This window comes from Heteronotia binoei, unplaced genomic scaffold (assembly GCF_032191835.1).
Source record: "Heteronotia binoei isolate CCM8104 ecotype False Entrance Well unplaced genomic scaffold, APGP_CSIRO_Hbin_v1 ptg000447l, whole genome shotgun sequence".
Taxonomy (NCBI): domain Eukaryota; kingdom Metazoa; phylum Chordata; class Lepidosauria; order Squamata; family Gekkonidae; genus Heteronotia; species Heteronotia binoei.
The window spans coordinates 30,131-170,508 of NW_026800033.1; the positions used below are offsets into that span (position 1 = coordinate 30,131).

Sequence of the window (140,378 nt, forward strand, 5' to 3'; positions counted from 1 at the left end):
AATGAGTCTCCGATTCAGAGAGAAGGGCAGGGTATAAATCTGCACTCTTCTTCCTCTACCAAACCAAAAGCATTTACTTTTACAGTAGAAAAGTGAATTTTTCCATTTGCAGAAACTAGGAAACACAAGGAAGGCAATGTACCTTGCTAACTAGTTTGGTGTAGTGGCGAAGTGTGTGGACTCTTATCTGGGAGAACCGGGTTTGATTCCCCACTCCTCCACTTCCATCTGCTGGAATGGCCTTGCGTCAGCCATAGTTCTCTTATCTGGGAGAACTGGGTTGGATTCCCCACTCCTCCACTTGCACCTGCTAGCATGGCCTTGGGTCAGCCATAGCTCTCTTATTTGGAAGAACCGGGTTTGATTCCCCACTCCTCCCCTTGCAGCTGCTGGAATGGCCTTGGGTCAGTCAGAGCTCTCTTATCTGGGAGAACCGGGTTTGATTCCCCACTCCTCCACTTGCACCTGCTTGAATGGCCTTGGGTCATCCAGAGCTCTCTTATCTGGGAGAACCGGGTTTGATTCCCCACTCCTCCACTTGCACCTGCTGGAATGGCCTTGGGTCAGCCAGAGCTCTCTTATCTAGGAGAACCGGGTTTGATTCCCCACTCCTTGACTTGCAGCTGCTGGAATGGCCTTGGGTCAGCCATAGCTCTCTTATCTGGGAGAACCGGGTTTGATTCCCCACTCCTCCACTTGCAGCTGCTGGAATGGCCTTGGGTCAGCCATGGCTCTCTTATCTGGGAGAACCGGGTTTGATTCCCCACTCCTCCGCTTGCACCTGCTGGAATGGCCTTGGGTCAGCCATGGCTCTCTTATCTGGGAGAACCGGGTTTGATTCCCCACTCCTCCACTTGCAGCTGCTGGAATTGCCTTGGGTCAGCCAGAGCTCTCTTATCTGGGATAACCGGGTTTGATTCCCCACTCCTCCGCTTGCACCTGCTGAGATGGCCTTGTGTCAGCCATAGCTTTCATAGAAGCTGTCCTTGAAAGGGCAGCTGCTATAAAAGAATTCTCAGCCCCACCTACCTCACAGGGTGTTTGTTGTGGGGGGAAGGAAGGTAGAGGAGATCGTGACCGCTCTGAGACTCTGAGATTCAGAGTATAGGGCAGGATATAAATCCAAAATCTTCATATAAATCCAAAATCTTCATATAAATCCAAAATCTTCAACTATAAACAGTTTTCATACCTCCAGACTGGCTTCCTAGCCTAAAAGGTCAGGACGACACTGCAGAGTGGAAGTTTTGCTTTTTACACATTTTCTGGAACCGAGCTGAATATCTAAGGCTAAGGGCCTGAAAAGTACCCTTGGCATCATACACATTCTGGAAAACTACAATTTTCCATCCTAATGCCAGTGAGCAGACATTCAGGTACAGATCCAGGGGTTTCAAAGGAATTCCTATATCTAAGAATAAAGGCGAGGACCCTCTGGACCAGTGAAATCTAACAAAATGCCAGAAGCGAGAACTTTGGAACCAGTCATTACCCTCGTAACCTATGTTAACCATGCCAACTTTGTTATTAGAAAGGTATACACATATTATGTTTTGTGAAGGAAACCTTGAAGAAAACTCAGGGAATATGGGTTTTTGTTGGTACGGAGAGATAAGTGTTTTCCTCCCGCTTCTCGACACACAATAAAAGATCTACAGAGCTCTGGCTGTTGAGTCTGTGAATGGGGCTGGGGACTCAACTCTTGACACAAGAGTTTTCTGCAGCAACTGTCAGAGCAGAGGTTTCTAATCCCCTCCAGGGGAAAGGAGTGTTGAAAAGCCTGACCACAAAGAAAGAGGATCTGGCCCCTTCCGGAGTCTTTCTGAGGCCTTTTCATCCCACCTTTGCCTCAGGCCAGGAGTCCAGGCCACTGGTCTCAGTTGTCCCTGGGCAAGTAGTGGAACAGGAGTCAAAAAGGTGTACTTGTTGTTCAATTTTTTGACACATTCCACATCCCAATGGCAGCCATTCACACCTTTGACGCCTAGGAAAGATCCTTACCCAGAGAGGCCACATTCCCGTAGTTCTCCAGCATGACTTCCCAGTAGAGAGCTCTTTGTCCTGGATCCAGCAGGGCCCACTCTGCCTCCGTGAAAGAGACGGACACCTCCTCAAAGGAAAAGGGACCCTGGAAGAAAAAAGAAGATTCCCCCCTCTTCAGAGATCATGCCAGGCAGAGACGGAATCCTGGAAGGAAGTCAACTGGGAAGGTAAAGGATGTAAAGCTTCGGGGACTGGCATGCAGATCCTCTCTCACCTGGACATCTTTTAGAATCTGTAGGAGCAAAAGCCCCCCTAAGAAAGAAGGGGGGACCCAGGCTGCCCCCTGCTCCAATTCCTCACCTGGACTGGGGGAGCAGCAGCCGTTCCCACCCCTCTGAAAAGACGAAGGCTCAACAGCATCTCTCCACTTCCTGTTCCTGTGACAAAGGAGGAAAGAAGGGTGTTTTTCAGGATTTTCTATTCCACTTGCTGGTTTGTACCCTGCTTCACACACACACGCCCCTTGCCCTTGTGTACATTCAGCACATTTTAAAATACTTTTTACTGAATTCTGGGAGAGGCAGAAGAGGAGCACCAGGGACCAGTGAGTCTCGGGGAATATAAAGGCTGCTGATGTATTTTGAACATATGAACATATGAAGCTGCCTTATACTGAATCAGACCCCTGGTCCATCAAAGTCAGTATTGTCTTCTCAGACGGGCAGCGGCTCTTCAAGATCTCAAGCTGAGGTTTTTCACACCTATTTGCCTGGACCCTTTTTTTGGAGATGCCAGGGATTGAACCTGGGACCTTCTGCTTCCCAAGCAGACCCTCTACCACTGAGCCACCGTCCCTCCCCCAATTTTGGACTTCTGTGAGTCCTGGGTCAGGCTGGGGGGTGGGTGGGAAGAGGGGGGATGGAATTGATGTCACGTGACACGTCACTGTCACATTTGGATCACCCCTGACTTGCGCACATCTGGACCCTCAAGGGTAATACGGATGAGTTTCAGAGTGTCTCTTGGCATCTCTAACTTCACAATCAGGTTTTCAACCAGATGAAACAACATGACATGGAATCTGCCCCGAGCCCCACCCCAAAGCCCATGGGGGGAGCCAGGCCACCTCCTGCCCTCCCCTCTCCAGTATCCTGTTTCCCACAACAGCCTACCAGCTGCCCTGTAAGCACGTGTACAGAAGCTAAAGTTTTCCATTATTATAACCCCCCCAGAAGTGTTTTTCAGAGCTCTGCTACCCCTGATGGTGGAGGCTTTCTTTCTTTCTTTCTTTCTTTCTTTCTTTCTTTCTTTCTTTCTTTCTTTCTTTCTTTCTTTCTTTCTTTCTTTCTTTCTCTTCCTCCCTTCCCTTCCCTCCCTCCCTCCCTCCCTCCCCTCCCTCCTTCCTTCCTTCCTTCCTTCCTTCCTTCCTTCCTTCCTTCCTTCCTTCCTTCCTTCCTTCCTTTCTTTCTTTCTCTTCCTCCCTTCCCTTCCCTTCCCTTCCCTTCCCTTCCCTTCCCTTCCCTTCCCTTCCCTTCCCTCCTTCCTTCCTTCCTTCCTTCCTTCCTTCCTTCCTTCCTTCCTTCCTTCCTTCCTTCCTTCCTTCCTTCCTCCCTCCCTCCCTCCCTTCCTTCCTTCCTTCCTTCCTTCCTTCCTTCCTTCCTATTTTATTTTATTGAACAAAAGATTTCATTACAATCAACATCAAAAATATATCTGGTTATGATATACAGGATTTTGTGGTAAAATATCATTATTCATAAGATGTCACAACTGGAAACCAAGGTATCACAACTTTTTTTTCACAAGACTGAGGAGAACAATTTGAAGAATAATACACCATTTTTGTTAAAATGAAATAATCTCATATTTTACCTTTCCAATTACTCAAAGAGGGAGGGTTTTTTATCTTTCCATTTCGTAGCTAGTTCAGACTTAGCTATGGATAACAGTATAGATATAACATCTCTTTTTCTATTTTCTACCTCATAGTCCATCCAGCAATCGAGCAATATCGAAAGAGGGTCAATAGGCAAATTAAGACGCAACATTTGATTTAACACTGAAACAACTCTTTTCCAGTACTGTAAAATAATAATAATTATTTCTTCACTAGGTTGAATGGAAAGAGGGTGTGAGATGAATATTATTGTTTATGCGAGGAATTGCCTTCCATTAACCTGTCTAATCCCCTTTGAGGGGAATCACAGTTAGTGGACACTGAGTGCAACACATTAACCAGTGTTCTGTGAAGAAGAGTTTTATTATTTTCCCTGACCCATCACATTTACAGGTGCCCCAATCACACCCAGGCCCAAAAGGCCCTTACCACAGGGGAGGGCAAACTGGGCATGCTCCACAGCCTGCACCCCCTGCCCTTGCTCCAAGGAAGCTCCATCCACCTCAGGGAATGTAGCTTCTATCTTCACGGATGGGGCCCACATCTGAAAGAGCAGGGAGAGAGGGGGGTAAGAGATGGAATGGAAAAGAGACCAAGAAGTAGATCCAGCCCCACTCCCAGACTCTGCACCCTTCCGTCAGCAGACCTGGTGGTGAGTTATCCGAAGGGAGAAGAAATTCCCTAGTAGAAGAGGCTGAGGGAGGAAGTCAGGAAGGAAGGAAGGAAGTTAGGAAGGAAGGAAGGATTCTTTCACTTGTCTCCTTCCCTTCCTCTCCCCACAACAGACAACTTTTGAGGTAGGTTAGGAGGCTGTTACATCTCCCCTTGGATCATTAACCCTTGGACAAATATATCTCAGGGACATTTCAGGATAAGGGCAGATATCGTTGCTTGAATTAGACACACCTGGAGGGAATCCCCTCACCTGTTCTGCCTGCCTCTTCTCCTCTGCCTGACCCAGGAGGAAACCTTCGGCCAGGGCCACCGCCTGGGAACTGGTCTCCGGCCCACATCCTCTGACCCAGCCCTGCATTTCCTGGGGAAGGAGAGTCAGGAACTGTTCCAGGATCACCAGGTCCAGGATCTGCTTCTTGGTGTGGCCTTGGGTCAGCCATAGCTCTGGCAGAATTGTCCTTGAAATGGCAGCTTCTGTCAGAGCTCTCTTAGCCCCACCCACCTCACAGGGTGTCTGTTGTGGGGGAAGAAGATAAAGGAGATTGTAGGCCACTCTGAGCCTCTGTCCTTGAAAGGGAAGCTTTTGGGAGAGCTCTCTCAGCCCCACCCACCTCACAGGGTGTCTGTTGTTGGGGGAGAAGATATAGGAGATTGTGAGCTACTCTGAGCCTCTGTCCTTGAAAGGGCAGCTTCTGGGAGAGCCCTCTCAGCCCCACCCACCTCACAGGGTGTCTGTTGTTGGGGGAGAAGATATAGGAGATTGTGAGCTACTCTGAGCCTCTGTCCTTGAAAGGGCAGCTTCTGGGAGAGCCCTCTCAGCCCCACCCACCTCACAGGGTGTCTGTTGTGGGGGGAGAAAATATAGGAGATTGTCGGCCACTCTGAGACCCTGTCCTTGAAAGGGCAGCTTCTGTGAGAGCCCTCTCAGCCCCACCCACCTCACAGGGTGTCTGTTGTGGGGGGGGAAGGGAAGGAGATTGTGAGCTGCTCTGAGTCTCTGATTCAGAGAGAAGGGCAGGGTATAAATCTGCAACTCTTCTATTCTTCTTCTTCCCTCCCCCCTCCCACTGTTTTCCAACCAAATGCCAGGTTTTTTTTCCGAAAGTGATCCATCCCCTCCCCACCCCCCGCCCGGGAGAAAATGGCCGTCCTGGGATGGGGCGGAAGGATTCTCTGGTTTTATTCCCCTCTCAAGTCACCCTTCCCAGCGCCCAATCTGGGCATTTTCTGGACCCTCCACCCCCGGCCAAATGTCCAGCAACTTCCCGGGAGTTGGGAACCCCGGCTGAGAGCGATTGCAGCCTCCCTCTCTCTTGCAAGATCTGGAAGCTGATCCCGTCCAGTGCCTTACTTCTAAGGAGACCAACACGAAGATCTTGCAGCTGCTGCTTCTTTGCAGCCCCCTCCTTTGCCCTGCAAATGCAAAACCTGCCCACGCCCCCCCCCCAGGCCCCTTCCTCCTCTCCCCCCCCCCCCCCATTGCACGGCCTCTCTAGACAGCTTCTCGGAGGGCTTAACCCTTTCGGTTCTGCAGAGGAAGGGAAAAGGCGCCCCCCCCCATTTTCAGGAGGAACTCCAGCCAGACTGCGGGGCCCTGTGCAATTCAGTGGGGCTCCTCGGGAGTAACTCTGCTGCAGGGGGCTGGTTTTGAAACAGAGGAGGGCCAGATCCATCCCTTTCTCTGCGCCTCCCCCCCACCCCTCTTGGACTCTGCGATCATTTGCGAGAGCCCACAGGTAGGAACCCCCACTCCAATCTTTTTCGGCCTCGGGGATTGTCTGTGGAAGAGTCTCCTGACGTTGCCCAGCAGTTTGGGGGGTTCTCCCTCAACCCCCCTGTCCCCCAGCTGTCTTTGATTATACCCTCTGTTGGGTCAGCCAGAGCTCTCTTATCTGGGAGAACCGGGTTTGATTCCCCACTCCTCCACTTGCAGCTGCTAGAATGGCCTTGCGTCAGCCAGAGCTCTCTTATCTGGGAGAACCGGGTTTGATTCCCCACTCCTCCGCTTGCACCTGCTGCAATGGCCTTGGGTCAGCCAGAGCTCTCTTATCTGGGAGAACCGGGTTTGATTCCCCACGCCTCCACTTGCACCTGCTGGAATGGCCTTGGGTCAGCCAGAGCTCTGGCAGAGGTTGTCCTTGAAAGGGCAGCTGCTGTGAGAGCCCTCTCCAGCCCCACCCACCTCACAGGGTGTCTGTTGTGGGGGAGGAAGATAAAGGAGATTGTGAGCCGCTCTGAGACTCTTCGGAGTGGAGGCTGGGATATAAATCCAATATCATCATCATCAAGACGACTTGTCCTTTTGCTCCATGACTCTCAAGCTTACTAAGGAGCCTCTGATGAGGAACTTTATCAAAAGCTTTCTGGAAGTCAAGGTAAACAACATCTATTGGGTCCCCTTGTCAGTGTATGTGCAGGCGAAAGACCACTGCTGACAGCAAAGGATCTAATTGACATTAGATGATCTGGATGACGGGCATCTGGAAGACGTCTAGATTGCATCAGCCAGAGTGATGTGAGCATGACTCAGCACTGAACCAGATTGGTCACTTACCTAGAGGACATGTATAAATGTACTTGTTGGAGGTTGGATGGTGAATTGTGTGCGGAGCATTTTGCTAGTCTGTATTATAGTTGTAAGTGAATGTATATAGCTAGTCTAATTGCAGCTGTGTACAAGACTTGATTCCTTCGCGTCTTCAGGAACCTCTCTCACTAAATGCGGAAGATCAACATTTTATGGAGAGATGAAATGAAACCACCATCATGCTGTAGATCCTTTCTTAGACTATAGGCAGCAGCAGAAAAATCAGGCCCCCACGAATCTGTGGTGCCACAACAGTGGAAAAACATGTTTCCAAACCACGGATCCTCATGATTTTTGCTTCGGATTCCCCCAAGCTGACCATCCAGTCACTTATCATGTTCATGGCCAGAGTCTGCACCCCAGAAATCATGGATCCACGCTTCTTGGCAGCACCCTAGAGCAAAAACTTGGATTTCAACCACGGATCCCCATAGATACCCATGATTTTTGCTTTGGATCCCCCCAAGCTCACCATCCAATCACATATCATGTCCATGGGCATTGTTTGCACCACAGAAATTGTGGATCCATGGTTTCTGTGGTGCAAACTCTGCCCATGGACATGATATGTGATTGGATGGTGAGCTTGGGGGGGAATCCAAAGCAAAACTCATGGGGATCCGTGGTTCAAAACCAAGTTTTCAGTCCATGGTGCTGCCACGAAGCTGTGGATCTACAATTTCTGGGGTGCAAACTCTGCCCATGGACATGATATCAGAATTAATGGTGGGCTTGGGAGGATAAGAACATAAGAACATAAGAGAACATAAGAGAAGCCATGTTGGATCAGGCCAACGGCCCATCAAGTCCAACACTCTGTGTCACACAGTGGCAAAAAATGTTATATACACACATACACTGTGGCTAATAGCCACTGGTGGACCTGTGCTCCATACACTGTGGCTAATAGCCACTGATGGACCTGTGCTCCATATTTTTATCTAAACCCCTCTTGAAGGTGGCTATACTTGTGGCCGCCACCACCTCCTGTGGCAGTGAATTCCACATGTTAATCACCCTTTGGGTGAAGAAGTACTTCCTTTTATCCGTCTTAACCTGTCTGCTCAGCAATTTCATCGAATGCCCACGAGTTCTTGTATTGTGAGAAAGGGAGAAAAGTACTTCTTTCTCTACTTTCTCCATTCCATGCATTATCTTGTAAACCTCTATCATGTCACCCCGCAGTCGACGTTTCTCCAAGCTAAAGAGTCCCAAGCGTTTCAACCTTTCTTCATAGGGAAAGTGCTCCAGCCCTTTAATCATTCTAGTTGCCCTTCTCTGCACCTTCTCTAAAGCTATAATATCCTTTTTGAGGTGCGGCGACCAGAACTGCACACAGTACTCCAAATGAGACCGCACCATCGATTTATACAGGGGCATTATGATACTGGCTGATTTGTTTTCAATTCCCTTCCTAATAATTCCCAGCATGGCATTGGCCTTTTTTATTGCAAACGCACACTGTCTTGACACTTTCAGTGAGTTATCTATCATGACCCCAAGATCTCTCTCTTGATCAGTCTCTGCCAGTTCACACCCCATCAACTTGTATTTGTAGCTGGGATTCTTAGCCCCAATGTGCATTACTTTGCACTTGGCCACATTGAACCGCATCTGCCACGTTGACGCCCACTCACCCAGCCTCAACAGATCCCTTTGGAGTTCCTCACAATCCTCTCTGGTTCTCACCACCCTGAACAATTTAGTGTCATCCGCAAACTTGGCCACTTCACTGCTCACTCCGAACTCTAAATCATTTATGAACAAGTTAAAAAGCATGGGACCCAGTACCGAGCCCTGCGGCACCCCACTGCTTACCGTCCTCCACTGCGAAGACTGCCCATTTATACTCACTCTCTGCTTCCTATTACTCAGCCAGTTTTTGATCCACAAGAGGACCTGTCCTTTTACTCCATGATTCTCAAGCTTTCTAAGGAGCCTTTGATGAGGAACTTTATCAAAAGCTTTCTGGAAGTCAAGGTAAACAACATCTATCGGGTCTCCTTTGTCCACATGTTTGTTCACCCCCTCAAAGAAATGCAACAGGTTAGTGAGGCAAGATCTTCCCTTGCAGAACCCATGCTGAGTCTTCCTCAATAACCCGTGTTCATCAATGTGCCTACTCATTCTGTCCTTGATAATGGTTTCTACCAACTTTCCCGGTATTGAAGTCAGACTGACTGGCCTGTAGTTTCCCGGATCTCCTCTGGAACCTTTTTTAAAGATGGGGGTGACATTTGCTACCTTCCAGTCCTCAGGAATGGAGGCAGATTTCAATGAAAGATTACAGATTTTTGTTAGAAGATCCACAAGTTCAACTTTGAGTTCCTTCAGAACTCTCGGATGTATGCCATCCGGACCCGGTGACTTATTAGTTTTTAATTTGTCTATCAGTTGTAGGACCTCCTCATTTGTCACCTCAATCTGACTCAGGTCTTTCAACACCCCTTCCAAAATTAGTGGTTCTGGGGCGGGCAAAAAGTTCTCGTCTTCTACAGTGAAGACGGAGGCAAAAAATTCATTTAGCTTTTCAGCCATTTCCCTATCCTCCTTCAGTAATCCTTTTACCCCATGGTCATCCAAGGGCCCCACTGCCTCCCTGGCTGGTTTCCTACTTCTAATATATTTGAAGAAAGTTTTATTGTTGGTCTTTATGTTTTTTGCAATATGCTCCTCATAGTCCCTTTTTGCCTGCCTGATCACAGTCTTGCATTTGATTTGCCACAGCCTGTGTTCCCTTTTACTAATCTCACTTGGACTGGTTTTCCACCGCTTAAAGGAGTCCTTCTTACCTTTTACAGCTTCCATTACTTTGTTTGTTAACCACGCAGGCCTTTTCTTATGCCTGTTTGTGCCTTTCCTAACTTGTGGTATGTATTTTATCTGAGCTTCTAGGATTATAGTTTTAAATAGCGTCCAAGCTTTCTCAAGGGTTTTGACCGTATGTACCTTTCCTTTCAGTTTCTTCCTCACATGCCTCCTCATCTCAGTGTATTTACCCCTTTTAAAGTTAAACGTGGTTGTGGTGGTCTTTTTGGACAACTCCCTATTTATACAAACGGTGAAATCAATAACATTATGGTCACTGCTCCCAAGCGGCGCAATCACTTTTACATCTCTCACCAAGTCTTGGGCATTACTTAGGACCAAATCCAGGATCGCCCCACCCCTGGTAGGTTCTGAGACCATCTGCTCCATAGCACAGTCATTGAGAGCATCAAGAAACTCAATCTCTTTCTCTCGACCAGAACACATATTGACCCAATCAATCTGCGGGTAGTTAAAATCACCTATTACAACACAGTTTTTACGTTTAGCCGCTATCTTTAAGCCTTCCATCATATTATAATCGTCCTCTCTCTTTTGATTTGGTGGGCGATAACAAACTCCCATAGTTAAATTTCCTTTTGGGCCCTCTATTTCAACCCAAAGCATTTCTAAAAGTGAATCTAATTCTCTGATCTCAGCCTTACTGGACCGTATATCCTCTCTGACATACAGAGCCACCCCACCTCCAACCCTTCCCTCCCTATCCTTCCGATATAGCTTATATCCAGGAATCACCGTGTCCCACTGGTTCTCCTCATTCCACCAAGTTTCTGAAATTCCCACAATGTCTATGTTTTCTCCCAGCACTAAACATTCCAATTCACCAATTTTACTTTGAACACTTCTAGCATTTGCATACAAACATCTATAATTTCCCAGGCGAGCTAGGCCCGCCACCTTCCTCCTGCCGCCTCGAGACACTGGCAGACAGTCCATATTGTTTGTCACCTTCACAGTGGACAACTCCGGTCCGTTACCCGGTAGAAAAATAGCAGCTAACCCTTCATCTCTTTGAGACGAGTCCTCCCGAACCAGAGACATTTCATCTCCTGTCGGCTTTCCCCCAAGATTTAGTTTAAAAACTGCTCTGCCACCTTTTTGATTTTAAGCGCCAGCAGCCTGGTTCCATCCGGGGACAAGTGGAGACCGTCTCTTTTGTACAGCTCCCGCTTGTTCCAGAAAGCATCCCAGTGCCTAACAAACTTAAACCCTTCCTCCTTACACCATCGTCTCATCCACACATTGAGACTTCTAATTTGTGCCTGTCTCTCCTGCCCTGCACGTGGAACAGGTAGCACTTCCGAGAAGGCTACCTTGGAGGTCCTGGCCTTAAGTCTCCCGCCCAGCAGCCTAAATTTTTCCTCCAGGACCTCACGACTGCATTTCCCCACATCGTTGGTGCCAACATGCACCACGACCACAGGCTCCTCCCCAGCACTGTCTATCAGTCTATCTACTACACGCGTAATGTCCGCTACCTTCGCACCAGGCAGGCAAGTCACCATACGGTCAGTACGCGGTTTCGCCACCCGGCTGTCTACTTGCCTAATGATCGAATCACCAATGAATCACCAATGATCGATAACAGTGGTTTGATTTCATTTCAATGTAAAAATCTTATGAATTCAGGAGGATCCCTGTAGATCCGACTTTTCCCTTTCCCCCTAAAAGCTTAACTCCAATGCTAGCCAATCACTCACTTCTTTGAGCCTCTCCTAGCAGCATGTCCGTGATCTTCCCTTGGGGCCTGTTGGCTCTGAGTCTGGAAAGGGTGGAGGGACAGGGGGTGGGGGTCTTGGGGAGAGTTTAGGGAAGACGCCCAGAGGTGGAAGAGAGAAAGCGACTCTTCTTTTCATTCTCTGCTTCCGTAGCAGCAAATGGGCAGCTTGGATTTTTTTCTCGCCTGCTTTATTTTGACGAGCTGCAGGAATGAACTGGAATTGTTAAAATGCTGGCAAAGGGCTTTTTCCTGCAGAGCAGAGGCTGGGGTTTTTTTTGGGGGGGGGGGCGAGATGAAAGCACTTCTGAAGGGGGGGGAATAGCCCACGAGATTCTTCCCTCCGTCCCTCCCACCCCAACATACACAACCTGAGTCACATCCCCACTCAACCCAGTCCAGTCCCACCTTTAAGACCAACAAAGTTGTATTCAGGATGGAAGCTTTCCTGCGCATGCGCACTTCCTCAGAGGGCGGGCAGGGGCGAAGAATGCAAAGTGGGATGAAGTCGGCATCCAGTGTACCTCCTGGCTGGTCTTCGAGGGGCCCCTGGAGTCCTTCCACTGCTGCAGACCAACAGGGCTGCTGCCCACCTGGATCTACCTGCACGGACCTTTTCCTCAGCCCCAAGCCCCGAAGGCAGCCTGCGAGTCCCCCAGCCAGAGGCCTCGTCAGGCCAGAGGGAGGGAAACCTCAGAACAGCCCCCCCAAAACACCCCCCCTGCTTTTCACAGCGAGTCCTGGGGTTGCCAGCCTCCAGGCGAGGCCTTGGGGTCTCCCCCAGTGTCCTCTCTCAGTTCCCGCGGGGGAAGCGGCGCCTGTCTGTCCGGGGGCGCCTCTGAGAGCGACAGAGTTTTGTTCCACGTGCTGCCAGGCTGGGATCCAGCTCTGGGGTCTTCCGGGTCCCCCTGGCTCCAGCCTTTGTCCTGCTGCTTCAGGCAGACCCCCTCGGCTGCCCCCTGAATCTCGGTCTCCGGAAGGGGGGCTCTGGGAATTGTGCCCTCCCCAAGCCCTTTGCCAAACCACACCCTCCCCAGGCCAGGCTCCACCCCCAAAGACTACAGGAATCCCCCGTCCAAAGTTGGCAGCCCAGGGCCCCACCACGACAATTCAGGCCAGGGAGGGGAGGGGGCCCCCCCGAAAGTCGGAGGTTGCAGAAGAGGGGGGGACTCCACAGCAACCCCCTCCCCCCGCAATAGTCTCTCTTCCCTCCCTTCTCCCAGGAGACTTGGGGGGGGGGGGCAAGGCCAGCCTCAGGGGCCAGAGAAGCAGATCTGGGGGTCAGGCCTCCTCCCTTTGGGGCGAGTGCCCTGGGGGCTTCCAGACGAGAAGGTTCCTTCTTTCCGGGAGGGGCTGTGGGGGGGCCCTGTGGCTCCGGGAAGACAGCTCAGGGGTTGCGGGGAAGGTCCAGGGCTGCTCAGGGGGGCTCTGAAGGTGGAAGTGCCGGGGAGTGCCCCCCCCCCCCAATTTGCATCCCGCCCCTGATGCGGAGTCTTGATCAGGATTCTGCCAGAGGAATCTCTTGGACAGCTGCGGGGGTGGGGGGGGGAGGAATACAGAGATGTACCCCCCAAAAATCCCTGGGACTCGGCTGCCTCCCGAACCCTCCCCTCCGGCCATGCATGAGGCAGAATCCCCCCCCCCACCCCCGCAAATGCTTCCTTTCCGCCCAGCAGCCCCCTCCGCACCTGTCCCTGCTCCCCCAAGGAAAGGGGAAAGGAAAGGGAGATGCTGCTGGCCCCATCCCAGAGGCTGCATCCCCCCCACCCCAGCAGTGACGCTCCCTGTTCCCCCGAAGATGAGTGAGCGCGAGCCAGCTCACAGATTTTGAGCCTTCAGCTCACACCTTTTTGTCTTCGCTCAGGAAGGAGGGCCCCAGAGCACAAGACCTTACACAGCAGCTCACAACTTCAATCCCAGCAGGGCACAAAGGAGAATTTTTGCTCACTGGACTCTGCAACTTAGAGGGACCATTGGGGGTGTTAAACCTCTGAGCAGGAAGGGGGAGCCTCGGGGGGGGGGGAGAACCCCAGCACTGCAGGGGGAGGACCCCAACCCTCCCCCCCTGCAGGATGAGGCCACCCCTCCCTCCCTCTTGGGAACAACTCCCCCCTCCCTTTTTGCAGTTCTGGAATTTCTGGGCTGCTCCTTCAAACCCAGTTGGGTTGCAACATTCCTCTTGTTCTGCAGACACAACTTTGGTTCACAACAAGTTGTTGGGCTTAGTTCGAGCTACTCTTTATCAGCTAACAAGCCTGGAATGAACCCCCCACTCCTCCCCCCATGACTGCAGGATCACCTCTCCGATCCCCCCCCCTCACAACAGCTTCCATCGTCTGAGCGAAGCCTTCTGAAGGGGCCACCCTGCAAAAGGCCACTCTGAGGAGGCTCAGAGAGTCACAGACGGAGCTCCAGGAAAGAGTTTGTTCTAATGTTTATTAGACGGTTCTTCCAATAAAAGGGAGCCCAGGTTAAGGAGCAAGAGGAAATCTGGAAACTACAGATTGACAAAGCACTGATCCATTTTGCACACCCGCTCTCAGCCCCTCTTTAGGAAGGACCTGATTGGATTTGGAGCCCTTAGTGACTCCAGAGAGAGGAGGGCAGGAATCTGAGCCGCAGCCTGGCCCAAAGAAAGGAAAAGAGGAATTGAGCCACCTAAGCAGACCCTGCTTCAGTTGAGGTGGTTGAGAAACCCGCCCTTTGCCCAAAGAGAAGGCCCCACAGCAGCCCCACAGCCCTGCCTTCCAGCTGGTGGGAAGAAGGCCACCCCATTTCTGCAGCTGTTTGCAGAGGGTTGCCAACCTCCAGGTGGTGCCTGGAGATCCCCTGGAATGACCACTGATATCCACAGTACAGAAACCAGCCCCCCCCTGCAGGAAATGGCGGCTCTAGAGGGTCACCTTGATGTCATTCAGTCCTGCTGAAGTGGCTCTGCCCACCTCCCCAAACTCCACTCACCCCAGGATCCACCCCCAAAGACCCAGGAATATCCGAGGGTGGAGTTGGCACCCCTGTCTGGGGAGGAAGGAGGGGACAGTCTCATACACACCCCTAGCAGGAGGACTCCCCGCCCACACGTAGTAACAGAGAAACACAGAACAAGCCAGCTCGGGGGAACAGTGCTGGGTGGGAGAAGTCCTTTTCTCCATGCATTTTGCTTCCTCCGCGGAAAGGAAAGAGGGCCTTGGTTGTAGGAAAGGTTTTTCCAGCCAGCAGGATCCTGGGGCAGGAAGGGTTAACCGAGGAGTCCTGCCAGGAAACAGGGAGGAGAACCATCAGAAGCCAAAAGTCAATCCCCAGAGAGGGGGGCAGGATCTTCTGACCTCACCTGAGCCCCACAAACCCCGCCCACAATACAGACACCACAGCAGGGGGGGCCAAATCTGCTTCACATAAGAGCCACATAGAAGACACAGCAGAGGTTGAGGTGCAAAGAAAGCAACTTTAACTTCAAATGCATTCTGAAAGGCACTGGCTGGCTTGGCTTAGGAAAGTGATTGAAAGAGAAACATTTCTTCTGCACGCTGCCCAATAGGGGGGTGGGGGCTTTGGGAGCCACACAATATTTGTGAAAGAGCCACATTTTGGCCCCCCCTGGATCACAGCAGTCCCACCCTTCCGGGTCTCCACAAATCACGGACACGGAGCAAATTCCACTTGGAGGAAGGGGTTCTGGACTCTCCACTCCTGTCATGACCACTGACATTGTCCGACTCTTTCCATCTTTACTGGGCTACTTTGGACAGCTGTTCAGGGGAAGGGAGAAGAAATCCACAGGCACAAAAACCAGCAAGGGGGGGTGGAGGTTTGTGTGCCTTGCTGGCTTCTGTAATCTGGTGTTGGTCTGCTACTCTTCCTACTGCATGGGGTTTTTCTGGCTTTTGCCCTCTGCCCACAGTCTCCGAGGGGGCTAAAGGGAGGGGCTGAAAAGGAGCAGGGAGGCTCTTACCTGTGGGGGGCGGCAGGGGAGTCGCTGCAAGAGAAAGATTTGCTTTATTTATTTGTCATATTTATACCCCACCTTTCCTGTGGGGCCAAAATGGCTCAGAGCAAGAATTAAAACATGATGCATTCAAGATCAAGACCACGTCACTCAAATCTGCTGCCCTCCAGATGCCGGCTGTTTGCCTCCCCTCCCGAGCCAGGCAAAGAAGCAGGCCTGACTGTGCCTTCTACAAATCTCCAGCCAGGGAGCCCACTCCACAGGAGCATTCTGCTCCTTGTGTGTCCAGTCTTGGCCACTGCAGTAAAGGAAGCCATGCCACCATGAACTGTACAAGCAAACAGTTTCCAGCCTGTTCCCATGTACCAAGGGCTAACACCACCAGAATCCATCTTGCTTTCCTGATCCCATCTCCAGCATCTGCCTCAGCTTTTGCATAAGCTTATCCAAGCATACCCTGCCAGGCTGGACTCCATTCCTTCTTAGTGGGAAGCTCGCATACACACCTTGGGTCACCCTCAGCCCGCAAGCAATCCATCTACCCCATGAATGGATTAATAGCTCAACTGTTAGTCCTGAGTGTCTGGCAAAACCCTAAACAATGGTTCCTGCCCAGAAGACGATGGGATAAGAGGAAGAACATCTCCTGTCTTCATCAAGCCTTTTGTCTACACCGGGGATACCTAGGTCAATATTTGATTCCATATTGTCACCTTCCCAGATAATCCCATTTAATCTTAAATACCCAGCCATTCCCATTCTTACCCCAGTCTAACACCTTGGAGCCACCCCAGGCCATGTCACAACCTGGAAATTTCCAGGCTGACAGGACTAAGGAAGTTCATTGGTCAAAGCAGGCACCCAATTAGGTGCCACCAAGGGACACGCCATTGGCTCTGCTGATGTCCAGCCTTCATGGTCATCACAGAGCCTCCCCCTGCTCCTCCCCAAGACCACCCATCCCCTGAGGGCTCAGGAGAGTCCTTATAACCTCTGACCCAACTCCACTCATGTGTGCATCTAACAGTATCCCAGTTCCGCTGTCTAGATCCATCCCCAATTCTGGCCACAGTTTTGGGTCCATTTCCCCTGTCCTCTTATGTCACCATTGAAGCCTTCCTGGAAGACTACGATGGTAAATATTACCCTGTGTGTCTACCCTTATATGTTCCCCTATCCATCTATCTGTGTTTCTTAGGACTGTGTGAATGTGTGATTGTATTGTATTTATATCTTGTGTGAAAGACTGTATTTCTAAATAAATTACAATTGGTTTCACTAAATTAGAGTCCTTTTTATTGAGCATCACCATCTGGATTCGGCCGGATCCGCTGTACTTTTTTTCAAGAGGGGACGGACCAAAGCCTCTTTCAGAGATGATGGAAAGCGCCCCTCCGAGAGGGATCTATTTATGATGTCCCGTAAAGGACATTCAAGCTCCCTCAGGCAAGGTTTAATTAGCCAGGAGGGGCATGGGTCCAAATCACAGGTTGTAGGGCACACAGAGGAGAGGATTCCGTCAACTTCCTCCAGGCTGAGCGGGTTGAAGTGATCCAGGATTAAATCGGAAGACAGGCACGGGGCCTCGGGCTCGCATACTGTATCCAAGGTGATGGGCAGGTCCTGGCGGAGCGACGTGAGTTTGTCTGCAAAAAATTTCGCGAAAGCCTCACAGCCTATTTCCAATTCTCTATCGTTTGGTCTGCCTTGGGGCAGTGTAGTTAGATGTCCAATTGTTTTAAACAATTGTGCTGGGCGCGAATTTGCAGACGCAATCTTGGCCGCGAAGTACTTCTTCTTCGCGGCCTTGACTGCCACCTCATAAGACCTCATAAACGTTCTATAGGATGTTCTCGCCGCTTTGTCACGAGTGCGCCGCCACTGCCTCTCTAGTCGTCGGAGTCCTTGTTTCAACCGGCGTAGCTCCAAGGTATACCAAGGAGCCAGCCTTGAACGAGGGCGCAGAGGACGTCAAGGTGCGATCTCATTGATTGCCCCAGATAGCCGATCTTGCCAGGCATCAACCAGGGCATCAAGGGAATCGCCAGGGGGCCAAGGATCCCGAAAAGCCATTTGGAACCGTTCCGGGTCCATCAGGCTCCGCGGGCGAGCCAAAATAGGCTCTCCGCCCTTACAGGGTTGTGGTAGCGTCTCCATACGAGCCTTGAGGGCTAAGTGATCCGACCATGGTATCGTCTCCGTTGCGATTTCGTTCACTTGAATCCCGGTCGCAAAGATCAGATCTAATGTGTGCCCAGCCTGGTGCGTGGGAGTCGTGACAAATTGGGAGAGTCCCAGTGTCGCCATGGAAGACACTAGGTCCATCGCCTGAGTGGAGGCCGCGTCATCGGCATGGACATTGAAGTCGCCCAGGATCAGAAGCCCTGGGTACTCCAACGCCCAGCCGGACACCGCCTCCATCAGGGATAGTAAGGCGCTGGCCGGTGCGTTAGGCGGACGGTTCACCAGCCAGATCGCCAACCTCTCCCCGACATCCCACGCAAGGCCAACACACTCAATACCGTCGATCTTTGGGGCCGGGAGAGCCCGGAAGGAGTAACCCTCCCGCCCGCTAATCCGGGACTGGTGAAAGACCAAGTAACCCTCTCGGAGGGGCGCTTTCCATCATCTCTAAAAGAGGCTTTGGTCCGTCCCCTCTTGAAAAAAAGTACAGCGGATCCGGCCGAATTGGCAAACTACCGACCGGTCTCTAATTTACCGTTTTTAGGTAAAATTATAGAGAGGGCAGTGGCGTCACAGTTGCAGAGCTTCCTGGATGACGCTTCCATCCTAGACCCTTGCCAGTCCGGCTTTCGCCCAGGTTACGGGACGGAGACAGTACTGGTCGCCCTGGTAGATGATCTCCAACGGCACCTGGATCGGGGCAGTGTGGCGGTGCTGATGCTGTTGGACCTGTCGGCTGCGTTCGACACGGTTGACCATCGGCTACTGACCCGCCGCCTCGCCGATGTAGGGGTAAGGGGGTCTGCCTTACAATGGCTTGCCTCCTTCCTCGAGGATCGGGGACAAAGGGTGGCAATTGGGGGCGAGCGGTCCCAGAGGCGCACACTGAACTGTGGAGTGCCTCAGGGGGCAGTTCTCTCACCAATGCTATTTAATATCTATATGCGCCCCCTTGCCCAGATTGCCAGGAGACATGGACTTGGGTGCCATCAATATGCAGATGACACCCAACTCTATCTGCTAATGGACGGCCGGCCTGACTGCGTCCCAAAGAATTTAGACCGGGCCTTGCAGGATTTGGCAACCTGGTTGAGGAAGAGCGGGCTGAAACTGAATCCAGCGAAGACAGAAGTCCTTTGTCTGGGTCGGGGTGCTCGAGGAGGGGAAATACCACTCCCGGTCTTCGACGGGGCGCCGCTGAAAGCGGCGCATCGGGTTAAGAGCCTGGGAGTTTTACTGGAGCCTGCATTAACAATAGAGGCCCAGACTGCAGCCACTGCCAAGTCAGCCTTTTTCCATCTAAGGCGGGCAAAGCAGTTGGCTCCCTTCCTAGAGCGCCAATATCTGGCAATGGTGCTTCATGCAACGGTCACCTCGAGACTGGATTACTGTAATGCCCTCTACATGGGGCTGCCTCTGTACCGAACCCGGAAGCTGCAGCTGGTGCAGAACGCAGCGGCTAGACTGTTGCTGGGACTCCCTAAATGGGAGCACATACAGCCTGGGCTGCGTGAACTGCACTGGCTGCCAGTTACATACCGGGTTCGTTACAAAGTGCTGGTCATTACCTTTAAAGCCCTATATGGTCGAGGACCTGTCTACCTTAGGGACCGTCTCTCCCCATATGAACCCCAAAGAGCACTGAGGTCAGCCGGGAAAAACTTGCTGACTATCTCCGGACCGAGAGAGGTGAAGTTGCAAAGCACCCATAACCGGGCCTTCTCCTCTATAGCCCCGAGCCTATGGAACCAACTTCCAGAGGAAATGCGGGCCCTGTGGGACCTAGAACAGTTCCGAGGGCCTGCAAGACCTTCCTCTTCAGACTGGCTTTCGCTGATGAAAATGGAAATTGCGAAGGAAACCGCCATCAGAAAAAGTAAACATAGCAATAGCACCTTTACTAATTTAATTAATTTAATTTTAAAACTTAACTAGATTTTAATTAAACGTTTATAATGTTTAATGTAATTTTATCCATTTGTATAATCAACCCTGAACTATGTTGTTAGCCGCCCAGAGCCTGCTCCGGCGGGGAGGGCGGGATACAAATAAAAATTTGTTGTTGTTGTTGTTGTTGTTGTTGTTGTTGTTGGATGGTTGAGCCTTGTATACATTTGGTAAAAAGATTCCTATTGAGCCAGTTGCCCCTCGAACTAATTCCCCAACCTCGTTTTGAGGGCATTTGGCTTAACAGGAAGGAAGGAAGGAGAAAGAGAGAGAAGGAGAGAACGAAAGAACGAAAGGAAGGAAGAAAGGAAGGAAGGAGAGAAAGAGAGAGAGAGAAAGAGAGAAAGAAAGAGAGAGAGAAAGAGAGAAAGAAAGAAAGAGAGAAAGAAAGAGAGAGAGAAAGAGAGAAAGAAAGAGAGAGAAAGAAAGAAAGAAAGAAAGAAAGAAAGAAAGAAAGAAAGAAAGAAAGAAAGAAAGAAAGAAAGAAAGAAAGAAAGAAAGAAAGAAAGAAAGAAAGAAAGAAAGAAAGAAAGAAAGAAAGAAAGAAAGAAAGAAAGAAAGAGGGCAGAGAGGCCGAGGCCTTCCTATGAACATCAGAAGAGCCCTGTTGGATCAGACCAGGGAGGGTCCCTCTAGTCCAGCCTCCTGCCTCACACAGGGGCCAACCTGGGGCTTCAGAGGACCACCAGACTGGGGAGAGAGACCCTGACTGCTGGCATTGGACATCAGAAGTCTGCTGCCTCTGGAGATGGAGGTTCTTTTGAGCCACTGTGGCTGGTGGTCTCACCCTCTATTCAAAAGCCATCTGTGCTCACAAGACATCGCTATGTCCAGTGGCAGAGAATTCCACAGTCTAACTGCTCTTTTGCTAAAGCTTTTCCTTTGGGTCCCCTCATTTCTCCCTCTCAACTCAGGCCAAAGATGGGCAGATCCCAGAGCAGAAGGGGGAGATAGTGGCCCACCCCCCCACCCTCCCCTCCAGCCCCTCACCTTTCGTGCTCTTCAGGTACAGATAAAGCCCCACGGCCACAAAGACCAGCCCCAGAACGGCCCCCACGGCCCCCGTCCACAGCTTGCTCTTGGCAGAGTCCGACGTCTGTGGCTCTGTGGGAAGAGAAGGAGGGACCCCCTGTGAGAAGGCGGATCAGGGCCAGATTCGGCCTTTCAGCCCACAGATTTCACAGGGAGAATCAGGCCCCTTTTTAAAACACACACAGGGGAAAGAGTGAGAAGGAATCAAACCCAGCCTGGAGGGGAGGGAGCTGCTATGGAAACCACATTCCCTTGAAGCTTCATCCCCACCCCACTTTCTGAAAACATTCAGCAGCCAATAGGAGGGTTACTGGTGGGCACCCACGCAATGGGGGTCCCTGTGCTTCCCCCTAATAGCCACTGGTGGACCTCTGCTCCATATGTTTATCCAATCCCCTCTTGAAGCTGTCTGTGCTTGTAGCCACCCACCACTTCCTGCAACACTGAATTCCGTGGGTTAATGACTCTTTGGTTGAAGAAGTACTTCCTTTTGATCTGTTCCAAATCTCTTAATTTCATTGGGACCCCACTAGTTCTTGTACTGTGAGAAAGGGGGGAAGGATCTTTTTCTACCTTCTCTGTCTCGTTAATAATATTCTCAACCTTTATCATGTCACTCCTCAGTCGACTTTCTGCAAGCTAAAGAGCCTGACCTCTTTAACCTTTCCTCATGGGGAAGGTGTTTACTCATTTTGCTTGCCTATTCTGCACTTTTCCCAATGCTATTTTCTGTTGAGCTGCTGTGGAAGAGGGGAGTCCTTGAGAAGTGGGGGAGTTGCTTGACACAAGTCCTTGGAACTCCCTTCAAGGAGAGGGGAGAAGAGGGGAGCCCTTGATTCTCTTACCCCACTGCACGGTGAGGGGTTCCTTCAGACCTTTGTGCTCCACCTGGCAGGTGTAGACGTCTCCCCGCTGAGGCACCGTCTCCAGCATCACCTGGTACTGGTAGGTCCAGTCTGCGTTCTGGATCTCATCATCGTATCCCACCCCCTGTGTCTGCTCCTGCCCGTTCTTCAGCCACTTGATGTCAATCCCAGTGGGATAGTATCCTGCCGCGGTGCAGATCAGGAGGGTGTGGTGGGCCAGGGGGTCTCCCTTGGTGGGGGAGATCTTCACCAGGGGCTCAACTGGAAGGGAGGGGGAAAGAGGGGACAATTTCAGAGACGGAGGAGAACCAGAAGAACACCAACAGATGGAGAAGAGGAGGACTTTCTTACGTCTGCAGCTGATGTATTTCTAAAGACACAATCTCTTGACCTCTCCCACCACCACAATAGTCAAGGATCCACTAACTCATCTTCTGGTCCCTGCACAAAGAGCCACACAAGTGCACCTCTCTCAGCTTCCTACAGTTCCTTCTTGCTTCCCAAAACACTAGGAGTTGGTTTGCAGGATCAGACCCCCACCCAGCCTGGGATAAGAATCCACCTGAAGACTCCCACAGAAGCACCTGCTGGGTCAGCCTGAACTCTCCGGAAATGCTTTTCGACAGCGGAGACCTTGGACTCTCTGCTCCTGCTGAAGAGATCTCTGGAAATACCTTGGAAAACTCTCAAGGGGATCCCTAAATCCTCCTTTGGCTCCTGCTGGAAGGTCCCCTCTGGCCTCTGGGAAGCTCCCAAGAAGGAGGTCTTCTTATTTATTATTCCCCCCACCAATCAATTAGAGGAAAAATCAAAAATCAACAGACAGCTATAGCAGAGCCTTTAAATGACAAAGAACCTGGGATCTGGCAGCACCAGGGATTGGTTTTCTCGTGGGAGAGTCGGGTATCACAGCCAGAACGTCCCTTGGACCCGATCTTTTATTATTGTGGGCAGAGCCCAGTCTGTAGGTAGCTGTTATTAAAGGAGACGCCCCCACCTCCAATTTTAAGATAAGAGAAGCCATGTTGGATCAGGCCACTGGCCCATCCAGTCCAACACTCTGTATCACACAGTGTCCAATATGTGTGTGTGTACACACACATATATACATACACACAGTGTGTGTAATAGCCACTGATGGACCTCTGCTCCATATTTTTATCCAATCCCCTCTTAAAGTTGGCTATGCTTGTAGCTGCTGCCACCTCCTGTGGCAGTGAATTTCACATGTTAATCGCCCTTTGGATGAAGAAGGACTTCCTTTTATCCGTTTTAACCTGACTGCTCAGGAATTTCATTGAATGCCCACGAGTTCTTGTATTGTGAGAAAGGGAGGAAAGTACATCTTTCTCTGCTTTCTCCATCCCATGCATAATCTTGTAAACCTCTATCATGTCACCCCGCAGTTGACTTTTCTCCAAGATTTCTCCAACTCCTGAGTGAGCCACCATGTTAGAAATGCAGAGAATTCTGTTTTGTTAATGCAACTCCAAGAAGACAAAGAGATAGAGGGACTGAAAGTGAAAGGTTTTTCTTATAAGTAGAGAGCATTTGCAGATGATGTGATGTTTATAAATGAAAATCCCACTCCTGTAACACCACTGTTGCTTCGTAAATACAACAATATGGAGAATTGGCAGGTTTTTATATAAACAAAGAAAAATCGAAATTTATGTGGAAAAATATGTCATAGGAAGATCTACAGAGGTTAACAGAGTGTGAAGTTACCTCCAAAGTAAAATACTTAGGGGTGGAAATAACAATGAAAAATACTGATGTATATAAAAATAATTATGAGAAACTCTGGCATAAGTTCAATGGAGATATGATAAAATGGAACGAACTGAATCTGTCTATGTTGGGAAGAATTTCTGCAATTAAGATGAATGTCTTACCGAGAATTACGTTCCTGTTTCAAACAATTCCAATAGTGAAAGACAATAAACAATTTAATAAATGGCAAAGGAAACTTTCAGAATTTGTATGGGCCGGGAAAAAATCAAGAATTGAAATGAAAATTCTGACAGATGCGAAAGGAAGGGGCGGATTTCAACTGCCTAATTTAAAACTGTATCATGATGGAGAATGCCTGGTGTGGATTAAGGAATGGATGGCATTATTAAACAGAAAGTTACTAGCATTAGAAGGTCATGGAAATGTTTCTGGATGGCATGCTTACATGTACTATGGGAAAAATAAGATGGACGGCTTCTTCTTACATCACTATATCAGAAGTAATCTGTTAAATACTTGGTTGAAATATAAAAGATATAGGGACGAGAGGAAACCGCTTTGGATTGTGCCAACAGAAGTAATAAAACTATATTCAGATATCAAAGAAGAGAAGTGGCTATCATATAAACAACTTTTAAAAATTCAAGGAGGAAAGGTAGAATTAAAATCGGCAGAAGAAATACAATATAAATATAATGCGTTTCAATTGCAACAGATAAAGAGTTTGCTTGAACAGGACATTAAGAACTATGGAATAAAACAAGAACAAACAGAACTGGAGAGAGTGCTGTTTGGGCAAAATGAAAAATTGATTTCAAAGACATATAAACTATTATTGAAATGGTCTACGGAAGATGAAGCAGTTAAATCACCAATGATAAGATGGGCGATAAATATAAATAAAGAAATACAGATGGAGTCATGAGAACACTTATGGAAGAACTCTATGAAAATATCTACATGTTATAACATTAAAGAAAATTGCTTTAAAATGTTATATAGGTGGTACATGACACCTAAGAAATTGGCTAAAATGAACAATCAGGTGTCGGATAGATGCTGGAAATGTAAAAAAGAAGAAGGATCTTTCTACTGTATGTGGTGAACTTGTAAAAAGGCGAAACAATTTTGGCGAATGATTCAGCAAGCGATTTCCAAAGTTTTGGGATATAATATTAAGAAGGTGCCAGACATTTGGGGGGGGGGGATTACAAATGGAGACATTTCAAAAACAAGATAAAATGATAATTGGGTATATGCTTTCAGCTGCATGGATATTATATGCGCAAGGGTGAAAACAAGAGAAATGATCAGAAATGTGGGAATGGACTATGAAAGGTATGCATTGGAGTGAAATGGACAAATTTACAAGAATCTTAAAAGAACAAGATTGAGAGAAGTTTAAAAGCGAGTGGGGAAAGTTTCAAAAGTATATTGAAAAACAATGGAACATTAAAGGACATTTGCTGATCTTTGACCATGGTTTATCTCTAAAGAAACTTTATATGGATTATAGTAAAAAATGAGATTATTGGATTATATCTTTTTCATTTCTTTGTGAATGACTAAAAAGGACTACTATGAAGCTGGATTACAAATATGTTTTTTTTCTTTTTAATGTTTTTTCTTCATGAAGAAAGATTCTTTAATCGACAGAGTTTATTATCTTTTAACAAGTTAAATAAAATAGTAATAGGGAATGTTTTTAAAGGGGGTTGGCACTGACGGGAGTCACAAAAAGCGGGGAGGGGTGGAGAAAATGTATGTGTATTAATTTGTAATAGCAAATGATAATATGATATTACAATAGTTTACATTATAATAAATTGTTTTAAACAAAGAAATGTAGAGAGTTCTGAGATTGGGGCCAAAGAGTCATTGGAATTTAAGGTGAGTTTTTTGTGAAGAGGCTTCCAAGGCTAAGACTCTGGACTGTAAGAGTTTATTTCCTGACTTAAGAGCCTGGTAGCCATTTTGTGAGTTTGTGCTTCTTTCATATGCTGAGTCTGCTTTTTGTGTAACGGTTTGTATGGATGTTTTTAATCCAGTCAGTTGCTCTGAAAGTGGCCAATGAGAGCTGACATGTTGCCCATCAGCTTCTGCTCCATTTTATTAAACAGGGAGGTCAAAGTCTCCTCCTGCTATTGGGGGGCTTGTTCTGTGGCCATGTGGCTGCTTCCTTCTGCTCTCCTCCCGGGCAAGACCCTCAGGAGCTCCGGCAGAAAGACCCGGAATGTATTCAGAGTCCTTCCAAGCTGGCCCTGCTTCGTTGGCCTGCTCAGTTACCGTGCCAGAGACAGGCAGTGCAAAGCTCAGGCTGCTTCTTCGTTTGGCTGAAGGGGGCGGAGGAAGCAGAGCACCAAATGAGGCCTCCATCTCCTTCAGCCCCCACTTCTGCTCCGTTGGGTCTACCTGGATTCCATTTAAAGCTCAGCCTGAAAAGCCCCCAGAGAGAGTTTTTTTTTAAAGAGATCAATTTGAAAGAATTTAATTTCTAAACCCCCACCGGAGAGTGACAGAGATGGGGATGGAGGAGACCCGCAAGGAGGGACACAACCCCTTGGGTCTCTGGGGCCTTGGGACCCCCAGCCTGGGGGACTCTCTCCTGCCCCCCTGAGACCCAGATGTCTGAGATGGGGGGGGTGTCCAGGATCAGTCCGGAGGCTCCTGCAGGGGTCTGGGGCTGCCAGCTGGAGGGTTGGAGGAGTGGGGGGGGGACACAGGGGGGAGCCTCTTCTCCACTCCCCCACGAATCTTTCCCCGCCCACCTCCCGGCCTTGGCTGGCAAGAGGGGGCTCTGCCTGAGAGTGCCCCCCTCCAGTTCCTCCTGCCCCAAGGGGGGGCTTCCTGCCTCCTCCTCCTTCTCTCCCCCCCACCCCAGACTCCCTCTGGGGGGAGCCCTCAAGGGGGGCAGAGGAAGGGGGACAGGGCGCCCCGCCCCCTTCCTCCTCCTTCCCTCCCCCCCCCCCCCCGCAGCTCACCTGTCCTGCCCACCATCTGCCCCGCCTCCATCGCCGCGTAGTTCTGGCGGCAGAAGGCGTCCACCTGGGCCCGCTCGTAGTCCATCAGGTCCTTCTGGCTGTTCCAGTAGGGGGCGTCGGGCTCGCCCAGCTCGGTGACGGCCTCGTACCAGCCGCGGCGGCTGTCGAAGCGCAAGGTCTCCTGCCGCCCGTAGAAGTACCTCTCCAGGAGCCGGATCTCCCCTGAGGTCCCGTTGGCGAAGCGGCACTCGCCCTTGCTCTGGGTCAGGAAATGGGGGGCTGCGGAGACAGACGGGGGGGGAGCAGGGCCCGGTTAGCAGCGGCTCCCCCACCCCCCTCCTGCCCCCCCCCCGCCGGCTGCTCCGGAGACCCCCTCCCCCCCCCGAAGCTCCTGGGCGGGGGCTCTGCAGCAGCCCCAAGGGCAGGCGAGCCTCCAGTGGAAGAAACGAACAGCAGCCCTTTCCCCGCAGCGCGGATTCGCAGGGGGTTTTGCAACGGGAGGGGGGCAGTTCCCCCATCAGCTCCCTTCTGGCGCCCCCGCCCCCCCCCGCCTGCCCCACAAAGCACAGCCAGGCAGCCCCCCACCCCACCCCCGGGGAGCACTGCCCCCACCCACCCACCCACCCCACGCTCGCCATCGCCTCTCTTTGCACACCCCTGGCCGCAGACCGAACCACCGGGGGGCCACAGAACAGAGACTCTCATGGGGTTTGAGGGCGGGGGGGGGGGGGGCAGTCCGTGGACCTGGACAGGAGGGGGTGAGGGGGATTATAGTCCCTTCTGGAGGCCTCCAGGCCTCAGTCCAAAGACTCCGAGACAATGTTCTCCAATGCAGTCTTGGTGCCAGGGCGGTCCCCAAAAGAACCAGCTCTCTGCTTTTTCTACTTCCTTCCATGCAGGGGTCACTCAGTACAAAGAGAGGTGCCAAAGCTCATTACCACCACTCATTTGCCAACTCCTTTGCATCTGCCACACACCCCTCACATCACCAGAAAGTGTACTACATTACTTAAGAACCTAAGAGAAGCCATATTGGATCAGGCCAGTGGCCCCTCCAGTCCAACACTCTGTGTTACACAGTGGCCAGAAAAAAGGAGTTTCACAAGTGGGCCTAGAAGCCTTTCCACTTTCCCTATGAAGAAAGGTTAAAACGCTTGGGGCTCTTTAGCTTGGAGAAACGTCAACTGCGGGATGACACGATAGAGCTTTACAAGATTATGCCTGGGATGGAGAAAGTAGAGAAAGAAGTCCTTTTCTCCCTTTCTCACAATACAAGAACTCGTGGGCATTCAATGAAATTGCTGCGAAGTCAGATTAGAACAGATAAAAGGAAGTCCTTCTTCACCCAAAGGGTGATTAACATGTGGAATTCACTGCCACAGGAGGTGGTGGCGGCCACAAGCATAGCCACCTTCAAGAGGGGTTTAGATAAAAATATGGAGCAGAGGTCCATCAGTGGCTAGTAGCCACAGTGTGTATATATATGTATTGTGGAGAAACGCCATCTTGGTTAATGTTGGTGCTTGGTTGGAGGGGAACATGAAACTACTAGCAGGCTGTGCAGCCTAGTCTTTCCTTCACTCCCCCCCTCCCTCTCTCTCGGCTTGGCTTCGCGAACGAAGATTTAAGAAGGGTGCAATAGTCCACGTTTGCTGCAGGCTCGCTGGTGGCTGACAAGACCAATGTGGGACAGGCAGGTCCGGCCCTTCCAGAGTTAAACCATCAACTCTAGGGGGAAAGCCTCCTAGAGGGGCAGGAAGTTCTTTAGCCTCCCCCCTCAATCCCTCCTCCCTTCTGGAGTTAAACCAGCAACTCTAGGGGGAAAGCCTAGGGGGAAAGGAAGTCCTTTTGTTTTTTTTCTATTTGAATTAGGCGGGGAAAGGCCAGTTTGCAGCTGGCCCTCCAAGAGAGAGGTTGTGAGTCTGTGGGCTCCTGACTGTGGGAGAGGCCTACTCAAGAGGAGGAGGACCCCAGGCAGTCAGACCTAGTAAGTAATTCACAAGGTAGACCAAGTTTACACCAGGGACGAGAGGATGCGTTTAAATCCATCTTCTATTTGCCCTTCTTGTTGCTGACCAGGTGCTGTGCTAAACTTTTACATGTAACTGTTTTTGTTTTTGTTTTTATTTATCTTCTTATTAAACATTTTTACTGTTTTGAATGCTGGCAGTCAAACTCTGTACCACATAGATCCCGACCGCTTAGACCACGCTGCTTTATGAAGGGGGCCCCGGGGGAGGGGGAAGGCATGCAGGTGGATAAGGTGCCAATCCTCCAGGGGTTCCCCAAAGAAGTGCTGTGGTCTCTGTCATACCCAAGTACAGGGTGGCAGAGGACCTTGAGGCCTGGCCTCATAGCTGGAGAGAGGGATTGGGAGTCCTGTTCCTCTCAATCTGAACCCCTAGACTGAGCAGGTGGTGGCAGCGAGCCCAAGTGGCCGGAGGAGAAATAGCTCCCTCCAGGAGTTGGCAACTCAATAGGGAGTTGACGGGACCGGGTCTGAAGGCAGAATCTGGACGGTTCCATCACATGTATATATAAATTTTGGCTACTGTGTGACACAGAGTGTTGACTGGATGGGCCATTGGCCTGATCCAACATGGCTTCTCTTATGTTCTTATGTTCACTTTGTCCCCCACCCCCCCCAAGCACCAAGAATACAGAGCATCACTGCCCATGCTGGGCATCCAACGCCATGCTGGGAATTATTAGGAAGGGAATTGAAAACAAATCAGCCAGTATCATAATGCCCCTGTATAAATCGATGGTGCGGTCTCATTTGGAGTACTGTGTGCAGTTCTGGTCGCCGCACCTCAAAAAGGATATTATAGCATTGGAGAAAGTCCAGAAAAGGGCAACTAGAATGATCAAAGGGCTGGAGCACTTTCCCTATGAGGAAAGGTTGAAACGCTTGGGACTCTTTAGCTTGGAGAAACGTCGACTGCGGGGTGACATGATAGAGGTTTACAAGATAATGCATGGGATGGAGAAAGTAGAGAAAGAGGTACTTTTCTCCCTTTCTCACAATAAAAGAACTCGTGGGCATTCGATGAAATTGCAGAGCAGACAGGTTAAAACGGATAAAAGGAAGTACTTCTTCACCCAAAGGGTGATTAACATGTGGAATTCACTGCCACAGGAGGTGGTGGCGGCCACAAGTATAGCCACCTTCAAGAAGGGTTTAGATAAAAATATGGAGCACAGGTCCATCAGTGGCTATTAGCCGCAGTGTATGTGTGTATATAAATTTTTTTGCCACTGTGTGACACAGAGTGTTGGACTTGATGGGTCGTTGGCCTGATCCAACATGGCTTCTCTTATGTTCTTATGTTCACTTTGTCCCCCCCCCCCCAAACACCAAGAATACAGAGCATCACTGCCCAAGACAGTTCCAACAATATGCTGTGTCTAATAGCCACTGAGGGACCTCTGCACCATATTTTTATCCAATCCCCTCTTGAAGATGGCTATGCTTGTAGCCACCACCGCGTCCTGTGGCAGTGAATTCCACCTGTTAATCACCCTTTGGGTGAAGAAGTACTTCCTTTTATCCAGTCTAACACAACTGCTCAGCAATTTCATTGAATGCCCACGAGTTCTTGTATTGTGGGAAAGGGAGAAAAGTACTTCTTCCTCTAATTTCTCCATCCCATGCATGTAAACTTCTATCATGTCACCCCGCAGTCAATGTTTCTCCAAGCTAAAGAGCACCAAGCGTTTTAAACCTTTCTTCATAGGGAAAGTGTTCCAAACCTTTAATCATTCCAGTTGTCCTTTTCTGCACTTTTTCCAGTGATATAATATCCTTTTTGAGGTGTAGTGACCAAAATTGTACACAGTATTCCAAATGAGATCGCACCATCAATTTATACAGGGGCATAATGATACTGGCTGTTGTGTTTTCAACTCCCTTCCTAATAATTCCCAGCATGGTGTTGGCCTTTTTTATTGCAACCACACACTGTCTTGACATTTTCAGTGAGTTATCTACCACGACCCCAAGAGCTCTCTCTCGGTCAGTCTCTGCCAGTTCACACCCCATCAACTTGTATTCGTAGCTGGGATTCTTGGCCCCAATGTGCATTACTTTGCACTTGGTCACATTGAACCGCATCTGCCACGTTGACGCCCACTCGCCCAGCCTCAACAGATCCCTTTGGAGTTCCTCACAATCCTCTCTGGTTCTCCCCACCCTGAACAATTTAGTGTCATCTGCAGACCTGGCCACTTCACTGCCTACTCCCAACTCCAAATCATTAATGAAGAAGAGCTCTGGACTAGAGCAGAGAAGTGCTACAAGCGTGAGGTTTGTGGCTTAGCAGCTGGTGGAGTTGCTGAAAACTTCTGAGTTTGTGTGAAGGGCTGAAGGTGAAGGTGATTGAAGGTGATTGTTGCTGATTGATTAGGAGTGGCTGTGCTCCCCACCCCCTTAAGCTGTACCTTGCCAGAGAGCTAAAGGGCTCTTGGCCTGTGGCTCGTAGCCTGGGGGCTGTGTAAGGACCAGGATTCCAGATTCCTTGTGTTCCCAATAAGGTAAGCAGACCCTCCAGAAGGAGAGCCACATAAACAAACAGGGTTTAAAAGGGGACTGTATATATTTTTTAAAAGCTATCATGAAGGTGGAATGCCAGCAGGGGGGTGGGGCCTTTCCAGTGTTTTGCACAGAGTGTCACATGTATGACTCTCTGCCCACAGGACAGAAGTCTTGGGTGTGTTCTCGATGCAAGGAGCTCCTGGTCCTCAGGGAACGAGTTCGTACCCTTGAGGCTGAGGTGACTGACCTGGAGAAGCAGAGACAGTCAGTTAGGCACTCAGAGAAGACTCTCGGGACGTGTTAGATGAGCCCTGCTATTAACATGGCAGCCCCGTTCCTGCCAGAGAGCGAGAGGGTCGAGAGGGAACAGGGCACCGGGCTGAGGATAAGGGGAATGCGCCCTCAGAAGGGACCTCTTCTTTGGTTGGTGAGCGGGTATCGTTTCGCGCCAAGGAACCATCCCTGGGCAGGGAGAGAGGGGGGGTTTTGGTAGTTGGTGATTCGATCCTTAGGCAAGTAGACAGCTGGGTGGCAAAACCGCGTACTGACCGTATGGTGACTTGCCTGCCTGGTGCAAAGGTAGCGGACATTACACGTGTTGTAGATAGCCTGATAGACAGTGCTGGGGAGGAGCCAGTGGTCGTGGTGCATGTTGGCACCAACGATGTGGAGAAATGCAGTTGTGAGGTCCTGGAGGAAAAATTTAGGCTGCTAGGCGGGAGACTTAAGGCCAGGACCTCCAAGGTAGCCTTCTCAGAAGTGCTACCTGTTCTACGTGCAGGGCAGGAGAGACAGGCACAAATTAGAAGTCTCAGTGTGTGGATGAGACGATGGTGTAAGGAGGAAGGATTTAAGTTTCTTAGGCACTGGGATGCTTTCTGGAACAAGCCGGAGCTGTACAAAAGAGACGGTCTCCACTTGTCCCCGGATGGAACCAGGCTGCTGGCGCTTAAAATCAAAAAGGTGGCAGAGCAGTATTTAAACTAAATCTTGGGGGAAAGCCGACAGGAGATGAAATGTCTCCGGTTCGAGAGGACTCCTCTCAAAGAGATGAAGGGTTAGCTGTTACTTTTCTACCGGGTAACGGATCAGAGTTGTCCATTGAGATGGTGACAAACAGAATGGACTGCCTGCCAGAGTCTCGAGGCGGCAGGAGGAAGGTTGCGGGCCTAACTTGCCTGGGAAATTATAGATGTTTGTACACAAATGCTAGAAGTCTTCAAAGTAAAACTGGTGAGTTGGAATGTTTAGTGTTGGGAGAAAACATAGACATTGTGGGAATTTCAGAAACTTGGTGGAATGAAGAGAATCAGTGGGACACGGTGATTCTTGGATATAACTTATACTGGAAGGATAGGGAGGGAAGGGTTGGAGGTGGGGTGGCTCTGTAGGTCAGAGAGGGCATAGTAAGACTGAGGTCAGAGAATTAGACTCCCTTCTAGAAATTCTTTGGGTTGAAATAGAGGGCCCAAAAGGCAATTTAACTATGGGAGTTTGTTATCGCCCACCAAATCAACAGATAGAGGACGACTATAATATGATGGAAGGCTTAAAGATAGTGGCTAGACATAAAAACTGTGTTGTAATAGGTGATTTTAACTACCCGCAGATTGGAAAAGGACAGGTCCTCCACTGCGAAGACTGCCCATTTATACTCTCTGCTTCCTAATAATTAGCCAGTTTTTGATCCGCAAGAGAACCTGTCCTTTTACTCCATGATTCTTGAGCTTACTAAGGAGCCTTTGATGAGGAACTTTATCAAAAGCTTTCTGGAAGTCAAGGTAAGCAACATCTATTGGGTCCCCTTTGTCCACATGTTTGTTCACCCCCTCAAAGAACTATAACAGGTTAGTGAGGCAAGATCTTCCCTTACAGAACCCATGCTGAGTCTTCCTCAGTAACTTGTGTTCCTCAATGTGCCTACTCATTCTGTCCTTGATAATGGTTTCTACCAACTTTCCCGGTATTGAACTCAGACTGACTGGACTTTAGTTTCCCGGATCTCCTCTGGAACCCTTTTTAAAGATGGGGGTGACATTTGCTACAGTGTATGTGTGTATATAACATTTTTTGCCACTGTGTGACACAGAGTGTTGGACTTGATGGGCCGTTGGCCTGATCCAACATGGCTTCTCTTATGTTCTTATGCTACCTTCCAGTCCTCAGGAACAGACGCAGATTTCAATGAAAGATTACATATTTTTGTCAGAAGATCCACAAGTTCAACTTTGAATTCTTTCAGAACCCTTGGATGTATGCCATCCGGACCTGGTGACTTATTTGTTTTTAATCTGTCAATCAGTTGTAGGACCTCCTCTCTTGTCACCTCAATCTGACTCAGGTCTTTAAACACCCCTTCCAAAATTAGTGGTTCTGGAGCGGGCAAACACTTCTCCTCTTCCACGGTGAAGACAGAGACAAAAAATGCATTCAGTTTCTTAGCCATCTCCCTATCCTCCTTCAGTAACCCTTTTTCCCCTTGGTCATTCAAGGGCCCCACTGCCTCCATGGCTGGACATCAGCTCAGCATCTACCTTGAAATCCTTCTTAAAATAGAACTGTCATAATAACACTTTACTCCCATCATACTTTTTACATTCCTTTCTCCCACCTATGTGGCCACAGTGGCATGAGGAAGATTTCCATCTCTCTGCTTTCTGTTTTGGTTATTTCCCCATTTTTTGTGGGGGGAAATATCAGAAAACTTGTCACATCTAAGAGTTTAGCAAAATTCTCCCAGGGGGTTTGGGGCCCAGAAACAAGGATTTGGTGGGGGTAGAAAGAAAAAGCACAATAAAATTTAGAGGTTCCAGAGCTCTGCTCCTGTGAGCTGCTGCCCAAACCGAGGCCTGATTCCAGGGACATTCATGGACTATCACAGTGAATTCAGAGAGTCTGCTGGTTGCCTTTTATCGTAGTTCCATTGAGAGCATTTTATCTTATTGCCTCTGCGCGTGGTTTGGGAGCTGCACGGAAGCAGAGAGAAGGGTGCTCCAAAGAGTGACGAGAAGAGCACAAAAGATTTGTGGATGTTCTCTCCCCTCATTGGTGGATCTGTATAATATGGGATGTAAAAGGAAGATACAGATGTTCCTAGGGGACCCTTCACATCTGGGCCATTTGCTATTTGAGATCTTACCGTCAGGTAGACGATATAGCGTGTTGAAGGCTAGGACAAACAGATTTAAGGACAGTTTCTATCCAAGTGCTGTGGTTAGGTTAAATGCAGGGTTATGAAGGATTATCTGCTTTTAGATGTATTTAAATGGTTTTAATGGTTTAAATGGTTTTAGATGTATTTAAATGGTTTATGAATATGTGTGTTGGATGTGCTGGTATGTTTGTGGAAGAGCACCTCATTTCGTTGCTCTCTTTTTGCTGAGAACAATGACAATAAATCTATCTATCTATCTATCTATCTATCTATCTATCTATCTATCTATCTATCTATCTATCTATCTATCTATCTATCTATCTATCTATCTATCTATCTATCTATCTATCTATCTATCTATCTATCTAACAGGAGTCCATGTCAAAATCAGGAGGAACCAGGAATTCTTGTGCTGTTTCTGCACTGCTGGGAAACCAGGAAATGCAAGATCTCGGTGGGGTAGGGTGGGATATAAATTGAATAAAATAAATAAATAAATAAATAAGATCTGTCCCTTTTTTGCAGATCACCTCCTGGACACAGAGCAGGGGTGGGATCTCGCAGTGGATCCTCCTGGTTCTGCATATTCCTCTTGGCTCCTCTTGGATCGCAACAAATGATGTCCTGCATTTGAACGGATACCAACTGTCCTGATCCTGGGCCTAATGAGGCCTACAGGCGCCAGAGGAGCCTGCCTAGGAGTTATTACGGAAAGCCTACATTTCCCACGATCCCCTCTGTCCCTCTGACTGGGTGGCTGTCAAGGCTTTGGGGGGAAACTAGCCCAGAGAGGGGTGGGGTCTGGGAGGAGAGCATAAAAAGGGGCCAGGATTGGATCTCCAAGTTTTTTGAGGGGGGGGAATTAACAAATGACGCCCCCTTATGGGCCATTCTGACTTATGGTCCCATAGAATACAATGGACTCCATACCCATTTGGTGGCCCCCCCTCCATTGGCGCCCAGGGCAAGCACCCCCTCTGCCCCCCCCCCTTCGCCAGATCTGGCCCTGAAAGGGGCAAACACAGACAGGGCTGTTCTTTCCTGCAATAATTTTACAAGTCAACATAGGAGCAATTGGGGACTGTGTGCTTCTCAGTGTCAGTGACTGGAGGCGCAGGTGTGCTTAAGAGGCCTTGTCTGAAATCATCTTCTGCCTGAGCATCCAGGTACGCTTGACACTTGCACTACGCAATGCCACGTTACTTACATTGACGGGGTCTGAATTGTGGGGCTCTGACCAGCAGCAAGGTCTTGGGGTCGTGGCAAACAACTCCCTGGAGAGCTCCACACAGTGTGAGAGGGCAACACAGAAGGCGAATGCTATGCTGGGGGCCTTATTCAGAGGGGGACTGAAAGCAAATCAGCTGGTGTCCTAATGCCCAATTCTGTGATTTGGCCTCACCTGGAATGCTGGGCACAGTTCTGCTCTCCACCCCTCAAGACAGATATTCAAGCCTTGGGGAAAGTGGGGGGGGGGGGACTTTGCCTGTTCAGGGGAGGGGCAGGAGGACTTTTGCCTCTGAAGTCCTGGGGGAGTGGGCGGGGTCGAGGCACAGAGGAGCACCAATGAGAATTTAATCTGAGACAGCGTCATCTGTCTCCGGGCAAAAGCACCAGCAACTGCTTTCCAAGGCGAAAAAGGAAAGGAAAGGTCCCCTGTGCAAGCACCAGTCGTTTCCGACTCTGGGGTGACGTTGCTTTCACAACGTTTTCACGGCAGATTTTATACGGGGTGGTTTGCCATTGCGTTCCCCAGTCATCTACTCCCCCCCCCCCCCAGCAAGCTGAGTCCTCATTTTATCAACCTCGGAAGGATGGAAGGCTGGGTCAACCTGGAGCTGGCTACCTGAAAACTCAGCTTCCACCAGGGATCGAACTCAGGTCGTGAGCAGAGCTTAGGACTGCAGTACTGCAGCTTTACCACTCTGCGCCACGGGGCTCTCTTCTCCAAGGGGAAGATGGTTTTTAACTGAGAGGATCAAGAGAAGGCAGAGAGGGAAATAGGTGTCTTTGTGCCTGTATGCTGAGGGGGTCAATTTCAGAGCCCCCTTTCCCTCTCCTGCCCCCATTCTTTCTCCTAGGCAGTCATGAACCCCTCTCAACCCCCCTGCTTTGGACAACTGGGGGGGGGGGGGAGCTCGGACCCTCTCTTCTGATTATGATGATTTAAAACAATCCTGAAGAGGCAGCTGGGGGGGAGGGGATCTATCTCAGTTTTGCAAAAGGGGGCAACAAACCCCTGCACCACACTTTCCACCCCAGGGATGACCCCAGGCGGCTTCCCTCCTCCTTCTGTTTTATCGGAAGGACACCCCTGAGAGGTAGGCCAGGCGGTGGGGCAGAGGAGGGACTAGAACAGAGGGGGGCGGGGGGTCCATAACCTTCTCCTTATCAGCCCTCAGGGCTGCCCGCGGAGTGCCTGCCAGGGGCTGTTCGGGGCTGGCGGCTTCTGGCTTCTTTCCCCCTGGGCTCCAGTGGCAGGGAGTTCCAGGGGATGGGCTGTGGCCAGTGGGAGAGAGCCAGCGTGGGGCGTCAAGGTTAAGAGCTGCCCACTCTGATTTGGAGAACCCGGTTTGATCTCCTCCTCCTCCTCCTCCATAGGCAGCCTGCTAGGTGCCCTTGAGCCAGTCCCAGTTCTCTCAGGACTCTCTCAGCCCCCCCCCCTCCCTCAGAAGGTGCCTCTCGGGCGGATAGGAAGGGAAGGCGAAGGCAGAAACAAGCAGGGCATTAAAAACCCCCAACTCATTCATCATCATCTGCTTGGCAGGCAGAAGGTCCTGGGTTCAGTCTATCTCCAGCTCCAAAGATCCGGAGGGGGGTGACGGGAAAGACCCCCGCCGGAGACCCCGGAGAGCCGCTGCCCCTCTGAGCAGACAGGATTCACCTGTGTCGGACTGAGGGTCTGTTTCAGAGGGAGGAGAGCAAGGAAAGGCCAGCTGGGGGCCCCTCTGGGGAGAAAGGGGTGGGGGTGGGGATGAAGTGAGTCCAGTCCCTGCCAGGGCAAGAGGGAGGACTCTGCAGCCCCTCCCCGGGCCCAGAAAGAGGGTCCTCCCTCCCATGGGGAGGGGGAGGGGCTCATCTCTCCAAGCCCCCTGCTCCATTTAGGGGGGGGGCTTCATTTTCCCTCCCCCTCCATGGACCAGGGGGGGCCCCAGCAGTCTCTCCAAGCCCCCCACATTCTCCCCTCCCCAGAAAAGAGTTCTGCTTACGGGGCGTGCGGAGTCTCCTCTCTGATCCGAGGACCCCCAGGGGTGGCCCCAGCGCCACCAACAGCATCCCCAGCAGGATCAGGCCGTGCCCCATGGCTGCCCCACGGAAACCCCACTTGCAGCTTCGGTTGCAAATTTGTTCTGTCCCCAGCAGGGGAGGGGGGGAGACCTTTTGCCCCGAAGTCCTGGGGCGGGCTACAAAAGAGCACCAATGAGAATTCCCTCTGGGGCCGCGTCATCAGTCTCCGGGCAGAAGCAGCCGCAGCTAGTCCTGTTTGGGAAGATAGTTTTTTTCTCCAAAGCTTCCAAAGAGTGCAGAGGAGAGCGGCTATTCTGGGGGTGCCTGTTTGGGGGTCCCCCTCGCTCTCGGGGAGGCTCAGCTCAGTCGAGGACGCCCCCCTGACGACTCCGCAAACAAATGAGAAATGGCTTCCAAAGTAACAGGATGGGTGTGTTCAATCCAAGGTGTTAAATGGTTTTCTATATAAAAGGAATGCCTTCTTTTTGACCCAGGTTTATTAGCAATAGAACAATTAACAGGCAGTCTCGCATTCTGACACGTTACGGTTTGATGGTTTCCCACGCTCAGGAAACCCAGATCAGAGGTTTTCTGAATGTGTTAATTTTACTGTTCTGGTATTGGTTTCTCACTTTGTACCTCTTGCCATTCCAAGCCCCTCCAGCTCTGGGTGGGTCTGCTTACTGCCCCTCATTCCTCGCCTGAAGAAGCGGGCAGGCACACGAAAGCTTCCCTTCTGAATAGAACTAAGTTGGTCTTAAAGGTGCAGTCGACTCCTCGTTTGTTCTACGACTTCAGACCAACACGGCTGCCCGTTTGGATCTCTAGAACAAACGTTTATCATGATCAACCCAGCAGCTTTAGGAGGAAAGAGGAAACTGGAGGATAATGTCTGTGAAGGTGGCGACATTTGAAGGGGCGGGGTCTTCGGGGTCCTTCGGGAAAAGCACGCGGAGCAAAGGGAAAGTTGAGCAAACGGCGTCCCATTAACAGGGGTGGGGGCGGGGGGGAGTTTCAAAGGGGAACTTAACTTAAGGAAAGGGGGGCTGCTCCTTCCTTCCCCCTCAGCTCTTCTTCCGTGGGGCTGGGTCCTCCTTCTGCTACTCTGCGATGCTTCCTCTGTCCTGGGGGGCTGCAAAGAAATGAGGGGCTCCCCCCCCCACACACACACACTTAAGCTCCGGGCCTTCCCTCTCCTCGCTGGGGCGGGACTCAGGAGCGACCCTGGAGGCTGCCAAGAGCTGAGCTGCAGCTTTCGAATCAGTGTGGGAAGGGGCCCTAGAGGCCATCTAGTCCACCCCCTTTTCAATGCAGGTTCAGCCTAGAGCATCCCTGACAAGAGTTGGTCCAGCCGCTGCTTCAAGACTGCCACGGAGGGCAATCCCCCATTTCTAAAGTGCGAACGAGAGTCTTAGTCCACGCAACGAGGATCGTATATGCAAGGTACTGGAAGGTATCACGAACTCCCCCCAAAAGAAGAATTTGTACAAAAATTGTTGGAAACAGCTGAAATGGATTTCCTTCCAACGAAATTGTCTGAAGGGCATTTCAGCCAATGTAAAGAGGTATGGCAACCTATGGATGACTGGTTGGATACGCAGGACCTGTTGCAACGCGAGAGGGGGGTGAGAACAAAGGGTGTTGAGGGATGAAGTAAGTCTTAAAATAGACCAAGTTCTCACCCTCCAATTTTATTTGTCAGTTTTTTTATTTGTTAGTCTATTTGTGGCTATTTGTTTGTTCAATTGTCGTTTTTGCATTTCGTCTTGTAATAGTGTTGTAGCCCTCGGTGTGCTTTGTTGTTTTTCAATGTTGTTGAGTTGGATTCTTTTCTTCATGTAGTTTTTTCAATGACAAAAACAATAAAAATGTGTTGAACGATAAAAGACTGCCAGGGAGGGGGAACTGAACTCTTCCCCAGGTAGCTGATTTCACAGGAGAACCGCTCTTACTATAAATTCGTTTTTCCCCCTAAAATCCAGCTGGTAGATTCCCGCCCTTAATTTAAACCCCTTATGAGGCGTCCTTTCCTCTGCTGCCAACAGGAACGGCTCCCTGGCCTCTTCCTGGAAGTGACAGCCCTCCTGTGTCTCCCCCCACCCACCCCAGCCTCCTCTTCTCCAGGCTGAACATCCCCTGGTCTCTCAGCCTTTCCTCCGAGGCCTTCTTGGTCTCCAGGCCCCTGGGCATCCTCTCGCTCCCCTCTGCACCTGCTCCATTCTGCCCACCCCCTTCTTGAAGGGAGGCCTCCAGAACAGCCCATAACACTCCGGGGGCGGCCTGAGCAAGGCAGCGTACAGGGGGACGAGGCCATCTTGCGGTCTGGATGTTCTGCCTCCGTTGATACACCCCGAGATGACATTAGCCTTTTTTGGCGCTGCATCACACCGGCTGCTCATATTTAACTGACGGTCCGCCCATACCGCTAGATCTTGTTCACACGCAGTGCCCCCCCCCCCGCCCCACTGTGGAGTTCCCCTCCAAGGCCAGCTTTCGTCCAATGGGGCAGCTCCGCGGGTCTGGTCGGTGAGGCTCCGGGGCCTCTTTCTTGGAGGGGGGAGGGACCCAGTCTGGGCCTTGCAACCTGGATGCCCCCCCCCCCCCCACACTCACACACAAAACCCTCCTTGGGGGGAAAGGCAAGGCCATCAGGAGCCGCTGACGGCCTGAGCGGGCGATACTGACTCCCCAGTGCAGAAGGCGACTTCAGGCCTCTCCTCCCCTATCTGCCGCTCGGGCTGCGTTCTGGGACTCTTCTACCCGGCAACAGACAGCTCAGCAGCAAGGCCTTTTTTTCATTGGTCGAGTTTTCCGCCCCCCCCTCCATCTGCCCCATAGCCTCCAAGCTTCCCCAAGGGTTTGGACTGTATTTACCTTTCCTTTCAGTTTCCTCTTCACAGGCCTCCTCCTCTCAGAGAATTTACCCCTGAGGGTCTGATTCAGTATCAGAACAAAAGAGGAGTCGACTGCACCTCTAAGACCAACTTCATTCTATTCAGAAGGGAAGCTTTCGTGTGCCTGCCCGCTTCTTCAGGCGAGGAATGAGGGACAGGAAGCAGAGCCACATAGAGCTGGAGGGGTTTGGAGTGCCAAGAGGTACAAAGTGAAAAACCAATAGCAGAACAGTAAAATTAACACATTCAGAAAACCTCTGATCTGGGTTGCATGAGCGCGGGAAACCAGCAAACAGGAACCTGTCAGAATGTGAGACTGTTAATTGTTCTATTGCTAATAAACCTGGGTGAAAAAGAAGGCATTTCTTTCCCAGTATTGATTCAGTATACGGCAGCTTCATATGTTCAAATAAAGAAATATGTTCAAATATGTCTGCCGCCTCCCGAATCTGCTACAAGGTGCTGCCAGGGCAGGGTTTTGCCTTTAAAGGTCTATATGGCCAGGTAACTGTCCACCTCAGGGACCGCCTCTCCCCACATGCTCCCCAGAGGGGATTTCAATCGGGATCTCAACATCTGTTATCATCTTCTGGCTGAGGGAGGCAAGACTTAACACGAGAGGTGACAGAGCCTTCTCTACAGCTGGCCCCTTCTGGTGGGACCAACTTCCAGAAGATGTCAGAGCTTGGCGGGACCTTGCCCAGTTTCCCAAAGCCTGCAGGACCACGCAATTCCGTCTAGCCTTCGATTGTTAACTATTACGGGCTGAAATTGCTACACCAGGGGTGGCCAAAGTTGCTTCATGCAAAAGCCACATAGAATAAACGTCAGACGTCTGAGAGCCACAAGACATGAATGCCAGAGGGAGGGAGGAAAGAAGGGAGGGAGGGACAGGCCCGGAATAAACCCTGTGGGGGCCCCGAGGCAGTCGAAATCTTGCCCCCCCACCCCCTCGTAAATTATCTCTGAGTTGGAGCACCCACACATCCCCTGCTGCCTTCCCCAAGTCAGCAATGGGGCGGCGGCGGCTTTGAGAGCTACACAATATGTGTGAAAGAGCCACAGGTGTTTCCTGAGCCACAGTTTGGCCACCCCTGTGCTGTACCATCGCCTAGACACGAGATCTGAAGGACGTCAATTCATACTATCCCAGTGCCGCCGATTTACTTGTTTATTTCTCCAATTGTATTGTAATTAGCCCCTGATGGTTATTTGTAGCTTAATGTTTTTTTTTTAATATTGATATTGCTTTATTCTTGTTAGCGGTGAGCCTCCCTGGACCTCTCTGGCGGGGAGGGCGGGAGAGAAATGGAAAGAATCGACCCTCAAGCCGAAGCTCTGAGCCTTCCCTCTTCTGTGCTGGCCAGCCTCACTTGCGGGCGGGGAGCGACGTTAGAGAAAGGAAAGCCTGGAAGGCATCCAGAGCCCCGAAGGCAAGAGGCTTTGCAAGGCCCCGGCCAGGAAGGGGGAGGGGTGCACAGTCCCCCCCCCAGAAGTTTTCTCCCCCCACCACAACCCTCCCCCCCCAGGATGGACAGACGGACAGGAGGTCAGGAGGGAGCCGGAGAAGAGAAGGAGAAACGCCCAGCCCAGACGCAACGGTTCCTCTACCCAGCAACTGATGACGCCAACGCTCTCGGGGCCTGCCATTGGCCCACACAGCTCGACGGAGTCACATCCCGACTCAACCCAGTCCAGTCCCGCCTTTAAGACCAACAAAGTTGTACTCAGGATGGAAGCTTTCCAGGGCATGCGCACTTCCTCAGAGGACGGGCAGTGGTGAAGAATGCAAAGTGGGACGGAGTCGGAATCCAGTGTACCTCCTGGCTGTTCTTCGAGGGGCCCCTGGAGTCCTTCCCACGGCTTCAGACCAGCACGGCTGCCCTCCTGGATCTCCCTGCATAGACCTTTTCCTCAGCCCCAAGCCCCGAAGGCAGCCTGCGAGTCCCCCAGCCAGAGGCCTCCGTCAGGCCAGACGGAGGGAAACCTCAGAACAGCCCCCCCCCCCAAACACCCCCCCCTGCCTTTCACGGCGAGGTCCTGGGGTTGCCAGCCTCCAGGCGAGGCCTGGGGCCTCCCAAAGTTTCCTCTCTCAGTCCCCGCGGGGGGAAACGGCGCCTGTCTGTCCGGGGGCGCCTCTGAGAGCGACACAGTTTTGCTCGAGGTGCTGCCGGGCTGGCATCCAGCTCTGGGGTCTTCAGGGTCCCCCCGGCTCCAGCCTTTGTCCTGCTGCTTCAGCCAGACCCCCTCGGCTGCCCCCTGAATCTCCATCTCCGGGAGGGGGGCTCTGGGAATTGTGCCCTCCCCAAGCCCTTTGCCAAACCACACCCTCCCCAGGCCTGGCTCCACCCCCAAAGACTACAGGAATCCCCCGTCCAAAGTTGGCAGCCCTGGGCCCCACCAGGACGCTTCAGGCCAGGGGGGGAGGGGGGACCTCCCGAAAGCCAGAGGTTGCAGAAGAGGGGGGGACTCCACAGCAACCCCCTCCCCCCCCCGCAATAGTCTCTCTTCCCCTCCTTCTCCCAGGAGACTTGGGGGGGGGGGCAAGGCCAGCCTCAGGGGCCAGAGAAGCAGATGTGGGGTCAGGCCTCCTCCCTTTGGGGCCGAGTGCCCTGGGGGCTTCCAGACGAGAAGGTTCCTTCTTTCCGGGAGGGGCTGTGGGGGGGGGGCTGTGGCTCCGGGAAGACAGCTCAGGGGTTGCGGGGAAGGTCCAGGGCTGCTCAGGGGGGCTCTGCAGGTGGAAGTTCCGGGGAGTGCCCCCCCCCATTTGCATCCTGCCCCTGATGCGGAGTCTTGATCAGGTTTCTGCCAGAGGAATCTCTTGGACAGCTGGGGGGGGGGGGAATACAGAGAGATACTCCCCAAAATCCCTGGGACTCGGCTGCCTCCCAAACCCTCCCCTCCGGCCATGAGGCAGAATCCCCCCACCCCCGCAAATGCTTCCTTTCCGCCCAGCAGCCCCCTCCACACCTGTCCCTGCTCCCCCAAGGAAAGGGAGATGCTGCTGCTGACCCCATCCCAGAGGCTGCATTCCCCCCCCACCCCAGCAGTGACGCTCCCTGTTCCCCCGAAGCTGAGTTAGCGTGAGCCAGCTCACAATTTTTTAGCCTCCAGTTCACACCTTTTTGTCTTCGCTCAGGAAGGAGGGCCCCAGAGCACAAGAACTTATACAGCAGCTCACAACTTTAATCCCAGCAGTGCACAAAGGAGAATTTTTGCTCACCGGACTCTGCAGCTTAGAGGGAACTTTGGTGATGCTAAACCCCTGAGCAGGAAGGGGGAGCCTCCAGGGGGTGGGAGGGAGAACCCCAGCCCTCCCCCCCCCCGCAGGATGAGGCCCCCCTCCCCCCCTCTTGGGCACGACTCCCTCCCTCTGTCTTTGCACTTCTGGCATTTCTGGGCTGCTCCTTCCCAAACCCAGCTGGGTTGCAACATTCCTCTTATTCTGCAGACACAACTTTGGTTCACAACAAGTTCTTGGGCTTCGTTCGAGCTAAGAAGCCTGGGATGTCCTTGAACCCCCCACTCCTCCCCCCCCATGACTGCAGGATCACCTCTCCATTCTCCCCTCCCACAACAGCTTCCATCATCTGAGCGAAGCCTTCTGAAGGGGCCACCCTGCAAAAGGCCACTCTGAGGAGGCTCAGAGAGTCACAGACGGAGCTCCAGGAAAGAGTTTGTTCTAATGTTTATTAGACGGTCCTTCCAATAAAAGTGAGCCCAGGTTAAGGAGCAAGAGGAAATCTGGAAACTACAGATTGACAAAGCACTGATCCATTTTGCACACCCGCTCTCAGCCCCTCTTTAGGAATGACCTGGCTGGATTTGGAGCCCTTAGCGACTCCCGAGAGAGGAGGGCAGGAATCTGAGCGGCAGCCTGGCCCAAAGAAAGGAAAAGAGGAATTGAGCCACATATGCAGACCCTGCTTCAGGTGAGATGGTTGAGAAATCCGCATGAAGGCTGAAGACAAAGAGCCCTTTGCCCAAAGAGAAGGCCCCACAGCAGCCCCACAGCCCTGCCTTCCAGCTGGTGGGAAGAAGGCCACCCCATTTCTGCAGCTGTTTACAGAGGGTTGCCAACCTCCAGGTGGTGCCTGGAGATCCCTTGGAATGACCACTGATATCCACAGTACAGAAACCAGCCCCCCCTGCAGGAAATGGCTGTTTTAGAGGGTCACCTTGATGTCATTCAGTCCTGCTGAAGTGGCTCTGCCCTCCTCCCCAAACTCCACTCACCCCAGGATCCACCCCCAAAGACCCAGGAATATCCGAGGGTGGAGTTGGCACCCCTGTCTGGGAAGGAAGGAGGGGACAGTCTCACACACACACTCCCTAGCAGGAGGATTCCCTGCCCACACGTGGTAACAGAGAAACACGGAACAAGCCAGCTTGGGGGAACAGTGCTGGGTGGAAGAAGTCCTCTTCTCCATGCATTTTGCTTCCTCCGCGGAAAGGAAAGAGGGCCTTGGTTGTAGGAAAGGTTTTTCCAGCCAGCAGGATCCTGGGGCAGGAAGGGTTAACCGAGGAGCCCTGCCAGGAAAGAGGGAGGAGAACCATCAGAAGCCAAAAGTCAATCCCCAGAGAGGGAGGCAGGATCTTCTGACCTCACCCGAGCCCCACAAACCCTGCCCACAACACAGACACCACAGCAGGGGGGGCCAAATCTGCTTAATGTAAGAGCCACATAGAAGACACAGCAGAGGTCTGGGTGGAAAGAAAGCAACTTTAACTTCAAATGCGTTCTCAAAGGCACTGGCTGGCTTGGCTTGGGAAAGTGATTGAAAGAGAAACATTTCTTCTGCACGATGGCCAATAGGGGGGTGGGGGCTTTGGGAGCCACACAATATTTGTGAAAGAGCCACATTTTGCACACACCCCCCCTGGATCACAGCAGTCCCACCCTTCCGGGTCACCACAAATCACGGACACGGAGCAGATTCCTCTTGGAGGAAGGGGTTCTGGACTCTCCACTCCTGTCATGGCCACTGACATAGTCCGGCTCTTTCCATCTTTACTGGGCTACTTTGGACAGCTGTTAAGGGGAAAGGAGAAGAAATCCACAGGCACAAAAACCAGCAGGGGGGGGGGGGCGGAGTGTTTGTGTGTCTTGTGGCTTCTGTAATCTGGGTTTGGTCTGCTACTCTTCCTACTGCAGGGGGTTTTCTGGCTTTTGTCCTCTGCCCACAGTCTCCGAGGGGAGTAAAGGGAGGGGCTGAAAAGGAGCAGAGAGACTCTTACCTGTGGGGGGCGGCAGGGGAGTCGCTGCAAGAGAAAGATCTGCTTTATTTATTTGTCATATTTATACCCCACCTTTCCTGTGGGGCCAAAATGGCTCACAGCAGGAATTAAAACATGATGCATTCAAGATCCAGATCACATCACTCAAATCTGCTGCCCTCCAGATGCCGGCTGTTTGCCTCCCCTCCCGAGCCTGGCAAAGAAGCAGGCCTGACTGTGCCTTCTACAAATCTCCAGCCAGGGAGCCTCCACAGGGTGGGAGCCAGCAGGGAGAAGGCCCTGCAGGGTCAGGCTACTAACGGTCTATCTAGTACAACCTCCTGCCTCACACAGTGGCCAATCAGTTCCTCTGGATGGCCAACAGCAGGGCACAGAGGCCGAGGCCTTCCCCTGAGAACATCAGAAGAGCCCTGCTGGATCAGACCACTGAGAATCCATAGTCCAGCATCCTCCTGTTTCACACAATGGCCAACCAATTGCTCTGGAGGGCAAACAGCACCATAACATGTGTTTTAAACTCTATTTTATCATTTTAAAATTGTAATTGTAGATGTTTGAACTGATTGTTAGCTGCCCTGAGTCCACTTGCGGAGAGGGGAGGATAAAAGTCAGAAAGAAAGAAAGTCGAAAGAAAGAAAGTCGAAAGAAAGAAGGAAGGAAGGAAGGAAGGAAGGAAGGAAGGAAGGAAGGAAGGAAGGAAGGAAGGAAGGAAGGAAGGAAGGAAGGAAGGAAGGAAGGAAGGAAAGGGGCAGAGAGGCCGAGGCCTTCCTATGAACATCAGGAGAGCCTTGCTGGATCACACCTGTGAGGGTCCCTCTAGTCCAGCCTCCTGCCTCACACAGGGGCCACCCAGGGGCTTCAGAGGACCACCAGACTGGGGAGAGAGACCCTGACTGTCGGCATTGGAAATCAGAAGTCTGCTGCCTCTGGAGATGGAGGTTCTTTTGAGTCACTGTGGCTGGTGGTCTCACCCTCTGTTCAAAAGCCATCTGTGCTCACAAGACATCGCTATGTCCAGTAGCAGAGAATTCCACACGTTAACTGCTCATTCTCTAAGGTTTTTCCTTTGGGTCCCCTCATTTCTCCCTCTCAACTCAGGCCAATGCTGGGCAGATCCCAGAGCAGAAGTGGGAAATAGTGGCCCACTCCCCACCCTCCCCTCCAGCCCCTCACCTTTCCTGCTCTTCAGGTACAGATAAAGCCCCACGGCCACAAAGGCCAGCCCCAGAACGGCCCCCACGGCCCCCGTCCACACCTTGCTCTTGGCAGAGTCCGACGTCTGTGGCTCTGTGGGAAGAGAAGGAGGGACCCCCTGTGAGAAGGCGGATCAGGGCCAGATTCGGCCTTTCAGCCCTCAGATTTCACAGGGAGAATCAGGCCCCTTTTTAAAAACACTCACAGGGGGAAACAGTGAGAAGGAATCAAACCCAGCCTGGGAGGGGGGAGCTGCCACGGAGACAACATCCCCTTGAAGCTTCAACCCCACCCCACTTTCTGAAAACATTCAGCAGCCAATAGGAGGGTTCTTGGTGGGCACCCTGACACCGCAATGGGGTCCCTGCGCTTCCCCCTAATAGCCACTGGTGGACCTCTGCTCCATATGTTTATCCAGTCCCCTCTTGAAGCTGTCTGTGCTTGTAGCCCCCCCCCCCCCACTTCCTGTAACACTGAATTCCGTGGGTTAATGACTCTTTGGTTGAAGAAGTACTTCCTTTGATCTGTTCCAAATCTCATTAATTTCATTGGGACTCCACTAGTTCTTGTAGTGTGAGAAAGGGGGGAAGGACCTTTCTCTGCCTTCTCTGTCTCCTTAATAATATTCTCAACCTTTGTCATGTCACTCCTCAGTCAACATTTCTGCAAGCTAAAGAGCCCTGACCTCTTTAACCTTTCCTCATGGGGAAGGTGTTTCATCCCCTTAATCATTTTGCTTGCCCTATTCTGCACTTTTCCCAATGCTATTTTCTTTTCAGGTGCTGTGGAAGAGGGGAGTCCTTGAGAAGTGGGGGAGTCGCTTGACACAAGTCCTTGGAACTCCCTTCAAGGGAGAGGGGAGAAGAGGGGAGCCCTTGATTCTCTTACCCCACTGCACGGAGATGGGTTCCTTCACACTTTTGTGCTCCACCTGGCAGGCGTAGACGTCTCCCCGCTGAGGCACCGTCTCCAGCATCACCTGGTACTGGAAGGTCCAGTCTGCGTTCTGGATCTCATCATCGTATCCCACCCCCTGTGTCTGCTCCTGCCCGTTCTTCAGCCACTTGATGTCAATCCCAGGGGGATAATATCCTGCCGCGGTGCAGATCAGGAGAGTGTGGTGGGCCAGGGGGTCTCCCTTGGTGGGCGAGATCCTCACCAGGGGCTCAGCTGGAAGTGAGGGGGAAAGAGGGGACAATTGCAGAGACGGAGGAGAACCAGAAGAACACAAACAGAGGAGAAGAGGAGGACTTTATCATGTCTGCTGTTGATGTATTTCTAAAGACACAATCTCTTGACCTCTCCCACCACCACAATAGTCAAGGATCCACTAACTCATCTTCCGGTCCCTGCACAAAGAGACACACAAATGCACCTCTCTCAGCTTCCTACAGTTCCTTCTTGCTTCCCAAAACACTAGGAGGTGGTTTGCAGGATCAGACCCCCACCCAGCCTGGGATAAGAATCCACCTGAAGACTCCCACAAAAGCACCTGCTGGGTCAGTCTGAACTCTCCGGAAATGCTTTTCGACAGCGGAGACCTTGGACTTGCTGCTCCTGCTGAAGAGATCTCTGGAAATACCTTGGAAAACTCTCAAGGGGATCCCTAAATCCTCCTTTGGCTCCTGCTGGATGGTCACCTCTGGCCGTTGGGAAGCTCCCAAGAAGGAGGTCTTCCTATTTATTATTTCCCCCACCAATCAATTAGAGGAGAAATCAAAAATCAACTAACAGCTATAGCAGAGCCTTTAAATAACAAAGAACCTGGGATCTGGCAGCACCAGGGACTGGTTTTCTCATGGGAGAGTCGGGTATCACAGCCAGAATGTCCCTTGGACCAGATCTTTTATTATTGTGGGCAGAGCCCAGTCTATAGGCAGCTGTTATTAAAGGAGCCCCACCTCCAATTTTAACATAAGAGAAGCCATGTTGGATCAGGCCAGTGGCCCATCCAGTCCAACACTCTGTGTCACACAGTGGCCAATATATGTGTGTGTGTGTATACACACAGACATATATATACATACACACACTGTGTGTAATAGCCACTGATGGACCTCTGCTCCATATTTTTATCCAATCCCCTCTTAAAGCTGGCTATGCTTGTAGCCGCCACCACCTCCTCTGGTAGTGAATTCCACATGTTAATCACCCTTTGGGTGAAGAAGGACTTCCTTTTATCTGTTCTAACCCGACTGCTCAGCAATTTCATTGAATGCCCAGGAGTTCTTGTATTGTGAGAAAGGGAGAAAAGTGCTTCTTTCTCTACTTTCTCCATCCCATGCATAATCTTGTAACCCTCTCTCATGTCACCCCACAGTCGACTCTTTCACACTTAAATTTTTATTAATTTTTCTAAACAAAATATTCATAGACATTAAACATAATAAACAATAACACAGATAAATACTAAAACAACATAAAGAGTACTCTTACAGTCTTCTGTTAATACATATCTAAGCATTTACCATCCATGTTTCAAGTATATTATTTCACAATGTATCCTATCTTTTTTTCCAAATTAAGAAGAAATTTAGTAGTATGAGAAGGTTATGTATTTTTTTGGAATGCATTTTTCAAATTCATCATCCAAGCTAATATAATTTAAAAACGGGAACCATTTTTCAATAAAATTGTTGTCTTTCTGTGGTAAATCATTCACCCTTATCTGTATAGCTAGTTTATCTAATGCTGCTATTTCCCATACTTTGGACATCCATTGTTGTTTATTAGGAGACACATCACTCTTCCAATGTTGCGCTATCAAAAGCTTGGCCGCCATGAGTAATAAAGCTGCCAACTCCTTCTTTACTGAAGAAAGTTTTAAATTTGGCCAGTAGTTCAGAAGGATTGACTCTGGGGTAAAAGGAATATTACCCTCAACAATATTGTCTACTGTTTTTTTAATCTCCTTCCAAAAATTATTAATTTCCGGGCACAGCCACCAGCAATGTAAAAAGGACCCTTCCTGCCTACAGTGTTTCCAGCATTCAGGGTTGGGTTTTATGTGTGACAGAAATAGCTTCTTAGGCGTCAGATACCACCTTGAGAAGAGTTTATAATTCTGAAGTTTTAATTTTAAAGAGTAAGTATTATAGAGAGGGGATTCCCATATAGTCTGCCATTGTTCTAAAGTAAATGGTATACCACAATCCTTTTCCCAAGCCTTTTGTTGACTAGTAATTTCGGACCAACTTTTAAAATTAAGAAGATTATAAATAGTTGAAGTTAAAGTTCTAGCCTGTTTGGGACTTCTTTTTAACAGGTTTTCATATGGTGTTAACGGTCTATCTATTATATCTATGATCCTAGGATTGTGTAGGACATAATGAAGTTGCTGGTATTGAAACCATGGTATATTTATGTTATATTGGGTTTCTAGTTGCGTTTTAGTCAACATCCGTTTGTTTTTAATAATGTCTTGAAACTGATGTATACCAGCCTCCCTCCAGATTTTAAAATCATATGTACCCCGACCTGGTTTAAACCAGGACTGTCCTAGGAAGCTTGCCATCGGTGAAATAGATGGTATTAGAGTTTTTTTGTATTTGTCCCATATCTTTAATGTTAGGGTTAAATAAGGATTGTCCTTGGAAATGAAGTGCCTATCATTTGGAGTATTCCAGATGGCTTCCCACAGTTGGTCCCCTAATAAATAGGATGCTTCAATATTCACCCAAGCTTTATCACAGTCCTTCATTGCATACCATAATATATTTTTTAAGTTAGCGGCCAAATAGTAAGCCTCTAAATTAGGCAAGCCTAACCCACCCTGTTTTGTTGGTCTAGTCATTAACTTAAATTGAAATCTAGGTTTTTTATGTGACCATAAACATTTAGAAATAAGGTTTTGTTTATCCTTGAATTCTTTAGAAGGGATATAACATGGTAAGTTATAGAATAGGAATAAATATCTAGGAAGTACAAAGGTTTTAATCATATCTATTTTTTCCAGCAAGGTTAGATTAAGTTTACCCCATTGTTCCATGTTTGATTTTATAGAGCTATCAAGAGGCTTATAATTTACAGAATAAAGGTCTTGTAAATTCAATGGTATCTGAATTCCCAAGTGTCTAAAAGACTTTTGTACCCATTTAAAAGGAAAAGCGTTTGTTAATTTCCGTCTGGAGGTTGGCAACAGAACTATAGGGTACAATTCAGATTTTGTATAATTTATAGTAAATCCGGATACCACACTGAACTTTTTGATTTGATGGAGTAATGAGCTAATTGACTGAAAGGGTTTAGTTAAATAGAAAATTGCATCGTCCGCAAAAAGACTTAATTTATGTTCCTCTTCTCCTACTTGAATACCACTGATTAATTTATCGTTTCTTATAGCAAAAGCTAATGGTTCTATTGAGAGGGCAAATAAGATGGGGGGTAAGGGGCAACCCTGTCTTGTGCCTCTATGTAGATTAAAATCCTCCGATCTATAGTTATTAATATAGATTTGTGCTTTTGGTTTAGCATACAGGGATTCAATAGAGGTCATGAATTTTGGTCCAAAGCCCATATGTTGTAATAGAGTAAGTAGATATGGGACCTCCACTTTGTCAAAGGCCTTTTCCGCATCGATGGCCAACAGAACTGATTCCACTTTTTTTTGCTTTCCTACAAAGATTAAATCTAAAGTTTTACGGAAATTGTCTGTAAGAGTTCTAGTGGGAATAAAACCTGATTGGTCACTATGAATGTAGTATGCAATTATTTTATTTAATCTGTTAGCCATTACAGCTGAGAATATTTTAAAGTCATTATTTAAGACAGAAATGGGTCTATAGGAAGCAGGGTATTGTTTATCCTTTCCTAGTTTGGGTATCACTGTGATTCTAGCTTCTGTCCATGTAGTAGGTATAGTTCCATTAACCATTACTGAATTACAAGTTTGTACTAAGGGAGCTAATAACACAGATTTGAATTTCTTATAGAATTCAACGGGTATACCATCTCTACCTGGTGCCTTATTATTTTTGATGTGCTTTAAAGTTTCATCCAGCTCAAATTGTGTTATTTCTTGCTCTAGAAATGAAAGATGTTCAGGTGTTATTTTGACATTGTAGTTTATAGCATTAAGGTATTCTTTAATGTTGGCTCGATCCGGTTCCTCTGATTTATACAGCTGTTGGTAATAATTATAAAAAATCTGAATTATCTCTTTAGATTTATTAACAAGTTGTCCTTGAGGATTACGCATATTATAAATAAGATGAGATACCTTTTTTTTGGATGGTCCTCTGCCTAAGTAACCTAATGAACCTTGGTGTTTTAGTAAAATATTTCTGATTGAGTATCATTAAAAAATTTTGTATTTGAGAAGTCTCTAATAGTTCTAGTTTTCTACGCTCCTGCTCTAGCTTTCTTAACAATTTTTTACCTCCTTTTTTAGCATATTGTAGTTCCAACTGCCTGATATTACTGGTTATTTCAGATAGTAGTGCTTGTCTCTCTTTTTTATAGGTGGATGCGATTGCTATTAACTGCCCTCTTATAACAGCTTTGAATGCGTCCCATAATGTCTCCTGCGATACATCGTTGGTTGAATTAAATTTAAAGTATTCCTGTATTGAAGCTGTTATTTTTTCACATATCCCTTCATCTTGCAATAACAATTTATTCAATTTCCAATGATATCCTTGCGTGTCATCATTTTGAGTGGAAAGTGTACATGTTACCCACGAATGGTCTGAGATTATGCGGGGGCCAGTGTCTGCCTCTTGTATCTGATTGGCTAGCCTTTTAGTTATAAGAAGATAGTCAATTCTGGTATGAATTTTATGTAAACTAGAATAGTAAGTGTATTGTTTAACTTCCGGGTTCAATAAACGCCATATGTCTACCAAATTAAATGACTCAATCATATTTGATAATTCAGTGCTTTTTGTTGCTTTTTTCCTGTTTTATGTGTTTTGTCCATTGTAGGGTCTATTATATAATTTAGATCTGCCCCAATAATGGTTTCACCAATTTGAAATTCTGCTAGGAGATTAAGAGTGGCCTTTATGAATTTTTTCTGGTTTACGTTTGGGGCATATAGGGATGCTACTGTAAGTGGCTGACCCTCTATTTCCCCTCTGACAAAAATATAATGACCCTTAGGATCAGACTTTATTTTTTGGCAATGAAAAGGTACTGATTTTGAGAACAGAATTGCTACACCTCTGGATTTTGAAGTCCCTGCAGCCAAATAACTTTGAGTAAACCAATTGGAGGATAACAGTTTTTCATTAGCATTTTTTAGATGTGTCTCCTGAAGACATACAATGTTTGCCTTTTCCTTTTGCATAGAGTTAAGAAGCCTTTTGCGTTTTACAATGTTATTAAGACCTCTACAGTTCCAACTAAGAAGTTTGTACATGTGTGCCATCTTTAATGTGGCTTAAGAGTACTCAACTGTATTATAACCTAACACGAAAACTTCAAACGTGGTTCCCCTAAATAGGGATACTTCTCAGAATTCCTTCCCTATATAAAGGGGAGAGAAAGGAAGCTAGTAAAAAACTTCCTTGTCTGAAAAGAATATCTCACCTAACCTAACCTACCCTACAGGGGGGCTTATTTCAAGCAATTTAATTTTGTTATGTATATAAAAAACAAATAAACCAGTTGCTTTGTTAAGTCCTCTACCTTCCCTTGCTCTTACAGAAGTATTATTACTGCCTATGTCAACCTTCTAAGAATTTTAAGAATTTTGTAAAACTTTCATAAATTTTCCAATAACCTTTTAAATATACCAATACTATATAAGACCCTATAAAACATTTTAATAAAACCTACACATTTACATTACATTTAATGTCCTTTAAACCTTATATGCATATTTAAACTTTCGTTCCCACCTACATCTATAATTATATTTAGCAACTGTAATACTTGAATAACAATAATCTATCATACCTATATTTTCCTTTCTATACATTCTGCCTTTACTTAGATTTCCATGCATGTTTTTATTCTTAATGATATAAACACCAACCTTCCCATCGAAATTCAATTAACTAATCAATTACGTATCTTTCCATAGAAAGGGATTGATGGAAAGCAATAAGAGATAAAACAAACAAACAAATAAATAAATAAATAGGTATCAAAAATATCAAAGATCAAGTCCATAGGCCAAATAAAGTAAAAATGAAAATATGAAACAGAAAGAGTTAGGGGAGAGAATAAACATAATTCATCATTAATTTGTGATAATTCATTCCAATTTAGCACAAAGTATTTAATTACCTACTTAATTCATTTCTAGTTTGAATATATCTGAAACACTTTAGTCAGATAATTATAATGTCCAATAACTCCCTATAATATCTGTACCAGTTATCCTTATGAGTTTTATGCGTCTTTATATGGATCTATTTCTATAAATATTCACACCACCCAGCCCTCTCATTGCACTAGGCAGCTTCATATGTTCATATGGGGGGGAGAAATGGGGAGGGGGATAAAACCTTTTATCATTAATTTATATCAATTCATTTCTTTTTTAGTTTAATTTTGTAGTTATCCAATTAATTCATTACTGGTTTATACACACACCCACACCATATATGTATACACACACACCTATATATATATATATATATATATATATATATATGTATATATATATATATATATACACCCACACACATTCATACACCTACACATACATATATACATCCACACACATCAGGCACTTAAACTAGCCAGATATTTATACTATAAGATATCTTCATTTTTAACATCATCATATCTTTAACAGTTGCTTCTATGAGTTGTAGTATGTCACCCTATAAGTAAAATAATAATAATAAAAATAAAATAAAAATAAAAACATGAGAAGGAAAGCTTCTTCTTATGTATCTTCCCATCCTATACACTCTGTTCATTTCATTAGTGTTCCAGCTGCAGAAGTATCATCATCAGTAGTAGTTTCTTTTTTTTTTCAAAGTCCAATATTATTGAAAGTCATATCTAAAGTCTGTAGGTGGTAACATAAAATACTTTAAACAAAATATATAGCCATGTTGCAGACATCACATTAAGTACAGTCTCATTGTTATTAAAAGAAAGTTGTCAGTGTTTCACTTCTCACTTATCCTCTGGGACGTTTTTGGGTATCTTCCCTTCTTCTTCTGGCGTGAGTACAATCCCCAGGTCTTTCAATAGCTTTCTTCCTGAAGCGACATCTGAAGCCTCCATGAGAGAGTCATTGCGAAAGACGTATATATCTGAAGACGCACTCCATCTGAATCTCACATTGGATGTAAAAAGCTTATTAGCAAAGAAGTTAAGAGTTTTACGTTTCTGAATTGCTTCTGGGGGGAGATCCAGTAAGACCTGTATCTTCCTTCCCTCATGTAAAAGACTTCCGGTTCTCCTGGCCTCTTTTAAGATCTTATCTCTTGCTCGTGGGTATAAGAATTGCACCAAAATATCCCGAGGCCTATTCCTTTTCGCTCTAGCTAAGGCCCCCAGTCTATAGGCTCTGACAATGGCTGGAGCTACCCTGTCTTCCGCACCAATCGCCTTTCCAAGCCACACAGACACATAGCTTGCTAAATCTCCTTTATGATCCACGTCCTCCTCCACCCCTCTTAGTTTAAGGTTACACGATCTCCATCTGTTCCCCACAATTAAAAGTCTGTCTGCAAGATTTTTTTCTGACCTTTGAAGTGCTTGTACTTGGGATGCTGCTGCTTGGCTGATTTCCGTTGCATGCTCTGCCATTTGATTTGTTTCATGCATTGCAGATTTCAACTGATCCATATCCAGTTTAACTGGTTGCAGGACGTCATCGACTGCTTCTTTTATGTACAAACGCAGGTCCTCCTTAAGCTCCTTAAGATCTTGTTTTGTAAGGGTATTGGAGTCTTGCATTGTTTGCTCTTTATATCCGTCGTTTCCTTCGTTAATGGTTGGCGCCATTTTTAACTGCTCTTGTGTAGAGGGGGGTTGAGATTTCCCCTGCTCCTCAGGCCAAAAGAATTCTTCAACTGTTGTTGGTCGTAAGTTTCTGGGGTTCTTTTTAACTGCTGATTTCCTGTGTTTGTTTTTATTCATCTCTCTCGGTCCGATCTATGGCAGTTTGAATTAATGCTGGGAAAGTGGGAGCCCGCTCAAAAGTATGCGTCCGCCATTATCAAGTGACGCCCCGCCCCCCCCCCCCCACAGTCGACTTTTTCCAAGATTTCTCCAACTCCTGAGTGAGCCACCATGTTAGAAATGTAGAGAGTTCTGTTTTGTTAATGCAGCTCCAAGAAGACAAAGAGATAGAGGGACTGAAAGTGAAAGGTTTTTCTTATAAGTACAGAGCATTTGCAGATGATGTGATGTTTATAAATGAAAATCCCACTCCTGTAACTCCATTGTTGCTTTGTAAAATACAAGAATATGGAGAATTGGCAGGTTTTTATATAGACAAAGAAAAATTGAAAATTATGTGGAAAAATATGTCAAAGGGTAAACAGGAAGATCTACAGAGGTTAACAGAGTGTGAAGTTACCTCCAAAGTAAAATACTTAGGGGTGGAAATACTAATAAAACATATTGATTTATATAAAAATAATTATGGGAAACTGTGGCGTAAGATCGATGGAGAAATGATAAAATGGAACGAACTGAATCTGTCTATGTTGGGAAGAATTTCTGCAATTAAGATGAATGTCTTACCGAGAGTGATGTTCCTGTTTCAAACAATTCCAATAGTGAAAGACAATAAACAATTTAATAAATGGCAAAGGAAACTTTCAGAATTTGTATCGACTGGGGAAAAAACATGAATTGAAATGAAAATTCTGACAGATGCAAAAGAAAGGGGCGAATTTCAACTGCCTAATTTAAAACTGTATCATCATGCAGTCTGCCTGGTGTGGATTAAGGAATGGATGACATTATTAAACAGAAAGTGACTAGCATTAGAAGATCATGGAAATGTTTTTGGATGGTATGCTTACATGTACTATAGGGAAAATAAGGTTGACGGCTTCTTCTCACATCACTGGATCAGAAGTAATCTGTTAAATGCTTGGTTGAAATATAAAAGATATGGGGAAGAGAGGAAACCACTGTGGCAACAGAAGTAATAAAACTGTATTCAGATATCAAAGAAGAGAAGTGGCTATCATATAAACAACTTTAAAAAATTCAAGGAGGAAAGGTAGAATTAAAATCGGCAGAAGAAATACATTATAAATAGAATTGGTTTCAATTGCAACAAATAAAGAGTTTGCTTGAACAGGACATTAAGAACTATGGAATAAGACCAGAACAAACAGAACTGGAGAGACTACTGCTTGGGGAAAATGAAAAGTTGTTTTCAAAGACATATACAGTATTATTGAAATGATCTATGGAAGATGAAGTAGTTAAATCACAAATGATAAAATGGGCAATAAATATAAATAAAGAAATACAGATGGAGTCATGGGAACACTTATGGAAGAACTCTTTGAAAATATCTACATGTTATAACATTAAAGAAAATTGCGTTAAAATGTTATATAGGTGGTACATGACACCTAAAAAATTGGCAAAAATGAACAATCAGGTATCGGATAGATGCTGGAAATGTAAAAAAGAAGATAGATCTTTCTACGATATGTGGTGGACTTGTAAAAAGGTGAAACAATTTTGGCAAATGATTCAGGAAGAGATTTCAAAAGTTTTGGGAGATAATATTAAGAAGGCGCCAGACATTTTTTTGTTGGGATTACAAATGGAGATATTTCAAAAACAAGATAGAATGATAATTTGGTATATGCTTTCAGCTGCATGGACATTATATGTGTAAGGGTGAAAACAAGACAAATTACCAGAAATGTGGGAATGGACTTTGAAAGTTATGCATTGGAGTGAAATGGACAAATTTACAAGGATCTTAAAAGAACAAGATTTAGAGAAGTGTAAAAACGAGTGGGGAAAGTTTCAAAAGTATATTGAAAAACAATGGAACGTTAAAGGACATTTGGCGATCTTTGACGATGGTTTATCTCTAAAGAAACTTTATATGGATTATAGTAAAAAAAATGAGAGTATTGGATTATATCTGTTTTGTTTCTTTGTGCATGACTAAAAATGACTACTATGAAGCTGGATTACAAATATGGGTTTTTTTAATTTTTTTTCTTCATGAAGAAAGATTCTTTAATAAACAGAGTTTATTTCCTTTTAACAAGTTAAATAAAATAGTAATAGGGAATGGCTTGTAAAGGGGGTTGGCACTGAGGGGAGTCACATAAAGGGGGGAGGGGTGGAGAAAATGTAATGTATGTGTATTAATTTCTAATCTCTCGGCTTGGCTTCGCGAACGAAGATTTAAGAAGGGTGCAATAGTCCACATTTGCTGCAGGCTCGCTGGTGGCTGACAAGACCAATGCGGGACAGGCAGGTCCGGCCACAGTAGCTGCAGGGAAAAGTCTGATTTGGGGTTGGTGCTGTAGCAGTGCGATTCTTCCTCAATCTCCTTTTGTCCTCAAGACCAGCTATGCGTGCGTTCTCAAAGGAAGAGACAGCCTGGTGGATGGTGTGCCTCCATGCTTTGCGATCTGAGGCTAGGTCAGACCACTGGTGATGGTTGATGTGACAGGTGCTAAGGGATTTCTTCAAGGAGTCCTTGTACCTCTTCTTTGGTGCCCCTCTATTTCGATGGCCGGTGGAGAGTTCGCCATACAGGGCAATCTTGGGAAGGCGGTGGTTTTCCATCCTAGAAATATGCCCTGCCCAGCGCAGCTGCGTCTTCAACAGCAGTGCCTCGATGCTGGTAACCTCTGCCCGCTTGAGGACTTCAGTGTTGGTCACAGAGTCACTCCAGTGGATGTTGAGGATGGTGCGAAGGCAGCGCTGATGAAAGCGCTCAAGGAGTCGCAGGTGATGACGGTATAAAACCCACGATTCGGAGCCATAGATGAGGGTTGTCATCACAACCGCTTTGTAAACATTGATCTTTGTGCCTTTTTTCAGATGCTTGTTGCTCCACACTCTTTTGTGCAGTCGGCCAAATGCACGGTTTGCCTTTGCCAGCCTGTTGTCAATCTCCTTGTCGATCTTGGCATCTGAGGAGATGATGCACCCCAGGTAGCTGAACTGCTGGACTGTCTTCAGAACTGATTCACCCACAGTGATGCAGGGAGGGTGATAATCTTCCTGGGGTGCAGGCTGGTGGAGAACTTCTGTCTTCTTCAGACTAACTTCTAGGCCGAATAGCTTGGCAGCCTCTGCAAAGCAGGACGTCATATGCTGCAGAGCTGATACCGAGTGGGAGATGAGTGCAGCATCATCAGCAAACAGTAGCTCTCGGATGAGTTTTTCCATTGTCTTGGAGTGTGCCTTTAGTCGCCTCAGGTTGAACAGGCTGCCATCGGTGCGATAGCGGATGTAGACACCATCGTCCTCATCTAGATCTACTGCGGCTCTTTGAAGCATCATGCTAAAGAAGATCGTAAAGAGAGTTGGCGCAAGAACGCAGCCTTGCTTTACACCTGTGCCTATTGGGAAGGACTCCGAGAGGTCGTTGCAGTGTCTGACTTGGCCTCGCTGGTCTTCTTGTAGCTGGATGATCATGCTGAGGAACCTTGGGGGACATCCTAAACGTTCCAAGATTTGCCACAGGCCTTTCCTGCTAACGGTATCGAAAGCTTTGGTAAGGTCGACAAAAGTCACATACAGACCCTTGTTCTGTTCCCTGCATTTCTCTTGGAGCTGCCTGAGAACAAATACCATGTCGGTGGTGCTCCTGTTAGCTCTGAAGCCGCACTGGCTCTCTGGGAGGAGTTCTTCTGCAATGGTGGGCACCAGTCTGTTCAGGAGTATTCTGGCAAGGATTTTGCCTGCGATGGAGAGCAGGGTTATCCCCCGGTAGTTGGAGCAGTCTGACTTTTCCCCTTTGTTCTTGTATAGGGTGATGATGATTGCATCGCGAAAGTCCTGTGGTAATTTGCCTTGTTCCCAGCAGGTGACAAGTACTTTGTGAAGTGAGCTATGTAGTACTGTGCCCCCATGCTTCCAGATCTCTGGTGGAATTCCATCAACTCCTGCTGCCTTGCCACTTTTCAGTTGCTTGATGGCTTTAACAGTCTCTTCTAGGGTGGGGATCTCATCCAACTCTGTTTTCACCGGTTGAAGTGGGGTGAGGTGGATTGCTGAATCTTGAACAACGCGGTTGGCACTGAAGAGAACCTGAAAATACTCCGACCACCGGTTCAGTATGGATGCCTTGTCTGTGAGGAGCACTTGGCCGTCTGCACTATGCAAGGGACTCTGAGCCTGATATGATGGACCATATACTGCCTTCAGGGCTTCGTAGAACCCTCTTAAATCACCAGTGTCTGCACACAGCTGGGTTCTCTCTGCAAGCTTGGTCCACCACTCGTTCTGAATGTCTCGAAGCTTGCGCTGGAAGTTGCTACATGCAGCGCGAAAGGTTGCTTTTTTCCCAGGACAGGAGGGCTGAGCAAGATGTGCTTGGTAGGCAGATCTCTTTTTTGCCAGTAATTCTTGGATCTCTTGATTGTTCTCATCAAACCAGTCCTTGTTCTTCCTTGTGGAGAACCCGAGGACTTCTTCAGAGATCTGCAGGACGGTAGTTTTTAGGTGTTCCCAGAGTGCTTCTGGAGAAGGGTCTGTGGGGCAACTGAGGTCCTCAATTCTTGACTGGAGTTTTGCCTGGAAGGCAGATTTAACTTCGGCTGACTGGAGGCTGCCAACCTGAAACTTCCTCCGAGGGATACCTCCTCTCCTGGGGGTGGGTTTAAAGTAATTTCTAATTTCTAATAGTAAATGATAATATGATATTACAATACTTTACAGTATAAAAAATTGTTTTAAACAAAGAAATGTAGAGAGTTCTCAGATTGGGGCCAAAGATGCATAGAAGCCCCAGAATTTAAGGTGAGTTTTTCGTGAAGAGGCTTCCAAGGCTAAGAGTCTGGACTGCAAGCCTTCATTTCCCGACTTAAGAGCCTGGAAGCCATTTTGTGAGCTTGTGCTTATTTCATATGCTGAGTCCCCTTTTTGTGTAACAGTTTGTATTGATGTTTTTAATCCAGTCAGCTGCTGTGAACGTGGCAAATAAGAGCTGACATGTTGCCCACCAGCTTCTGCTCCATTTTATTAAGCAGGGAGGTAAAAATCTCCTCCTGCGATTGGGGGGCTTGTTCTGTTGCCATGTGGCTGCTTCCTTCTGCTCTCCTCCCTTGCAAGACCCTCAGGAGCTCCGGCAGCAAGACCCGGGATGTATTCAGAGGCCTTCAAAGGTGGCCCCGCCTTGCTCGCCTCCTGCCTTCCCCTGCCAGAGGCGGGCATTGCAGAGCTCAGGCTGCTTCTTCATTTGGCTGAAGGGGGCGGAGGAAGCAGAGCACTCTAGGAGGCCTCCATCTCCTGCAGTGCCCACACCATGCCCCCACTTCTGCTCCCTTTTAAAGCTCAGCCTATATTTCTTTTATGTTTGTAAAGAAGAAATGGCTACAATTGTTTGCACTATTCTAATGTGTGAAAAGATGGATGTTTGTTTGTTGTTTAACAAAAAAAAAAAACAACTAAAACTTTAAATTGGAAAAAAAAGCCTCAGAGAGAGATTTTCTTTTTTAAAGAAATCAATTTGAAAGACGTGAAACGATTTCTAACCGCCGAGCAGAGAGTGACAGAGATGCTGCTGGAGGAGACCCGCAAGGAGGGACACAACCCCTTGGTCCTCTGGGGCCTTAGTTGGGACCCCCCAGCCTGGGGGACTCTCTCCTGCCCCCCACCCTTGAGACCCACATGGCCCAGATTGGGGGGGGGGTCCAGGATCAGTCTGGAGGCTCCTGCAGAGGTCTGGGGCCTCTTCTCCATCCCCCCCCCACGAAGCTTTCCCGCCCACCTCCCGGCCTTGGGTGGCAAGAGGGGGCTCTGCCCGAGAGTGCCCCCCTCCAGCTCCTCCTGCCCCCAAGGGGGGGCTTCCTGCCGCCTCCTCCTTCTCTCCCCCCCCCAGACTCCCTCTGGGGGGAGCCCTCAAAGGAAGCAGAGGAGGGGGGACAGGGGGGGACAGGGCGCCCCGCCTTCTCCCTCCCTCCGGAGCCCCGCCCCTCCCTCCCCCCCCCCCCCTCGAGCTCACCTGTCCTGTTGATGACGAGCTCTTTCGCGAACCCCTCGTAGTTGTGGCGGCAGAAGAAGTCCACCGAGGCCCTTTTGTACTCCATCGCGTCCTTCTGGCTGTTCCAACATCGGGCTGTGGGCTCGCCCAGCTCGGTGACCGCCTCGTACCAGCCGCGGCGGCTGTCGAAGCGCAAGTACTCCTGCCGCCCGTAGATGAGCCTGTACAGGTAGCGCACCTCCCCTGCGCTCCCGTTGGCGAAGCGGCACTCGGCCTTCCCCTGGTGCAGGAAATGGGGGGCTGCGGAGACGGGGGGGGGAGCAGGGCCTGGTGAGCAGCGGCGCCCCCACCCCCCCTGCCCCCCCCCGCCGGCTGCTCCGGAGACCACCTCCCCCCCCCCCCCAAGCTCCTGAGCGAGGTCTCTCCATCAACCCCCCAAGGCAGGCGAGGCACCAGTGGAAGGAAAGAAAAACAGCCCTTTCCCCGCAGCGCGGAGCCACAGGGAAGGGGGGCAGTTCCCATCAGCTCCCTTCTGGTGCCCCCGCCCCCCCCCCGCCTGCCCCCCAAAGGACAGCCAGAAACCCCCCCCCACCCCCTGTGCCACAGCCCCCACCACGCTCGCCATCGCGGCTCTCTGCACACCCCTGGCTGCAGACTGCACCACCTGCGGGCCACAGAACAGAGACTCTCGTGGGGGCTGGGGGGGCAGTCCGTGGACCTGGACAAGAGGGGGGGATTACAGTCTCTTCTGGTGGCGTCCAGGCCTCAGTCCAAAGACTCCGAGACAAGGTTCTACAATGCAGTCTTGGTGCCAGGGTGGTCTGCCAGAAGAACCACCTCTCTGCTTTTTCTAGTTCTTCCCACGTAGGGGGTCACTCAATAGAAAAAGAGGTGCCAAAGCTCACGATCACATCTCCTTTGCACAACTCCTTTGCATCTGCCACACCCCCACCCCCACATCACCAGGAAGTGTACTAAATTACATAAGAAACTAAGAGAAGCCATGTACGATCAGGCCAATGGTCCATGCAGTCCAACACACAGTGGTCAAAAAAAAGGAGTTTCACAAGTGCAGCTAGAAGCCTTTCCACTTTCCCTATGAAGAAGATTAAAACGCTTTGGATTCTTTACCTTGTAGAAATATCGACTGTGGGGTGACATGATAGAGGTTGACAAAATTATGCATGGGATGGAGAAAGTAGAGAAAGAAGTCCTTTTCTCCCTTTCTCACAATACAAGAACTTCTGGGCATTCAAGGAAATTGCTGAGCAGTCGGGTTAGAATGGATAAAAGGAAGTACTTGTTCACCCAAAGGGTGATTAACACGTGGAATTCACTGCCACAGGAGGTGGTAGCAGCTACAAGCACAGCCAGCTTAAACAGGGGGTTAGGTAATAATATGGAGCAGAGGTCCATCAGTGGCTATTAGCCACAGTGTGTGTGTGTATAAATGTTGGCCACTGTGTGACACGGAGTGTTGAATGGATGGGCCATTGGCCTGATCCAACATGGCTTCTCTTATGTTCACTTTGTCCCCCACCCACCCCCAAGCACCAAGAATACAGAGCATCACTGCCCAAGACAGTTCCAACAATATGCTGTGTCTAATAGCCACTGATGGACCTTTGCACCATATTTTTATTCAATCCCCTCTTGAAGCTGGCTATGCTTGCAGCCGCCACCACCTCCTGTGCCAGTGAATGCCACATGTTAATCACCCTTTGGGTGAAGAAGTACTTCCTTTTATCCATTCTAACACAACTGCTTAGCAATTTCATTGAATGCCCACGAGTTCTTGTATTAAGAGAAAGGGAGAAAAGTACTTCTTTCTCTACTTTCTCCATCCCATGCATGTAAACTTCTATCATGTCACCCCGCAGTTGACATTTCTCCAAGCTAAAGAGCACCAAGTGTTTTAACCTTTCTCCATAGGGAAAGTGTTCCAAACCTTTAATCATTCTAGTTGTCCTTTTCTGGACTTTCTCCAGTGATATAATATCCTTTTTGAAGTGTGGTGACCAAAATTGTACACAGAATTCCAAATGAGACCGCACCATCGATTTATACAGGGGCATTATGATACTGGCTGATTTGTTTTCAATTCCCTTCCTAATAATACCCAGCATGGCATTCACCTTTTTTATTGCAACCACACACTGTCTTGACATTTTCAGTGAGTTATCTACCACGACCCCAAGATCTCTCTCTTGGTCAGTCTCTGCCAGTTCACACCCCATCATTGTATTTGTAGCTGGGATTTTTGGCCCCAATGTGCATTACTTTGCACTTGGCCACATTGAACCTCATCTGCCACGTTGACGCCCGCTCGCCCAGCCTCAACAGATCCCTTTGGAGTTCCTCATAATCCTCTCTGGTTCTCACCACCCTGAACAATTTAGTGTCATCTGCAGACTTGGCCACTTCACTGCTTACTACCAACTCCAAATCATTAATGAACAAAAGCTCTGGACTAGAGCAGAGAAGTGCTACAAGCGTGAGGTTTGTGGCTTAGCAGCTGGGGGAGTTGCTGAAAACTTCTGAGTTTGGGTGAAGGGCTGAAGGTGAAGGTGATTGTTGCTGATTGATTAGGAGTGGCTGTGCTCCCCACCCTCTTTGCATTATTAAGCTGTGCCTTGCCAGAGGCATGAGCCGAAGACCAAGAGCTAAAGGGCTCTTGGCCTGTGGCTTGTAGCCTGGGGGCTGTGTAAGGACCAGGATCCCAGATTCCTTGTGTTCCCAATAAGGTAAGTAGATCCTCCAGAAGGAGAGCCACATAAACAAACAGAGTTTAAAGGGGACTGTATATTTTTTAAAAAGCTATCATGAAGGTGGAATGCCAGCAGGGGGGTGGGGCCTTTCCAGTGTTTTGCACTGAGTGTCACATGTATGACTATCTGCCCACAGGACAGAAGTCTTGGGGGTGTGCTCGATGCAAGGAGCTTCTGGTCCTCAGGGAACGAGTTCGTACTCTTGAGGCTGAGGTGACTGCCCTGGGGAAGCAGAGAGAGTCACTTAGGCACTCGGAGAAGACTCTCGGGACATGTTAGATGAGCCCGCTCTGAACGTGGCAGCCCTGTTGCTGCCAGGGAGCATGTGGGTCGAGAGGGAACAGGGCACCGTGCTGAGGATAAGGGGAAGGCGCCCTCAGAAGGGACCTCCTCTTCAGTTGCTGAGTGGGAATTCTTTCGCGCCAAGGAACCATCCCTGGGCAGGGAGAGGGGGGGGGGTCTTGGGAGTTGGTAATTTGATCCTTAGGCAAGTAGACAGCTGGGTGGCAAAACCGCGTATTGACCGTATGGAGACTTGCCTGCCTGGTGCGAAGGTAGCGGACATTACGCGTGTAGTAGATAGGCTGATAGACAGTGCTGGGGAGGAGCCGGTGGTCGTGGTGCATGTTGGCACCAATGATGTGGGGAAATGCAGTCGTGAGGTCCTGGAGGAAAAATTTAGGCTGCTAGGCGGGAGACTTAAGGCCAGGACCTCCAAGGTAGCCTTCTCAGAAGTGCTACCTGTTCCATGCAGGGCTGGAGAGACAGGCACAAATTAGAAGTCTCAATGTGTGGATGAGAGGATGGTGTAAGGAGGAAGGGTTTAAGTTTGTTAGGCACTGGGATGCTTTCTGGAACAAGTGGGAGCTGTACAAAAGAGACGGTCTCCACTTGTCCCCGGATGGAACCAGGCTGCTGGCGTTTAAAGTCAAAAAGGGGGCAGAGCAGTATTTAAACTGAATCTTGGGGGAAAGCCGACAAGAGATGAAATGTCTCCGGTTCGAGAGCACTCATCTCAAAGAGATGAAGGGTTAGCTGCTATTTTTCTACCGGGTAACGGACCAGAGTTATCCACTGTGAAGGCGACAAACAATATGGACTGCCTGCCAGAGTCTCAAGGGCCTAGCTTGCCTGGGAAATTATAGATGTTTGTACACAAATGCTAGAAGTCTTCAAAATAAAATTGGTGAGTTGGAATGTTTAGTGTTGGGAGAAAACGTAGACATTGTGGGAATTTCAGAAACTTGGTGGAATGAGGAGAATCAGTGGGACACAGTGATTCTTGGATATAAGTTATATCGGAAGGATAGGGAGGGAAGGGTTGGAGGTGGGGTGGCTCTGTATGTCAGAGAGGGTATACAGTCCAGTAAGACTGAGGCCAGAGAATTAGACTCCCTGCTAGAAATGCTTTGGGTTGAAATAGAGGGCCCAAAAGGCAATTTAACTATGGGAGTTTGTTATCGCCCAGCAAATCAAAAGATAGAGGACGACTATAATATGATGGAAGGCTTAAAGATAGTGGTTAGACGTAAAAACTGTGTCGTCATAGGTGATTTTAACTACCCGCAGATTGATTGGGTCAATATGTGTTCTGGTCGAGAGAAAGAGACTGAGTTTTTAGATGCTCTCAATGACTGTGCTATGGAACAGATGGTCTCTGAACCGACCAGGGGCAGTCTTCGCAGTGGAGGACGGTAAGCAGTGGTGTGCCACAGGGCTCGGTACTGGGTCCCATGCTCTTTAACTTGTTCATTAATGATTTGCAGTTGGGAGTAAGCAGTGAAGTGGCCAAGTTTGCAGATGACACTAAATTGTTCAGGGTGGTGAGAACCAGAGATGATTGTGAGGAACTCCAAAGGGATCTGTTGAGGCTGGGTGAGTGGGCGTCAACACAGCAGATGAGGTTCAATGTGGCCAAGTGCAAAGTAATGCACATTGGGGCCAAGAATGCCAGCTACAAATACAAGTTGATGGGGTGTGAACTGGCAGAGACTGACCAAGAGAGAGATCTTGGAGTGGTGGCAGATAACTCACTGAAAATGTCAAGACAGTGTGCGATTGCAATAAAAAGTGCCAACGCCATGCTGGGAATTATTAGGAAGGGAACTGAAAACAAATCAGCCAGTATCATAATGCCTCTGTATAAATCGATTGGGCGGTCTCATTTGCAGTACTGTGTGCAATTCTGGTCACCGCACCTTAAAAACTGGGAAAAGTGCAGTTGTAGGACCTCCTCTCTTATCACCTCAATCTGACTTAGGTCTTTAAACACCCCTTCCAAAATTAGCGGTTCTGGAGCGGGCAAACACTTCTCATCTTCCACAGTGAAGACGGAGGCAAAAAATGCATTCAGCTTCTCAGCCGTTTCCCTATCCTCCTTCAGTAATCCTTTTACCCCATGGTCATCCAAGGGCCCCACTGCCTCCCTGGCTGGACATCACCTCAGCATCTACCTTAAAATGCTTCTTAAAATAGAACTGTCATAATAACACTTTACTCCCATCATGCTTTTTACATTACTTTCTCCTACCTATGTGGCCACAGTGGCATGAGGAAGATTTCCATCTCTCTGCTTTCTTTTTTTGTTATTTCCCCATTTTTTGTGGGGAAAAATATTAGAAAACTTGTCATATCTTAGAGTTCAGCAAAATTATCCCAGGGGCTTTGGAGCCCAGAAGCAAGGATTTGGTGGGGGAAGAAAGAAAAAGCACAATAAAATTTAGAGGTCCCAGAGCTCTGCTCCTGTGAGCTGCTGCCCAAACCGAGGCCTGATTCCAGGGACATTCATGGACTATCACAGTGAATTCTAACAGGAGTCCATGTCAACATCAGGAGGAGGCAGGAATTCTTGTGCTGTTTCTGCACTGCTGGGGAACCAGGAAATGCAAGACCTGTCCCTTTTTTGCAGATCACCTCCTGGACACAGAGCAGGGGTGGGATCTCGCAGTGGATCCTCCTGGATCTGCATATTCCTCTTGGCTCCTCTTGGATCACAACAAATGATGTCCTGCATTTGAACGGATACCAACTGTCATGATCCTGGGCCTAATGAGGCCTACAGGCGCCAGAGGAGCCTTCCTAGGAGTTATTACTGAAAGCCTACATTTCCCACAATCCCCTCTGTCCCTATGACTGGGTGGCTGTCAAGGTTTTGGGGGGAAACTAGCCCAGAGAGGGGTGGGGTCCGGGAGGAGAGCATAAAAAGGGGCCAGGATTGGATCTCCAAGTTTTTTGAGGGGGAGGGGGGAATTAACAAATGACGCCCCCTTATGGGCCATTCTGACTTACTGTCCCATAGAAACAATGGACTCCATACCCAATTTGGCAGCCCCCCCTCCATCGGCACCCAGGGCAAGCAACCCCTCTGCCCCCCCCGCCCCCCCCCGCCAGATCTGGCCCTGAAAGGGGCCAACACAGACAGGGCTGTTCTTTCCTGCAATAATATGACAAGTCAACATAGGAGCAATTGGGGACTGTGTGCTTCTCAGTGTCAGTGACTGGAGGTGCAGGTGTGCTTAAGAGGCCTTCTTTGAAATCATCTTCTGCCTGAGCATTCAGGGACGCTTGACACTTGCACTCCACAATGCCACGTTACTGACATCTGAATTGTGGGGCTCTGGCCAGCAGCAAGATCTTGGAGTCGTGGCAAAGAACTCCCTGGAGAGGTGCACGCAGTGTGAGAGGGCAACACAGAAGGCGAATGCTATGCTGGGGGCCTTATTCAGAGGGGGACTGAAAGCAAATCAGCTGCTGTCCTAATGCCCAATTCTGTGATGCGGCCCCGCCTGGAATTCTGGGTACAGTTCTGCTCTCCACCCCTCAAGACGGATATTCAAGCCTTGGAGAAAGTGGGGGGAGAGGACTTTGTCTGTTCAGGGGAGGGGCAGGAGGACTTTTGCCTCTGAAGTCCCGGGGAAGTGGGCGGGGTCGAGCCACAGAGGAGCACTAATGAGAATTCAATCTGAGATAGCGTCATCTGTCTCCGGGCAGAAGCATCAGCAACTGCTCTCCAAGGGGAAAAAGGAAAAGGAAAGGTCCCCTGTGCAAGCACCACTCGTTTCCGACTCTGGGGTGACGTTGCTTTCACAACGTTTTCACAGCAGACTTTATACGGGGTGGTTTGCCATTGCCTTCCCCAGTCATCTACATCCCCCCCCGCAGCAAGCTGGGTCCTCATTTCATCGACCTCGGAAGGATGGAAGGCTGAGTCAACCTCGATCCAGCTACCTGAAAACCCAGCTTCCGTGGGGAATCGAACTCAGGTCGTGAGCAGAGCTTAGGACTGCAGTACTGCAGTTTTACCACTCTGCGCCACGGGGCTCTCTTCTCCAAGGGGAAGATGGTTTTTAATTGAGAGGATCAAGAGAAGGCAGAGAGGGAAATAAGTGTCTTTGTGCCTGTATGCTGAGGGGGTCCATTTCAGAGCCCCCTTTCCCTCTCCTGCCCCCATTCTAGGCAGTCCCTCCTGCAGTCATGAACCCCTCCCAACCCCCCCCCCTGCTTTGGACAACTGGGGGGGGAGCTCGAATCCTCTCTTCTGATTATGATGATTTAAAACAATCCTGAAGAGGCAGCCGGGGGGGGCGGGGAGGGGATCTTTCTCAGTTTTGCTAAAGGGGGCAACAAACAACCCCCTGCACCCCACTTTCCACCCCCGGGGTGACTCCAGGCGGCTTCCCTCCTCCTCCCTCTTCTGTTTTATCGCAACAACACCCCTGAGGGGTAGGCCAGGCCGAGAGAGAGAGAGAGAGAGAGAGAGCAATTTGCCCAAGATTACCCCGGGAGCCTTCGGGGCAGAGGAGAGACTGGAACAGAGGGGGGAGGGGGCGGGGGGTCCATAACCTTCTCCTGACCAGCCCTTAGGGCTGCCCGGGGAGTGCCTGCCAGGGGCTGTTCGGGGCTGGCGGCTTCTTTCCCCCTGGGCTCCAGTGGCAGGGAGTTCCAGGGGATGGGCTGTGGCCAGTGGGACAGAGCCAGCGTGGGGTGTCAAGGTTAAGAGCTGCTCACTCTGATTTGGAGAACCGGGTTTGATCTCCTCCTCCTCCTCCACAGGCAGCCTGCTGGGTGCCCTTGGCCCAGTCCCAGTTCTCTCAGGACTCTCTCAGCCCCCCCCCCTCCCTCAGAAGGTGCCTGTCGTGGGGAGAGGAAGGGAAGGCGAAGGCAGAAACAAGCAGGGCATTAAAAGAAAATTCATCATGATCTGCTTGGCAGGCAGAAGGTCCCGGGTTCCGACTATCTCCAGCTCCAAAGATCCGGAGGGGGGTGACGGGAAAGACCCCCGCCTGGGACCCCGGAGAGCCCCGCTGAGCAGACAGGATTCGCCTGTGTCGGACTGAGGGTCTCTTTCAGAGGGAGGAGAGCAGGGAGGAGAGCAAGGAAAGGCCAGTTTGGGTCCCCTCTGGGGAGAAAGGGGTGTGGGGGGGATGAAGTGAGTCCAGTCCCCACCAGGGCAAGAGGGAGGCCTCTGCAGCCCCTCCCCGGGGCCAGAAAGAGGGTCCTCCCCCATGGTGAGGGGGAGGGGCTCATCTCTCCACGCCCCCCTGCTCCACTTATGGGGGGGCTTCATTTTCCCTCCCCCTCCATGGACCAGGGAGGGCCCCAGCAGTCTCTCCAAGCCCCCCACATTCTCCCCCCCCCAAAAAAAGAGCGCTTTGCTGCTTACGGGGCGTGCGGAGTCTCCTCTCTGATCCGAGGGCCCCCAGGGGTGGCCCCAGCGCCACCAGCAGCATCCCCAGCAGGATCAGGCCGTGCCCCATGGCTGCCCCACGGAAACCCCACTGGCAGCTTTGGTTGCAAACTTCGTCTGTCCCCTGCAGGGGAGGGGGGGACCTTTTGCCCCTCAGTCCTGGGGAGGGGGTGCGGCCCAGCTACAAAGGAGCGCCAATGAGCATTCCCTCTGGGGCAGCGTCATCAGTCTCCGGGCAGAAGCAGCCACAGCTAGTCCTGTTTGGGAAGATAGTTTTTTATCCAAAGCTTCCAAAGACTGCAGAGGAGAGCGGCTATTTTGGGGGTCCCCCTTGCTCTCGGGGAGGCTCCGCTCAGTCGAGGACGGGCCCCTGAAGGCTCCGCACACAAATGGGGAGGGGCTTCCAAAGTACAGGGGGGGGGGGGTGAAATTGAAGGTGTTAGATGGTTTTCTACAGAACAAACGTTTATCATGATGAACCGAGCCACATTAGGAGGAGAGATGAAACTGGAGGGCGACGTCTGCGGAGGGGGCAACCTCTGAAGGGGCGGGGTCTTCAGGGCCCTTCGGGAACAGCAGGCGGAGCCAAGGCGAAGTTTAGCAAACACGAGGGGGGGGGGGGAAAGCCCCAAAGGGGAACTTAAGAAATTGGGGGGGGGGCTGCTCCTCCCTCCCCCCGCTGCTCTCCCGGGGGGCTGCTTGCTCCTCTGCGATCCTTCCTCTGTCTTGGGGGGCCGCAAAAAATTGAATGTCCCCCGTCCGCACACACACAGGCTTAGGCGGGGAAGGTAGCTGGTTCCCTCGCTCGAGCACCCCCGCCTGGGAACTGAGATCCGCGCTGCAGTCCCCTCCGGTCTGGACTACTGTCGCGGCCTCTACATGGGGCTGCCCCCGTCCCGCATCGGGAGACTGCAGCTGCAGAATGGGGCAGCCGGGCGGCTACCGGGGCTCTCCCTGCGGGAGCACAGAGAGCCTGGCCTGCGGGCGCTGCACTGGCTCTTTGCCGGTCCCGGATCCGCTACAAGGAACTGTCTACCTCAGGGACCGCCTCTCCCCACATGCTCCCCAGAGGGTTCTTCAATCGGGATCTCAACATCTCTTATCATCTTCTGGCTGACGGAGGCAAGACTTAACAGAGAGGTGACAGAGCCTTCTCTACTGCTGCCCCCTTCTGGTGGGACCAACTTCCAGAGGATGTCAGAGCTTGGCGGGACCTTGCCCAGTTTCCCAAAGCCTGCAGGACCAGCCATTCCGTCTGGCCTTCGGTTGCGAACTATTATGGGAACTCGCTGAAATTATAACCTTCTACCTGCAATACCAGGGGTGGCCGAACTTGCTCAATGCAAAAGCCACATAGAATAAACGTCAGACGTCTGAAAGCCACAAGACATGAATGCCAGAGGGAGGGAGAGGGCCGGATTAAACCCTGTGGAGACCCCGAGGCAGTTACCTCTGCCAGTTCCCGCGGGGGAAACGGCGCCTGTCTGTCCGGTGGCGCCTCTGAGAGCGACAAAGTTTTGTTCGAGGTGCGGCCAGGCCGGGATCCAGCTCTGGGGTCTTCAGGGTCCCCCCGGCTCCAGCCTTTGTCCTGCTGCTTCAGCCAGACCCCCTCGGCGGCCCCCTGAATCTCGGTCTCCGGAAGGGGGGCTCTGGGAATTGTGCCCTCCCCAAGCCCTTTGCCAAGCCCCACCCTCCCCAGGCCTGGCTCCACCCCCAAAGACTACAGGAATCCCCCCGGCCAAAGTTGGCAGCCCTGGGCCCCACCAGGACGCTTCAGGCCAGGGAGGGGAGGGGGGCCCTCCCGAAAGCCAGAGGTTGCAGAAGAGGGGGGGACTCCACAGCAACCCCCATCCCTCCCACAAAAGCCACTCTTCCCTCCCTTCTCCCAGGAGACTTGGGGGGGGGCAAGGCCAGCCTCGGGGGCCAGAGAAGCAGATGTGGGGTCAGGCCTCCTCCCTTTCGGGCCGAGTGCCCGGGGGGCTTCCAGACGAGAAGGGTCCTGCTTTCAGGGAGGGGCTGTGGGGGGGCCCTGTGGCTCCGGGAAGACAGCTCAGGGGTTGCGGGGGAGGTCCAGGACTGCTCAGGGGGGGGGGGCTCTGCAGGGGGGAGTGCCCCCCCCAATTTGCATCCTGCCCCTGGTGCGGAGTCTTGATCAGGATTCTGCCAGAGGAATCAATTGGACAGCGGGGGGGGGGGCATACAGAGAGATCCCCCCTCCAAAAAAATCCCTGGGGATCGGCTGCCTCCCGAACCCTCCCCTCCGGCCCGCCCCCACCTCCCCCAAGGAAGGGGAAAGGAAAGTAAGATGCTGCTGACCCCATCCCAGAGGCTGCATTCCCCCCCACCCCAGCAGTGACGCTCCCTGTTCCCCCGAACCTGAGTGAGCGCGAGCCAGCTCACAGATTTTGAGCCTTCAGCTCACACCATTTTGTCTTCTCAGAGGAAGGAGGGCCCCAGAGCACAAGAACTCACACAGCGGCTCACAACTTTAATCCCAGCAGTGCAGAAAGGAGAATTTTGGCTCACCGGACTCTGCAGCTTAGAGGGAACTTTGGTGATGCTAAACCCCTGAGCAGGAAGGGGGAGCCTCCAGGGGGTGGGAGGGAGAACCCCAGCCCTCCCCCCCCCTGCAGGATGAGGCCCCCCTCCCTCCCTCTTGGGCACGACTCCCCCCCTCCCCCTTTGCAGTTCTGGCATTTCTGGGCTGCTCCTTCCCAAACCCAGTTGGGTTGCAACATTCCTCTTATTCTGCAGACACAACTTTGGTTCACAACAAGTTCCTGGGCTTAGTTCGAGCTACTGTTTATTAGCTAAGAAGCCTGGAATGTCCTTGAAGCCCCCACTCCTCCCCCCATGACTGCAGGATCACCTCTCCGATTCCCCCCCTCCACAACAGCTTCCATCATCTGAGCGAAGCCTTCTGAAGGGGCCACCCTGCACAAGGCCACTCTGAGGAGGCTCAGAGAGTCACAGACGGAGCTCCAGGAAAGAGTTTGTTCTAATGTTTATTAGACGGTTCTTCCAATAAAGGTGAGCCCAGGATAAGGAGCAAGAGGAAATCTGGAAACTGCAGATTGACAAAGCACTGATCCACTTTGCACACCCGCTCTCAGCCCCTCTTTAGGAATGACCAGGCTGGATTTGGAGCCCTTAGCGACTCCAGAGAGAGGAGGGCAGGAATCTGAGCCGCAGCCTGGCCCAAAGAAAGGAAAGAGGAATTGAGCCACAAATGCAGACCCTGCTTCAGGTGAGATGGTCGAGAAACCCGCATAAAGGCTGCAGACAAAGAGCCCTTTGCCCAAAGAGAAGCCCCACAGCAGCCCCCCAGCCCTGCCTTCCAGCTGGTGGGAAGAAGGCCACCCCATTGCTGCAGGTGTTTGCAGAGGGTTGCCAACCTCCAGGGGGTGCCTGGAGATCCCCTGGGATGACCACTGATATCCACAGTACATAAACCAGCCCCCCCTGCAGGAAATGGCGGCTCTAGAGGGTCACCTTGATGTCATTCAGTCCTGCTGAAGTGGCTCTGCCCTCTTCCCCAAACTCCACTCACCCCAGGATCCACCCCCAAAGACCCAGGAATGTCCGAGGGTGGAGTTGGGGAGGAAGGAGGGGGCAGTCTCACACACACCCCTAGCAGGAGGACTCCCCACCCACACGTAGTAACAGAGAAACACAGAACAAGCCAGCTTGGGGGAACAGTGCTGGGTGGGAGAAGTCCTTTTCTCCATGCATTTTGCTTCCTCCGGGGAAAGGAAAGAGGGCCTCGGTTGTAGGAACCTTTTTCCAGCCAGCAGGATCCTGGGGCAGGAAGGGTTAACCGAGGAGTCCTGCCAGGAAAGAGGGAGGAGAACCATCAGAAGCCAAAAGTCAATCCCCAGAGAGGGGGCAGGATCTTCTGACCTCACCTGAGCCCCACAAACCCTGCCCACAACACAGAGGGGGGGGGGCAAATCTGCTTAACATAAAAGCCACATAGAAGACACAGCAGAGGTTTGGGTGGAAAGAAAGCAACTTTAACTTTAAATGCGTTCTCAAAGGCACTGGCTGGCTTGGCTTGGGAAAGTGATTGAAAGAGAAACTTTTCTTCTCCACACTGGCCAATAGGGGGGTGGGGGCTTTGGGAGCCACACAATATGTGTGAAAGAGCCACATTTTGCCCCCCCCCATCACAGCAGTCACACCCTTCCGGGTCCCCACAAATCACGGACACGGAGCAGATTCCACTTGGAGGAAGGGGTTCTGGACTCTCCACTCCTGTCATGGCCACTGACATAGTCCGGCTCTTTCCCTCTTTACTGGGCTACTTTGGACAGCTGTTAAGGGGAAGGGGGGGTGAAGAACTCCACAGGCACAAAAACCAGCAAGGGGGGGGCGTGTTTGTGTGTCTTGCTGCCTTCTGTACTCTGGTGCTGGTCTGCTACTCTTCCTACTGCAGGGGGTTTTCTGGCTTTTGTCCTCCGCCCACCGTCCTCGGAGGAGGGTTAAGGGGGGCTGAAAAGGAGCAGAGAGACTCTTACCTGGGGGGGGCGGCAGGGGAGTCGCTGCAAGAGAAAGATCTGCTTTATTTATTTGTCATATTTATACCCCACCTTTCCTGTGGGGCCAAAATGGCTCACAGCAAGAATTAAAACGTGATGCATTCAAGATCCAGATCATGTCACTCAAATCTGCTGCCCTCCAGATGCCGGCTGTTTGCCTCCCCTCCCGAGCTGGCAAAGAAGCAGGCCTGACTGTGCCTTCTACAAATCTCCAGCCAGGGAGCCCACTCCACAGGGTGGGAGCCAGCAGGGAGAAGGCCCTGCAGAGTCAGGGTCCTGCCTCACGCAGTGGCCAACCAATTGTTCTGGAGGGCCAACAGCACCATAAAAAGTTTTTTAAATTGTATTTTACCATTTTAAAATTGTAATTTTAGATGTTTGAGCTGATTGTTAGCCGCCCTGAGTCTACTTGCGGAGAGGGCAGGATAAAAGTCAGAGAAGGAAGGAAGGAAGGAAGGAAGGAAGGAAGGAAGGAAGGAAGGAAGGAAGGAAGGAAGGAAGGAAGGAAGGAAGGAAGGAAGGAAGGAAGGAAGGAAGGAAGGAAGGAAGGAAGGAAGGAAGGAAGGAAGGAAGGGAGGGATGGGAGGGAGGGAGGGAGGGGGAGAGAGAGAGGAAAGAGAGAAAGAGGGAGAAAGAGAGAAAGAGAGAGAGAGAGAGAGAGAAAGAAAGACAGAAAGAGAGAAAGAAAGAAAGAGAGAAAGAAAGAAAGAAAGAAAGAAAGAGAGAGAGAAAAAAAGAAAGAAAGAGAGAAAGAAAGAAGAGAAAGAAAGAAAGAGAGAAAGGAAGAAAGAGAAAGAAAGAAAGAAAGAAAGAAAGAAAGAAAGAAAGAAAGAAAGAAAGAGAAGAAAGAAAGAAAGAAAGAAAGAAAGAAAGAAAGAAAGAAAGAAAGAAGAAAGAAAGAACAGGGCAGAGAGGCCGAGGCCTTCCTATGAACATCAGAAGAGCCTTGCTGGATCAGACCAGGGAGGGTCCCTCTAGTCCAGCCTCCTGTCTCACACAGGGGCCACCCAGGGGCTTCAGAGGACCACCAGACTGGGGAGAGATACCCTGACTGCCAGCATTGGACATCAGAAGTCTGCTGCCTCTGGAGATGGAGGTTCTTTTGAGCCACTGTGGCTGGTGGTCTCACCCTCTGTTCAAAAGCCATCTGTGCTCACAAGACATCGCTATGTCCAGTGGGAGAGAGTTCCACAGTTTAACTGCTCATTTGCTAAAGCTTTTCCTTTGGGTCCCCTCATTTCTCCCTCTCAACTCAGGCCAAGGATGGGCAGATCCCAGAGCAGAAGGGGGAGATAGTGGCCCACCCCCCACCCTCCCCTTCAGCCCCTCACCTTTCCTGTTCTTCAGGGAGAGATAAAGCCCCACGGCCACAAAGACCAGCCCCAGGACGGCCCCCACGGCCCCCGTCCACACCTTGCTCTTGGCAGAGTCCGACGTCTGTGGCTCTGTGGGAAGAGAAGGAGGAACCTTTGTGAGAAGGCGGATCAGGGCCAGATTCGGCCTTTCAGCCCTCAGATTTCACAGGGAGAATCAGGCCCCTTTTTAAAAACACACACAGGGGGAAAGAGTGAGAAGGAATCCAACCCAGCCTGGGAGGGGGGGAGCTGCCACGGAAACAACATTCCCTTGAAGTTTCAACCCCACCCCACTTTCTGAAAACATTCGGCAGCCAATAGGAGGGTTCTTGGTGGGCACCCTGACACCGCAATGGGTTCCCTGTGCTTCCCCCTAATAGCCACTGGTGGACCTCTGCTCCATATGTTTATCCAGTCCCCTCTTGAAGCTGTCTGTGCTTGTAGCCCCCACCACTTCCTGCAACACTGAATTCCGTGGGTTAACGACTCTTTGGTTGAAGAAGTACTTCCTTTGATGTGTTCCAAATCTCATTAATTTCATTGGGACCCCACTAGTTCTTGTACTGTGAGAAAGGGGGGAAGGATCTTTTTCTACTTTCTCCTTAATAATATTCTCAACCTTTATCATGTCATTCTTCAGTCAACGTTTCTGCAAGCTAAAGAGCCCTGACCTCTTTAACCTTTCCTCATGGGGAAGGTGTTTCATCCCCTTAATCATTTTGCTTGCCCTATTCTGCACTTTTCTCAATGCTATTTTCTTTTGAGGTGCTCTGGCTCCGTCATGGAAGAGGGGAGTCCTTGAGAAGTGGGGGAGTCGCTTGACACAAGTCCTTGGAACTCCCTTCAAGGGAGAGGGGAGAAGAGGGGAGCCCTTGATTCTCTTACCCCACTGCACGGAGATGGGTTCCTTCACACTTTTGTGCTCCACCTGGCAGGCGTAGACGTCTCCCCGCTGAGGCACCGTCTCCAGCATCACCTGGTACTGGTAGGTCCAGTCTGCGTTCTGGATCTCATCATCGTATCCCAGCCCCTGTGTCTGCTCCTGCCCGTTCTTCAGCCACTTGATGTCAATCCCGGGGGGATAATATCCTGCCGCGGTGCAGATCAGGAGGGTGTGGTGGGCCAGGGGGTCTCCCTTGGTGGGGGAGATCTTCACCAGGGGCTCCACTGGAAGTGAGGGGGAAAGAGGGGACAATTTCAGAGACGGAGGAGAACCAGAAGAACACCAACAGATGGAGAAGAGGAGGACTTTCTCACGTCTGCAGCTGATGTATTTCTAAAGACACAATCCCTTGACCTCTCCCACCACCACAATAGTCAAGGATCCACTAACTCATATTCTGGTCCCTGCACAAAGAGACACAGAAATGCACCTCTCTCAGCTTCCTGCAGTTCCTTCTTGCTTCCCAAAACACTAGGAGTTGGTTTGCAGGATCAGACCCCCACCCAGCCTGGGATAAGAATCCACCTGAAGACTCACACAGAAGCACCTTCTGGATCAGTCTGAACTCTCCAGAAATGCTTTTCGACAGGGGAGACATTGGACTTGCTGCTCCTGCTGAAGAGATCTCTGGAGATAACTTGGAAAACTCTCAAGGGGATCCCTAAATCCTCCTTTGGCTTCTTCTGGAAGGTCACCTCTTGCCTCTGGGAAGCTCCCAAGAAGGAGGTCTTCTTAATTATTATTCCCCCCCCACACCAATCAATTAGAGGAAAAATCAAAAATCAATTGACAGCTATAGCAGAGCCTTTAAATGACAAAGAACCCGGGATCTGGCAGCGTCAGGGATTGGTTTTCTCGTGGGAGAGTCGGGCATCACAGCCAGAATGTCCCTTGGACCAGATCTTTTATTATTGTGGGCGGAGCCCAGTGTGTAGGCAGCTGTTATTAAAGGAGCCGCCCCCACCTCCAATTTTAACAGAAGAGAAGCCATGTTGGATCAGGCCAATGGCCCATCCAGTCCAACAGTCTGTGTCACACAGTGGCCAATATGTGTGTGTGTGTGTGTGTACACACACATATATACATACACACACTGTGTGTAATAGCCACTGATGGATCTCTGCTCCATATTTTTATGCAATCCCCTCTTAAAGCTGGCTATGCTTGTAGCCGCCACCACCTCCTCTGGCAGTGAATTTCACATGTTAATCACCCTTTGGATGAAGAAGGACTTCCTTTTATCCGTTTTAACCTGACTGCTCAGCAATTTCATTGAATGCCCACGAGTTCTTGTATTGTGAGAAAGGGAGGAAAGTGCTTCTTTCTCTACTTTCTCCATCCCATGCATAATCTTGTAAACCGCTATCATGTCACCCCGCAGTCGACGTTTCTCCAAGATTTCTCCAACTCCTGAGTGAGCCACCATGTTAGAAATGTAGAGAATTCTGTTTTGTTAATGCAACCCCATGAAGACAAAGAGATAGAGGGACTGAAAGTGAAAGGTTGTTCTTATAAGTAGAGAGCATTTGCAGATGATGTGATGTTTATAAATGAAAATCCCACTCCTGTAACACCACTGTTGCTTCGTAAAATAAAAGAATATGGAGAATTGGCAGGTTTTTATATAAACAAAGAAAAATTGAAAATTATGTGGAAAAATATGTCAAAGGGTAAACAGGAAGATCTACAGAGGTTAACAGAGTGTGAAGTTACCTCCAAAGTAAAATACTTAGGGGTGGAAATAACAATGAAAAATATTGATTTATATAAAAATAATTATGAGAAACTCTGGCGTAAGATCCATGGAGATAAGATAAAATGAAACAAATTGAATCTGTCTGTGTTGGGAAGAATATCTGCAATTAAGATAAATGTCTTACCGAGAATTATGTTCCTGTTTCAAACAATTCCAATAGTAAAAGACAATAAACAATTTAATAAATGGCAAAGGAAACTTTCAGAATTTGTATGGGCCGGGAAAAAAACAAGAATTGAAATGAAAATTCTGACAGATGCGAAAGAAAGGGGTGGATTTCAACTGCCTAAGTTAAAACTGTATCATGATGCAGTATGTCTGGTGTGGATTAAGGAATGGATGACATTATTAAACAGAAAGTGACTAGCATTAGAAGGTCATGGAAGTGTTTTTGGATGGCATGCTTACATGTACTATGGGAAAAATAAGATGGATGGCTTCTTCTCACATCACTATATCAGAAGTAATCTGTGGAATACTTGGTTGAAATATAAAAGATATAGGGATGAGAGAAACCGCTTTGGATTGTGCCAAGAGAAGTAATAAAACTGTATTCAGATATCAAAGAAGAGAAGTGGCTATCATATAAACAAGGAGGAAAGGTAGAATTAAAATTGGTAGAAGAAATACAATATAAAAATAATGGGTTGAATTGCAACAAATAAAGAGTTAGCTTGAACAGGGCATTAAGAACTGTGGAATAAGACAAGAACAAAGAGAACTGGAGAGAGTGCTGTTGGGGAAAATGAAAAGTGGAATTCAAAGACAGATAAACTATTATTGAAATGGTCTACGGAAGATTAAGTAGTTATATCACAAATGATAAAGTATAAGTATAAAGTATAAGTATAAAGAAATACAGATGGAGTCATGGGATCAGTTATGGAAGAACGCTATGAAAATATCTACATGTTATAACATTAAAGAGAATTGCTTTAAAATGTTATATAGGTGGTACATGACACCTAAGAAATTGGCCAAAATGAACAATCAGGTGTCGGATAGATGCTGGAAATGTAAAAAACAAGAAGGATCTTTCTACCATTTGTGGTGGACTTGTAAAAAGGCAGAACAATTTTGACAAATGATTCAGCAAGAGATTTTGAAAGTTTTGGGATATAATATTAAGAAGGCGCCAGACATTTTTTTGTTGGGATTACAAATGGAGACATTTCAAAAACAAGATAGAACGATAATTTGGTATATGCTTTCAGCCGCATGGACATTATATGCGCAAGGGTGAAAACAAGAAAAATTACCAGAAATGTGGGAATGGACTATGAAAGTTATGCATTGGAGCGAAATGGACAAATGTACAAAAATCTTAAAAGAACAAAATTTAGAGAAGTTTAAAAGCGAGTGGGGAAAGTTTCAAAAGTATATTGAAAAACAATGGAACATTGAAGGACATTTGGCGATATTTCACAATGGTTTATATCTAAAGAAACTTTATAGGGATTATAGTAAAAAAATGAGATTATTGGATTATATCTTTTTTGTTTCTTTGTGAATGACTAAAAAGGACTACTATGAAGCTGGATTGCAAATATGGGTTTTTTTCTTTTTAATGTTTTTTCTTCATGAAGAAAGATTCTTTAATAGACAGAGTTTATTACGTTTTAACAAGTTAAATAAAATAGTAACAGAGAATGGTTTGTAAAGGGGGTTGGCACTGAGGGGAGTGACACAAAGGGGGGAGGGGGAGAAAATGTAATGTATGTGTATTAATTTCTAATAGCAAATGATAATATGGTATTACAATATTTTACATTATAATAAATTGTTTTAAACAAAGAAATGTAGAGAGTTCCCAGATTGGGGCGAAAGACTCATGGAAGCCCTGGAATTTAAGGTGAGTTTTACGTGAAGAGGCTTCCAAGGCTAAGACTCTGGACTGCAAGCCTTCATTTTCTGATTTAAGAGCCTGGTAGCCATTCTGTAAATTAATGCTTATGTGATATGCTGAGTCTGCTTTTTGTGTACGGTTTGTATGGATGTTTTTAATGCAGTCAGCTGCTCTGAAAGTGGCCAATGAGAGCTGACATGTTGCCCATCAGCTTCTGCTCCCTTTTAGTAAGCAGGGAGGTCAAAATCTCCTCCTGCGATTGGGGGGCTTCTTCTGTCGCCATGTTGCTGCCTCCTTCTGCTCTCCTCCCCGCAAGACCCTCAGGAGCTCCGGCAGAAGACCCGGGATGTATTCAGAGTCCTTCCAAGCTGGCCCCGCCTTGCTCGCCTCCTGCCTTCCCCTGCCAGAGACAGGCAGTGCAAAGCTCAGGCTGCTTCTTCATTTGGCTGAAGGGGGCGGAGGAAGCAGAGCACTCCAGGAGGGAGGCGCCCATCTCCTGCCACGCCCCAGCTCACCTGTCCTGGTGGTGAAGAAGTCCTCGTAGACCGCGTAGTTGTAGCGGCAGAAGGCGTCCACCTGGGCCCGCAGAGAGTCCATCACCTCCTTCAGGCTGTTCCAGTAGCGGGCGGAGGGCTCGCCCAGCGGGGTGACGGCCTCGTACCAGCCGCGGCGGCTGTCGAAGCGCGCGATCTCCTGCCGCCCGTAGATGTACCTCTGCAGGAAGCGCACCTCCCCTGCGGTCCCGTTGGCGAAGCGGCACTCGGACTTCCCCTGCGCCAGGAAATGGGGGGCTGCGGAGACAGGGGGGGGAGCAGGGCCTGGTTAGCAGCGGCTCCCCCAACCCCCTCCTGCCCCCCCCCGCCGGCAGCTCCGGAGACGACCTCCCCCCCCCCGAAGTCTCTCCAGCAGCCCCCAGGGCAGGCGAGGCACCAGTGGAAGGAAAGAAAAGCAGCCCTTTCCCCGCAGCGCGGAACCAGAGGGAGTTTTGCAACGGGGGGCAGTTCCCCATCAGCTCCCTTCTGGTCCCCCCGCCCCCCCCCGCCTGCCCCACAAACGACAGCCAGGCACCCCCCCCCCCCCCCGAGCACTGTCACACACCCACCAGGCTTGCCACCGCCTCTCTTTGCACCACCCGGGGACCACAGAACAGACACTCTCATGGGGGCTGGGGGGGGGCAGTCCCTCGACCTGGACAGGATGGGAGGGGGGATTGCAGTCCCTTTTGGTGGCCTGCAGGCCTCAGTCCAAAGACTCCGAGACAATATTCTCCAATGCAGCCTTGGTGCCACGGCGGTCCCCAAAAGAACCACCTCTCCACTTCTTCTCGTTCCTTCCATGCAGGAGTCACTCAGTACAAAAAGAGGTGCCAAAGCTCATTACCACCACTCATTTGCACAACTCCTTTGCATCTGCCACACACTACTCACATCACCAGAAACTGTACTAAATTACATAAGAACCTAAGAGAACCCATGTTGCATCAGGCCAGTGGCCCCTCCAGTCCAACACCCTGTGTCACATAAGAACATAAGAGAAGCCCTGTTGGATCAGGCCAATGGCCCATCCAGTCCAACACTCTGTGTCACATAAGAACATAAGAGAAGCCCTGTTGGATCAGGCCAGTGGCCCATCCAGTCCAGCACTCTGAGTCACATAAGAACCTAAGAGAAGCCATGTTGGATCAGCCCAATGGCCCATCCATTCCAACACTCTGTGTCACATAAGAACATAAGAGAAGCCATGTTGGATCAGGCCAGTGGCCCCTCCAGTCCAGCACTCTGAGTCACATAAGAACCTAAGAGAAGCCATGTTGGATCAGCCCAATGGCCCATCCATTCCAACACTCTGTGTCACATAAGAACATAAGAGAAGCCCTGTTGGATCAGGCCAGTGGCCCATCCAGTCCAACACTCTGTGGCACACAGTAACCAGAAAAACCCCAAGTGACATCAGGAGGTTCACAAGTGGAGCTAGAAGCCCTTCCACTTTGCTGCCCCTCCCGCCAAGCACCTAAAATACAGAGCATCACTGCCCCAGACAGTTCCAATAATATACTGCTGCTAATAGCCACTAATAGACCTCTACTCCCCTCTAATCCCCTCTTCAAGCTGTCTATGCTTGTAGCAGCCACCACCTCATGTGGCAGTGAATTCCACGTTAATCACTCTTTGGGTGAAGAAGGACTTCCTTTTATCCACTCTAACTTGACTGCTCAGCAATTTCATTGAATGCCCAGGAGTTCTTCTATTGTGAGAAAGAGAGAAAAGTACTTCTTTCTCTACTTTCTCCATCTCATGCATACTCTTGTAAACCTCTATGATGTCACCCCGCACTCGATGTTTCTCCAAGCTAAAGAGCCCCAAGCGTTTTAACCATTCTTCATAGGGAAAGTGTTCCAAACCTTTAATCATTCTAGTTGTCCTTTTCTGGACTCTTTCCAGTGCTATAATATCCTTTTTGAGGTGTGTTGACCAAAATTGTACACAGTATTCTAAATGAGACCACACCATCGATTTATACAGGGGCATTATGATACTGGCTGAAGAGTTTTGAATTCCCTTCCTAATAATTCCCAGCATGGCGTTGGCCTTTTTTATTGCAACCGCACACTGTCTTGATTTTCAGTGAGTTATCTACAACCATCCCAAGATCTCTCTCTTGGTCAGTCTCTGCCAGTTCACAATGCATCAACTTGTATTTGTAGCTGGGTTTTTTGGCCCCAATGTGCATTACTTTGCACTTGGCCACATTGAACCTCATCTGCCAAGTTGATGCCCACTCACCCAGCCTCAACAGATCCCTTTGGAGTGCCTCACAATCCTCTCTGGTTCTCACCACCCTGAACAATTTAGTGTCATCCGCAAACTTGGCCACTTCACTGCTTCCTCCCAACTCCAAATCATTAATGAACAAGTTAAAGAGCATGGGACCCAGTACCGAGCCCTGCGGCACCCCACTGCTTACCGTCCTCCACTGCGAAGACTCTCCATTTATACTCACTCTCTGCTTCCTATTAGCCAGTTTTTGATCCACAAGAGGACCTGTCCTTTTACTCCATGACTCTCAAGCTTACTAAGGAGCCTTTGATGCGGAACTTTATCAAAAGCTTTCTGGAAGTCAAGGTAAACAACATCGGTTGGGTCCCCTTTGTCTACATGTTTGTTCAGCCCCTCAAAGAACTGTAACAGGTTAGTAAGTCAAGATCTTCCCTTACAGAACCCATGCTGAGTCTTCCTCAATAACTTGTGTTCATCAATGTGCCTACTCATTCTGTCTTTGATTATGGTTTCTACTAACTTTCCCGGTATTGAACTCAGACTGACTGGACTGTAATTTCCCGGATCTCCTCTGGAACCCTTTTTAAAGATGGGGGTGACATTTGCTACCTTCCAGTCCTCAGGAACGGAGGCAGATTTCAATGAAAGATTACATATTTTTGTCAAGAGATTTAGAAGTTCACTTTCGAGTTCTTTCAGAAGCCTTGGATGTATGCCATCCGGACCTGTTGACTTATTAGTTTTTAATTCGTCAATCAGTTGTAGGACCTCCTCTCTTGTCATATCACTCTGACTCAGGTCTTTAAACACCCCTTCCAAAATTAGTGGTTCTGGAGCGGGCAAACACTTCTCATCTTCCACAGTGAAGACGGAGGCAAAAATGCATTCAGCTTCTCAGCCATTTCCCTATCCTCCTTCAGTAATCCTTTTACCCCTTGGTCATCCAAGGGCCCCACTGCCTCCCTGGCTGCACATCAGCTCAGTCAGCATCTACCTTAAAATGCTTCTTAAAATAGAACTGTCATAATAACACTTTACTCCCATCATGTTTTTACATTACTTCCCCCCACCTATGTGGCCACAGTGGCATGAGGAAGATTTCCATCTCTCTGCTTCCTGTTTTGGTTATTTCCCCATTTTTTGGGGGGGAAAATATTAGAAAACTTGTCACATCTTAGAGCTCAGCAAAATTCTCCCAGGGGCTTTGGGGCCCAGAAGCAAGGATTTGGTGGGGAAGAACGAAAAAGCACAATAAAATTTAGAGGTTCCAGAGCTCTGCTCCTGTGAGCTGCTACCCAAACCGAGGCCTGATTCCAGGGACATTCAAGGACTATCACAGTGAATTCTAACAAAAGTCCATGTCAACATCAGGAGGAGCCAGGAATTCTTGTGCTGTTTCTGCACTGCTGGGGAACCAGGAAATGCAAGACCTGTCCCTTTTTTGCAGATCACCTCCTGGACACAGAGCAGGGGTGGGATCTCGCAGTGGATCCTCCTGGTTCTGCATATTCCTCTTGGCTCCTCTTGGATCACAGCAAATGATGTCCTGCATTTGAACGGATACCAACTGTCTTGATCCTGGGCCTAATGAGGCCTACAGGCGCCAGAGGAGCCTGCCTAGGAGTTATTACGGAAAGCCTACATTTCCCAGGATTCCCTCTGTCTCTCTGACTGGGTGGCTGTCAAGGTTTTCGGGGGAAACTAGCCCAGAGAGGGGTGGGGTCTGGGAGGAGAGCATAAAAAGGGGCCAGGATTGGATCTCCAAGTTTTTTGAGGGGGGGGGAATTAACAAATGACGCCCCCTTATGGGCCATTCTTACTTACTGTCCCATAGAAACAATGGACTCCATACCCAATTTGGCATCCCTCCTCCATCGTGCCCGGGGCAAGCACCCCCTCTGCCCCCCCCCCATCTGGCCCTGAAAGGGGCCAACACAGACAGGGCTGTTCTTTCCTGCAATAATTTTACAAGTCAACATAGGACCAATTGGGGACTGTGTGCTTCTCAGTGTCAGTGACTGGAGGTGCAGGTGTGCTTAAGAGGCCTTGTCTGAAATCGTCTTTTCCCTGAGCATTCAGGTACTCTTGACACTTGCACTCCACAATGCCACGTTACATACATTGACGGGGTCTGAATTGTGGGGATCTGACCAGCAGCAAGATCTTGGAGTCGCGGCAAACAACTCCCTGGAGAGGTGCCCGCAGTGTGAGAGGGCAACACAGAAGGAGAATGCTATGCTGGGGGCCTTATTCAGAGGGGGAGTGAAAGCAAATCAGGTGGTGTCCTAATGCCCAATTCTGTGATGCAGCCCCGCCTGGAATGCTGGGCACAGTTCTGCCCTCCACCCCTCAAGACAGATATTCAAGCCTTGGGGAAAGTGGGGGGGAACTTTGCCTGTTCAGGGGAGGGGCAGGAGGACTTTTGCCTCTGAAGTCCCAGGAAAGTGGGCGGGGTCGAGGCATAGAGGAGCACCAATGAGAATTCAATCTGAGACAGCGTCATCTGTCTCCGGGCAGAAGCACCAGCAACTGTTCTCCAAGGGGAAAAAGGAAAAGGAAAGGTCCCCTGTGCAAGCACCAGTTGATTCCGACTCTGGGGTGACGTTGCTTTTACAAGGTTTCACGGCAGACTTTATACGGGGTGGTTTGCCATTGCCTTACCCAGTCATCTACATTCCACTCCCCCCCAGCAAGCTGAGTCCTCATTTTATCGACCTCGGAAGGATGGAAGGCTGACTCAACCTCGAGCCGGCTACCTGAAAACCCAGCTACCTCCAGGGATCGAACTCGTGAGCAGAGCTTAGGACTGCAATACTGCAGCTTTACCACTCTGCGCCACGGGGCTCTCTTCTCCAAGGGGAAGGTGATTTCTAACTGAGAGGATCAAGAGAAGGCAGAGAGGGAAATAGGGGTCTTTGTGCCTGTATGCTGAGGGGGTTAATTTCAGAGCCCCCTTTCCCTCTCCTGCCCCCATTCTTTCTGCTAGGCAGTCCCTCCTGCAGTCATGAACCCCTCCCAACCCCCCCTGCTTTGGACAACTGGGGGGGGGGGGGGAGCTTGGATCCTCTCTTCTGATTATGATGATTTAAAGCAATCCTGAAGAGCCGAAGGGGGGGGATCTTTCTCAGTTTTGCTGAAGGGGGCAACAAACAAACACCTACATCCCACTTTCCACCCCAGGCGGCTTCCCTCCTCCTCCTCCTGTTTTATCGCAACGACACCCCTGAGAGGTAGGCCAGGACGAGAGAGAGAGCAACGTGCCCAAGGTTACCCAGGGAGCCTCCAGGGCAGAGGAGGGACTGGAACAGAGGGGGGGGTGTCCATAACCTTCCCCCGATCAGCCCTCATGGCTGCCCGGGGAGTGCCTGCCAGGAGCTGTTCGGGGCTGGCGGCTTCTGGCTTCTTTCCCCCTGGGCTCCAGTGGCAGGGAGTTCCAGGGGATGGGCTGTGGCCCGTGGGAGAGAGCCAGCGTGGGGCGTCAAGGTTGCGAGCTTCAGATTCTGATTTGGAGAACCCGGTTTGATCTCCTCCTCCTCCTCCACAGGCAGCCTGGTAGGTGCCCTTGGGCCAGTCCCAGTTCTCTCAGGACTCTCTCAGCCACCCCCCCCCCCCCTCAGAAGGTGCCTCTGGTGCGGAGAGGAAGGGAAACAAGCAGGGCATTAAAAAAACCCCAACTCATTCATCATCATCTGCTTGACAGGTAAAAGGCCCTTCAAAAGATCCGGAGGGGGGGTGACAAGAAAGACCCCCACCTGAGACCCCGGAGAGCCCCTCTGAGCAGACAGGATTCACCTGTGTGGGACTCAGGGTCTGTTTCAGAGGAAGGAGAGCAAGGAAAGGCCATCTGGGGAGAAAGAGGTGGAGGGGGGGACTGAAGTGAGTCCAGTCCCCGCCAGGGCAAGAGGGAGGACTCTGCAGCCCCCTCCCCTGGGCCAGAAAGAGGGTCTTCCCTCCCATGGTGAGGGGGAGGGGCTCATCTCTCCAAGCCCCCCTCCTCCACTTAGGGGGGGCTCCTTTTCCCTCCCCCTCCACGGACCAGGGAGGGCCCCAGCAGTCTCTCCAAGCCCCTCACATTCTCCCCCCCCCCCAAAAAAAAGAGTTCTGCTTACGGGGCGTGCGGAGTCTCCGCTCTGATCCGAGGACCCCCAGGGGTGGCCCCAGCGCCACCAACAGCATCCCCAGCAGGATCAGGCCGTGCCCCATGGCTGCCCCACGGAAACCCCACTTGCAGCTTCAGTTGCAAACTTCGTCTGTCCCTTGCGGGGGAAGGACGAGGGACCTTTTGCCTCTGAGTCCGGGGGGTGGGGGTGCAGCCCAGCTGCAAAGGAGCACCAATGAGAATTCCTTCTGCGGTAGCGTCATCAGTCTCCGGGCAGAAGCAGCCACAGCTAGTCCTGTTTGGGAAGATAGGTTTTTACAGAAAGCATCCAAAGACGGCAGAGGCGAGCGGCTATTCTGGGGGTGCCTGTTTGGGGGTCCCCCTCGCTCTCGGGGAGGCTCAGCTCAGTCGAGGACGCCCCCCTGAAGGCTCCGCAAACAAATGAGAAATGGCTTCCAAAGTAACAGGATGGGTGTGTGAAATCCAAGGTGTTAGATGGTTTTCTATATAAAAGAAATGCCTTCTTTTTGACCCAGGTTTATAGCAATAGAACATTTAACAGGCAGTCTCGCATTCTGACACGTTACTGCTTGATGGTTTCCCACGCTCAGGCAACCCAGATCAGAGGTTTTCTGAATGTGTTAATTTTACTGTCCTGCTATCGGTTTTTCACTTTGTACCTCTTTGCATTCCAAGCCCCTCCAGCTCTACGTGGCTCTGCTTACTGTCCCTCATTCCTCGCCTGAAGAAGCGGGCAGGCACACGAAAGCTGACCTGCTGAATAGAACTAAGTTGGTCTTAAAGGTGCAGTCGACTCCTCTTTTGTTCTACGACTTCGGATAAACACGGCTGCCCGTTTGGATCTCTAGAACAAACGTTTATCATGATCAACGCAGCAGCTTTAGGAGGAAAGATGAAACTGGAGGATAATGTCTGTGAAGGGGGCGACATTTGAAGGGGCGGGGTCTTCGGGGTCCTTCATCACGCGGAGCAAAGGCAAAGTTGAGCAAACAGCCTCCCATTAACATGGATGGGGGCGGAGGGGAGTTTCGAAGGGAACTTAACTTAAGGAAAGGGGGGGGCTGCTCCTTCCTTCCCCCTCTGCTCTTCTTCCGTGGGGCTGGTTCCTCCTCCTGCTACTCTGGGATGCTTCCTCTGTCCTGGGGGGCTGCAAAGAAATGAGGGGCTTCCCCCCCACACACACACCCTTAAGCTCCGGGCCTTCCCTCTCCTCGCTGGGGCGGGACTCAGGAGCGACCCTGGAGGCTGCCAAGAGCTGAGCTGCAGCTGTAGAATCCGTGTGGGAAGGGGCCCTAGAGGCCATCTAGTCTACCCGATGCTCAACGCAGGGTCAGCCTAGAGCTTCCCTGACAAGAGTTGGTCCAGCCGCTGCTTCAAGACTGCCACGGAGGGCAATCCCCCGTTTCTAAAGGGCGAACGAGAGTCTTAGTCCACGCAACTACTCCGGCTGCGAGGATCGCCTATGCAAGGTATTGGAAGGTATCAGGAACTCCCCCCAAAAGAAGAATTTGCACAAAAATGGTTGGAAACAGCTGAAATGGATTTCCTTCCAACAAAATTGTCTGAAGGGAATTTAAGCCAATATAAAGAGGTATGGCAACCTATGGATGACTGGTTGAATATGTAGGACCTCTTGCAACACGAGAGAGGGGTGAGAACAAAGGGTGTTGAGGGATGAAGTAAGTCTTAAAATAGACCAAGTTCTCATCCTCCAATTTTGTCTGTTTTTTTATTTGTTAATCTATTTGTGGCTATTTGTTTGTTTTATTATTTATTTATTTATTTATTTATTTAATATTTAATAAGTTGAACGTAATAAATAATTGTTCAATTGTCGTTTTTGCATCTCGTCTTGTAGTAGTGTTGTAGCCCTCGGTGTGCTTTGTTGTTTTTCAATGTTGTTGACTTGGATTGTTTTCTTCATGTAGTTTTTTCAATAACAAAAACAATAAAAATGTGTTGAACGATAAAAGACTGCCAGGGAGGGGGAACTCACCTCTTCCCCAGGTAGCTGATTTCAGAGGAGAACCGCTCTTACTATAAATTGGTTTTCCCCCCTAATATCCAGCTGGTAGATTACTGCCCTTAATTTAAGCACCTTATGAGGCGTCCTTTCCTCTGCTGCCAACAGGAACGGCTCCCTGGCCTCTTCCTGGAAGTGACAGCCATCCTGTGTGTCCCCCCACCCACCCCAGCCTCCCCTTCTCCAGTCTGCACATCCCCTGGCCCCTCAGCCTTCCCTCCTAGGGCTTCTTGGTCTCCAGGCCCCTGGGCATCCTCTCGCTCCCCTCTGCACCTGCTCCATTCTGCCCACCCCCTTCTTGAAGGGAGGCCTCCGGAACAGCCCACAAGACTCCGGGGGCGGCCTGACCAAGGCAGCGTACAGGGGAACGAGGCCATCTCTCGGTCTGGATGTTCTGCCTCCGTTGATACACCCCAGGATGACATTAGCCTTTGTTGTCGTTGCATCACACCGGCTGCTCCTATTTGACTGACGGTCCGCCCATACCGCTGGATCTTGTTCACACGCAGTGCCCGCGCCCCCCCCCCCCGCCTCACTGTGGAGTTCCCCTCCAAGGCCAGCTTTCATCCAGTGGGGCAGCTCCGCTGGTCTGGTCGGTGAGGCTCTGGGGCCTCTTTCTGGGAGGGGGGAGGGAGCCAGTCTGGGCCTCGCAACCTGGATGCCCCCCCTTCCACCACCCTCCTTCTGGTCCCTTGGGGGGAAAGGCAAGGCCATCAGGAGCCGCTGCCGGTCTGAGCGGGCGATACTGACTCCGCAGTGCAGAAGGAGACTTCAGGCCTCTCCTCCGCCTATCTGCCGCTCGGGCTGCGTTCTGGGACTCTTCTACCCGGCAACAGACAGCTCAGCAGCAAGGCCTCTTTTCCATTGGTCGAGTCTTCTGCCCCTCCCAGAGTCCCCCGCTCCCTCCATCTGCCCCATAGCCTCCAAGCTTCCCCAAGGGTTTTGACTGTATTTACCTCTCCTTTCAGTTTCCTCTTCACAGGCCTCCTCCTCTCAGAGAATTTACCCCGGAGGGTCTGATTCAGTAGAAGAACAAAAGAGGAGTCGACTGCACCTTTAAGACCACCTTAGCTTTATTCAGAAGGTCAGCTTTCGTGTGCCTGCCCGCTTCTTCAGGCGAGGAATGAGGGACAGTAAGCAGAGCCGCATACAGCTGGAGGGGCTTGGAATGCCAAGGGGTACAAAGTGAAAAACCGATAGCAGAACAGTAAAAGTAGCACATTCAGAAAACCTCTGATCTGGGCTGCATGAGCGCGGGAAACCATCAATCAGGAACATGTCAGAATGGGAGACTGCCTGTTAATTCTTCTATTGCTAATAAACCTGGGTGAAAAAGAAGGCATTTCTTTCCCAGTATCGATTCAGTATAAGGCAGCTTCATATGTTCAAATAAATAAATATGTTCAAATATGTCTGCCGCGTCCCGGATCCGCTCCAAGGTGCTGCCAGGGCAGGTTTTTGCCTTTAAAGCCCTATATGGCCGGGGAACTGTCTACCTCAGGGACCGCCTCTCCCCACGTGCTCCCCAGAGGGGACTTCAATCGGGATCTCAACATCTCTTATCATCTTCTCGCTGAGGGAGGCAAGACTTAACACGAGAGGTGACAGAGCCTTCTCTACTGCTGCCCCCTTCTGGTGGGACCAGCTTCCAGAGGATGTCAGAGCTTGGCGGGACCTTGCCCAGTTTCCCAAATTCTGCAGAACCACGCAATTCCGTCTAGCCCTCGATTGTTATTACGGGAACTCGCTGAAATTGTAACCTCATACCTGCTATACCAGGGGTGGCCAAACTTGCTTAACGCAAAAGCCACATAGAATAAACGTCAGGCGTCTGAGAGCCACAAGACATGAATGCCAGAGGGAGGGAGGGAGGGACAGCCCCAGATTAAACCCTGTGGAGGTCCCTAGGCCGTCGAAATCTTGCCCCCCCCCCTCACAAATTATCTCCGAGTTGGAGCACCCAGACATCCTCTGCTGCTTTCTCCAAGTCAGCAATAAGGCGGTGGGGGCTTTAAGAGCTACACAATATGTGTGAAAGCGCCAGAGGTGTTTCCTGAGCCACAGCTTGGCCACCCCTGTGCTATACCATCGCCTGCCCTAGACACGAGATCTGGACGTCTATTCATACTATCCCAGTGCCGCCTATTTACTTGTTTATTTCTCCAACTGTATTGTAATTAGCCCCTGATAGTTGTTTTTAGCTTTTTTATATATATTGATGTTGCTTTATTCTTGTGACCAGTGAGCCTCCCGGAGCCTCTCTGGCGGGAAGGGCGGGAGAGAAATGGAAAGAATCGACCCTCAAGCCTAAGCTGTGAGCCTTTCCTCTTCTGTGCTGGCCAGCCTCACTTGCGGGCGGGGAGCGACGTTAGAGAAAGGAAAGCCTGGAAGGCATCCAGAGCCCCGAAGGCAAGAGGCTTTGCAAGGCCCCGGCCAGGAAACAGGGCGGGGTGCACAGTCCCCCCCCCCCCGAGGAGGCTTCTCCCCCCCCACCCCCGCCTGCAGGATGGACAGACGGACAGGAGGTCGGGAGGGAGTCTGAGAAGAGGAGGAGAAACGCCCAGCCCCAGGCAACAGCTGCTCTACCTGGCAACGGATGACGCCACCCCTCTCGGGGCCTGCCATTGGCCCACACAGCTCCCATGAGTCGCATCCCCACTCAACCCAGTCCAGTTCCGCCTTTAAGACCAACAAAGTTGTACTCAGGATGGAAGCTTTCCTGTGCATGCGCACCTCGTCAGAGGACGGGCAGTGGCGAGGAATGCAAGCGGGACGAAGTCGGAATCCAGAGTACCTGCTGGCTGGTCTTCGAGGGGCCCCTGGAGTCCTTCCCTCTGCTTCAGACCGGCACGGCTGCCCATCTGGATCTCCCTGCATGGACCTTTTCCTTAGCCCCAAGCCCCGAAGGCAGCCTGCAGGTCCCCCAGCCAGAGGCCTCCGTCAGGCCAGAGGGAGGGAAACCTCAGAACAGCCCCCCCCCAACACCCCCTCTGCTTTTCACAGCGAGGTCCTGGGGTTGCCAGCCTCCAGGCGAGGCCTGGGGGTCTCCCACAGTTTCCTCTCTCAGTCCCCGCGGGGGAAACGGCGCCTGTCTGTCCGGGGGCGCCTCTGAGAGCGACGAAGTCTTGCTCGAGGTGCTGCCAGGCTGGGATCCAGCTCTGGGGTCTTCCGGGTCCCCCCGGCTCCAGCCTTTGTCCTGCTGCTTCAGCCAGACCCCCTCGGCTGCCCCCTGAATCTCGGTCTCCGGAAGGGGGGCTCTGGGAATTGTGCCCTCCCCAAGCCCTTTGCCAAACCACACCCTCCCCAGGCCTGGCTCCACCCCCAAAGACTACAGGAATTACCCGCCCAAAGTTGGCAGCCCTGGGCCCCACCAGGAGGCTTCAGGCCCTCCCGAAAGCCAGAGGTTGCAGAAGAGGGGGGGACTCCACAGCAACCCCCTCCCCCCCCCCGCAATAGTCTCTCTTCCCTCCCTTCCCCCAGGAGACTTGGGGGGGGGGGCAAGGCCAGCCTCAGGAGCCAGAGAAGCAGATGTGGGGTCAGGCCTCCTCCCTTTGGGGCCGAGTGCCCTGGGGGCTTCCAGACGAGAAGGTTCCTTCTTTCCGGGAGGGGCTGTGGGGGGGGGGCTGTGGCTCCGGCAAGACAGCTCAGCGGTTGCGGGGAGGGTCCAGGGCTGCTCAGGGGGGCTCTGCAGGTGGAAGTGCCGGGGGAGTGCCCCCCCCCCAATTTGCATCCTGCCCCTGATGCGGAGTCTTGATCAGGATTCTGCCAGAGGAATCTCTCGGACAGCTGGGGGTGGAAATGCAGAGAGATCCCCCCCAAAAATCCCTGGGACTCGGCTGCCTCCCAAACCCTCCCCTCCGGCCATGAGGCAGAATCCCCCCACCCCCGCAAATGCTTCCTTTCTGCCCAGCAGCCCCCTCCACACCTCTCCCTGCTCCCCCAAGGAAAGGGAGATGCTGCTGCTGACCCCATCCCAGAGGCTGCATCCCCCCCCCCCCCAGCAGTGACTCTCCCTGTTCCCCCGAAGCTGAGTGAGCGCGAGCCAGCTCACAATTTTTTAGCCTCCAGTTCACACTTTTTTGTCTTCGCTCAGGAAGGAGGGCCCCAGAGCACAAGAACTCACACAGCAGCTCACAACTTTAATCCCAGCAGTGCACAAAGGAGAATTTCTGCTCACCAGACTCTGCAACTTAGAGGGAACATTGGGGGTGCTAAACCCCTGAGCAGGAAGGGGGAGCCTCCAGGGGGTGGGAGGGAGAACCCCAGCCCTCCCCCCCCCCACAGGATGAGGCACCCCTCCCTCCCTCTTGGGCACGACTCCCCCCCTCCCCCTTTGCAGTTCTGGCATTTCTGGGCTGCTCCTTCCCAAGCCCGTTTTGGTTGCGATATTCCTCTTATTCTGCAGACACAACTTTGGTTCACACCTAGTTGCTGGGCTTAGTTCGAGCTACTCAGCTAAGAAGCCTGGAATGTCCTTGGACCCCCCCCACTCCTCCCCCCATGACTTCAGGATCACCTCTCCAAACCCCCCCCCCACAACAGCTTCCATCATCTGAGCAAAGCCTTCTGAAGGGGCCACCCTGCCAAAGGCCACTCTGAGGAGGCTCAGAGAGTCACAGACGGAGCTCCAGGAAAGAGTTTGTTCTAATGTTTATTAGACGGTTCTTCCAATAAAAGTGAGCCCAGGTTAAGGAGCAAGAGGAAATCTGGAAACTACAGATTGACAAAGCACTGACCCATTTTGCACACCCGCTCTCAACCCCTCTTTAGGAATGACCTGGTTGGATTTGGAGCCCTTAGCGACTCCACAGAGAGGAGGGCAGGAATCTGAGCTACAGCCTGGCCCAAAGAAAAGAAAAGAGGAACTGAGCCATAGATGTAGACCCTGCTTCAGTTGAGATGGTTGAGAAACCCACATGAAGGCTGAAGACAAAGAGCCCTTTGCCCAAAGAGAAGGCCCCAAAGCAGCCCCACAGCCCTGCCTTCCAGCTGGTGGGAAGAAGGCCACCCCATTTCTGTAGCTGTTTGCAGAGGGTTGCCAACCTCCAGGTGGTGCCTGGAGATCCCCTGGAATGACCACTGATATCCACAGTACAGCAACCACCCCCCCTTCTTGCAGGAAATGGCTGCTTGAGAGGGGCACCTTGACGTCATTCAGTCCTGCTGAAGTGGCTCTGCCCTCCTCCCCAAACTCCACTCACCCCAGGATCCACCCCCAAAGACCCAGGAATGTCCGAGGGTGGAGTTGGCACCCCTGTCTGGGGAGGAAGGAGGGGACAGACTCTCACACACACACCCCTAGCAGGAGGATTCCCCGCCCACACATAGTAGCAGAGAAACACAGAACAAGCCAGCTTGGGGGAACAGTGCTGGGTGGGAGAAGTCCTTTTCTCCATGCATTTTGCTTCCTCCGCGGAAAGGAAAGAGGGCCTTGGTTGTAGGAAAGTTTTCTTCAGCCAGCAGGATCCTGGGGCAGGAAGGGTTAACCGAGGAGTCCTGCCAGGAAAGAGGGAGGAGAACCATCAGAAGCCGAAAGTCAATCCCCAGAGAGGGGGGCAGGATCTTCTGACCTCACCCGAGCCCCACAAACCCCGCCCACAACACAGACACCACAGCAGAGCTGGTCAAATCTGCTTAACATAAGAGCCACATAGAAGACACAGCAGAGGTTGAGGTGCAAAGAAAGCAACTTTAACTTCAAATGCATTCTCAAAGGCACTGGCTGGCTTGGCTTGGGAAAGTGATTGAAAGAGAAACATTTCTTCTGCACACTGGCCAGGAGCGGGGTGGGGGCTTTGGGAGCCGCACAATATTTGTGAAAGAGCCCCAGTTTGGCCCCCCCCCCCGGATTACAGCACCCCCCCCCTTTCCGGGTCTCCACAAATCACGGACACGGAGCAGATTCCACTTGGAGGAAGGGGTTCTGGACTCTCCACCCCTGTCATGGCCACTGACATAGTCCGGCTCTTTCCATCTTTACTGGGCTACTTTGGACAGCTGTTCAGGGGAAGGCAGAAGAAATCCACAGGCACAAAAACCAGCAGCAGGGGGGGGGGGGGCGGAGTGTTTGTGTGTCTTGCTGCTTTCTGTAATCTGGGTTTGGTCTGCTACTCTTCCTACTGCAGGGGGCGTTTCTGGCTTTTGTCCTCTGCCCACAGTCTCCGAGGGGGGTAAAGGGGGGCGGAAAAGGAGCAGAGAGACTCTTACCTGTGGGGGGCGGCAGGGGAGTTGCTGCAAGAGAAAGATCTGCTTTATTTATTTGTCAAATTTATACCCCACCTTCCCTCTGGGGCCAAAATGGCTCACAGCAAGAATTAAAACATGATGCGTTCAAGATCCAGATCACGTCACTCAAATATGCTGCTCTCCAGATGCCAGCTGTTTACCTCCCCTCCTGAGCTGGCAAAGAAGGCTTTGCCTTCTACAAATCTCCAGCCAGGGAGCCCACTCCACAGGGTGGGAGCCAGCAGGGAGAAGGCCCTGCAGGGTCAGGCCACTAAGGGTCCATCTAGTCCAGCCTTTTGTCTCACACAGTGGCCAACCAGTTTCTCTGGAGGGCCAACAACAGGGCAGAGAGGCCGAGGCCTTTCCCTGAGTATATCAGAAGAGCCCTGCTGGATCAGACCACTGAGGGTCCATCATCCAGCATCCTCCAGTCTCACACAGTGGCCAACCAATTGCTCTGGAGGGCGAACAGCACCGTAAAATGTTTTTGAAATTGTATTTTATCATTTTAAAATTGTAATTGTAGATGTTTGAACTGATTGTTAGCCGCCCTGAGTCCACTTGCAGAGAGGGAAGAAAGAAAGAAAGAAAGAAAGAAAGAAAGAAAGAAAGAAAGAAAGAAAGAAAGAAAGAAAGAAAGAAAGAAAGAAAGAAAGAAAGAAAGAAAGAAAGAAAGAAAGAAAGAAAGAAAGAAAGAACAGGGCAGAGAGGCCGAGGCCTTCCTATGAACATCAGGAGAGCCCTGCTGGATCAGACCAGGGAGGGTCCGTCTAGTCCAGCCTCCTGCCTCACACAGGGGCCAACCAGGAGCTTCAGAGGACCACCAGACAGGGGAGAGAGACCCTGACTGACAGCATTGGACATCAGAAGTCTGCTGCCTCTGGAGATGGAGGTTCTTTTGAGCCACTGTGGCTGGTGGTCTCACCCTCTGTTCAAAAGCCATCTGTGCTCACAAGACATCGCTATGTCCAGTGGCAGAGAATTCCACAGTTTAACTCCTCATTTGCTAAAGCTTTTCCTTTGGGTCCCCTCATTTCTCCCTCTCAAGTCAGGCCAATGATGGGCAGATCCCAGAGCAGAAGGGGAAGATAGAGGCCCGCCCACCCCCCACCCTCCCTCCAGCCCCTCACCTTTCCTGCTCTTCAGGTACAGATAAAGCCCCACGGCCACAAAGACCAGCCCCAGGACGGCCCCCACGGCCCCCGTCCACACCTTGCTCTTGGCAGAGTCCGACGTCTGTGGCTCTGTGGGAAGAGAAGGAGGGACCCCCTGTGAGAAGGCGGATCAGGGCCAGATTCAGCCTTTCAGCCCTCAGATTTCACAGGGAGAATCAGGCCCCTTTTTAAAAACACACACAGGGGGAAAGAGTGAGAAGGAATCCAACCCAGCCTGGGAGGGGGGGAGCTGCCACGGAAACAACATTCCCTTAAAGTTTCAACCCCACCCCACTTTCTGAAAACATTCGGTAGCCAATAGGAGGGTTATTGGTGGGCACCCTGACACCGCAATGGGGTCCCTGCGCTTCCCCCTAATAGCCACTGGTGGACCTCTGCTCCATATGTTTATCCAATCCCCCCTTGAAGCTCTCTGTGCTTGTAGCCACCACCACTTCCTGCAGCACTGAATTCCGTGGGTTAATGACTCTTTGGTTGAAGAAGTACTTCCTTTGATCTGTTCCAAATCTCATTAATTTCATTGGGACCCCACTAGTTCTTGTACTGTGAGAAAGGGGGGAAGGACCTTTCTCTACCTTCTCTGTCTCCTTAATAATATTCTCAACCTTTATCATGTCACTCCTCAGTCCATGTTTCTGCAAGCTAAAGAGCCCTGACCTCTTTAACCTTTCCTCATGGGGAAGATGTTTCATCCCCTTACTCATTTTGCTTGCCCTATTCTGCACTTTTCCCAATGCTATATTCTTTTGAGGTGCTCTGGCTCCCTCATGGAAGAGGGGAGTCCTTGAGAAGTGGGGGAGTCGCTTGACACAAGTCCTTGGAACTCCCTTCAAGGAGAGGGGAGAAGAGGGGAGCCCTTGATTCTCTTACCCCACTGCACGGAGATGGGTTCCTTCACACTTTTGTGCTCCACCTGGCAGGCGTAGACGTCTCCCCGCTGAGGCACCGTCTCCAGCATCGCCTGGTACTGGTAGGTCCAGTCTGCGTTCTGGATCTCATCATCGTATCCCACCCCCTGTGTCTGCTCCTGCCCGTTCTTCAGCCACTTGATGTCAATCCCGGGGGGATAATATCCTGCCGCGGTGCAGATCAGGAGGGTGTGGTGGGCCAGGGGGTCTCCCTTGGTGGGGGAGATCTTCACCAGGGGCTCAGCTGGAAGTGAGGGGGAAAGAGGGGACAATTGCAGAGATGGAGGAGAACCAGAAGAACACCAACAGATGGAGAAGAGGAGGACTTTCTCACGTCTGCAGCTGACGGATTTCTAAAGACACAATCTCTTGACCTCTCCCACCACCACAGTAGTCAAGGATCCACTAACTCATATTCTTTTCCCTGCACAAAGAGACACACAAATGCACCTCTCTCCGATTCCTACAGTTCCTTCTTGCTTCCCAAAACACTCGGATTTGGTTTGCAGGATCAGACCCCCACCCAGCCTGGGATCAGAATCCACCTGAAGACTCCCACAGAAGCACCTGCTGGGTCAGTCCGAACTCTCCGGAAATGCTTTTCGACAGGGGAGACCTTGGACTTGCTGCTCCTGCTGAAGAGATCTCTGGAAATACCTTGGGAAACTCTCAAGGGGATCCCTAAATCCTCCTTTGGCTTCTGCTGGAAGGTTGTCTCTGGCCTCTGGGAAGCTCCCAAGAAGGAGGTCTTCTTCTTTATTATTCTCCCCACCAATCAATTAGAGGAAAAATCAAAAATCAATAGACAGCTATAGCAGAGCCTTTAAATGACAAAACCCCGGGATCTTGTAGCTCCACGGATTGGTTTTCTCATGGGAGAGTCGGGTATCACAATGTGGCATCAGGCCAAATAAATACAAATCTATAACCAATACCTAATCAATATACATGGCTTAGCAATGCTAGGAGTAAAAAAACAGTGCTATTAGAAAATAGTCCCCTGGGAAATGAGATGTGTTAAGGTACATGGTTGGGGTTGAGACACCCTATAAAGGACAGCAGGCAACTGTGATTAGCCGCTCAGACTTTCTCTGAAGCCCGTGTACAAGCGGCCGTGTGCACGTTAAATAAAGAAAGCTGTTTTCCTGACCCCGCCTCAGACCTCGTTTGTGAGTATGATTTAATTTAATTGGACAACACAGGGCTTTTCCTGCTACAACAGCCAGAATGTCCCTTGGACCATCTGTTTTATTATTGTGGGCAGAGCCCAGTCCATACCATACCAAACCTTTAATGGCATAATAGATTCAGATAAAAATACACAGAATATAAAAATTTAAACATTGGAGATAAAATCAAAATAAAACCGAGCTTACAGATGCATTCAAACATGGTCAGAATTAAATTTAAGGATGTCAGCCAGAAATTTTGCCACAGCCTCACTAACCACCCCCTCAGTATCACTCAATAAATAACAACAGGGTGGCAGAATAGACAAATCTGGGGGAAAAGAAAGCTTGTCAAATAAATCTTTACGGAGGTTATGGTATAAAGAACAATCAAGCAATATATGCTGGATTGAGTCAGGGGTATTTGCTCCACAGGAGCAAAGTCTGTCGGCTAAAGGGACTCGCTGATATCTCCCTTGTAAAACTTTGGAGGGAAACGCGTTTAGTCTAGCCAACATAAATGCCCTGCGATGACTTGGAGTGGTTAGGTCTGATAGATAATTGGGCATTTTGCCACAAAAAGCATAAAGACCTAAGGAAGCTGGAGAGCAAATATAAGGGTCAGTTGGCCGCAGACTCGGAGGAAGGCAGCCGCTTGTCTCTTCGCTCCGACTAACGCTAAGTTGTTTTAATCTTTTAACTTTTATCTTGCCCTTATAGAAGGAATTGTTTTTAAATAATCTTATCCTATCACCTCACTTTTAATATTTGGTGCCTCTGTTTTGTCTTTCCCAAGCTCTGGCTGTTTAATTAGTCAATAAGCCTCTGCTTTCATTTTCTGAATCAGAAGCTGCTGCAGCTAACGACCTACAGCTGAAGTTTTATAAAGTTTTACATAGTCTTAGCCTGTCTCTCAAAGACAGGGTTTTGTTTTTTTAGAATCTTTTAAACTGAACTGAAGGTTGAAATTAAGTCAACTCCTGCAAAGCAACAAGGCAGAGTGCAGTCGGCTACAGAGTTGGCTCTGACAAATTTGGCTTTTAAAGATATTTTATGATATTCTTAGCAGATGTTGCGGCTTTTATCTGTAAGTTTTAAGACATTAGTTGTTTGGTATTTGTTTTATTTATTTATTTATTCATTCATTTTTATCAGGACAGGGCTAATTGCCACCCATCAGAACCCTTTTAATGGCATCGGGCAAGCGGCCAAGAGAAGTGGAGGAGGAATCTGCTTCTTTGCCACTTTGCAAACAGTTCAGGATAGAGGACTTTTTTACCTTAAAGTCCAAATCTGCTCTGCCGTCATTTGCTATTGAAACATCGAATCGCTTCTCCCCTCTAGAAAACAAGGTAGAGCCTGCTGAAAAGGAGGAACCGACTAATGAATTGACTAATAAGTCTGACCACGAAGATGTTGTAGACTCTCAACTCCAGTCTGGGGTGGGGGCTTTAAAGGTGCAGCAGAGACAGCATGATAATGAAGAAAGATCCATGTCTTCTGACGAGCTTGCCCCAATTACCCTGACTGCAAGCACAGTGGATTGTATCTTTAAAAAGTTAAAGGGTTTAGAAGACCAAATTCTTGACCTTTCTTTGGAACTAAAGAGACTATCAGTGTCCATGGATAAAGTCTACTTAGCCCAGCTGGATGATACCTCTATTGGAGCTCTAGCCCCTTTAAAGCGACGTCCGTCTGCAACTCAGGAGGTTGATCCCTGGAGCTCCTTTACGGAGTCTAAGGTCAGCATGGGCCTTAAAAGGAATGTGCAACAATTGGTTCTACAGCCCAATAAGGTATGCATCACTGTTTGTCCTTATGGCAGGAAGACCCCATGCTGGAGAAGTAAACTTTTAGCTAAATCCCATCTCTGTGAACTTCTTCATCTGAACTATCACAAAATTGACTTGATTACCATTGAATCTCTTAATGATCAGTCTCAAATGCAGAGAATTCTGCTTACCTTTCAATCCCCCAACATTCCCTCACTAATTCTGAGGCGAAAGAATTACTTATGGTCAAAGGGGGTTTTCCCTGTACGATCTTTTATTAACTCTCAAACTAATGCTCTGCTGCCTAACCTGTCCGCAGGGGTCAGTACGCGAAGTAATCCCCATCTCTTGAAGAACGCATCATCTTCAGCAGCAAAATGTAAGGCTGCGATGTGTCTTAAGGTATCCAGATCTGGTCAGTCCCAAGCAAACCCCGAGTTGCATAATGAGTCATCAGTGCAGCCCTCTATGGATGTGACGCATAGTCGCCTTAATGTTTCATTAGAAGATGACCTTTTGCAGTCATTTGGGAGTCTTTCAGCAAAAGATCAACAGGCGATACTCGTAAGACTTGAAGGTACTTAGCTGCAGCTGCAAAGGTCTTTAGAGCTGGGGAAATCAGTTCCTCCAATCAACCTGGATCCTGCAGGCAACCCCCTGTCCCCTTCTCCTCCATCAGCTGACTTAATTGATCTGTCTATGGAACTCTCTCTAACTGGCTCAAGGGCACCCCAACATAATGGCTGTATTTTCACTGATGACTCCAGGGTGCTAGAAAGGATATCCATTATTGATTGACTACCAGCTAGGGAAGCCACAAGGAAGATCCACATCATCTCCTGGAACATTGCTGGGTGGAAGAGTAAAGTGCATGACTCAGATTTTTTGGACTTTTTGAAATCCTTTGATTGTGTCTTCCTTCAGGAAACATGGGCAGAAGACAGTTTTAGACTGACGGATTTTAAAGTTTTTAATCTCCCCGCTTATAGATCTCACTCTAAAGGTCGCAGTAAAGCAGGCCTGGCTGCTTTGGTGAAATCCAGCTTACCATTTAAGGTGATCCTCTTGGATCCTTGCCCGCCAATTGCCCAGGCTTTATTGCTGTTCTCCCCAGCACTGACCCTAATCATGATTAATGTTTATTTAGCCCCTTCTAATGGTGAGCTGGAGTTTGATGCTGTCTGGGAGAAATTTTCTGACTATGTGACGTCTTTGTCTAGGAAATTCCATACTGCTCAGCTCATGATTTTTGGTGATTTTAATGCTCGGATAGGCAGTAACAATCAGAAATCGATCTCTCATTTTGGCTTTGAAGCGGTTGAATCCCTTCCACTACAATTATGTATACCCCGTTGTTCTAAAGATACTTTAACCAACAAGGCGGGTCTTAGATTAATTGAATTCTGCATAGCACACAATGTTATAATATTTAATGGTCTCTCCAAATTTCTGGCTGCAACTGACTTTACTTTTTTTTCCACAAGGGGTTGCAGTGTGATAGATTTTTGTGTGGGTTCACCCAACCTTCTGTCATCTATCGATAACTTTTACATCGATCCGCGCACAGAAAGTGACCACCTGCCCCTAACTCTATCCCTAAGATTGGATCTGGAGGTTAATATGGTATCACCTTCCCAATCCGTGAAGGCCCCTGAGAATGTTCTAAAAAAAATCAAGTGGTCCCCGGCCCTAGAAAGGGAGTTTTCTTCCCTCTTTGGCTCTGAAGCGCTACGCAGATTAAGGGATTCAATCATAAATTCCAATTCAGACGATTCAATCCTTCCAGGATTCTCATTATTAATTGGTTATTGTAGTGCTAAAGCTAAACCTGTGATCTTGTCTAGGTCTAGTTTCTCTAGCTGGTTCGATACAGATTGTTTAGCTTGGAAACAAGAACTGAGAGCTCATTTTAAAGAGGCTTGTCACTCCAAAGACCAATCAAAAATTAAGGCCTACATTGCTTACAAGACAGCCTACCTGGAGCTAACTACATCCAAAAAGAAAGTTTTCTTTCAGAATAAATGGGACCAACTTTACCTCTCGATAAAATCTAACGATAATAACTCTTTCTGGAGAATCATTTCAGGTAATCTAAAAAACAATTCTGTTACTGACCCAAATATCTCTGAGCAAACATGGGTTGATTACTTCTCTAACATTTTTGCTGCCCCATGTGTATCCCCTCCTATCTTAGCAAACCCCTCAGTTACTGATATGCCAGTCTGGCCTCCAGTAACTCTAGAGGAAATCAGTGAGCTATTGAAGGATTTAAAAGCGGGTAAAGCACCTGGCCCTGATGGCCTTCCCGCTGAGGTATTCACAAAGTTTGCCGATTGGTGGCTCTTGCCCCTTGCAAAATTGTTCTCTTTTATCGATCTGCATGGCTCCATCCCTGACTCTTGGCTTGACTCTATAATTATCCCAATATACAAAAAGGGGGGGTTGGAGTTACCAGAAAATTTCTGACCCATTAGTTTATTATCTATAGTGGGCAAACTGTATGCAAAACATTTAGAACTCCGATTAACTGACTGGATGCGCCTAGGCAACATCATAGGTCCTGAACAGATTGGCTTCTCCAGAGCCCAGTCTGTAGGCAGCTGTGATTAAAGGAGCCACTCCCACCTCCAATTTTAACATAAGAGAAGCCATGTTGGATCAGGCCAATGGCCCATCCAGTCCAACACTCTGTGTCACACAGTGGCCAATATGTGTGTGTGTGTGTATACACACACACATATATATACATACACACATTGTGTATATTAGCCACTGATGGACCTCTGCTCCATATTTTTACCCAATCCCCTCTTAAAGCTGGCTATGCTTGTAGCCGCCACCACCTCCTCTGGCAGTGAATTTAACATGTTAATCACCTTTTGGGTGAAGAAGTACTTCCTTTTATCCATTTTAACCTGACTGCTCAGCAATTTCATTGAATGCCCACGAGTTCTTGTATTATGAGAAAGGGAGAAAAGTGCTTCTTTCTCTACTTTCTCCATCCCATGCATAATCTTGTAAACCTCTATCATGTCACCCCGCAGTCGACTTTTCTCCAAGATTTCTCCAACTCCTGAGTGAGCCACCATGTCAGAAATGTAGAGAGTTCTGTTTTCTTAATGCAACTCCAAGAAGACAAAGAGATAGAGGGACTGAAAGTGAAAGGTTTTTCTTATAAGTACAGAGCATTTGCAGATGATGTGATGTTTATAAATGAAAATCCCACTCCTGTAACACCATCGTTGCTTCGTAAATACAAATATATGGAGAATTGGCATATATAAACAAAGAAATTATATAAACAAAGAAAAATTGAAATTTATGTGGAAAAATATGTCAAAGGGTAAACAGGAAGATCTACAGAGGTTAACAGAGTGTGAAGTTACCTCCAAAGTAAAATACTTAGGGGTGGAAATAACAATTAAAAATATTGATGTATATAAAAATAATTATGAGAAACTGTGGCGTAAGATCGATGGAGATATGATAAAATGGAACGAACTGAATCTGTCTATGTTGGGAAGAATTTCTGCAATTAAGATGAATGTCTTACCGAGAATTATGTTCCTGTTTCAAACAATTCCAATAGTGAAAGACGATAAACAATTTAATAAATGGCAAAGGAAACTTTCAGAATTTCTATGGGCCGGGAAAAAACCAAGAATTGAAATGAAAATTCTGACAGATGCGAAAGAAAGGGGCGGATTTCAACTGCCTAATTTAAAACTGTATCATGATGCAGTATGCCTGGTGTGGATTAAGGAATGGATGACATTATTAAACAGAAAGTGACTACCATTAGAAGGTCATGGAAATGTTTTTGGATGGCATGCTTACATGTACTATGGGAAAAATAAGATGGATGGCTTCTTCTCACATCACTAGATCAGAAGTCTCTCTCTCTCTCGGCTTGGCTTCGCGAACGAAGATTTAAGAAGGGTGCAATAGTCCACGTTTGCTGCAGGCTCGCTGGTGGCTGACAAGACCAATGTGGGACAGGCAGGTCCGGCCACAGCAGCTGCAGGGAAAAGTCTGATTTAGGGTTGGTCCTGTAGCAGTGCGATTCTTCTTGGTTGAAATATAAAAGATATGGGGACGAGAGGAAACCGCTTTGGATTGTGACAACAGAAGTAATAAAACTGTATTCAGATATCAAAGAAGAGAAGTGGCTATCATATAAACAACTTTTAAAAATTCAAGGAGGAAAGGTAGAATTAAAATAGGCAGAAGAAATACAATATAAATAGTATGGGTTTCAATTGCAACCAATAAAGAGTTTGCTTGAACAGGACATTAAGAACTATGGAATAAGACAAGAACAAACAGAACTGGAGAGAGTGCTGTTTGGGGAAAATGAAAAGTTGATTTCAAAGACATATAAACTATTATTGAAATGGTCTACGGAAGATGAAGTAGTTAAATCACAAATGATAAAATGGGCGATAAATATAAATAAAGAAGTACAGATGGAGTCCTGGGAACACTTATGGAAGAACTCTATGAAAATATCTACATGTTATAACATTAAAGAAAATTGCTGTAAAATGTTATATAGGTGGTACATGACACCTAAGAAATTGGCAAAAATGAACAATCAGGTGTCGGATAGATGCTGGAAAGGTAAAAAACAAGAAGGATCTTTCTACCATATGTGGTGGAGTTGTAAAAAGGTGAAACAATTTTGGCAAATGATTCAGGAAGAGATTTCAAAAGTTTTGGGGTATAATATTAAGAAGGCGCCAGACATTTTTTTGTTGGGATTACAAATGGAGACATTTCAAAAACAAGATAGAACGATAATTTGGTATATGCTTTCAGCCGCATGGACATTATATGCGCAAGGGTGAAAAGAAGACAAATTACCAGAAATGTGGGAATGAACTATGAAAGTTATGCATAGGAGTGAAATGGACAAATTTACAAGAATCTTTAAAGAACAAAATTTCGAGAAGTTTAAAAGCGAGTGGGGAAAGTTTCAAAAGTATATTGAAAAACAATGGAACATTAAAGGACATTTGGCGATCTTTGACTATGGTTTATCTCTAAAGAAACTTTATAGGGATTATAGTAAAAAAATGAGATTATTGGATTATATCTTTTTCGTTTCTTTGTGAATGACTAAAAAGGACTACTATGAAGCTGGATTACAAATATGTTTTTTTTCTTTTTAATGTTTATTCTTCATGAAGAAAGATTCTTTAATAGACAGAGTTTATTACCTTTTAACAAGTTAAATAAAATAGTAATAGGGAGTGGTTTGTAAAGGGGGTTGGCATAAGGGGAGTCACAAAAGGGGGGAGGGGTGGAGAAAATGTAATGTATGTGTATTAATTTCTAATAGCAAATGATAATGTGATATTACAATATTTTACATTATAATAAATTGTTTTAAACACAGAAATGTAGAGAGTTCTGAGATTGGGGCGAAAGAGTCATCGGAATTTAAGGTGAGTTTTTTGTGAAGAGGCTTCCAAGGCTAAGGCTCTGGACTGTAAGTGTTTATTTTCTGACTTAAGAGCCTGGTAGCCATTTTGTAAATCAGTGCTTATTTCACATGCTGAGTCTGCTCTTTGTGTAACGGTTTGTATGGATGTTTTCTATCCAGTCAGCTGCTCTGAAAGTGGCAAATAAGAGCTGACATGTTGCCCATCAGCTTCTGCTCCATTTGATTAAGCAGGGAGGTAAAAATCTCCTCCTGCGATTGGGGGGCTTGTTCTGTCGCCATGTTGCTGCTTCCTTCTGCTCTCTCCTCCCCGCAAGACCCTCAGGAGCTCCAGTAGAAAGACCCGGAATGTATTCAGAGGCCTTCCAAGGTGGGCCTGCCTTGCTCGCCTCCTGCCTTCCCCTGCCAGAGACAGGTATTGAGAAGCTCAGGCTGCTTCTTCCTTTGGCTGAAGGGGGTGGAGGAAGCAGAGCTCTCAAGGAGGCCTCCATCTCCGCCCCATAAGAACATAAGAACATAAGAGAAGCCATGCTGGATCAGGCCAACGGCCCATCAAGTCCAACACATACACACATACACTGTGGCTAATAGCCACTGATGGACCTGTGCTCCATATTTTTGTCTAAACCCCTCTTGAAGGTGGCTATACTTGTGGCCGCCACCACCTCCTGTGGCAGTGAATTCCACAGGTTAATCACCCTTTGGGTGAAGAAGTACTTCCTTTTATCCGTTTTAACCTGTCTGCTCAGCAATTTCATCGAATGCCCACGAGTTCTTGTCTTGTGAGAAAGGGAGAAAAGTACTTCTTTCTCTACTTTCTCCATTCCATGCATTGTCTTGTAAACCTCTATCATGTCACCCCGCAGTCGACGTTTCTCCAAGCTAAAGAGTCCCAAGCGTTTCAACCTTTCTTCATAGGGAAAGTGCTCCAGCCCTTTAATCATTCTAGTTGCCCTTCTCTGCACCTTCTCTAATGCTATAATATCCTTTTTGAGGTGCGGCGACCAGAACTGCACACAGTACTCCAAATGAGACCGCACCATCCATTTATACAGGGGCATTATGATACTGGCTGATTTGTTTTCAATTCCCTTTCTAATAATTCCCAGCATGGCGTTGGCCTTTTTTATTGCAAACGCACACTGTCTTGACACTTTCAGTGAGTTATCTATCATGACCCCAAGATCTCTCTCTTGGTCAGTCTCTGCCAGTTCACACCCCATCAACTTGTATTTGTAGCTGGGATTCTTGGCCCCAATGTGCATTACTTTGCACTTGGCCACATTGAACCACATCTGCCATGTTGACGCCCACTCACCCAGCCTCAACAGATCCCTTTGGAGTTCCTCACAATCCTCTCTGGTTCTCACCACCCTGAACAATTTAGTGTCATCCGCAAACTTGGCCACTTCACTGCTCACTCCCAACTCTAAATCATTTATGAACAAGTTAAAGAGCATGGGACCCAGTACCGAGCCCTGTGGCACCCCCCCTTCTGCTCCCTTGGATCTACCTGGATTCCATTTAAAGCTCAGCCTGAAAAGCTCCCAGAGAGAAAAATTTTTTAAAGGAGATCAATTTCAAAGAACTTAATTTCCAACCCCCCCCCCCCTCCCTGGAGAACAACAGAGATGCTGATGGAGGAGCCCCGCAGGGAGGGAGACAACCCCTTGGTCCTCTGGGGCTTTGGGACCCCCAGCCTGGGGGACTCTCTCCTGCCCCCCTGAGACCCACATGGCCGAGATGGGGGGGGGTGCCCAGAATCAGTCTGGAGGGGTCTGGGGCTGCAAGCTGGAGGGCTGGGGGAGTGGGGGGGGGGCACAGGGGGAGCCTGCCTTCTCTTCTCCACCCCCGCTCCCCAGACTCCCTCTGGCGGGAGCCCTCAAGGGGGGCAGAGGAAGGGGGGCAGGGCGCCCCTCCCCCTTCCTCCCTCCGGAGGCCGCCCCCTACCTTCTCTTCCCCCCACCTCACCTGTCCTGGCGGCGAAAAACCACCGCTGGAGGACCTCGTAGTTGCAGCGGCAGAAGGCGTCCACCTGGGCCCGCAGAGAGTCCATGAAGTCCTTCTGGCTGTTCCAGTCTCGGGCGTCGGGCTCGCCCAGCTCGGTGACGGCCTCCAACCAGCCGCGGCGGCTGTCGAAGCGCACGTACTCCTGCCGCCCGTAGAAGTGCCTCTGCAGGTAGCGCACCTCCCCGCCGGTCCCGTTGGCGAAGCGGCACTCGGACTTCGTCTGGTACAGGAAATGGGGGGCTGCGGAGACAGGGGGGGGGGGAGCAGGGCCCGGTGAGCAGCGGCTGCCCCCCTCCCCCCCCCGCCGGCTGCTCCGGAGACCCCCTCCCCCCGCCAAGTCTCTCCATCAACCCCCCAGGGCAGGCGAGGCACCAGTGGAAGGAAAGAAAAGCAGCCCCATCCCCGCAGCACGGGGGACTTTTGCAAGGGAACGGGGCAGTTCCCCATCAGCTCCCTCCTGCTGCCCCCGCCCCCCCCCCTGCCCCCAAAGGACAGCCAGGCACCCCCCTCACCCCCCCACCGCCCCCCCTACTCGCCATCGCGGCTCTCTGCACACCCCTGGCCGCAGACTGCACCACCCGGGGGCCACAGAACAGAGATTCTCATGAGGTTTGGAGAAGGGGGCAGTCCGTGGATCTGGACAGCAGGGCGGAGGGGGTTACTGTCCCTTCTGGAGGCTTCCAGGCCTCACTCCAAAGACTCCGAGACAATGTTCTCCAATGCAGTCCTGGTACCAAGACACTCCCCCAAAAGAACCAGCTCTCTGCTTTTTCTAGTTCCTTCCACGCAGGAGTCATTCAGTATAAAAAAAGGAGCTGAAGCTCATTACCGCCACTCATTTGCACAACTCCTTTGCATCTGCCACACACCCCTCACATCACGAGAAAGTGAACTACATTCCATAAGAACCAAAGAGAAGCCATTTGGATCAGGCCAATGGCCCCTCCACTCCAACACTCTGTGTCACATAAGAACATAAGAGAAGCCATGTTGGATCAGGCCAGTGGCCCATCCAGTCCAACACTCTGTGTCACATAAGAACATAAGGGAAGCCCTGTTGGATCAGGCCAATGGCCCCTCCAGTCCAACACTCTGTGTCACATAAGAACATAAGAGAAGCCATGTTGGATCAGGCCAGTGGCCCATCCAGTCCAACACTCTGTGTCACATAAGAACATAAGAGAAGCCCTGTTGGATCAGGCCAATGGCCCCTCCACTCCAACACTCTGTGTCACATAAGAATATAAGAGAAGCCATGCTGGATCAGGCCAGTGGCCCATCCAGTCCAACACTCTGCATCACATAAGAACATAAGAGAAGCCATGTTGGATGAGGCCAATGGCCCATCCAGTCCAACACTCTGTGTCACATAAGAACATAAGAGAAGCCATGTTGGATCAGGCCAGTGGCCAATCCAGTCCAACACTCTGCGTCACATAAGAACATAAGAGAAGCCATGTTGGATCAGGCCAATGGCCCCTCCAGTCCAACACTCTGTGTCACATAAGAACATAAGGGAAGCCCTGTTGGATCAGGCCAATGGCCCCTCCACTCCAACACTCTGTGTCACATAAGAACATAAGAGAAGCCATGTTGGATCAGGCCAGTGGCCCATCCAGTCCAACACTCTGTGTCACAGAAGAACAGAAGAGAAGCCATGCTGGATCAGGCCAGTGGCCCATCCAGTCCAACACTCTGCATCACATAAGAACATAAGAGAAGCCATGTTGGATCAGGCCAATGGCCCCTCCAGTCCAACACTCTGTGTCACATAAGAACATAAGAGAAGCCATGTTGGGATCAGGCCAATGGCCCCTCCAGTCCAACACTCTGTGTCACATAAGAACATAAGAGAAGCCATGTTGGATCAGGCCAATGGCCCATCCAGTCCAACACTCTGTGTCACATAAGAAAATAACAGAAGCCATGTTGGATCAGGCCAATGGCCCATCCAGTCCAACACTCTGTGTCACATAAGAACATAACAGAAGCCATGTTGGATCAGGCCAGTGGCCCATCTAGTCCAACACTCTGTGTCACATAAGAACACAAGAGAAGCCATGTTGGATCAGCCAGTGGCCCATCCAGTCCAACACTCTGTGTCACATAAGAACATAAGAGAAGCACTGTTGGATCAGGCCAATGGTCCATCCAGTCCAACACTCTGTGTCACACAGTGGCCAGAAAAACCCCAAGTGCCATCAGGAGGTTCACAAGTGGAGCTAGAAGCCCTTCCACTTTGCCCCCCTCCTCCCAAGCACCTAAAATACAGAGCATCGCTGCCCCAGACAGTTCCAATAATATACTGCTGCTAATAGCTACTGATAGACCTCTACTCCCCTCTAATCCCCTCTTGAAGCTGTCTATTCTTGTAGCCGCCGCCACCTCATGTGGCAGTGAATTTCACATTAATCACTTTTTGGGTGAAGAAGTAATTCCATTTATCCGCTATAACCTGACTGCTATGCAATTTCATTGAATGCCCAGGAGTTCTTCTATTGTGAGAAAGGGAGAAAAGTACTTGTTTCTCTACTTTCTCCATCTCATGCATACTTTTGTAAACATCTATCATGTCACCCCGCACTCGATGTTTCTCAAAGCTAAAGAGCCCCAAGCGTTTTAACCTTTCTTCGTAGGGAAAGTTTTCCAAACCTTTAATCATTCTAGTTGTCCTTTTCTGGACTTTTCCAGTGCTATAATATCCTTTTTGAGGTGTGGTGACCAAAATTGTACACAGTATTCCAAATGAGACCACACCATCAATTTAGACAGGGGCATTATGATACTGGCTGAAGAATTTTGAATTCCCTTCCTAATAATTCCCAGCATGGCGTTGGCCTTTTTTTATTGCAAACGCACACTGTCTTGACATTTTCAGTGAGTTATCTACAACCATCCCAAGATCTCTCTCTTGGTCAGTCTCTGCCAGTTCACAACGCATCAACTTGTATTTGTAGCTGGGTTTTTTGGCCCCAATGTGCATTACTCTGCACTTGGCCACATTGAACCGCATCTGCCACATTGATGCCCACTCACTCAGCTTCAACAGATCCCTTTGGAGTGCCCCACAATCCTCTCTGGTTCTCACCACCCTGAACAATTTAGTGTCATCTGCAAACTTGTCCACTTCACTGCTTACTCCCAACTCCAAATCATTAATGAACAAGTTAAAGAGCATGGGACCCAGTACCAAGCCCTGTGGCACCCCACTGCTTACCGTCCTCCACTGCGAAGACTGCCCATTTATACTCACTCTCTGCTTCCTATTACTCAGCCAGTTTTTGATCCACAAGAGGACTTGTCCTTTTACTCCATGACTTTCGAGCTTACTAAGGAGCCTTTGATGAGGAACTTTATCAAAAGCTTTCTGGAAGTCAAGGTAAACAACATCTATCGGGTCTCCTTTGTCCACATGTTTGTTCACCCCCTCAAAGAAATGTAACAGGCTAATGAGGCAAGATCTTCCCTTACAGAATCCATGCTGAGTCTTTCTCAATACCCGTGTTCATCAATGTGCCTACTCATTCTGTCCTTGATAATGGTTTCTACCAACTTTCCCGGTATTGAACTCAGACTGACTGGACTGTAGTTTCCCGGATCTCCTCTGGAACCTTTTTTAAAGATGGGGGTTACATTTGCTACCTTCCAGTCCTCAGGAACGGAGACAGATTTCGATGAAAGATTACATATTTTTGTCAGGCGATCCAGAAGTTCATCTTTGAGTTCTTTCAGAACTCTTGGATGTATGCTCAAAGCTCAAAGTTGAACTTGTGGATCTTCTAACAAAAATCTGTAATCTTTCATTGAAATCTGCCTCCGTTCCAGAGGACTGGAAGGTAGCAAATGTCACCCCCATCTTTAAAAAGGGTTCCAGAGGAGATTCGGGAAACTACAGGCCAGTCAGCCTGACTTCGATACCAGGAAAGTTGGTAGAAAGCATTATCAAGGACAGAATGAGTACGCACATTGATGAACACGGGTTATTGAGGAAGACTCAGCATGGGTTCTGCAAGGGAAGATCTTGCCTCACTAACCTGCCTCACTAGCCGCCCTGAGTCCGCTTGCGGAGAGGGCGGGATATAAATATAAAGTAATAAATAAATAATAAATAAATAAATAACCTGTTACATTTCTTTGAGGGGGTGAACAAACATGTGGATAAAGGAGACCCGATAGATGTTGTTTACCTTGACTTCCAGAAAGCTTTTGATAAAGTTCCTCATCAAAGGCTCCTTAGAAAGCTTGAAAGTCATGGAGTAAAAGGACAGGTCCTCTTGTGTATCAAATACTGGCTGAGTAATAGGAAGCAGAGAGTGAGTATAAATGGGCAGTCTTCACAGTGGAGGACGGTAAGCAGCGGGGTGCCGCAGGGCTCGGTACTGGGTCCCATGCTCTTTAACTTGTTCATAAATGATTTAGAGTTGGGAGTGAGCAGTGAAGTGACCAAGTTTGCGGATGACACTAAATTGTTCAGGGTGGTGAGAACCAGAGAGGATTGTGAGGAATTCCAAAGGGATTGTGAGGAACTCCAAAGGGATCTGTTGAGGCTGGGTGAGTGGGTGTCTGTTGGAGCAAGAATCTACATAAACCCAGTCTGACAGCTACAGTATGACAGCTGGTGATCTAGCTGCCAGGCTAGGTCACAGTGACCTGATCAGCAGACCGGCTTGAGCCGGCAGAAGCCAAGTGATGCAATCTGCTGAGTCAGCACGGCCAGGATTGGCTGCTTGGACTATATATGATCTGTGTGTGCATCACACAGGTCTCTCCCTGTGAGATGGTGGTTAGGCGAAGCACTTTGTCCGTGGAGGTGATATTGTATAGACTGCACAAGAGAGCACTTGTCGTGTATATATGTTAATACACCTTTTGGCACTAGTTGCACGTGTCTGCCTGATTTTCTTTCCTGAAGCCCTGTGTCGGGCAAGTCATCTCCCTCACTCTGCTACTCCCGCTCCGACAGGGTTATGGGCCCAGGGCGGTTCCGCTGCGCGGAGGAGAGAGTTGAGAGTTGAGCTGACTGTGGGTTTGGAAAGAGCCGGCGGCGAGGAACGCCGGTGAAGGACACAGAAGCACCACCGTTCTCTGTTTGAGAGCCAGAGGGACGTCGGCAGCCAGCCGTGAGGAGGAGTCGGCACGATGGCTCAGCAACAGCTTGGAGTAGCCGTTGAGAAGCTCACCTCAGCCAACTACGCGGTGTGGAGCCTGAGAATGCAACACTACCTCAAGCGTGAAGGGCAATGGCTGTTCGTGAGTAACCCCCCTGCTGACTTATCTCCTGCCGAGACTGTGTTATCGGATAAGGCACTGGCCAACATAGTGCTATCTATAGGAGATGACCAGCTGGTTTATGTGCGAGGGCAGGACACTCCCAAGGCTGCCTGGGACGCGTTGAGTGCGGTGCATGTTAGCACCACTGCTGGTTCCCTCATGGCCTTGACAAGGAGGATGTTCCGCACCGTTATGCCGGCTGGAGGGTGTGTGAAAGATCACATCAAACGGCTAACGGACTGTTTCGTTGAGCTGGAGGCAAGAGGCAAGACTGTAGCTCCAGACGACAGAGTGTACATTTTGCTGTCGTCGTTGCCACCTGAGTACACTCCCCTGATAACTTCTCTGGAGACGGTGGACGTAGCGACCCTGACCATGGAATACGTCTGTGCCCACCTGCTTGACTTCCAAGAGAGAATTGCGGCCGTGAGCTGTCCGGGGGTGTCGGCCGGGCAGCGTGCTGTTATCGGTGTGTCCGGGAAGACAGCCAAGAATGAGCCAGCTTCTGCTGCTGGCAGGCGTCCGAAGGTGGAGGAAGTGGAGCCGACTGCGTTCGCAGTCCGTCGCTGCTATGGATGCGGGTCGTCGCAGCACCTGCTCCGAGCTTGCCCTGAGAGGGAGAAGAGGCGGGGGCGTGTGCGGCGAGAGCGGAGGACCGCCAGCCCGTGTGAGGAAGCAACCCGGCTGGTCACGTCTGCAGTAGAGAGCACAGGGTCTGCTTGGATTTTAGACTCCGGGGCAACGAGCCATCTCTGCTGCGAGAAGGAGTTGTTGAAAAACATTGACAGTCCTGAGCATAAGTATGTGAGATTGGCTGATGGGACCACTGCCAATTCTGTTTGCTCAGGCAATGTGGAATTTCCTGCACTGAAATGTATGTTGCAAAATGTGTTGTATGTACCCTCACTGCAGTCTAACCTGTTGAGTGTTAGCACACTGTTTGACCAGGGATACCAGGTGAGATTTGAGAAAACCTGCTGCAAAATCCTGGGAGGTGGGGGAAGGTTGCTTGTGACAGGAAAGAGGGAAGGTAAACTGTATGTGGTCCAGAGTGATTGTGCCCAGGTGGCTCAGGTGTCGAATGAGCCTGTGCACAATAATTGTATACATTTGCTCCATAGGAGACTTGGGCACTGCGGATTTAGGGCGTTAAAGAAAACCCTGGAGCTTGTGCCTAGTTTGAAAGTAAATCCTTGCAAATGTTACTTGGATTGCCAGGTCTGCAAGAAGACCAAAAGCAAGGCGCGTGCTGTTGCTAAAGAAAGCTCAAGGGAAAGCACACGAGCCCTGGAACTAGTCCATTTAGACGTTATTGGCCCATTGCCAAAGAGTCTGTCGGGGAGGAGATACTGCTTGGTGGCCACCGACGACCACACGAGGTACGCGTGGGTTTTCACCATGGTGCATAAGTCTGAGGTGTATAAGACATTCACCAAGTGGGTCAAAGCAGTGGAGAGACAATTAGGGGTTAATCTCCTGGCTGTACAAACCGACAGAGGGGGGGAATTCTTATCTAACCAGATGAAACGTTGGCTGGAGAACAAGGGCATTGCCCACCGTCTGACGAACCCGGCAACGCCCCGAGAAAATGGGCATGGGGCTGTATTGCAGAATGTGATGTATTGCATGTTAGAGGATGCACAACTGCCAATGACCTATTGGGCAGAAACCATACATGCAGCTGTTTTTTTGCAAAATAGGGTTTGGTGTAATACTGTGAAAAATGTGCCTTACAGGTTACTGTTGAACAAGACCCCAGATTTGAGTTCTTTAAAAGTCTTTGGGTCACGGGCTCGGGTTGGCATCCACTCCACGAGTAGCGGGGAGGGGGATGTCCGGGCAGAGAGCCTAATTTTTCTGGGCTACAAGCCAAGGGCCAGGCGTTATCGTTTCTGCAATAGCAAAAGCAAGATAACACTTAGTGAGAGTGCCCAGTTCAATGAAGAAAGCAGCTGGCCAAGGTTGCACTCCTTGCAGAAACAATTTGTCCTGCTGCCAAGTAGCGATAACGATGTTGGAGCGCAGCCCAGAACTCCAGCCCAGGAGGTGGCACCCAGTGGGGCTGGAGAAGGTGAGCCGAATGCTGGCACAGAGCCTGACGAGCAGAGTCAGGAGGCAGAGCCTCAAATGCAGGAACTGGAGGTAAAGTGTGAGAGTCAGGAGGTTCAACACCCAATTACAGGGGCAGAGCAACCAGCCCAGGAGGTGGGAACAGAGCAACCCGAAGAAGACAAAGCTGGTCCAAGCACAGGGCCACGGGTGTCTGCCAGGTCCACCAAAGGCCAACGTCCCGCTAGGTACAAGTGTCCCTATGTCACTCTGACTGTCAATCCAGACCCACCCGGATTTGAGGAAATGTTAAAAGAAAAGGCTAAGAAATGGAAAGCCTGGGTGGCAGAGTGCGAGGCAAGGGAGAAGGAGGCTGAAGCCAAGCGTCTGAAAGAGCTGGCTGAACAGGAACACGATGATGTGTTTTACAATCATGATGAGTTCCTGAACGAATTCCGGAAAGGGTTCCGAGCTACGTAAATATGAACTGTAATGTTGCTGGTGGACATGTATGTAAACTGTGTAAAGTGTTTTGGTGCACTGGGTTTAAATAGATTAGGAGGTGTGTTGGAGCAAGAATCTACATAAACCCAGTCTGACAGCTACAGTATGACAGCTGGTGATCTAGCTGCCAGGCTAGGTCACAGTGACCTGATCAGCAGACCGGCTTGAGCCGGCAGAAGCCAAGTGATGCAATCTGCTGAGTCAGCACGGCCAGGATTGGCTGCTTGGACTATATATGATCTGTGTGTGCATCACACAGGTCTCTCCCTGTGAGATGGTGGTTAGGCGAAGCACTTTGTCCGTGGAGGTGATATTGTATAGACTGCACAAGAGAGCACTTGTCGTGTATATATGTTAATACACCTTTTGGCACTAGTTGCACGTGTCTGCCTGATTTTCTTTCCTGAAGCCCTGTGTCGGGCAAGTCATCTCCCTCACTCTGCTACTCCCGCTCCGACAGTGTCAACGTGGCAGATGCGGTTCAATGTGGCCAAGTGCAAAGTAATGCACATTGGGGCCAAGAATCCCAGCTACAAATATAAGTTGATGGGGTGTGATCTGGCAGAGACTGACCAAGAGAGAGATCTTGGGGTCGTGGTAGATAACTCACTGAAAATGTCAAGACAGTGTGCGTTTGCAATAAAAAAGGCCAACGCCATGCTGGGAATTATTAGGAAGGGAATTGAAAACAAATCAGCCAGTATCATAATGCCCCTGTATAAATCGATGGTGCGGTCTCATTTGGAGTACTGTGTGCAGTTCTGGTCGCCGCACCTCAAAAAGGATATTATAGCATTGGAGAAAGTCCAGAGAAGGGCAACTAGAATGATTAAAGGGCTGGAGCACTTTCCCTATGAAGAAAGGTTGAAACGCTTGGGACTCTTTAGCTTGGAGAAACGTCGACTGCGGGGTGACATGATAGAGGTTTACAAGATAATGCATGAGATGGAGAAAGTAGAGAAAGAAGTACTTTTCTCCCTTTCTCACAATACAAGAACTCGTGGGCATTCAATGAAATTGCTGAGCAGACAGGTTAAAACGGATAAAAGGAAGTACTTCTTCACCCAAAGGGTGATTAACATGTGGAATTCACTGCCACAGGAGGTGGTGGCGGCCACAAGTATAGCCACCTTCAGGAGGGTTTAGATAAAAATATGGAGCACAGGTCCATCAGTGGCTATTAGCCACAGTGTATGTGTGTATATAAAATTTTTTGCCACTGTGTGACACAGAGTGTTGGACTGGATGGGCCGTTGGCCTGATCCAACATGGCTTCTCTTATGTTCTTATGCCATCCGGACCTGGTGACTTATTAGTTTTTAATTCATCAATCAGTTGTAGGGCCTCCAGTTGTAGGAGCTCTGCTCCGTGAGCTGCTGCCCAAACCGAGGCCTGATTCCAGGGACATTCATGGACTATCACAGTGAATTCTAACAGGAGTCCATGTCAACATCAGGAGGAGCCAGGAATTCTTGTGCTGTTTCTGCACTGCTGGGGAACCAGGAAATGCAAGACCTGTCCCTTTTTTGCAGATCACCTCCTGGACACAGAGCAGGGGTGGGATCTCGCAGTGGATCCTCCTGGAACTGCATATTCCTCTTGGCTCCTCTTGGATCCCAACAAATGATGTCCTGCATTTGAACGGATACCAGCTGTCCTGATCCTGGGCCTAATGAGGCCTACAGGTGCCAGAGGAGCCTGCCTAGGAGTTATTACGGAAAGCCTACATTTCCCAGGATCCCCTCTGTCCCTCTGACTGGGTGGCTGTCAAGGTTTTTTGGGGAAACTAGCCCAGAGAGGGGTGGGGTCTGGGAGGAGAGCATAAAAGGGGGCCAGGATTGGATCTCCAAGGGGTTTTTTGTTGGGGGGAGGCAAATTAAACAATGACGTTCCCTTATGGGCCATTCTGTCTTATGGTCTCATAGAATACAATGGACTCCATACCCAATTGGGCAGCCCCCCTCCATCGGCGCCCTGGGCAAGCACTCTGCCCCCTCCGCCAGATCTGGCCCTGAAAGGGGCAAACACAGACAGGGCTGCTCTTTCCTGCAATAATATGACAAGTCAACATAGGAGCAATTAGGGACTGTGTGCTTCTCAGTGTCAGTGACTCAAAGTGCAGGTGTGCTTAAGAGGCCTTGTCTGAAATCATCTTTTGCCTGAGCATTCAGGTACGCTTGACACTTGCACTACGCAATGCCACGTTACTTACATCGATGGGGTCTGAATTGTGGGGATCTGACCAGCAGCAAGATCTTGGAGTCGTGGCAAAGAACTCCCTGGAGAGGTGCCCGCAGTGTGAGAGGGCAACACAGAAGGCGAATGCTATGCTGGGGGCCTTATTCAGAGGGGGACTGAAAGCAAATCAGCTGCTGTCCTAATGCCCAATTCTGTGATGCGGCCGGCCTGGAATGCTGGGCACAGTTCTGCCCTCCACCCCTCAAGACAGATATTCAAGCCTTGGGGAAAGTGGGGGGGGGGGGGGACTTTGCCTGTTCAGGGGAGGGGCAGGAGGACTTTTGCCTCTGAAGTCCCGGGGGAGTGGGTGGGATCGAGGCACAGAGGAGCACCAATGAGAATTCAATCTCAGACAGCGTCATCTGTCTCCGGGCAGAAGCACAAGCAACTTCTCCAAGGGGAAGAAAGAAAAGGAAAGGTCCCCTGTGCAAGCACCAGTCGTTTCCGACTCTGGGGTGACGTTGCTTTCACAACGTTTTCACGGCAGGCTTTATACGGGGTGGTTTGCCATTACCTTCCCCAGTCCTCTACATTACCCTCCCCAGCAAACTGAGTCCTCATTTTATCGACCTCGGAAGGATGGAAGGCTGGGTCAACCTGGAGCCGGCTACCTGAAAACCCAGCTTCCACCGGGAATCGAACTCAGGTTGTAAGCAGAGCTTAGGACTGCAGTACTGCAGCTTTACCTCTCTGCGCCACGGGGCTCTCTTTTCCAAGGGGAAGGTGATTTCTAACTGAGAAGATCAAGAGAAGGCAGAGAGGGAAATAATTGTCTTTGTGCCTGTATGCTGAGGGGGTCAATTTCAGAGCCCCCTTTCCCTCTCCTGCCCCCATTCTTTCTCCTAGGCAGTCCCTCCTGCAGTCATGAACCCCTCCCAACCCCAACCCCCTTTTGGACAACTGGGGGGGGGGGGGCTCGGACCCTCTCTTCTGATTATGATGATTTAAAACAATCCTGAAGAGGCAGCGGGGGGGGGGGAGGGGATCTTTCTCAGTTTTGCTGAAGGGGGCAACAAACAAAACCCTGCACCCCACTTTCCACCCCAGGGGTGACCCCAGGCGGCTTCCCTCCTCCTCCTCCTGTTTTATCGCAACAACACCCCTGAGAGGTAGGCCAGGCCGAGAGAGAGAGAGAGCAACTTGCCCAAGGTTACCCAGGGAGCCTCCAGGGCAGAGGAGGGACTGGAACAGAGGGGGCGCGGGGGTCCATAACCTTCTCCTGATCCGCCCTCATGGCTGCCCGGGGAGTGCCTGCCAGGGGCTGTTCGGGGCTGGCGGCTTCTGGCTTCTTTCCCCCTGGGCTCCAGTGGCAGGGAGTTCCAGGGGATGGGCTGTGGCCAGTGGGACAAAGCTAGCGTGTGGTGTCAAGGTTAAGAGCTGCCGACTCTGATTTCGAGAACCGGGCTTGATCTCCTCCTCCTCCTCCACAGGCAGCCTGCTGGGTGCCCTTGGGCCAGTCCCAGTTCTCTCAGGACTCTCTCAGCCCCTCCCCCCCTCAGAAAGTGCCTGTCGTGGGGAGAGGAAGGGAAGGCTAAGGGAGAAACAAGCAGGGCATTAAAAAAAACCAAGTCATTCATCATGATCTGCTTGGCAGGCAGAAGGTTCAATCTATCTTCAGCTCCAAAGATCCGGAGGGGGGTGACGGGAAAGACCCCCGCCTGAGACCCCGGAGAGCCGCTGCCCGTCTGAGCAGACGGGATTCACCTGTGTTGGACTGAGGGTCTGTTTCAGAGGGAGGAGAAGAGGGAGGAGAGAAGGAAACGCCAGTTTGGGTCCCCTCTGGGGAGAAACGGGGGGAATGAAGTGAGTCCAGTCCCTGCCAGGGCAAGAGGGAGGACTCTGCAGCCCCTCCCCGGGGCCAGAAAGAGGGTCCTCCCTCCCATGGTGAGGGGGAGGGGCTCATCTCTCCAAGCCCCCCTGCTCCACTTAGGGGGGGCTCATTTTCCCTCCCCCTCCATAGATCAGGGGGGGGGGGCAGCAGTCTCTCCAAGCCCCGCACATTCTTCCCTTCCCCTTCCCCCAAAAAGAGATCTGCTTACGGGGCGTGCGGAGTCTCCTCTCTGATCCGAGGACCCCCAGGGGTGGCCCCAGCGCCACCAACAGCATCCCCAGCAGAATCAGGCCGTGCCCCATGGCTGCCCCACGGAAACCCCACTTGCAGCTTTGCTTGCAAACTTCGTCTGTCCCCTGCAGGAGGGGGGGGGGGGACTTTTGCCCCGAAGTCCTGGGGGGGGCAGCTACAAAAGAGCACCAATGAGCATTCCCTCTGTGGCAGCGTCATCAGTCTCCGGGCAGAAGCAGCCACAGCTAGTCCTGTTTGGGAAGATAGCTTTTTTATCCAAAGCTTCCAAAGAAGGCAGAGAGCGGCTATTCTGGGGCTCCCCCTCGCTCCCGGGGAGACTCAGCTCAGTCGAGGACAGCCCCCCTAAAGGCTCCGCAAACAAACGAGAAATGGCTTCCAAAGTGACAGGACGGGTGTGTTAAATCCAAGGTGTTAAATGGTTTTCTATATAAAAGACCAACACTTCTATATAAAAGACCAACACTATATAAAAGACCAACACAACACAACAGTGTTGTGACCAACACTGAAGTCCTCAAGCGGGCAGAGGTTACCAGCATCGAGGCACTGCTGTTGAAGACGCAGCTGCGCTGGGCAGGGCATATTTCTAGGATGGAAAACCACCGCCTTCCCAAGATTGCCCTGTATGGCGAACTCTCCACCGGCCATCGAAATAGAGGGGCACCAAAGAAGAGGTACAAGGACTCCTTGAAGAAATCCCTTAGCACCTGTCACATCAACCATCACCAGTGGTCTGACCTAGCCTCAGATCGCAAAGCATGGAGGCACACCATCCACCAGGCTGTCTCTTCCTTTGAGAACACACGCATAGCTGGTCTTGAGGACAAAAGGAGATTGAGGAAGAATCGCACTGCTACAGGACCAACCCTAAATCAGACTTTTCCCTGCAGCCGCTGTGGCCGGACCTGCCTGTCCCACATTGGTCTTGTCAGCCACCAGCGAGCCTGCAGCAAACTTGGACTATTGCACCCTTCTTAAATCTTCGTTCGCGAAGCCAAGCCGAGAGAGAGATATAAAAGAAATGCCTTCTTTTTGACCCAGGTTTATGAGCAGTAGAATAATTAACAGGCAGTCTCGCATTCTGACACGTTCCTGTGTGATGGCTTCCCGCGCTCATGCAACCCAGATCAGAGGTTTTCTGAATGTGTTAATTTTACTGCTCTGCTTTGGTTTTTCACTTTGTACCTCTTGGCATTCCAAGCCCCTCCAGCTCTATGTGGCTCTGCTTACTGCCCCTCATTCATCGCCTGAAGAAGCGGGCAGGCACACGAAAGCTTCCCTTCTGAATAAAGCTAAGTTGGTCTTAAAGGTGCAGTCAACTCCTCTTCTGTTCTACGACTTCGGACCAACACTGCTGCCCGGTTGGATCTCTAGAACAAACGTTTATCATGATCAACCCAGCAGCTTTAGGAGGAAAGAGGAAACGGAAGGGTAATGTCTGTGAAGGGGGCGACATTTGAAGGGGCGGGGTCTTCGGGGTCCTTCGGGAAAAGCACGCGGAGCAAAGGCAAAGTTGAGCAAACAGCCTCCCATTAACGGGGTGGGGGGAGTTTCAAAGGGGAACTTAAGGAAGGGGGGACTGCTTCTTCCTTCCCCCTCAGCTCTTCTTCCGTGGGGCTGGTTCCTCCTCCTGCTACTCTGGGATGCTTCCTCTGTCCTGGGGGGCTACAAAGAAATGAGGGGCTTTCCCCCACACAAACACATTTAAGCTTCGGGCCTTCCCTCTCCTCGTTGGGGCGGGACTGAGGAGCGACCCTGGAGGCTGCCAAGAGCTGAGCTGCAGCTTTAGAATCAGTGTGGGAAGGGGCCCTAGAGGCCATCTAGTCCAGCCCCTGCTCAATGCAGGGTCAGCCTAGAGTATCCCTGACAAGAGTTGGTCCAGCCGCTGCTTCAAGACTGCCACGGAGGGAAATCCCCCGTTTCTAAAGTGCGAACGAGAGTCTTAATCCACGCAACTACTACCGCTGCGAGGATCGCATATGCAAGGTATTGGAAGGTATCACGAACTCCCCCCAAAAGAAGAATTTGTAAAAAAATTGTTGGAAACAGCTGAAATGGATTTCCTTCCAACAAAATTCTCTGAAGGGAATTTCAGCCAATGTAAAGAGGTATGGCAACCTATGGATGACTGGTTGGATATGTAGGACCTGTTGCAACGCGAGAGAGGGGTGAGAACAAAGGGAAATGATGATGAAGAAGAAGATATTGGATTTATATCCCGCCCTCCACTCCAAAGAGTCTCAGAGTGGCTCACAATCTCCTTTCCTTTCCTCCCCCATAACAGACACCCTGTGAGGTGGGTGGGGCTGAGAGGGCTCTCACAGCAGCTGCCCTTTCAAGGACAGAGTCTCAGAGTGGCCTACAATCTACTTTCCCTTCCTCCCCCACAACAGACACCCTGTGAGGTGGGTGGGGCTGAGAGGGCTCTCACAACAGCTGCCCTTTCAAGGACAGAGTCTCAGAGTGGCCTACAATCTACTTTCCCTTCCTCCCCCACAACAGACACCCTGTGAGGTGGGTGGGGCTGAGAGGGCTCTCACAGCAGCTGCCCTTTCAAGGACAGAGTCTCAGAGTGGCCTACAATCTACTTTCCCTTCCTCCCCCACAACAGACACCCTGTGAGGTGGGTGGGGCTGAGAGGGCTCTCACAGCAGCTGCCCTTTCAAGGACAGAGTCTCAGAGTGGCCTACAATCTACTTTCCCTTCCTCCCCCACAACAGACACCCTGTGAGGTGGGTGGGGCTGAGAGGGCTCTCACAACAGCTGCCCTTTCAAGGACAACTCCTGCGATAGCTATGGCTGACCCAAGGCCATGCTAGCAGCTGCATGTGGAGGAGTGGGGAATCAAACCCCATTCTGCTAGAATGGCCTTGGGTCAGCCAGAGCTCTCTTATCTGGGAGAATCGGGTTTGATTCCCCACTCCTCCACTTGCAGCTGCTGGAATGACCTTGGGTCAGCCATAGCTCTCTTATCTGGGAGAACCGGGTTTGATTCCCCTCTCCTCCACTTGCACCTGCTGGAATGGCCTTGGGTCAGCCATAGCTCTTTTTTCTGGGAGAACCGGGTTTGATTCCCCCTCCTCCACTTGCAGCTGCTGGCATGGCCTTGGGTCAGCCATAGCTCTGGCAGAGGTTGTCCTTGAAAGGGCAGCTGCTGTGAGAGCCCTCTCAGCCCCACCCACCTCACAGGGTGTCTGTTGTGGAGGAGGAAGGGAAAGGAGATTGTGATCCGCTCTGAGACTCTTCGGAGTGGAGGGCGGGATATAAATCCAATATCTTCTTCTTACTATAAATTGGGTTTTTTCCCCCTAATATCCAGCTGGTAGATTCCTGCCTTTAATTTAAACCCCTTATGAGGCGTCCTTTCCTCTGCTTCCAACAGGCTCCCTGGCCTCTTCCTGGAAGTGACAGCCCTTATAGAAAGCCCTCCTGTGTGTCCCCCCCCCCCACCCCAGCCTCCCCTTCTCCAGTCTGAACATCCCCTGGCCCCTCAGCCTTTCCTCCAAGGGCTTCTTGGTCTCCAGGCCCCTGGGCATCCTCTCGCTCCCCTCTGCACCTGCTCCATTCTGCCCACCCCCTTCTTGAAGGGAGGCCTCCGGAACACCACACAACACTCCGGGGGCGGCCTGAGCAAGGCAGCGTTCAGGGGAACGAGGCCATCTCGCGATCTGGATGTTCTGCCTCTGTTGATACACCCCAGGATGACATTAGCCTCTGTTGTCGCTGCATCACACCGGCTGCTCATATTTAACTGACGGTCCGCCCATACCGCTGGATCTTGTTCACACGCAGTGCCCGCCCCCCACCCCACCCCACCGTGGAGTTCCCCTCCAAGGCCAGCTTCCATCCAATGGGGCAGCTCCGCTGGTCTGGTCACTGAGGCTCTGGGGCCTCTTTCTTGGAGGGGGGAGGGAGCCAGTCTGGGCCTCGCAACTTGGATGTCCCCCCCCCCCACAACCCTCCTTCTGGTCCCTTGGGGGGAAAGGCAAGGCCATCAGGAGCCGCTGCCGGCCTGAGCGGGCGATACTGACTCCCCAGTGCAGAAGGAGACTTCAGGCGTCTCCTCGCCTATCTGCCGCTCGGGCTGCGTTCTGGGACTCTTCTACCCGGCAACAGACAGCTCAGCAGCAAGGCCTTTTTTTGATTGGTCGAGTCTTCCGCCGCCCGCTCTCTCCATCTGCCCCATGTTCGCCTCTGCCCCACCGCTGCCCCATTGCTGCCTGGCGCTCCCTCCGTAGTAGACTGGACACCCCCGCATCTGAGACGGCAACAGGAATGAGGGGCTTGGCCGGGTACCTGGGGCTGCTGCTGCCCCTCTTGGGTGGGCAACTGGTTTCGGGTAAGAGCCGCCACCAAAGAGGCCCCGCAAAAGTGCTTGTGGGGGGGAGGGAGAGAAAGAAAAAACCTGGCAGGGGAATGGCTGAAGGGGCAGGGAGGAGGAAGTGGGGAGGGGGAGACGTTGAGGGCTCAGAATCGCCCTCCCTTAGGAAATATTTGCAGGCTGGGAGTATTCTTCCTCGGACTTTTGTTTTGCCTTTGCACCAAATGTCCCCAGAGAGAAGCAAATGAGACACGTCTGTCGGGAGGTGAAGGAAGGAAATTTGAAGATCTGGTGGGGTTTTTATTGGGGGGGGAGTCTAGCCCCTGCCAGCTGCGGCCCCCTCCCTCTCCGGGCTCCTTGCCCCCCCCCCACTGCGGGCTGCAGCCCCCCCAAGGCCTGCGGGATGGGGGAGGCGCTCTCCTTTCCCCCGTCTGAGTCCTGAGATCCAGGTGCGAGTTCTGCCACTTTGGAGAGTTCGCTCAAAGTCCCTTCTCCTGCAGTGAAGGACGTGCCCTCCTCACTCAGAACCGAGTGGGACCCCCGCCCCCCCCCCACTGGCTGCAAAGGCGTGGTGGCGGCCAGGATCCTTCCCCTTTGCCCCCGAGGAGGAGAGCCCAGTCGCCTTCTTCACCCTCCTCTTCCTCTGGGATCCGGTGTCTTTCAGTAGAGCAGACTGCCCCTACCGGGATCGCAGCCTTTTTGGGAGGGAGCTTCCTTCCCACAGGGGGGTGGGCTTCAGGCCCAGGATCGGGGCAGGACTTCCGAGAGACACTGTGACCCCCATCCAGATCAAATCACCCCCCTCTGGAAGACAAAAAGAGGATTCACGTCATCCGTCCCCTTCGTGGGAGGCATAACTCAGCAGAAAATAAACGAGGCGCTGCAAAACTGGCCACCAGTTTCAGGGGGGCGGGGTGGGAGTTCCAGGGACAGAAAGAAATAGAAGCGAAGTTTGCAACAGAAGTGAAGTTTGCAGAGGGCTCGCGGTCTTAGGCTGCGATCGGGGGGAGGCCCAGGTTCGAATTCCCACTCTGCCGTGGAAGCTCGCTGGTTGACCTGGAGCCAGTCAGGGACTCTCAGCCTGCCCCTGTTGTGAAAGAAAAGGGAGGGGAACTGTGTGAGCTACTCTGGGGCCCCCTCCCCCTTGGGGAGGAAGGTGAGACACCAACAAACTCCAACTTCTCTTCCCCCTTTGCGACCACCGACTCAGGGCCAGATCTTTGGGGGGGGGGGGCAGAAGGGGTGCTTGCCCCCGGTGCTTACAGAGGGGGGCGCCAAATTGTGTATGGAGTCCATTGCATTCTATGGGACCATAAATTTTGCCCTCCACCCTCAAAAAACATGTAGATCCGGACCTTCACAGACTGGCTGATGGACTTTTATTATCAAGTATGTAAAGAGTGGAGAGAGCCCCGTGGCGCAGAATGGTCACCTGCGGTACTGCACCCCAAGCTCTGCTCTCACAACCTGAGATGATGTGACGTCATGATGTGACGTCACCCCATGGGTCGGAAATCAGGTGCTTGCGCAGGGGACTGCCTTTACCTTTTTATGTAAAGAGTGGAAGGGGGAAACACCCTCTGAGCACTTTGATAGAACAGCAGAACTGTATCCACAGAAGTCTAGCGTCCAGATCACGTGATGTGATGGTATCGCTTGACTCTGCTCTGGGAAGACATCACCTGGAGTCTTGTGTTCAGTTTTGGGCACCACATTTTAAGAAGGATATAGACAAGCTGGAACGGGTCCAGAGGAGGGCGACGAAGATGGTGAGGGGTCTGGAGACCGAGTCCTGTGAGGAAAGGTTGAAGGAGCTGGGATGTTTAGCCCGGAGAGGAGGCGTCTGAGAGGTGATAGGATCACCATCTTCAAGTCCTTGAAGGGCTGTCCTCTAGAGGATGGTGTGGATTTGTTTGCTGTGGCCCCAGAAGGTCGGACAAGAACCAATGGGTTGCAATTAAATCAAAAGAGTTTCCGGCTCAACGTTAGGAAGAACTTTCTGACTGTTAGAGTGATTCCTCAGTGGAACAGGCTTCCTCCTCGGGAGGTGGTGGGCTCTCCTTCCTTGGAGGTTTTTCAACAGAGGCTAGATGGCCATCTGACAGCAATGAGGATCCTGTGAATTTAGGGGGAGGTGTTTGCGAGTTTCCTGCATTGTGCAGGGGGTTGGACTAGATGACCCTGGAGGTCCCATCCAACTCTATAATTCCTGTTCGTTAGAACAATTCCTCAGTGGAACAGGCTTCCTCCTTGGGAGGTAGTGGGCTCTCCTTCCTTGGAGGTTTTTCAACAGAGGCTAGATGGCCGTTTGGCAGCAATGTGGATCCTGTGAATTTAGGGGGAGGTGTTGGTGAGTTTCCAGCATTGTGCAGGGGTTGGACTAGATAACCCTGGAGGTCCCATCCAACTCTATGATCCTATGAAATCTGGCACATGTGAAGGGCGGGGAGGCCCAGAGCATGGCTCAATCTCTCTGGCTCCCTCTCCCCCTCTCTCTCCTTACAGCGGAGGAGGTGCTGTCGCAGGTGGCCTTTGTGCAGCGGAGCCTGACCTCGGAGCAGGGGCCCAGTGAGTTCATGTTCGACTTTGACGGCGACGAGATCTTCCACGTGGACCTGGACCGCAAGGTGACCGTCTGGCGCCTCCCCCAGTTCTCGGAGTTCACCAGCTTCCAAGCGGAGGGTGCCCAGGGCAACATCGCGGTGCTCCGCTCCAACCTCGACATCCTCATGCGGCGGTCCAACAACACCCCGGTGGAGAACGGTACTGATGGGGGGGGCACAGTGGGAGGGAAAGGGGTGCAGGCAGGACCCCCTGCTGCAAAGGATGCCCCTAACCCCCACTCCTCCCTTCCTGACCAAAGTTCCATGAGGAGTCTGCCTGTCGCCCCCCTGCATGTTGCTCTGAGCCCTCTCTCTGTCTCCTCCTATGCATACAGTGGCGCCGAAGGTGATGGTGTACCCGGAGAAGCCAGCGGTGCTGGAGGAACCCAACGTGCTTATCTGCCGGGCTAACGGGTTCTCGCCCCCCGTAATCCGCATGACCTGGATGAAGAACGGGGAGGAGGTGAAGGCCACGGAGGAGACGGACTTCTACCCCAACACCGACAACTCTTTCCGCAAGTTCTCCTACCTGACCTTCGTCCCCAAAGCCGAGGACATCTATTACTGCCAGGTGGACCACTGGGGCCTTGCCCAGCCCCTCACCAAGGAGTGGAGTAAGAACCAGGGGGGCTGGGGAATCGGGGGGGGAGTCCTTTGTAGTAGTAGTAGAAGAAGAAGAAATTGGATTTATATCCCATCCTCCACTCCGAATCTCAGAGTTTCAGTGTGGCTCACAATCTCCTTTCCCTTCTTCCCCCACAACAGACACCCTGTGAGATGGGTAGGGCTGAGAGAGCTCTCCCAGAAGCTGCCCATTCAAGGACAGAGGCTCAGAGCGCCCTATAATCTCCTTTCCCTTCCTCTCCCACAACAGACACCCTGTGAGATGGGTGGGGCTGAGAGAGCTCTCCCAGAAGCTGCCCATTCAAGGACAGAGGCTCAGAGCGCCCTATAATCTCCTTTCCCTTCCTCTCCCACAACAGACACCCTGTGAGATGGGTGGGGCTGAGAGGGCTCTCCCAGAAGCTGCCCTTTCAAGGACAGAGGCTCAGAGCGCCCTACAATCTCCTTTCCCTTCTTCCCACACAACAGACACCCTGTGAGATGGGTGGGGCTGAGAGAGCTCTCCCAGAAGCTGCCCATTCAAGGACAGAGGCTCAGAGCGCCCTATAATCTCCTTTCCCTTCCTCCCCCACAACAGACACCCTGTGAGGTGGGTGGGGCTGAGAGAGCTCTCCCAGAAGCTGCCCTTTCAAGGACAGAGTCTCAGAGCTGCCTACAATCTCCTTTCCCTTCTTCCCCTACAACAGACACCCTGTGAGGAGCTCCTTTGCCTATTAGGCCACACCCCCTGCTGTAGCCAATCCTCCTGGAGTTTACAGTAGGCCCTGTACGAAGAGCCCTGTAAGCTCTTGGAGGATTGGCTGCATCAGGGAGGTGAGGCCTAATATGCAAAGGAGCTCCCGCTGCAAAAAAAGCCCCGATGACCACCATTTCCTTGGGCATGAAGGAAAGAGCCGCAAGAAGTCCTGATGCGGCCCTTCCTGCCCTCCTTCTCATGATCTGCCTTCCTGTCAGATGGCCATCTAGCCTCTGTTTAAGAACCTCCAAGGAAGGAGAGCCCACCACCTCCCAAGTTGGAAGCCTGTTCCACTGAGGAACCGCTCTAACGGTCAGGAATCATAGAGTTGGAAGGCACCTCCAGGGTCATCAAGTCCAACCCCCTGCACAATGCAGGAAACTCACAAACACTTCCCCCTAAATTCACAGGATATTCATTGCTGTCAGATGGCCATCCAGCCTCTGTTTAAAAACCTCCAAGGAAGGAGAGCCCACCACCTCCCAAGGAGGAAGCCTGTTCCACTGAGGAACCACTCTAATGGTCAGGAATCCTAAAGTGGAAAGGGACCTCCAGGGTCCTCTAGTCCAACCCCTGCACAATGCAGGAAACTCACAAACACCTCCCCCTAAATTCACAGGATCTTCATTGCTGTCAGAGGGTCATCTAGCCTTTGTTTAAAAACCTCCCAGGAAGTAGAGCCCGCCACCTCCTGAGGAGGAAGCCTCTTCCACTGAGGAACCGCTCTTGTCAGGAAGTTCTTCCTAAGTCTCTTTCCTGTCTCAGATGCCAACATGCCAGAGCCCCTCCCGGAGACAGCAGAGAACGTGGTGTGTGGCCTCGGCCTGGCTGTGGGCATCGTGGGCATCATCGTGGGCACCGTCCTTGTCATCAAGAGCCGGCAGAAGAAGGAGGACAACTTCCGCAGGGGGCCCATGTGAGTCCCACGACAGCTGCCAGGCCCAATGATCGGGGTGGGGTGGGGTCTCATGCTGCCAAGTGGGGGGGGGGGGACACGTCTCTTTGTGAGTGAGGGGGGCCAGAAGTGGGTGAGGAATGTGGATGGTAAGGGGAGGGGGCTGGAAAGAAGAGCCCTGCCTTACACGCAAGGGAGGGGGAAAGGGTTTTCAAAGCCATACCGGAAATGTGAACATATGAACCTATGAAGCTGTCTTATACTGAATCAGACCCTCGGTCTATCAAAGTCAGTGCTGTCTACTCAGACTGGCAGCGGCTCTCCAGGGTCTCCAGCGGAGGTTTTCACGCCTACTTGCCTGGACCCTTTTTAGTTGGAGATGCTGGGGACTGAACCTGGGACCTTCTGCTTCCCAAGCAGATGCTCTGCCACTGAGCCACCATCCCTCCCCAAAAAGCCCTGAAAGTCAGTATTGCCTACTCAGACTGGCAGCAGCTCTCCAGGGTCTCCAGCGGAGGTTCTTCACGCCTACTTGCCTGGATCCTTTTTAGTTGGAGATGCCGGGGATTGAACCTGGGACCTTCTGCTTACCAAGCAGATGCTCTACCCAGCCCCATGCATGGCTCTCCAGGGTCTCAAGCTGAGGTTCTTTACGCCTACTTGCCTGGACCCTTTTTAGTTGGAGATGCCGGGGATTGAACCTGGGACCTTCTGCTTACCAAGCAGATGCTCTACCCAGCCCCATGCATGGCTCTCCAGGGTCTCAAGCTGAGGTTTTTCACACCTACTTGCCTGGACGCTTTTTAGTTGGAGATGCCGGGGATTGAACCTGGGACTTTCTGCTTACCAAGCAGATGCTCTACCCAGCCCCATTCATGGCTCTCCAGGGTCTCAAGCTGAGGTCTTTCACACCTACTTGCCTGGACCCTTTTTAGTTGGAGATGCCGGGGATTGAACCTGAGACCTTCTGCTTACCAAGCAGATGCTCTACCCCTGAGCCACCGTCCCTCACCTAAATGTAATGTGTAAATGTAATGTAATGTGTAATGGGGGGCGTGGTGGCTCTGGGACTATGAGATGCTCCAGGGGGGTTCCTCTTTGGGGAATGCCTTTACCCAGGTGCATTCTCTCACCTGTCCTGTTCTCCTTCCCTTGCAGGTAATCCAGGGTGGACGTGCCACTCCCTTCCTGTCGAGTTCTGCGTCTCTCTCTTTCCCGACCCGCCTCTTTGCTGCTCCTTGCTTGGCAAAGCCTTTCCTCCTTGGAAGGGAACTTTCAGATGGGGGGGAGGGATTGCCTGATCCCCAGCAGCCTTTAACATGACTCCTCCCACCGTTATGGGGCCCACACTGAAAAGGCCCTGCAGGGGCCCAGCTCTGTGGCCAACCAGGAAGGGGTGAGAGAGTGCCTCCCCTCAGCGGTGCCCCCCAAGAGAACCCCTCCCCACAACTGCTGTGAGCTGCAGCCTCCCAAAAGGGGCTCACCTTAACATTAATGGCCTAGTAGTTCTCCCTTCCTGATACTCCAGCGCTTCTTTCCTCCTTCCTGCCCCCTGAGACATTCCATTATGGGAGGTGGGGCTGGGGAAGGCTAGCAGTGAGAAGCAGTCTCTCCCTCCCCACTTGCCTTTTTGAATTGTGGTGGTGGGGGGAAATAAATCCAAATAAATGGTGACCCGGTGATGAAATAAACTTAGCGCGTTATAGCTGTTTGGCCTTTGCTTATGTCAAAACATCTTCAATAAGCCGTCTGCTAATTTGCTGTTCGCCTGCATAGAGGCATCGGGCTATAGAAATTAACTGCTAACGTCCATTCCGATGTGTCTGAGGAAGAGTGCTTGCACAAGAGAAAGCTCAAACCTGGAATAAAACTTCGTGGGTCTTAAAAGTGCCTGACTGGACTCAGCCTTTGTTCTACCGCTTCAGACCAACAGGAGCAGGAAATCCATTGTACAGATTCAGGGGTGGTGGTTGTGGTGCTTGGGGTGTGGATTTTGCTGTAGAAAGTCTACAAAACACCCCCCTCCTGTCAGAACTGATCCCCTCGACTGATGAAGTGGGCTTAGAGAGCACGCGAAAGCTTACGTTCTAAATAAAACTTGGTTGGTCTTCAAGGTGACACTTGGCTCCTGCTTTGTTTCCCCTCTCTTTGCGTGAGAAATAAATGGGTCAGGCAATTTGACCAAATTCTGCTGCATTTTTCTGCAGGCTCAGCTGCAGGAGCGACACAAAGAAAATGAGGATCCCGTGAATTTAGGGGGAGGTGTTGTGAGTTTCCTGCATTGTGCAGGGGGTTGGACTAGATGACCCTGGACGTCCCTTCCAACTCTAAGATTCTAGGTTTTTAAACAGAGACTAGATGGCCATCTGACAGCAATGGAGATCCTGTGAATTTAGGGGGAGGTGTTGTGAGTTTCCTGCATTGTGCAGGGGGTTGGACTAGATGACCCTGGAGGTCCCTTCCAACTCTGTGATTCTAGGATTCTATCCTGTGAATTTAGGGGGAGATGTTTGTGAGTTCCTTGCATTGTGCAGGGGGTTGGACTAGATGACCCTGGAGGTCCCTTCCAATTCTATGATTCCTGACCATTAGAGCGATTCCTCAGTGGAACAGGCTTCCTCCTTGGGAGGTGGTGGGCTCTCCTTCCTTGGAGGTTTTTCAACAGAGACTAGATGGCCATCTGACAGCAACGGAGACCCTGTGAATTTAGGGGGAGGTGTTTGTGGGTTTCCTGCATTGTGCAGGGGGTTGGACTAGATGACCCTAGAGGTCCCTTCCAACTCTATGATTCTATGACCTTCCCAGGCCCTTTCTGCCAATGGTTGTGTCTCCACAGGGCAGGAACCCAGAGGGCTGAGCGGCTACAACATAGAACAAACTATAACTATTTATTGCAAAGTGCCCAGGAACAACAGATTAACAAGGACACTGGTTGAATCTAGGTAAAAAACAAAGAGGTCATGGGTGTATAACATCTTTTCCATGAAGGCTTTGGGTACGGCAACAAATATAAGTTCCGCACACAACAACAACCACTAGACGGAACGCGTTTTTGGCCCCGAGGGCCTTCTTCAGGGGTCTATATGATAATAGCAATAACACACACACAGGAAAGGAAAAAGGAAAGGTCCCCTGTGCAAGCACCAGTCGTTTCCGACTCTGGGGTGACGCTGCTTTCACAACGTTTTCACGGCAGACTTTTTACGGGGTGGTTTGCCATTGCCTTCCCCAGTCATCTCCACTTCACCCCCAGCAAGCTGGGGACTCCTTTAACCCACTTCGGAAGGATGGAAGGCTGAGTCAACCTGGAGCCGGTGACTCGAATCCAGCTTCCGCTGGGACCTGAGCAGAGGGCTCCGACTGCAGTACTGCAGCTTTATCACTCTGCACCACGGGGCCCTGTAAGCATGGGGAGAAAGGACAGGAAAAGGAAAGGTCCCCTGTGCAAGCACCAGTCGTTTCTGATTCTGGGGTGATGTTGCTTTTATGACATTTTCAAGGCAGACTTTTTACACGGTGGTTTGCCCTTGCCTTCCCCAGTCATCTACACTTCCCCCCCAGCAAGCTGGGGACTCATTTGACTGACCTCGGAAGGGTGGAAGGCTGAGTCAACCTCGAGACGGCTACCTGAGCTTAGAACGACCTGAACACCCACAAAGGAAGTACAAAATCCCTGTTCCAGGCAAGGCGGAGAGCGTATGAATCAACGGAGCAGCGTAGCTTCAAATAATGAATCTTGTCAGTCAGGGGACCTGAAAGAGCAGCCCCCTCCCAGCTCTGGGGAGCTTTGCTGGGGGGTTCATGGTAGGAAAGATGATTTCCCCTCCCACCCCCCTCACCCCCAAGGAGGCTGGGAAACCTGCCCTGGCTCCTGTGAGACCCATTTCCTCAGGGAATGCTCCCACCACCCTCTCTTCAACTCCCCCCACCCTCCGCTACCACGTTCTCCTCCGGCTCCCCCACCTCCAGCTTCCCAACCCAGCAGCCATCTCTGGTCCAACTCCAGGAAACAGCCCCCCCCCAACCTAAAACTTTATCTGCTCCCCCCCACACCCGCACCTCAGCTGAAATGTTCTAGCTACAGGCCTGATGTATATATGCATTTGTAACGACTGGTAAGTTCCCTGTCGTCGTATCTGAGGAAGTGTGGCTGCCCAAGGAAGCTTAGACCTTGAATGAAGCTTTCTTGGGTCTTCGAGGTGCCTCACTGGACTTGAATTTTGTTCCGCGGACTGATCAGTATGTGATGCGGGGGTGGGATTCTAGCAGAAGCTCCTCTGCATATTAGGCCACTGTTATGTATGTGAATCTGGGTGTACCAAATGGTGTTCCTGCCTGGTTCATTGGAGCCTGATGGACTGAGCTTGGGGACGTATAAAATCAAAGAGTTGGAAGGGACCTCTACGGTCATCTATTCCAACCCCCTGCACAATGCAGGAAACTCACTGTTTAAAAACCTCCGAGGAAGGAGAGCCCACCACCTCCCAAGGAGGAAGCCTGTTCCACTGAGGAATCGCTCTAACAGTCAGGAAGTTCTTCCTAATGTTGAGCCGGAAACTCTTTTGATTTAATTTCAACCCACTGGTTCTGTTCCTACCTTCCGGGGCCACAGAAAACAATTCCACACCCTCCTCTAGATGACAGCCCTTCAAGTCCTTGAAGATGGTGATCCTATCACCTCTCAGCTTCCTCCTCTCCAGGCTAAACATTGCCAGTTCCTTCAACCTTTCCTCATAGGACTTGGTCTCCAGACCCCTCACCATCTTCGTCGCCCTCCTCTGGACCCGTTCCAGCTTGTCTAGATCCTTCTTAAATATGGTGCCCAAAACTGAACACAAGACTCCAGGTGAGGTCTTACCAGAGCAGAGTAAAGCGACACCATCACATCACGTGATCTGGACACTAGACTTCTGTTGATACAGCCCAAAATTGCATTTGCCTTTTTAGCCGCCCCATCACACTGTTGGCTCATGTTCAGCGTATGATCCACTAAGACCCCTAGATCCTTTCGCACATACTACTACTTAGGAACAATGGGCAGGAGGATCCAAATCCCAACTGCTCTGCTCCAATCACAAGCCCCCTGCTGGTTTGAATGACCCAATAACGTGCTAGCATGGGAACCCAGTGTTGTATATAGTTGGCTCCCATGGGTCCTGTTCACCAGTTCGGTTTGTGCGGTCTCCACCATGCTGTACCCAATAAAGAGCTTGTTATCTCTACTGCCTCTCCTCTTCAGTGCCTAAGAACCCATTATTATATTATAGCCACACACCCCTGATGCAGCCAATCCTCCAAGAGCTAACGAAGCTCTTTTTTGTAAGCTCTTGGAGCATTGTTTCCCATTCGCAGGGTCACAACCCGGCACTGGGCCACGGAAGCCTCACTACTGGGTCACAAGAAAAGCTAAAGCTAGCCCCACCCCCAGCAAAGCATGAGCTCTGCTCTGCTTCCCCCATTTCTCTGTTGTGCAGAGAAAAGCTAGACTTGAAGACTGACACAAGCTGCAAAGCCTGAGCTCCGTTTGGCTTCCTTCCTTCCCTCGTCTCTCTGTTGTGCAGACAAAAGCTAGACTTGATGACTGACACAGGCTGCAAAGCCTGAGCTCCGTTTGGCTTCCTTCCTTCCACCGTCTCTCTGTTGTGCAGACAAAAGCTAGACTTGAAGACTGACTCAGGCTGCAAAGCCTGAGCTCCGTTTGGTTTCCTTCCTTCCCCCATCTCTCTGTTGTGCAGAGAAAAGCTAGACTTGAAGACTGACACAGGCTGCAAAGCCTGAGCTCCGTTTGGCTTCCTTCCTTCCCCCGTCTCTCTGTTGTGCAGACAAAAGCTAGACTTGAAGACTGACACAAGCAGCAAAGTCTGAGCTCCATTTTCCTTCCTTCCTTCCCCCGTCTCTGTGACATAATTCCTGTCTCCTGGCTACACTCCCATATTTTAGCAGGCCACAAAGGAGAAGTGTCAAAATAACTGGGCCACGGGAAAAAACCGGTTTGGGAAACCCTGTCTTGGAGGATTCCGAGCTACATCAAGGGGGTGTGGCCCAATATGCAACGGAGCTCCTACTAGAATTCCACCCCTGATACGATGTCTGTGTCAGGGCTAGCTAGACGACGCAGGAGCAGAATGATCTGTGGCTGCCCTTTCTCTCTTGCTGAGACTAGCGCTATAGATCCGCGTGGGCAGCCATATTGGTTCGCAGCATTAGAACACCGTCTGAGTCCAGGAACACCTACAGAGCCACCAAACCCCGATTCTGGGTTGAAGCTTCCCTGTGACCTGCGTATGCCCAGGAAAGCTTAAGCCAGGAATAAAACTCTGCTGATCTGAAAAGTGTCCCAGAGCTCAGACTTCTTTCTGAAGGCAGGCTAGGACAGACACGGCTCAAATGCGGAACAAAGTTTGTCGCTGGGCTCGGACTTCGGTCCGCTGCTTCAGACCCACACAACGGCCCCACACCTGGGTCTCACAACTCAGATGTGGAGAAACAAAAATGTCAGAGAAATAAGACAACGGCATTGGATTTATATTCCGTCCTCCACTCTGAATCGCGGAGCCTTCTCTTCCAAAGGAGCTGTTTCCCCCGTGAGACCTGATCTCTGCTAGCTGGAGTTCACCTGTAATTCTTCTTGGAGATCTCCAGGCCCTGCCTGGAGTCTGGCACCCTCGGGGCCTTGCCATGAAGAGAGCACCTGATGCCCTGAGGAATGGGCTTATTTTTTGGGAGGGGGGGGGATTGCCTCTTTTAAAATTTCACCTGGTCTGGTTGGAGAACTTGCAGGCTGCCTTTGGGGGTTGGTGCAATGAAAAGGCCTCGCCTGGATTCTTGTTCTCTCGACTCTCTGGACCTTTCTTTGGGGCCAAGAAGATGCAGGTCAGCAATTTCCCCATCCCCTCCCCCCCCCCCCCCCCCCGTCCATGGAAGGGGGCCAGGGACTTCCCGGGACTGGCTTGTCACCTGATTCCCTGGAAGGTTTGGCTTTGGCAGGGACTTTCCATGAGTCAGAATGGGAGCCTTTTCAGCCAATCACCAGCTGCAAGACAGGCTGAGTCATCAGTTGCCAGGTAGAGGAGGCGCTGTGTTTGGCCTGAGCGTCTCTTGTTCTCTTCTGAAGCAATAGAAAAAAGCAGTAGACAAGTGGCACCTTTAAGACCAACTACGTTTTATTCAGAATGGAAGCTTTCCTATGCTCTTAAGCAGACTTCATCAGACCAAACGGGCATGGCAAGCAGCAATTCTTAATATAAGTGGGCAGTGAGTTGGTATCTAGAATCATGGGAATGTTTTTAGCAGATTGAAAGAATCACAAATAGGGATCTCTGTTTAAACAAACAAAGCCAGAATGTTACCTAGATTTATGGCACTTCGCACCTACAACAGCAGTCTGCTTTCTATCACCCTCCAGTGTTGTTCCAGCCCTGCTTTGTCCCAACACTAACAAACACAGCTTCCACTCAGAATAAAACTTTGTTGGTCTTAAAGGTGAAACTTGTCTACTGCTTTGTTCTTCTGCAGGTTCTGTCAGTCCTGTACTGCGGGGGGGGGGGGAGATGGAAACCCCCTCTGAGCCGTTTGGGCACTGGGCATCCCCCACCCCCTCCCCACCCCTTTCCTGGTCAAGGTTTTGCAAAATCTCTTGCATTTGGGGCTTTCGACGCCTTCCAGGTTTTTCTTTGGTGTGGTGGTTAACTGCACGGACTCTGGGAGAACCGGATTTGATTCCCCACTCCTCCACTTGCACCTGATAGAATGGCCTTGGGTCAGCCAGAGCTCTCTTATCTGGGAGAACCGGGTTTGATTCCCCACTCCTCCACTTGCACCTGAGAGAATGGCCTTGGGTCAGCCATAGCTCTCTTATCTGGGAGAACCGGGTTTGATTCCCCACTCCTCCACTTGCACCTGCTGGAATGGCCTTGGGTCAGCCAGAGCTCTCTTATCTGGGAGAACCGGGTTTGATTCCCCACTCCTCCACTTGCACCTGAGAGAATGGCCTTGGGTCAGCCATAGCTCTCTTATCTGGGAGAACCGGGTTTGATTCCCCTCTCCTCCACTTGCACCTGCTGGAATGGCCTTGGGTCAGCCATAGCTCTCTTATCTGGGAGAACCGGGTTTGATTCCCCACTCCTCCACTTGCACCTGAGAGAATGGCCTTAGGTCAGCCATAGCTCTCTTATCTGGGAGAACCGGGTTTGATTCCCCACTCCTCCACTTGCAGCTGCTGAAATGGTCTTGGGTCAGCCATAGCTCTCTTATCTGGGAGAACCAGGTTGGATTCCCCACTCCTCCACTTGCACCTGCTAGAATGGCATTGGGTCAGCCAGAGCTCTCTTATCTGGGAGAACCGGGTTGGATTCCCCACTCCTCCACTTGCACCTGCTGGAATAGCATTGGGTCAGCCAGAGCTCTCTTATCTGGAGGAACTGGGTTTGATTCCCCACTCCTTCACTTGCAGCTGTGGAAGGGCCTTAGGTCAGCCATAGCTCTCTTATCTGGGAGAACGGGGTTTAATTCTCCACTCCTCCACTTGCACCTGCTAGAATGGCATTGGGTCAGCCAGAGCTCTCTTATCTGGGAGAACCGGGTTTGATTCCCCACTCCTCCACTTGCACCTGAGAGAATGGCCTTAGGTCAGCCATAGCTCTCTTATCTGGGAGAACCGGGTTTGATTCCCCACTCCTCCACTTGCAGCTGCTGAAATGGTCTTGGGTCAGCCATAGCTCTCTTATCTGGGAGAACCGGGTTTGATTCCCCACTCCTCCACTTGCACCTGCTGGAATGGCCTTGGGTCAGCCAGAGCTCTCTTATCTGGGAGAACCGGGTTTGATTCCCCACTCCTCCACTTGCACCTGAGAGAATGGCCTTGGGTCAGCCATAGCTCTCTTATCTGGGAGAACCGGGTTTGATTCCCCTCTCCTCCACTTGCACCTGCTGGAATGGCCTTGGGTCAGCCATAGCTCTCTTATCTGGGAGAACCGGGTTTGATTCCCCACTCCTCCACTTGCACCTGAGAGAATGGCCTTAGGTCAGCCATAGCTCTCTTATCTGGGAGAACCGGGTTTGATTCCCCACTCCTCCACTTGCAGCTGCTGAAATGGTCTTGGGTCAGCCAGAGCTCTCTTATCTGGGAGAACCGGGTTGGATTCCCCACTCCTCCACTTGCACCTGCTGGAATAGCATTGGGTCAGCCAGAGCTCTCTTATCTGGAGGAACTGGGTTTGATTCCGCACTTCTCCGCTTGCAGCTGCTGGAATGGCCTTGGGTCAGCCAGAGCTCTCTTATCTGGGAGAACCGGGTTTGATTCCCCACTCCTCCACTTGCAGCTGCTGGGATGGCCTTGGGTCAGCCAGAGCTCTCTTATCTGGGAGAATCGGGTTTGATTCCCCACTGCTCCACTTGCACCTGCTGGAATGGCCTTGGGTCAGCCATAGCTCTCTTATCTGGGAGAATGGGGCTTGATTCCCCACTCCTCCACTTGCACTTGCTGGAATGGCCTTGGGTCAGCCATAGCTCTCTTATCTGGGAGAACTGGGTTTGATTCCGCACTTCTCCGCCTGCACCTGCTGGAGTGGCCTTGGGTCAGTAGTAGCTCTTGCAGAGTTTTCCTTGAAAGGACGGCTGCTGGGAGAGCTCTCTCAGCCCCACAGTGGCCAACCTTTCTGAAGTCTCTTCACAAGGCCCAAACTCCCTCAGGCTCCACTTCCCCTCAAATCTACAGGAATTTTCTACCCCAAAGTTGGCACCTCGCAATCCTAAGATGCTTCAGGCCAGGGGCCCTCTGTGAAAGCCAGAGGCAGGAAAACAACCTGCCAGACGATACATAAATAACTGAACTCCACAGCACACCTTGAAGTCTCCCTCCTCTTGTGAGACTTTGGAGGGGAGGCCATCCCCTCACACACACACACACACACACACACACACACCTCTCCAGCAGAACCGGGGAAGGTGTTTTGCGGGCTGAGGCAAATTCAAATCCATCATGGCTAGGGTTGCCAATCCCCAGGTGGGGGCAGGGGTTCCCCCGGTTTGGAGACCCCCCCCCCCCCGCTTCAGGGTCGTCAGAAAGCAGGGGGAGGGGAGGGAAATGTCTGCTGGGAACTTTGTTATTCCCTATGGAGATTTATTCCCATAGAAAACCATGGAGAATTGATCCGCAGGTATCTGGGGCTCAAGGGGGGGCCCCTGTTTTTTGGGATAGAAGCACCAAATTTACAGTATAGCATCTAGTGCCTCTCCCCAAAATACCCCCCAAGTTTCAAAAAGATTGGACCAGGGGGTCCAATTCTATGAGCCTTAAAAGAAGGTGCCCTTATCCTTCATTATTTCCAATGGAAGGAAGGAATCGAAAAGGTGTGCCGTCCCTTTAAATGTGATGGCCAGAACTCCCTTTGGAGTTCAATTATGCTTGTCACAGCCTTGATCTTGGCTCCACCCCAAAGTCTCCTGGTTCCACCCCCAAAGTACCCAGATATTTCTTGAATTGGACATGGCAACCTATTCATGCCTCATGTTGTCTAGAGCCCCAGAAACCCCTCCCCCACTCCATTATCTTGGACAGTGCTTTTTCATGGTTTGTAGCTGATATTTTTTACTTCCTCATCCTTCTAATTGTGTCTGTGTCTCTGGGGAGAATGAAGAAGAAGAGGTTGGGTTTCTACCCCGCCCTTCACTTGTAGTCTCAGAACAGCTTACAGTTTGCTTTCCCTTCCTCGCCCCACAACTGATGCCCTGTGAGGTCAGTGGGGCTGAGAAAACAGAAACTGCCTCAGGGTCCCCCAGCTGGCTGTATATGGGAAGGCCTCGGCCTCTCTGCTCTGTTACTGGCCCTCCAGAGGAACTGGCTGGCCACTGTGTGAGACACGAGACTG

General features: G+C 50.3%; 5 protein-coding genes across 5 annotated transcripts; 1 reads left to right on the top strand and 4 right to left on the bottom strand.

Moving 5' to 3' along the window:
- Positions 1–14,109: 14,109 nt before the first annotated feature.
- LOC132590641 (H-2 class II histocompatibility antigen, E-S beta chain-like) lies at positions 14,110–37,392 on the bottom strand. Its single transcript, XM_060263608.1, has 6 exons — positions 37,276–37,392; positions 26,379–26,657; positions 21,643–21,924; positions 20,756–20,869; positions 15,641–15,664; positions 14,110–14,940 (listed from the first exon to the last, which is right to left on the bottom strand). Exons 1-6 carry the CDS (start codon positions 37,367–37,369, stop codon positions 14,927–14,929), a joined length of 807 nt encoding a protein of 268 aa, XP_060119591.1. The 5' UTR covers positions 37,370–37,392; the 3' UTR covers positions 14,110–14,926.
- Positions 37,393–43,864: 6,472 nt separating this feature from the next.
- LOC132590640 (H-2 class II histocompatibility antigen, E-S beta chain-like) lies at positions 43,865–70,239 on the bottom strand. Its single transcript, XM_060263607.1, has 6 exons — positions 70,103–70,239; positions 61,694–61,972; positions 47,509–47,790; positions 46,600–46,713; positions 45,427–45,450; positions 43,865–44,718 (listed from the first exon to the last, which is right to left on the bottom strand). The coding sequence occupies exons 1-6, from the start codon at positions 70,194–70,196 to the stop codon at positions 44,705–44,707; spliced, it is 807 nt and encodes a 268-aa protein (XP_060119590.1). The 5' UTR covers positions 70,197–70,239; the 3' UTR covers positions 43,865–44,704.
- Positions 70,240–74,418: 4,179 nt separating this feature from the next.
- LOC132590636 (H-2 class II histocompatibility antigen, E-S beta chain-like) lies at positions 74,419–85,216 on the bottom strand. Its single transcript, XM_060263604.1, has 5 exons — positions 85,162–85,216; positions 81,080–81,382; positions 76,905–77,186; positions 75,976–76,109; positions 74,419–74,439 (listed from the first exon to the last, which is right to left on the bottom strand). Exons 1-5 carry the CDS (start codon positions 85,214–85,216, stop codon positions 74,419–74,421), a joined length of 795 nt encoding a protein of 264 aa, XP_060119587.1.
- A 10,252-nt stretch (positions 85,217–95,468) lies between these two features.
- On the bottom strand, positions 95,469–108,725 carry LOC132590637 (H-2 class II histocompatibility antigen, E-S beta chain-like). Its single transcript, XM_060263605.1, has 5 exons — positions 108,719–108,725; positions 108,148–108,426; positions 97,755–98,036; positions 96,821–96,953; positions 95,469–95,481 (listed from the first exon to the last, which is right to left on the bottom strand). The coding sequence occupies exons 1-5, from the start codon at positions 108,723–108,725 to the stop codon at positions 95,469–95,471; spliced, it is 714 nt and encodes a 237-aa protein (XP_060119588.1).
- An 18,386-nt stretch (positions 108,726–127,111) lies between these two features.
- Positions 127,112–129,535, top strand: LOC132590639 (mamu class II histocompatibility antigen, DR alpha chain-like). Its single transcript, XM_060263606.1, has 3 exons — positions 127,112–127,415; positions 127,591–127,869; positions 129,381–129,535. Exons 1-3 carry the CDS (start codon positions 127,112–127,114, stop codon positions 129,533–129,535), a joined length of 738 nt encoding a protein of 245 aa, XP_060119589.1.
- Positions 129,536–140,378: the final 10,843 nt, after the last annotated feature.

Bases quoted from the DNA above. Each gene is read 5' to 3' on its own strand.
- LOC132590639 (XM_060263606.1), top strand. From the start codon at position 127,112: ATGGCTCAATCTCTCTGGCTCCCTCTCCCCCTCTCTCTCCTTACAGCG. The intron at 127,416-127,590 runs GTACTGATGGGG...CTATGCATACAG, and splicing joins CAACACCCCGGTGGAGAACG to TGGCGCCGAAGGTGATGGTG. The intron at 127,870-129,380 runs GTAAGAACCAGG...TTCCTGTCTCAG, and splicing joins GCCCCTCACCAAGGAGTGGA to ATGCCAACATGCCAGAGCCC.
- LOC132590641 (XM_060263608.1), bottom strand. From the start codon at position 37,369: ATGGGGCACGGCCTGATCCTGCTGGGGATGCTGTTGGTGGCGCTGGGG. The intron at 26,658-37,275 runs GTAAGCAGAACT...CTGTCTCCGCAG, and splicing joins GAGGAGACTCCGCACGCCCC to CCCCCCATTTCCTGACCCAG. The intron at 21,925-26,378 runs GTGAGCTGCGGG...CCTCCCTTCCAG, and splicing joins GCAGATGGTGGGCAGGACAG to TTGAGCCCCTGGTGAAGATC.
- LOC132590640 (XM_060263607.1), bottom strand. From the start codon at position 70,196: ATGGGGCACGGCCTGATCCTGCTGGGGATGCTGCTGGTGGCGCTGGGG. The intron at 46,714-47,508 runs GTAAGAGAATCA...CTCTTCCCACAG, and splicing joins ACCCATCTCCGTGCAGTGGG to AGCCACAGACGTCGGACTCT. The intron at 45,451-46,599 runs GTGAGGGGCTGG...TTTCTCTTGCAG, and splicing joins GTACCTGAAGAGCAGGAAAG to CGACTCCCCTGCCGCCCCCC.
- LOC132590636 (XM_060263604.1), bottom strand. From the start codon at position 85,216: ATGGAGGAGGGATGCCAAATTGGGTATGGAGTCCATTGTTTCTATGGG. The intron at 77,187-81,079 runs GTGAGCTGGGGC...CCTCACTTCCAG, and splicing joins CTTCTTCACCACCAGGACAG to TGGAGCCCCTGGTGAAGATC. The intron at 74,440-75,975 runs GTGGGGGGTGGG...TCCCCTTAACAG, and splicing joins GTGAGGGGCTGAAGGGGAGG to CTGTCCAAAGTAGCCCAGTA.
- LOC132590637 (XM_060263605.1), bottom strand. The intron at 98,037-108,147 runs GTGAGGTGGGGG...CCTCACTTCCAG, and splicing joins GTTTTTCGCCGCCAGGACAG to CTGAGCCCCTGGTGAAGATC. The intron at 96,954-97,754 runs GTAAGAGAATCA...CTCTTCCCACAG, and splicing joins ACCCATCTCCGTGCAGTGGG to AGCCACAGACGTCGGACTCT.